Genomic DNA, 135,366 nt, shown 5'->3' on the forward strand with positions numbered 1-135,366 from the left:
GCTGCAGGACCATGGGGATGTTGGCAGCAGCAGTGATGGCAGAGCTGTGTCAGGATGGGACAGGGTGCTGTGTTTAGCACTGCTCTGCACAGGGAAGGTTTATCTCTACAGCCCGCCCAGCATCTGTGGGGTTAAGAGAAAGAGGAGAAGTGAGAATGTGCTTATTTCCCCTAAACAACTGCATCCATCCTCTCCAAGCTCTGCAGTGTAGGATCTGGGACCTGAGGGGAAGGACAGATGTACAAACATTGAGTTTACTTAAAATGATGGCCCTCTAGGGAAGCAGAGCATAGTTGCCTTTTATGGCTCCCAGCAAATGCTGGCAATGTGTGAGAACGTCCCCTTGCACCCTCCCTGCGAGTTCCAGGGGCTGCTCCCTGCTGAGGAAACAGGGGAGGAAAATAAACCCAGCCCCTTGTTCTAGTGAGTGGCTGGGAGGATTGCACAGCTGGAAACGTGTCCTGCCAGACTGAGAGAGAGCACCCAGTGCCTCAGCAGGCATGAGCCTCAAAACCGTGCTCATCCTGCTTGGCCTGGCCTTAGCCACGATCTTCGCTTTGGTCTGCGTGCTGCTGACCAGGGAAAGGAGCCCCAGGACGTGCCAGAGCCTTCCCCCAGAGCAGGAGGACACAGAGGACGGCCAGAGCCTGGTGTTTGCCGACCTGACGGCCGAGGAGATGTCGCAGGTGGTGCGGTACCTGCGGGGCCACCTCGGGGTGCCGCTGGTGGAGGCGTCGCGTGCCGAGCCCTCGGAGAACTGCATCGCCTGGCTGGACGTGCAGGTGCCCGCCAAGGCAGAGGTGCTGCGGTTCCTGGACTCGGGGGGGGCCCGTCCGCCCCGGGAGGCTCTGGCTGTGCTGTACTTTGGGCAGCAGCCGGAGCCCAACATCACCGAGCTGGTGGTGGGGCCGCTGCCGGGGCCGGCGTACCACCGGGACGTGACGGTGCGCAAGTACGGGGGGAGGCTGCCCTACCACCGCAGGCCCGTCACGGGCAGGGAGTACAAGCAGATCGACGCCCTCATCCACAGCGAGCTGAAGAAGGCGCCGCTCTTCCTCGCCGCCTGCTGCGACTCCGACGGCACCAACCTGGTCACCCTCACCACGGCCCCGCGGGGATTCAGGTCTGGGGATCGCGTCACCTGGTTTGTTCTTTTCCACAACGTGGCTGGCACTGGTTATTACCTGTCCCCGGTGGGGCTGGAGGTGCTGGTGGACCACGGGGACCTGCGGGTGTCCCGGTGGCAGCTGCGCAAAGTCTTCTACAACGGCCGCTACTTTGCCAGCACGGGGGATCTGGAGCAGGAGTTCGTGGCTGGTGCACTGGAGGTGGTCAGGCTGAAGCAGCCCCAGGCTGATGCAGTGCTGGGCTCAATGAAGCCCCGACGCCCTCCTGGGCCCCCGGCCCCGCTGCAGTTCGAGCCGCAGGGTCCCCGCTACAGCATCAGGAACAACCGCGTCACCTTCCAGGGCTGGAGCTTCGCCTTTGGCATGAACCCCAACACTGGCCCGCGCCTCTTCGACATCAGGTACCGTGGGGAGAGGATTGTCTATGAGCTGAGCCTGCAGGAAGCCTTAGCCCTGTATGGCTCCAACTGCCCCGGGGGAATGTCCACCCGTTACCTGGACGGCAGCTTCGGCATCGGCAGGTTTGCCTACGAGCTGGTGCGGGGCCTGGACTGCCCCTACACGGCCACCTACGTGGACAGGCACTACCTGGCCGAGACAGACACTCCCAAAACCAACCAGAACTCCCTCTGCATCTTTGAGCACGACTCTGCCCTCCCTCTGAGGCGCCACTTCTCCGACTCGCAGTCCTTCTACTACGGCGGGCTGCGGAGGAACGCGCTGGTGATCCGCACCATCTCCACGCTCATCAACTACGACTACATCTGGGATTTCATGTTCCACACCAACGGGGCCGTGGAGGTCAGGGTGCACGCCACGGGCTACATCAGCTCCTCCTTCCTCCATGGCCGAGGCACTGACTATGGCAACAGGGTTGGGCCCCACACGCTGGGGACGATGCACATCCACCACATCCACTACAAGGTGGACCTGGATGTTGATGGTAGGTGTGGCCGCCTTTGTGCACGGCTGTGGTTTATTGTGGCCTTCTGTTGGGGTGCAGGGCTTTGAGAGGGTTTTCTCTTCCGCTTCACAGGGCAGCTGAACTCGCTGGAGAGCCAGGACATGGAGTATGAGTTTGTCAAAGATCCCTGGAGCGCACAGAGCACCATTGAGCGGCCGCACCTCCGCAGGGAACGGCTGGAGAGGGAGGACGAGGCAGCATTCCCACTCAATGCCCCCCTGCCCCGCTACCTCTCCTTTGTCAGCCCCAATCCCAACAGGTGGGGGCACCCACGCAGCTACAGGATCCAGGTCATCAGCTTTGCTGGGAAGCACCTGCCCACCAACAGCTCCATGGAGCGCTCTGTCAGCTGGGGCAGGTGGGTGCTGAGGCCTCAGCAGCTTCTGCTCCTGGTGGAGGGAGCTTCTCACCCCTGGGCAGGCCTGCAGCAGGCTGCAGGGAAGGCTAAAACAAAGGGTTAAAGCAAACATGACAGCTTTTGGCTCTGAAATTTCCTTGAGCTGTTGCTCAATAACATCTGCTCATGGTAGGCCACAGGCAGGAGTCTGACCCCATGTCAGACTAATTTAGAGCAGCCCCCAGGTGTTTTTGCCTTTGAGGGGCAGTAGGCTGCAGAAGGAATTCCTAAGGGAAGCACTGGCATTGCCAGGCTGTGATACCTTCCCACGAGGACAGAATGGCTTTTGGAAAGTGCTTGGGATCAGCACAGAGCAGTCTCAGTGCCAGGGTGAGCTGATGGAGCTCATGCTGGGCATGTCTGTGTGGGGCAGGAGCAGCTGTGGCTTAGGGGAGTGCACTGGGCATTGACTGGCAGCATTTGCACCTGGATCCATCCGTGTCCCAGCCATGCTGGAAAAGCCAGAGGCAGCAAGGGATTCCCCACAAAGCTTGGAGATGCTGGGGTGCTGCCCATCTCTGCCCTCTTGGCCCTTTCCCTCCCCGCCCCAGGGCAGACTGGGGATGCCCAGCCCCAGTTTGGCAGTGCCATGGCTGGCGTGGACGAGCCCCTGTGGCCCTGTGCTGGCAGGTACCAGCTGGCTGTCACCAGGAGGAAGGAGGAGGAGCCCACCAGCACCAGCGTCTACAACCAGAACGACCCCTGGACGCCCACTGTGGCCTTTGCCGACTTCATCAACAACGAGACCATCACCAACCAGGTGAGCTGGGCGTCCTGGAGTGGGGAGAAGCTGAACCTTGTGGGTTCAGAACCTCTGCTCCTGTCCCAGAGCCAGCCTGAGGGGTGGGCTGGCAGAGCCCTGCTCAGCCTGTCAGATGTTTTGTTCCTCTTCTCCAGGACTTGGTTGCCTGGATCACCGTGGGGTTCCTGCACGTCCCTCATGCTGAAGACATCCCCAACACGGTGACCGTGGGGAACAGCGTTGGCTTTTTCCTGAGGCCCTACAACTACTTCAGCGAGGACCCCTCGGTGGATTGCCCTGACAGCGTGTACCTGAGCAGTGAGCAGGATGCTGGGGCGTGTGGGGACAACCCCCTCGCCTGCCTGTCCTCTGCTGCCACCTGTGCCCCCCGCCTGCCCCCCTTCCACTTCGGGGGCTTCCTCAACCTCAGCCTGGCGCCGCCCCTGGGGGGGCTCTGATGGGCCAGGGGCTGCTGGGGGGGCGCTCAGGGAGTCTCTGTCCCACCCAGGAGCTGCCCCATCCTGCCCAGGCTGTCCTGTGCTCGGGGTCAGCTGTTGGGAGAAGCTCAGTTCTCATTTCAGCGCTGCAGCAAGGGAGGACCCAAAGCCTCTGAAAAGCAGCCCCTGGGAGTGATTTTATTTCGCCCTGTGAACTGTGGGGTGAACTCCCCTCCTCTGGGACGGAGTTTCCACCTCCTTCCCATCACTGGTGCACACGGGGGACAGTGCTGGCCACAGCACAAAGCTGCAGCTGCCCTTGGGGCTGGGCTCCAGCTGAGGTTTTGCTCACAGTGGCAGCAGTGAGTGGTGTGGAGCTGCTGTGGAACGCCCCAAACCTCCTCCCCAGGCACTGCAGCACCAGGGCTGGCTCTGCAGAGGGAGGTGCTGCCCTGGGCTCGCTGGGATGCTGCTGGAGGAGCCCAGGCTGAGCCTCTGGATGGGCACAGCCCGGGCTGGGCACTGCCCTGTGTGTGCCCTTCCCAATAAACGGGCACTCTGTGCTTTTCCTGAACCAGCTCCTGGCTGCTGCTCTGTCTCCTGCTGAAGCCCCTTAGGGAAGGTCCCGGCTCAGCTCTGAGGGGCTCCCAGGCTGTGGGGCAGCCCCAGAGCCTGGCACAGTGCCTGGCACGGCTGTGTGGGCTGTCCTGGCGATGCTCCTGGACCCTGGCGCTGGCAGGAGGTTCCTGCCAGGGAATATGGAGCAAACAGGGCAGTTAATGTTTAACACTTGTTCCGAGCTGTGTTAATCAGTTCTGGGCTTGGCTGCTGCCCAGCCTGCTCAGCCCCGCTGTGTGGGGACCCTCGATTCCACACCCCAGCTGCATGTGCAGCCCCTCCCCACCGTGCCAGGCTGGCATGGGGACACCAAGGAGCTGGGAGAGGTCAGTGCCACCCCTGGCACACGGCAGCAGGCACCACACACTCACCAAAGAGTCCCTGGGGGCACGGTGGGTATCCATCCCCTCGCTGCAGTGCATGGGTCTCTGCAGAACGGGCTGAGAGGGGATTGAGCAGCCCCAAGAACAGGCTGAGATGGGATTGAGCAGCCCCAAGAACAGGCTGAGGGGGGATTGAGCAGCCCCAAGAACAGGCTGAGAGGGGACTGAGCAGCCCCAAGAACAGGCTGAGAGGGGATTGAGCAGCCTCAAGAACAGGCTGAGATGGGCTTGGGCAGCCCCAAGTACAGGCTGAGAGGGGATTGATCAGCCTCAAGAACATGGTGAGATGGGATTGAGCAGCCCCAAGAACAGGCTGAGATGGGATTGAGCAGCCCCAAGAACAGGCTGAGATGGGATTGAGCAGCCCGAAGAACATGGTGAGAGGAGCTTGGGCAGCCCTCATGGCCGTGGATGTGCCCCTGGGAGCCAGCTCAGCCTGCTGCAGCACCCGGGAGAGGGGAGGGGAGCAGGGGGCAGCTCAGGCCATGGCTCAGTGTGGCCTGCAGTGGCCCCTGGGTGCCCTGGGCTGTGCCCAGAGCAGGAAGGTCGTGCCCAGCCCGCTCCCTGTGCCCACACGGGCGCTGCTGACGCAGTGAGCACGCTGCCACAGCCCAGCCTGGAGCTTGCAGCTGGCAGGGAACGTTCTGGAGCAAGCACGGGCTCTCCACGTGGCACGTTCAGCCCCCAGTGGTGCTGTGCTGGCCAGGGCTGCACCCAGAGCCTTGGGAATCACGGGCACAGCGTGTGCCAGAGCAGCTGGGCCTGCTGAGGCACAAACTGGGTTCCCCCAGTCCTTCCATGGGAAAGCCAGCACATTTTTAGTGCACATCCCTGCAGGGATGAGCAGGAGCCTGAGCAATGGTCAGAGCAGCCAGAATGCAGAGCCTGCAGTGCCCACACAGCTCCTGCTGCCCTGCCCTGCCCCAGCTCCTCACGGGGACTTTGGGGCTGGGGATTTACCCACAGGGCAGGGACCATGTGGACCCTGGCACCTCTGGCACTGCACAAACACACTGGGATACCGGGCTGAGCCACTCTGTCCTTTGGCTGCTCCCATCACGCTGCTGTCTCCCCACCATGGCCCCAGTTTTCCTGCAGTGACATTTTCCTAGAGGATTGGAGTGCTGGCCCCCATCCCCCAGCACCTTTTGCCCCATTTTCCGCTGTGAAATCTCCTGGGAAGGATTTCTTGCTGATGGTTTCAAAATATTGCTGGAACAGAAGCCAAGTCTGCTGCATTCCTTCACGCTGGCCAAAGCCTCTCTCAGCTGAAGACCCTGGAGTGAGCTGATGGGGGATTTGTTTTGCAAGAGTAATTCGGTTTCTGTGCAAACTCCTGTTTTGTTGGGGTGTTTTTGCAGGTCAGGAGCTCAGCCCAGGGTGTGGGACCACCTTCCTTGGGTGCAGCACGGCCAGGCTGGATGGGACACGCTGTGTCTGTGGCCTTTCTTTGCCAGCTTTCCTCACAGGCCATACCCCAAGGACAGAGGTTTGCTGGTGCTGTGCCTGTCAGACCCCACGGCTCCCATGCATGGGCAGAGGGGCAGGACGGGGCTGTAACTGCTGCTGTTTGTCAGCAGGACTCAGAACTGGACACAGCTCCCTCCCAGAGACAAACAACGCAGGGCAGGGGTTCAAGGATCCTGACATGAATTTTCTCAGGAGGGAGATAAGTGATGCATTTCACTGGCTGTTGATCATTAATGCCTTGCTGCCTGCTCAGCTGTGCTGGGTGCTGCTGCTGGGTGACAAAGATGCAGTGCCAGGGACAGCAGAGTGCAGCTGGGGTGCAGGGCATGGCCATGGGCACTGCAGGACGAGTTCTGTGCTGGGCTCTGCACCCACAGCTGGGGTCTGGTGGGGCAGGAGGGATTAACCAAGTGGAGAAGGGCAGTCCCTATTTGCAAAGGTCCTTCAGCTCCCCATTAGAGATCAGAAGAACACAACTGGCAGCCAGGAGCACCCCAGGCCTGGCTCTCTGGGATTGCAGGAACCTCCAGGAATGGCTTTGAAAGTTTCCCATTATGCAAAGTTAAATTAGCCTGGCAAATGAGGAGAGGGCAGGACAGTCTGCCCTCTGCTCCATGCACCCTCTGCATGCTCCTGGGCATCCTCACCATGCTCTGGTGGTGGTTCATGAGGGGATGGCAGAGAGACCAGAGCAGTTGTCAGCCCTGGCCATGGCAGCTCTGCAGGACTGTCACGCAGAGTGTGGGATCATGGAGCAAGGGCTGTGGGTCAGTCAGATCAAGGGCTGTGGGTCAGTCAGAGCTGCTGTGCTGTTGTGGGTCAGTCAGGGCTGCTGTGCTGCACAGCTGGAGGAGCCTGGGCTGCAGGATCCCCCTGAGTGAGGGGATGGTGCTGGGCTTGGAGCACTGCTCTCCACGTGCCCTCCAAACCTGTTTTCCCCTTTTACGTAAGCTGTTCCAAACATGTTTGTTACAACCCCCTGGGTGATGTACCTTTGGAAAGAGTGGTTTTGGGTCCAAAGATCAGCGCTGGGACAGTGACCTGCCTGCTGCAAACAGGACCCTGCAGAGTATAAAACCCCAGTGGCACAGTGGAGCAGGGGACAGCCGGAGGCACGCTGAGGGCAGCGGGGCAGGATGGAGGCCCACATGAACCTCCTGCATGATGTGGGCATCCAGACCACACACTGGCTGCAGCAGCGCTTCCAGGGCTCCCAGGACTGGTTCCTCTTCATCTCCTATGCTGCTGATCTCAGGAATGCTTTTTTTGTCCTCTTCCCCATCTGGTTCCACTTCAGTGAGGCCGTGGGCATCAGGCTCATCTGGGTGGCCGTCATTGGAGACTGGCTCAACCTCGTCTTCAAGTGGTGAGTGGCCCTGAGCCAGCACTCCCACCTGTGCTGGCACACCTGCACTGACGTGGGTGCTCTCAGCCCCAGCTGGGCAGTGACCATGGTCACTCCTCCCCAGGCCATGCAGGAACAGCTCTGCCCCTCTGCTCCGAGCAGGGATGGAGCCTCCTGCAAGCAGAGCCTCCCATCAGCCAGGGCTGGTGCTGAGTGGGGGGATCTCCACAGAGCCCCTCAGCACAGGAGGCAATGTTGGCTTGCTCCCAGGGTGTTCCTGCTCTCAGGGCCGGGGATGGGGACACGGGCAGGCAGTGCTGGCTGTCAGAACCAGGCAATCAGCTGGGTGCTGTGTCTGTCGGGATGCCCTGCACCACTTGTGGGTGCTCTGCTTCTTCCAGCTCCCAGAACAGATCTAAAGCTGCAGCTGTGCCCTGCACCTCCCCAGACCCCTTCTCTTTTCTTTTCAGGATCCTTTTTGGGGAGAGGCCATACTGGTGGGTCCTTGACACAGACTATTATGGCAACAGCTCTGCACCAGAGATCCAGCAGTTCCCTCTCACCTGCGAGACTGGCCCTGGTAGGGTTCCCTGAGCCATGGCAGGGGCTGGCAGCCAGGGGCAGGGGGTGCTTGAGCTGAACAGGCAAAGAGGGGGTGCTGGCCTGGTGCTGGCAGCCTGCAGGGAGCACCCAGCCCTGCCCAGCTCTGCAGAGAGGCTGCAGTGTGCTGGGGACACTGGCTGTGCCTGCAGGGGAAGGAGGCAGGGCAGCCCCTGCACGGAGCACACCTTGACCCCTGGTGAAGCTGTGGTGGCTCAGCACAAACCCCTGTGGGTGCTGAGCTCTGGCCCCTGCAGAGCCTGACCTGGCTCTCTCTCCTTGCCCAGGGAGCCCATCTGGCCATGCCATGGGTGCAGCAGGCGTGTACTACGTGATGGTGACAGCCCTCCTCTCTGCTGCTGGGGGAGAGAAGCAGTCAAGGACACTGGGATACTGGTAAGCTGAGTGCCAAAACCACCTGTGCCAGGCAGAGGTGGCTCCAGCACCGACAGGCACAGCCAAGCCCATCGAGGTGCAAGGCTGTGGGCTTGCAGCACGGGGACAGGCTCAGTGACAGCCAGGCATTGTCTGGAGTGCGTGATGGCAGTGCCACGGGCAGTGCAAGCTGGCCCTGGCACCCACATGGCCACCTGTCCCTCACAGGGTGCTGTGGACGGTGCTTTGGGTTGGCTTCTGGGCAGTTCAGGTCTGTGTCTGCATGTCCCGAGTCTTCATCGCCGCTCACTTCCCGCACCAGGTGATTGCAGGGGTGTTCTCAGGTGAGTGCACCAGAACCCTCCTTGGTTTTTAATTCCAATACCCCCTCCCTGTCCCTGTAGCACCTCTGTGCTGCACTGCAGCACCTGCAGCACTGACCAGAGCCCCCTCCCTGTCCCTGCAGCACACTGAGCTGCACTGCAGCACCTGCAGCACTGACCTGACCCCCCTCCCTGTCCCTGCAGCACACTGAGCTGCACTGCAGCACCTGCAGCACTGACCAGAGCCCCCCTCCCTGTCCCTCCAGCACCTGCAGCACTGACCAGTGCTCTCACTTTGCTCCTGGCAGGGATGGCTGTGGCCAAGACCTTCCAGCACGTCCACTGCATCTACCATGCCAGCTTCCATCGGTACCTGCTCATCACCATCTTCCTCTTCAGCTTCACCCTGGGTTTCTACCTGCTGCTGTGGACGTTCGGCGTGGACCTGCTCTGGACGCTGGAGAAGGCCCAGAAGTGGTGCAGCAACCCTGAGTGGGTGCACATTGACACCACTCCCTTTGCCAGCCTCCTCCGTAACCTGGGCATCCTCTTTGGGCTGGGGCTGGCCCTCAACTCCCCCCTGTACCAGGAGAGCTCCCGGTTAACGCAGGGCCAGCAGCCGCCCTTCTTCCGCCTGGGCTGCGCCGCTGCCTCCCTCCTCATCCTCCACGTCTTTGATGCCTTCAAGCCTCCCTCCCACGTGCAGCTGCTCTTCTACGCCCTGTCCTTCTGCAAGAGCGCGGCCGTGCCGCTGGCCACCGTGGGCCTCATCCCCTACTGCCTGGCCCAGCTGCTGCCCACACAGCACAAAAAGGCGGCCTAAGGCACGCCAGGGTGGCTCAGGGGCAGCTGCCAGGCCCTGGGGACACCTCAGCCACCGGGTTGCACTGGGAGCTGACAATGGAGGCTGGGCCGGCGGTGCTGCTGGGTGGCTCCCACAGCACGGACCCACAGTGCCAGTCCTGCTGGGCTGGGCTGGCTGGTGGCACAGAGAGAGAGCCCTGCGTGCCCACGACTGCCCTGCTGTCCCTCCTGCACCCACGGGTGGGGGAAACCTGCCCAGGAGCCAGCAGCAGCAGCAGTGAGAAGTCCTGCACTCCTTTGCAGCTCGTGGGGACAGCCCACCTTGTGCTGCAGGGCTGGGGACAGCACCACTGGCATCAGCGCTGTCACCTCAGCGTGCTGAAGAGGCAGCTCTGTGACAGGAAGGACAGACTGACATGGAGATCGAGTGCCAGTGTGGGTGAGGGACCCCCAGCCCTGGGAGGACGATTGGTGCTCACCCCTGTGGACAGTGTGGGGGGCACACAAGGACTGCATGGAGCTGGGCACACAGCACAGGGGGTGGCTGGGGCTGGGCACAGGAGGTGTTTTATTAAAGGTGAAGGTTGTTTAGCTGCAGAGTTTGAGTGTCCTGCTGGCCAGCACCATGGGATGGGGGATCAGCTCCTGGAGGCAGGGTTGTTGTGCCATGGCTGCAGATGGTACAGGAAGGACATTTCTCCTGGGGGCTGAAGACCCTCAACAGCTGCAAGATGTGTTCAAGCCACTGGGAAGGGCACTGCCCAGTGTCTTCACCTTTTGTCCTGGGATACAGCTGTACCCTGACAGCACAGTGGGGGCAATGAGCTGCTTTTTGTGCTGTTTGTCCAAGGTTTCTGGGTGCACTCTGTGCCAGGAACAGGGACAAACTTGTGTCACCTCACTGCTTACAGAAACGAGCTCAGCTTTGGGATCAACTGGCTCAGCTGGGGCTGTGCTGAGTCCCCAGGGTGCTGGGGACAGAACTGGGATTTATTTTGCCATGGTGTGGGGTTGGGGTCGTGCCCCTCTCACCTCAGTACCCCAGCCCAGTGCTCACTCAGGAAGTCCTGAGGGCTCAGCCTGCTGCCCTCCAAGCTGTGCAGGCTGTACAGCCCAGCTAAACCTTCTCAGGAAACATCCTCATCAGTCTGAGATAGTCCAAAATACACAGGGAGGTGCAGACACTTTCTTCCTGCCAGACTCTGTGCATGTGTAGGATCACTCCCAAAGCACAGCCCCTGCAGCTCTGACCCTACACCAGTTCCAGGCCTCAGTGGTGCTCCCTCTGTCCTGGTGCCATCCCAACAGCTCAGCCAAGGCTGTGGCCCTGCAGCAGTCACAGCAGCCATGGGTGGGAATCTGGTCTGCTGGGGCTGCTCCCATCCCCTTGTTCACGACAGATAAAATTCCTTAGGATGGAGGTTTCTTTTATTCTTGTTCTCTGTTTATTACCAACACCTGGGGTAAACTTGTCACACCATTTCTGGCAAGAAGGGGAAGGGTAAATTCTCAAATTACCTGTTGAGCCCTGTTGTGGCTCCACAGCGCCCTTTAGTTCCTCCAGAGGAGACTGCAGCAGCTCCAGGGCCTGCCTGGGCAGGAAGGGTGAGCTGAGGGAACAGCAGGGACAGCTCTGCCTGATCCTGAGGGAGTTTACAGCTGCATCAGCTCCAGAAACTATTGATGGTCAAAAAACGACCACTAACAACTGCACCCCACCAAGGGAAAGGTGTGGTATGTGGTGAGGAATGATCTCTTGTCTCTGGGGTACCTGCTCTCCCTTCCAGCTGCTCTCTGCCCTCACCCAGCCCAAGGAGTCTGGGGGGACCAGCTGCCTCTTGCTTGAGCATTTGTACCAAACAACTCCTCCTCAGCAACTGGCACAAAGCAAAACGCCCCAAAGTACTGCCAGCAGGAGGCCCCTTCTGGGTTTGGGAACCCTACAAAGTGGTTAATTAAGGACTACTTTAACCCCTGCACCATTTGTTCTGACAACTGAGGCCTTGCAGCAAAAGCTTGATGGCAGATCCCCTCCCCATTTCCGTGAGCAGCCCACGCAGAGCATGTGCACACCAGCTGTTGGGTTCAGGTCTTTATTCTCTGGTAGAGAAGCTAGTGGAGCCTGTGCAAACAAATACAAGACAAAGCTACTTTGAGAATTGTCTCTCATGCTCCAGGGTTTTGATTGCTGATGAATTCCTGGAGCAGAGCTTGCACTTCTCCTCGCCGGCTCATCTTGGCTGCCTTGCCCTGGAAGCGGCCGCGCTTCCCAGCTCCTTTCCCTCCCAGCAGCTCTGCCACCCTGCAGCAGCAGCAGCACAGGCTGGAGCCCAGGCTGCTCCAGCACACACAGATCCCTGCCTGGATCACACTGTGCAGCTGCTCATCATGTCTGCAGCATTAGAGTTCTTACTCGAGTTAAATAAATCACAAAACGTTACCTGGGACCTAAATTTTCAACTGCTTCAACAGGTCCAGCTAGAAGGAAGAGTCCTGCTTCTTTTTCATCTCCCACAGTCAGGAATAACAGGGTTTCCTGTGGACAGAGATGGGCTTTGCTCCAGAGAAATCAGTGCTTTCCACAGTGGCCACAGCACACAAACACCAAAGTGACAATTCAGAAATCTATGTGCATTACTGAGACTGACACTGCTTGGGGTAACCCAAATTAAAAGGACACAGCTGGCAGCTGAACTAGGTGATTGTGACTGAAACTTGCTGTTCTTCCTATTCTACTTTGTTGGGAATTTAGCTGCTAGAGACTGGAAAATTACAAAGCCATGGCTAATTCCAAGTCCTGCACCTGTGAGATTGCGTGTCCTTGGGCCTAGCTGTAGTAGGATAACAAATAGTGAAAGAGACATGAGAAAAGAGAGAGGTAACCCCTAAGGAATGAGGAAGAGTTCATGGTATAGTTTAACCAATAGATTGCTTGGCTTACAGAATATTCATAAGCTTATTATTTGCTGTATAAGTGTTTGATGCTTTCTTCAATAAACTGGACCTGTGATGAACCACCTGGTGTCTGGGTCTCCTTCCATGACACCACTTCTACCTAATTCTATCCTAACCTATTTCAGCCAGTGAGGCTCTGTACAGCTCTTGGGGCTCTTCTCCAGGGCTCTGAATTCTCACTGTTGAGGACTGCCCTGCAGACTGAGGCTGCTGGGGACAGGAAACCTCAGGTACTTGTCAAAGGAACCAGATCTGCAGATCATGACTGTGGCAGGAACAGCAGCCTGGCCATGTAAAACTGGGGTGGAAAACCAGTGGTGTCAGTTTAATCTTCATCAGTGACTCACCTCTGTCCCAATCTCATTAGCAATGATGTTCATAAATTCAGAATCACCCTCTTTCCTGTAAGGATGGATAAAAAAACGTTTCAGAAAAAAGCAAAACCCCCCTCTAGAGTACAAAATCGCAGTCAGAAACCAAGTGCATGATTAGAGATTTTGGCCTCTTTCTCTTGTCTATAGGTGTAAATCCTTGCTGGCCTCTCCTTTACGAATTATTCAAGTGTTATCTTCAAGAAATAGAACTCCCTGGTTTTACTTGAAAATATCAGGTGCAGAGGGAATTAGATGGACACAGCAATTTCTCAGCTACAGCACCAGAAGAATTCAGTGACTGAATTACAGATTCCTTTAATCACACAACTTTGCAGCAGGCCAAGGCAGTTTAATATTCTATTTCCTTTGTTTACATTCTCCCTTGAGAAAACAAGCTGCTCTCACGAGGTGTGAGAGATCCAAGAGCCATAAAACCTGTGGGATACTGCTGGCCCCTCTTCCCTGAGCTCCCCCATACCTGTGCAACACAAAGAGCTGCTTTGGAGCAGGTTTGCTCTTGAAGTCCCGGGCTATCAAAACAGCAATGTCTCTAAGCAAGTTCAGGTTATTCTGAAAGAAAAGGAAATTAACTGTCCTGCAGCTGGAGGAGTCAGTGTGAACACAGCTGTGTTCCCAGAGGTTTGAGCACTTTTCACAATATGCACAAAAATTGAAGCCAATGATTTGACTCCCAGTTACCACAACTAATGGCCTACAGGAAATAGTGACAACCCACTTTTCCCAGGCACTCTTGTACCTTCTGGAGCAGCTTCACAGAGCTCTGCAGTCTCTTCACAGCCTCTACATGCTCACCTGGGCCATTTCTGAAAGAAATGAGAGACTGCATCACTACTCTGAAGGACAGAGGAAGAATTTCCTAAAGGAGTACAACAGACAACATCACACACAGCCCCACAACGTGCACCCTGAGGCTTATGTGGTATCTCTCAGGAGGAGGAGTGAAGATGAAATAACAAAGGTGGAAAGGGGATTACTTGAGCAGAGAGGTTAGAGCCTTCTCAGTACTGTGACTTTGTTCAATTGACTTCAGCACTCTGTTTCCCACCAAGAAAACCAAGTTGGTTTTGTTCTTTTTCCCTTTTTCCACGCCAAGGAGTTTAATAACCTTCAAAAGAAAATCAACTTGGTCAGAACAGCATTTTGATAATTCACATAGGTGGTCAGCTCCTGCCAGATTGTGCTTTGTAATGAATTTTGACTCTCTGCTAGTGAAAATAAATGGATTTAAATCAGCTATAAGGTCAACATAAAAAAAAAAAAAGTACAGTGGAATTTATGCAATCTTCTAGCCATGGGATGTACTCTACAGGACATCTGGATGTATCTGCTGGGAAACCAACTCCAACCAATGACTGAGAAAGTACAAATACTTAAAGGCAGTCTAGGATTTTATCACCATTTCCCTGCACAGATTTCTCATCCACGATGAACACTCAAAAATATCAGAGCTTCAAGCAGAGAGAACATGGCCAACACCCCTGGCAGTGCAAAAACATCACAGGGCTGAGCTCTGCAACAAGGAAACAAAAGCTCCTGTGGCACCCAGCCCATGTGTGACCCTCCTGGGGCTCCCTCACCCTGGGGCTCTGCCACCCCTTTCCCCACCAGCACAGCCCGGAGCAGCCTGTGGATCCCAGGGACTCTGGCTGTACTTCATGTGCAGCCTGGCTCCCAGGGGCAGCCCAGCTGCAGGAGCCCACCTGGAGGTCACTCAGGTTGGAGACGTGAGTCCCACAGCACAGGTTGGAGTCGATGCCTTCGATGTCCACCACCCGCACCGGCCCCGCGTGGTCATCGGGCAGCCCCCGGCTCCTCACCTGCCAGAGGAGCAGGGTGACAGAGCAGGTGACATCTGTGCTCAGCTATTCCACGAACACCGTCAGCTCTCCCCCACCACTCACTGTTTCAACTTCAGGGTCATCTGCAGCCAGTTCCCTCACTGTTACAGGGACCCTGTCCCGGATTTTCTCGTTCACGCTGTCCTCCAGGGCCTGGAGCTGCTCTGCTGTCACCACGGGGGTGTCCAGCTCAATGACACTGCGCTGGCGGCCCAGCTCCCTGCACCAAGGAAGGACATCTGCTGAGAGCAGCTGGGAGGTGCCTTTGTGCAGCACCAGCATCCATCCCACTGCTGGCAGCGTGGACTGAAACAAAACAGACTTCCCTCCTCTCCCTGTTATGTTCAAAGCACCAGGTGGAAACCAAACACTTAAGGAGGACAAGACAGAGAAAACACTTTGTACATCTTCTCTCCAGGTCAGTCATCTCTCCTACAACATTTGAGCTCAAATGAAACATCCAAATTGCTTTTGGTGTTTCAGTGCTCAGGCTCTACGCAGGGTACCATGGTGGCATGTGCCAAATGAGTCAAAAGGAACCTTTATCCTGCTCACCATGACGTAGTCTTGAATCCAAACATCTGTTCTGCAACGGCACTGATGAGATGTTGTCCTGGAAGAGATGTGCAAGCACTAGCTCTGAGTGCCACTGGCATTTTCGGTCAGGCCGTGTCTTTCCTGCTGACATTCTCCACGACAGCCTGGGTGCTGAGGGGCTCCTGCCAAAGCTCAGGAGCAGCAAGGAGAAGCTCTGGCCTCATGAGCCTCTGCTCCTAGCACTGCAGCACACGCTGTGCAAAGCAGGCTGAACTTTCTCTTCCAAACCTGTTTTTGGTGCGTTTACAAGCAAAGGGGAGCTCACAGAGGGTGCTGCTGCCCTCAGCAGTCCCGGGAACAAGCTGTGCACACAGAGCCGGCGGATTTCTCCCTACCCTGACCGGGATGGGGACACGGTGGGCGCCCCCCCGCCCCACCGGCACGGCCCGCGGGGTGTTCCGTGCGCTCCCCGGTACCGGCACCGGCACGGACCTGAATGCTGCTGCATGTGGTCGAAGCGGCGCTCCCAGTCCAGCGACAGCAGCACTTCAGCGCCCGGTTCCAGCGCGGCCGGCACGAAATGCACGGCCTCGGTGCCCCGCCGTGTCACCCGCAGCACCGGCACGTCCCCGATGAGGCCGCGATCGTCCGGCTGCGGACACGGGACATCAGCGCCGCCGCTCCCGGCCCGGTGCCCGCCCCGCCCGGCCCGGCCCGGCCCGTACCTGCCCGCCGCCCTCGGGGAAGAGGATGGTGTCCTCCAGCACCACCTGGAAGCCGCTCACCGGCTCCCCGCCGCCCTCGGGCCGCAGCTCGGCCGCCCGGCACGACACCACCCTGGTGGTGAACTGAGACAGAGACGGCGGCGCCGTGAGGGCCCGCCCGGGCCTGCCCCGCGCCTTGACCCCGGTCCCGGCCCGACGCTACCTGCCGGGCCCAGCTGTCCCGCTGGCACCGGAACACCATGGCGACCGCTCGGCACGAGCGAGCCGGGACCAGCGGAGAGACACGGACACGGACAGGGACAGGAAGGGGGCGGGGGCTGCACGGGGACGCGCGGGCGCGCTCCCGCCGGCGGCGCGCGCTCCCGCCGGGGCCGGTGCGGGTGAGCGGCTCCCGGGGCCCGGCGCGGCACACGGCACACAGCGCACGGCTGCGGCAGTTCACGTTTATTGCCCCGTGCCCCGCCAGCTTAGCCGGCTACGGGAGACCGGACCGCGGGTCGGGAGCCATGCCCGCGGCGATGCACGAGCTGAGGCGGCTCCGCTTCCTCGGAGAGCCCTGCCCGCGCTGCTCCCCGGTGGTGCTGCCGGTGCACCGGCTGAATCCCGCGGCGTCCCCGGGGGCCTGGGCGTCAGTCATCCTGCGGGAGGGAGGAGCGAGATGCCAGGGACTGGGCCGAGACCGGGCCAGCCCCGGTGGCAGCGGGGGGCACCAGCCGGTTGTCCCGGGACGGGCTGCCCGAGGTGAGCAGCGGGAGGTGCTGCCGGTGCCCCGGAGCCGGCAGAAGGCTGAGGCTGGGTTGTGCTCGGCAGGTAGTACTTACATCCAGGTCATCCATGGCTGGAGGGGGAGCTTTTTCTGTCACCTTCTCCAGCATCTGGATGGGAAACAAACATCTGGATCCTCAAATTCCCGGCGTTCCCCCATCCCACACACCCAAACGATGTGCCCCGGGATCCTGAGGCCGGTGGCCCAGCTCACCTCTGCGTACTGTTCCACCATGGCTCTCTCCACCTCCTCGTCCCCTTCCCAATCTCGCCAGTTGTCGAAGTCCACGGAGAGCCAGGCTGGCTGTGGGCACAGAGAGCAGCCCCTGAGTGGGGGAGCAGCACTGCAGGGACCTGCAGCCCAGGGGCAGCTCCTACACAGGTGAAGGGCAAGGGCAGGAAGCAGGAGTGTCCCTTTGCCTGCAGGCACTGGTCCTGATCCTGAGTGTGTCAAGGAAAAGGGTGCCACGTCCTTCCTGGAGGGCAGGAGTCTGTGGGCTAGTGGTGATTATCAGGTAGGGCTTTTTGGGAGCTCTGTCTTGGGATCCCCTGTGGAAGCCTCTGTGTGTGTCCTGGGGGCAGGCTGGTTCCTAGGAGCCATGAGGTGCTGAGTGGGGATAGCACATGCACTGAGGCACCAGGCACGACACGCACTTTGATGTTCTCCTTGGTGATGCGTGGCCAGGCCACTTTCTCCTTCCACTTCCTCATAAAGCACGTGATGGAGCGGTCAGAGCGCTTCTCCCGTGAGTCCTGCCAAGAGATTGGGGTGCCTCAGGGTCTGCCAGGCTCCTCTCTGCTCAGACCTGTGCGGGCTGAGGGGTCACAGAACCACAGACAGGTTGTTTCTGGCTCAAGGCAGCAGTGTGAGTACCAGCCCCAGGGCTGGGGCTCTCATGATGAGCAGCATTCAGTGTTAGGCAGTGTTGCTCAAGATTGCACAGATTGGCTCTGACTCTGAGCCTGACAGAGGCTGACAGAGAAGAGTTTGTTGGCGGGAAACCTCACCTTGGAGTTGACTCTGGCGTACAGGTTGATCTCGTTGTAGAACTCCACACCGTCTGCATTTTTGCAGCTGCCAAAACGTTACAACAACAGGGCTTAGGAGAGAGCTGAGTCCCTGCGTGGTCTCCTCTCACAGAGTCCCCCCGCTCCCCTGAACCACCCCCAGAGCAGAGCAGGGCCGTGTCGGTGGGCAGGGCAGCGGCAGCTCACCTGAACTCCAGCCGGTGGTCCTCGATGAGCACCTTCACGTCCGTGCTGTCCTCCACACAGAACTCCAGGTACACGTACCGGGGCCGGTCGTACCACAGCGTCTTTGCGGGTTGCCTTGGGGAAGAGCAGAGCGGCGGCTATCACCATCACCAGCGGGCATTTCCCGGTGCCTAACAGAGCTCGGCAGGGGCCAGGGGCGAGGAAAGGGCCCCGGACACCGGCTCTGCTTGTGCCGAGCCCCGGGACGGGCAGAGGAAGCCGGGCGGTGGGAGCGGACACCGGCCCCGTGACTCTCCCCGCTGCCCCTGGCCGGCGGGGCCCGGCCGGCTGTGTCCGCTCCCCTCTGCCTGGCCCGGCGCTGCCCGCTGCTCCAGATCGGAGGCTCCTGCCGGGCGCTGCCTCTACCGGCTACCGGGCGCTTTACACGGCTTCTGTGCGCCGCCTGTCCCGTCCGGCCATGCTCACCTCGCCATGGCGGTGCCGACCCCGCCCCGCGCTATTTCGGGCCGGGGGCGCGGCTGCCGGACCGGCCAGGCCGGGACGGGCCAGGCCCGGGGCCGCCCCCCGCTCCCCCCGGTGCGCGCCCCCGGGGCCGCCGCCGCGCTGGGCCGGACCGCGAGGGGGCGCGCTGGCCCCGCCCGCTCCCGCCCCTCAGCGCCAAGATGGCGGCGGCGTCACGGCGCCGGTAGCGGCGGCTATGGCGGGAGAGAGCGGCTCGCTGGGCCCCGGCGAGCGCTGGGCGCCGGTGGGCGCCGTGTCGGCGGAGGAGGACGAGGACGAGGAGGACGAAGAAGCGGCGGCTACCGGGGGAGATTCGGCGGAGTCGGTGCCGCAGCTGCGGGCCGAGCGGCGGCGGCTGCACGGGGCGCTGCTGGCGCTCGCCTCGCACTTCGCTCAGGTGCAGTTCCGCCTGCGGCAGGTGGCCCGGGCCGGCCCGGCCGAGCAGCAGCGCCTGCTCCGCGACCTCGAGGACTTCGCCTTCCGCGGCTGCCCCGCGCCGCTGCCCCACGGGCTCGGCGCCGCTCCGGTGAGTGGAGCCTTTGCCGGGCATGGCCCCGCGGTCGGTGTGTGGGTTTAACCCCGCCTGAAGCGCATGAGGGTGGCTGCGCTGCCCGCGGTGCTCGGGTTTGCACGGGGCTCGCAGGCTCCCGGGGACTCGCAGGCAGCTCGCAGGGATGTGCCTCGGAGCCCTGAGCGGTGTGTCACCGCTCCACGCCCTGGTACAGCACGGCTGACTCACAGCATCTGTGATATGAACGTGTTATTTGGCCTCCTTCTTCCTGGATCCTGGCCTTGTGGGACACGACGTGGGTGCAAGCGGTCTGGAGAGGTGCTTCCCCTCCTTTATTAAATGAGATGATGTATCTGGTACCTCTGCTTGGTGCTCGCATTTCTCTCTCAGGCCAATTTGCAGAGCTGACTAGTGAAGTACATGAGCTGCAGGAGATACTGCTCACATCATAATCCTATTCTCTGTGCCTTGGGTATGACAGTAAGCTTTCAATTTTATTTACTGTTAACTTTTTTTCCAGGGTGAGCGAGAGAAGCAGGAGCAAATTGAGGTCCAGAAGGAGAAGCAGAGAGAGCTGATCCTGCAGCTCAAGACACAGCTGGATGACCTTGAGACCTTTGCTTACCAAGAGGGCAGCTATGATTCCCTGCCACAGTCTGTGGTTATGGAAAGACAACGGGTAAGGCTCCCAAATCCTCCTGCTGTATTTCCTAGCCTGAGCGTCTTACATACTGTAGGCACTCATCAGTCTGTATTTCTCACCAGCAGCTGTAGAATGTCAGGAGTTTGTCTACACGTGTGAACCTGTCATGTGTCTTTTGCAGTTATTTCTGTGCAGTAAAGGTGTCCTGTTTCTGAGGGAACCTCTGGGAAAGGAGTTATATTTTCCTGAAGAATTTGAAGTTGTTTTAAAACCAGTGCTGCCCCTCCTTGTTCTGTGCAATCCCTCCAAAGTGCAAGTTTGCTCCAGCCCGGCACTCTGTGCCTCTATGTTAAACATGAATCATTACCCTGCAGAGCTGGATCAACTTCTCCCCTCTCGCTGATGTAAAAATTTATTTGATATAAAAAATTATTTGAGAAAGCTCCCAGGCAGCAGTGCCACATGGTGAAATCCCACTGCTCACTTGTGTTTTGCAGATGATTATAAATGAGTTGATAAAGAAGCTGGACATGGACTTGAGTGAAGATTTTGCAAAGCTCTCTCCAGAGGAGCTGCGGCAGAGGGTGGATGCTGCCATAGCACAGATTGTGAATCCAGCCAGGGTGAAGGAGCAGCTGGTGGAGCAGCTGAAAACCCAGATAAGGGACCTGGAAATGTTCATCAACTTCATTCAGGGTCAGTGATGAGTTTTTGAATGAGCAGACTGAATTTCTTTGTAATTGCCTGACGTAGTCATGAGGAGGAAAGTCACAGATGTCAGGAGATGCAGGAGCAGCTTCTGGGTCACAGGAGAGTACAAATCTCTCTAAACTGACAGTGAGGAAAAGTATTGATAGAGTGACAAAAGAGATTTAGAGGGGTCTGAGGAATGTTGACCTTAAGACTTGGGATATGCAGCTGAAATTAACAAATGTGAAATAATGATGTGAAATCCTTTTTGTAGATGAAGTTGGAAGCTCTGGCAAGGCAGAAGATGCCCACTGTGACTGTGGAGGCTCCTACAAACCCAGCACCCGGCCTCCTGGGAACAGAGGTGGGCACTGCTGGGCTCAGCACTGTCAGCAAAGCTCCAGCTCCTCCCTGGAGCTTTGATGAGCACAAAGCAGTCACTCTCTGCTTTTTCCTGGCAGCTGGTTTCTGTGCTTTGGCACTCCCTCTGCTGAAGGCCTGTGTCCTTTTCCTTTACCCTCCTTCTGTGGGATCCTCAGAGTAGTCACAGAGCCTGAGCATGTTGCATGGAGGGTGGGCTCAGTCCTCAGTGGGGTCAGGAAGAGACTGCTCATACTTGGTGCAAAACACACCGTAATTTGTGGTCTTCAGGCTCTGAGCAGTGTGAGCAGGTACAGGGAGCTGTGAGGGATCCAGCATTCTTTGGAGTTTGAGACCTCCCTACTTATCCCTTAAACCTGCTGGAAGTACAATAATGTAGCATGAGGCATCTGCAGCTACTCAGAATGCTCACCTGGAGGGATTTTCAGATATTTGCACTCCCTTTGTGTGTATGATCATGCAGAGTTGTTGACTCCCTAGTGAGATTATGTTTTTCTCTTTTCTACCCTGGTCAGTGAACCCAGAAGATGCCAGAAGGATGCAAGAGACGGGCCTGCAGCTCATGCGCCGCGTGCTGGCCGTGCTGCAGATCTTTGCTGTCAGCCAGTTTGGCTGTGCCACGGGGCAGATCCCTCGCACCCTCTGGCAGAAGGACCGGGACAAGCACGACTTCTCCCCCTTAATAGAGAAACTGGAGCTGTCGGTGGAGCGGGTGAGGCAGCTAGCCCTGAAACACCAGCAGGCAGAGCACGTCATCTGCTCCTCCGAGCTGCAGGACGTTCCCCTGGGCGGCAGAGACGAGCTGACCCTGGCTGTGCGCAGGGAGCTCACCCTGGCCCTGCGGGACCTGCTGGCCCACGGGCTCTACGCCTCCTCCCCAGGCATGAGCCTGGTGCTGGCCCCCATCGCCTGCTTGATCCCCGCCTTCACCCCCTCCCCGCAGACCATGCACCCCTGGGAACTCTTTGTCAAGTACTACAAGGCCAAGAACGGACGAGCCTTCGCGGAATCCCCGGCTCGCAAGCTGTCCCTGTCCTTTGCCCTGCCCGTGACGGGGGCAGTGGTGGCCACCCCCAAGCAGAGCCTGCTGGCAGCCATCCACACGGTGCTCACGGAGCACGGCCCCTTCAAGCGCAGCGCGGACTCGGAGCTGAAGGCGCTGGTGTGCATGGCGCTCAACGAGCAGCGCCTGGTCTCGTGGCTCAACCTCATCTGCAAGTCTGGGGCTCTGGTTGAGTCTCACTACCAGCCCTGGAGCTACATGGCCAGCACCGGCTTCGAAAGCGCCCTCACCCTCCTCAGCCGCCTGAGCAGCCTGAAGTTCAACCTCCCGGTTGACCTGGCTGTTCGGCAGCTGAAAAATATCAAAGATGCGTTTTGATGTGTTTTTATTGCCCTTCATCCGTTTTTCCACTAGTAGGCAGCTGTTGGGCTCAAGAAGCCTGGCTTTTGTAAGACCGAGTTGGTCTCTTCGGTGTTTGCTTTTAGGGAAATCTTAGGGTCTCGTGTTGTTGGCAGTGTGTTGTCTGCTGGAGGCCGCAGTTGGGCAGCAGCGCCTCACCCTGCCCACTCCCTGCTGCTCTGGGGCCAAACTGCTCTGCCCAGTGGCCAGGGACAATTCAGGGGTGGGGGACAGAGGCCTGGCCACGGGGACTGCCCGTGGGATGTGCAGTGAGCTCCTTTGTGGTTGTTTCTTGCAGTCTCTGCTCTACACCTTGCACACAGGATCTCTCATGGAGGAGGGAGCTGGCAGGGTTTGAGGCACCTTGGGGGCTGCCTGACCTCCCCCGGTAGGAGGAGATGAGTGCCGGGCCAGAGGTGCCCGCGGGCTCCTCCAGCGGCTCTGCGCTCTGTGTCCCTCGGGCTGCCGGGGCGCTTTGTCCAACGGACCCAGCTCCTTGTTCCGGGCTTTTGTGGGGCATCAGCGCCGCCCGCTGTCCCGCGGGGTAAATTAAACACGGCTGTACTACCTGTGGGCCGAGCTCAACCCTGTCCCGTGTGCTCTGTGCGTTACCGGGGCTGGGAGGGGGCGGGCGAGGCGAACACCGGCGCCGCCGTGCCCGGGGAGGGGGCGGCTGAGGCGGACACTGACACCGCCGGGGTGGGGATGGCTGTGGCGGACACGGCATCGCTGGGGCGGGGGTACGAGGGAAGCGGACACGGCACCGCCGTGCCGGGGGTTACTGAGGCGGACACGGCATCGCTGTGCGCGGGGGTACGGGGGAAGCGGACGCGGCACCGCCGTGCCGGGGGTTACCGAGGCGGACACGGCCCCGCCGCTCGGTGCCGGCAGCAGCTCCCGGCGGCGCGGCGGAAGTGACGTAGGTGTCCGGGTAAAAGCCGGGCGCTGCCTTCCCTTTGCCTTCCGGCCCAGCGCCATCGCAGCGGAGCCTCGGTGAGAGCGGGCGGGCGCGGCATCCGCCGCCATCCGCGGGGGTGGCGGCCGGGGCGAGGGTGGCGGGCTCGGGCTGACTGCCGGCTGCTGTCTCCGCAGAGATGGGGAAGTTCATGAAGCCGGGGAAGGTGGTGCTGGTGCTGGCCGGCCGCTACTCGGGGCGTAAGGCCGTCATCGTGAAGGTGAGCGCGGGGCTGGGCCGGCGGGGCCGGGGCGAGCGGGACACCGGGAGGGACGCACGGGCGCGGGTCCTCGGTGCCACCTCCACCGCCGCTCCTCGGTGCGATCGCCGCCACCACGGCCTGTTTGTTTCAGAACATCGACGATGGCACCTCGGACCGGCCGTACAGCCACGCCTTGGTGGCCGGCATCGATCGCTACCCGCGTAAGGTGACTGCTGCCATGGGCAAGAAAAAGATCGCAAAAAGGTCCAAGATCAAGTCTTTCGTGAAGGTTTACAACTACAACCACCTGATGCCCACCCGGTGAGTGCTGATACCGGCTGCTTTCGTGGTTCTTGTGTTTTCTGCTGAGCACCGAGAGTTATCAAGGCTGTCAATGCCGTGGCTGAATGAATGTGAGGCTCAGGCTCTGCAAAAATGGAGCTGGGGTCTGAGGCTGAGTGGAAATATTAATGAACTTTTGGGATGAGGCAGTTGGCTCTTATTTCAGCCACACTGATCTTCCCTTTGCTCAGGGGGTGTTAGAGACAGCTTTTGAGGGTACAGAGCTGGCAGAGCCATTTCTTACTGTGCCTCAGAGCTCTCAGAGCAGCTCCCAGGCACCACATGGAACAGAGCTGCATGTTCCTCAGAAAGGGTATGGCTCTGTTATAGGCTGAACTGAGACTGCTTTCGTGGCTTGGTGATTCCTCAGCTGAGGAGACTGTAGGAGCTGTAACTCCTTGTCTGGACATTAGAATGTGCTTGGTTTTCAGCCCTGTGCCAGGTGCCGTGCCCATTTTGAACTGTTCTGCTCTCTGCCAGGTATTCTGTGGACATTCCCCTGGACAAAACAGTGGTGAACAAGGACGTGTTCAGGGATCCCGCTCTGAAACGCAAAGCAAGACGTGAAGCCAAGGTGAAATTTGAGGAGAGGTGAGTTGGGAGTTCATCTGCTCAGTGTTGTTTGTGCTGTTACTGGTGTGAGGGGTTGGTGTTGCTGTGCTGCAGTCTGTGCTTTTCCAGGTTGGCACTTCCACCCTGGCTTCTTTGCGGGAGTGTTTGTTGAGTGTGTTTTTCTCACCTCTGTGTGTGTGCACCGTCGTGCCAGCACCTGTGGAGCCTTTCAGGTGCCACAGGATGATCTGACAAGGTGCTGCCAGTTCATCCTCTCTGTTATCACTGGGCTGGGTGGGCCAGAGCAGTGCTGATGCTTTGCTGGGGTTTCTGCTCTTTCTTGATGGGTTTCTGTTCAGAAGCTCCTTCAGAGGAAGGAGCTGTGTGGCCTCAGTGGGACACAGTGTCTCAGGCTGTTCTCCAAGGGCATCTCCCCCTGCCACACGAGGTTTCCAGTGGGATGGCTGTGTCCTGTGCTTGTACCCATTGGGGTGGAAACTGCCACAGTGCAGGTGTCTTTAAATTTGGAGCCTGGCAGTTCCTTCCCTTGGAATTTCAATATTTAAAGTGGGTTTGGTTGTAGCCCAGGCCATAGAGATGAGGTGAATTACCTCTGGGTGAATTAGGTGCTACATTCTGTCTGTCTGGGACAGCTCAGGTGCAGGTTTGGTGCTGTTACCTGCTCTTACACGGCCTTTAACCTGTGTGTTCTCTTTCAGGTACAAAACTGGCAAGAATAAGTGGTTCTTCCAGAAGCTGCGATTCTAAAGGTGTAACAAGGTTGCATCAATAAATGTTTATTAAAAACCACGCCTTTTTTGTTATTTAACAAACAAGCAGTGGCCTTTGTGGTGTGGTCATGCTTGCTCTGTGTCTCTACGAGCTGGGGAAGCCATTGCAGTCCAGGGGAGCAGGGGCTGGGTCGAGTTGTAAATCCAAGAGTGGGGCAGGAATGGACCAGTTTATATTTGGCAGCTGGTCCGTTCAGAAGAGTTTATTTCTATATTTTGTACCTGATCCATTTGGAAGAGTTTATTTCTATATTTTGTACCTGATCCATTTGGAAGAGTTTATGCCTATATTTACTAGCTGGTCCATTCAAAACAGTTTATTTCTATATTTAGTAGCTGGTCCGTTTGAAAGAGTTTATATTTAGTAACTGGTCTGTTTGGAAGAGTTAATTTCTATATTTAGTGGCTGGTCCGCTCAGTTTATTCCTATATTTACTAGCTGGTCCGTTTGGAAGATGTTATACTTAGTAGCTGGTCCGTGCGGAAGAGTTAATTTCTTTATTTACTGGCTGGTCCGTTCCTGGCAGCCCGGTGGGTGCTCGGAAGGCGAGCCAGGCGGGGCGGGGATGGAGGAAGAGGAGGAGGTGATGAGGCACCGGACGGGGCTGGGCGGGCCCCGCGTTCCGCCGCGGCCGGGGCTGCCCTCGGAGGGGCCGGGGCGGGGCGAGTTGGCGAAAACGAAAGCGAAAGGCGAGAGCGAGTCCCCGGTGGCACGGAGGGAGTAGGGAGAGCGGTGCCGGTGGGCAGGGCAGGGCTCCCCGCGGGACCGGGGATGGATTCGGAGGAGGTGAGGAAGAGCCGAGCCGCGGGGAGCGGCGGGCGGGGGGGGCGCAGCGCGGCTGAGACCCCTCCTGTCTTTAGGAATCCTTCGTCCGGCTGCAGGACGAGAGCCTGCAGAGCCCCGAGCAGCTCCGGCGGGAGATCGAGCGCTGCAAGGTGGGTCCGGCTGCTCCGAGAAGGGTTGGGCGGCCGCGTCCCAGCTGTGCGGGGCCCGCCCTGGCCCGGAGCTCGGGTGTTCTCTGGGAGTCAGAGGCGGCAGAGAGGAGCAATCCCCTGGAGGGAGAGTCTGTTCCAGGGCACAGCCTGTGCCGGGGCTGCCCGGCTGGTGGGGGAATGCAGTGTCGTCAGGGTCTTGCTGTGTGATGGTGCCTCTCACAGGAGCTTTACAGTGCTCTGGAGAAAGAATGTGCAAAGCTACAATCGGCCAAGGAAGCTGCAGAGCAAAGGACACAGGAGCTGAAGAAAGAAGAAGAACTTCATAAAGTTTTAGAGCAACAGCTGTCTTTAAATGGAGATGAAGAAAGAGCACGCCAGGTCAGTCAGTGTTCAGTGGGTGCCAGGGGCTGCAGGATGCAGGTCACTGCTCTGAGATCACTTGCCTGGGATCTGCTGGAGGTTTCATGGGGAACACAAGGCCTGTGCTGAGAAGTGAGGCAGTGCTGCAGCAAGGCAGGGCTATCCTCAAAGGAGAGGAGCCAGGACAGAGCTGCAGGCAGTCAAGAGCAGAATGGGCTGGAGCTGTGTGCCCAGGAACAGAAACGTGCTGCAGCCCTTTGTGTCCTGGTGTTCCCTACTTCCCATTCTGTCCTTACTTCCTTCTTTCCCTCCTTCCTTCTAGATTTTTACAATAAGGGAGGAGAACAAGAGACTGAGGCTGGAGAAGCAGGTTCTATACAATAAACTGGAAGAATTGAAGAAGAGGGTCTTCTGGAATGATCCTGTGCAGGTAACAGAGTGTGTGTGGGCACTTGGGTCTGCTGGCAAGGGCGCAAGCCTGGCTGGAGGAGCTGCAGGTGAATGCAGCTGGGCACTGTGTGATGACTGGAACAGCTCCTCTGCCAGAGCCAGGAGCTCTGGTCATGCTTTGGAATTCCAGGCACAGCCAGACACGAGGAGAGACTCTGCTGAGGTTCTCCAGCAGTTTATTTGAGCCATGAGCTTATTTCTAGTCCATGGATTGGCAGGGACATGCCCTGTGCAGGGTCCAGTCTCTTCCACGTGCTGTCTCTGCTTGTGCCTAGATACTGTCTGCCCTGCCAGAAAAGAAAATGATCTTTAAGGGACTCCCAGCAAACAAGGAGGACATGAACAAGCTGATGCTCATCCCACTGATCCGCTGCCCTCTGCCAGGGGGCTCAGCTCTCATCACCTTTGAGGAGGCAGAGGGTAAGTGTGAGAAGAGCACTGCTCTGGCCAGGTGTCCTCGATCACTTTGGAGCCTGCTCTGTGTCCCCTCCCTGTGCCAGAGTTTGGTGCTCCCCCTCTCCCTGCCTTGTGTGGGGCTGTGCCCCCTCCCCAGCACTTTTGCTGTCCTGGAAAGTGCTGGGCAGTCACTCCCCTGTGCTGGGGGCTCTCCCTGCCCACAGTGGCCCAGAGGATCATAGAGATGAAGGAGCACACGGTGGAGCTGAGCTGTGGGCAGCTGGAGGAGCTCGACCAGTGCAGAGTGAAAGTGCAGGCAGTGCCCATGGACATCCTGCTGCCATCTGCCCTGGAGGTAGGGCCCGTGGGTGCCCATGCCATGGGGGTGCCCTGGGCACGCTGCTCCCCCTGTCTGAGCCTGCCTCAACCAGGGCACTGCTCCCCTGAGCTCTGGGCCAGTCCTGCCCTGGCACTGACTGGCCGGTGCCACCCACAGATCAGGCTGACTCAGAGTAGCAGGAGCATCCTTGTGTCTGACCTGCCCAGCCTGAGCATCTCCAAGGAGGCACTGCTGGACAAGCTGGAGCTCTTCTTCAGCAAGACAAAGAATGGGGGCAGCGAGGTGGAGAGCAGAAATTTCCTGGAGGACTCCCAGCAGGTGGTGCTGACCTTCACACGGGATGGAGGTGCGTGGGGTGTGCTGAGCCTGGGTGGCTGGCAAGGGTGGAGCAGCCCAGCCTGCTCTGGAGGGAAATCTCAGAGTAGAGGAAGCTGTCTTTGAGGAACAGGGAAGATACAGTGAGCCCCAGGCTGTCCTGCCTCCCCCAAAACTGTGCTGGTGTGGGTGAGCTGAGCGATGAGCTGGGCAGTGTCAGCCTTGGTGCCTATGCCAGGGGCAGAACTTCTCCTGGAGCTGACCTGGGCAGCTCAGGGCTTTCCTCTCCATATGCAGTGGCAGAGCCGCTAATTGAAAGAGGACATATCCAGGTGCCCATTGGGAAAGGGAAATACAAAATCAAAATATCACCATACATGAGTGGAGACATCTCTAACCTGCAGGTAAGGGCATGAACCCCGTGAAAGCAGCTCCTCCCAGCCTGGGTGGAGGCAGCCCAGCTGAGGGGGCTCCTGAAGCCCCTCTCCCTGCGCTGCCCTGCACTCAACCCCTGCTCTGCCCAGCTCCAGCCCTCCCGCTGCCCCAGGACCGTCCTGCTGCTGGGCATCCCCGATGTGATGAGCGTGGAGTCCATGAGAGACGCCCTGGAGATCCACTTCCAGAAGGCCAGCCGCGGCGGCGGCGAGGTGGATGCGCTCGCCTACGTCCCAGCGGGGCGGACAGGGGTGGCCGTGTTCGTGGAGGACACTGCGGGCTAGTCCTGGCCAGATGCGGGCTGGTCCTGGCCAGATGCGGGCTGGTCCTGTCTCAGCCCGAGGCTGAGGAGCTCCGTGCGTCCGTTGACCCGCGGGCACGGGAGAAATTAAAAGTGTCTGTTGGAAGCACCCACCGTGTCTGTTGTGTTGGGGCCGGGCCGGGCGTTGCCTGCAGGGCCGGGGTGAGGCTGAACCCCCTCCCGGCCGAGCTCTGAGGGGCCGGGACGAAGCTGAGCCCTTCCCGGCCGTGCTCTGAGGGGCCCGGGCGAAGCTGAGCCCTTCCCGGCCGTGCTCTGAGGGGCCGGGACGAAGCTGAGCCCTTCCCGGCCGTGCTCTGAGGGGCCGCGGTGAAGCTGAACCCTTCCTGGCCGTGCTGTGAGGGGCCGGGGTGAGGCTGAACCCTTCCCCGGCGTGCTGTGAGGAGCCGGGGTGAGGCTGAGCCTTTCCCGGCCGCGCTCTGAGGGGCCAGGGCGAAGCTGAGCCCTGAGGAGCCGGGCCGCGCCCTCCCGCGGGCCCAGGGCGGAGCGGCTCCGCTTTCGCTTTCGTTTCCTCGCGGCGGAGGGGTCGGGGCGGTGGCCGGAGCTGTGGGAGCGGGCGGCGAGGCCGTGCCGGTGTGGCGGAGCCCGGGCAGCCGCCGCCGCGGGCATGGCGGGCCGCACGGTGCGGGTGCAGGGCTTCCCCGCCGAGCTGCCCCCCGACAGGGCGGCCGACAAGCTGACCATTCACTTCCTGCGCTCCCGCAACGGCGGCGGCGACATCGCCAACGTCCGGGTGCTGCCCGGCTCCCTGCCCTGCGCCCTCATCACCTTCGAGGCGCCGGAAGGTAACGCCCGCGGGACCCTCGGGGGCCTGGCCTGGCCCACCTTCCCCAGCCCCTCTGTGCCCTGTCCCACCACCCCCAACCCCACTCTTCCCTTTCCCACCATCCCCAGCTCCCCTCATCCCTCTCCCACCTGCCCCAGCCCCTCTGTGCCCTGTCCCACCACCCCCAACCCCACTCTTCCCTTTCCCACCATCCCCAGCTCCCCTCATCCCTGTCCCACCATCCCCAGCCCCTCTGTGCCCTGCCCCACCATCCCCTGCCCCTCTCTTTCTTGTCCCACCATCCCCAGCTCCTCTGTGCCCTGCCCCACCACCCCCTGCCCCTCTCTTTCTTGTCCCACCATCCCCAGCTCCTCTGTGCCCTGCCCCACCATCCCCTGCCCCTCTCTTCCTTGTCCCACCATCCCCAGCTCCCCTCATCCCTGCCCCACCATCCCCTGCCCCTCTCTTCCTTGTCCCACCACCCCCAGCCCCTCTGTGCCCTGTCCCACCATCCCCAGCCCCACTCTTCCCTGTGTGACCATCCCCAACCCTGACATTGCCTTGCCCACCCTCCCCTGTCCACCCATCCTCTGTCCTGCCCCTGTCTCACTGTCCCCAGCCCTACCATCCCTGTCCCACTGTCCCCCACCCCACTGCTGTCCCCTGGCTGGGCTGACAGAGGTCTGGGTGGCTTTTCCCACCAGTGGCCCAGAGGATCCTGCAGGTGAAGAACCACGTGCTGGCCATTGGGAAGACACAGTACCCACTGGAGGTGACGCCCCACGCTTCAGAGCTGAGCCCCAATGAGGTACTGAGGGATGTGGCAGCCCCAGCTGCTCCCACACAGACTCTGTGCCTGGCAGACAGCTTGAGAAGGGAGACCTCACTCTCTCCTTTCATCTTAATTACACTTAAATCCGTCCTCATTCATATTCAAATGAAGATTTTTTTTTTCCCCTGTGCTAATAGCACAGGGACAGGCAGGCAGGCTGTGCTCTCAGTCATCTGGCATTTGTGCCTGTCAGTTGGAGGGTAGTCAGGCTGGAAGAGAACAGGCACTTTTCCCCAGTCCATCTGGTGCCACACAGGGGATCCTGTTAATGCCTCTGCCGTGTCATCAGCTGGATTCACAGTGTATTATTCCTCTTTCCTTCTCAGGAAAGCCTAGCAAACAGACGTGCTGGTGTCTGGGGAGCACTGGAGAGTTCTTGCCTCTTCCTCCAGTCTCAAGGGACCGTGGCTGTAGCCATGTCTCATGTTTTCATATCTGAGCCCCCAAAACAGGGGCATGGGAATTAACCTGGCCTTGCAGACCTTTTTGCAAGCCTGTGGTGCTAAAACTGCTTGAAGATCTGGAGCTGAAGCTCTGCAAAGGCAAGAGAGCAACTGCATTTCAGATGCAAAACAATAGTGGATTTCTTGGGTTTGGGATTTTTGAAGAGCTCCCAGTGTGTAGAAATGTGGCCCTGTCTCTGTGCACTTCCCCCCTCCGATTCCTTGTTTGCAGAAAGCTTTTGACAAGTGCACAAGGTCAAGGAGTTGCTTAGTCTGGGTCTTTGGTCCTGTCTGTGTCAGGGTGCATCTCTTGAAAGCAGGATGCTGAGGGAGAGAGGTGGAAGAGTGTGTCACAGTAATGCAGGGCCACTTGCCTTCTGTGCCTCTGAAAGGGGCTGGTTTTGGTCCTTGCTCTCTCACTCCCTTGCTGTCTACTTGCAGATCTTCATACACGTGAGCATGACGATTGACTATGGCAAGCTGCCCACGGGCAAAACCCTCCTGAAGGACTTGCACAAAGAGTACAGCAATGTACACTTCAGCTTCGACTCCAAGAACATGCAGTGCATAGTGCAGGGCCCGTTCACTGAGCTGCAGACCTTCAGCAGAGACCTTCTCAGCAGCCTGAACCTCAAGAACCAGGCCAGTGGCCAGATCCTCCTGCCAGCTTCCAGCTGTGGGGCCAAGGAGATGGGAATGCCTGATCAGCAGCAAGTGCCTGACTCCACTGAGCCAGCCCAAGAGGCAGCAAAGCTGCCAGATTGCGACCAGGTGCAGGAAATGGCAGCTAAAGAACCATCACCTCAGAGCCCAGTGGGTGAGGAAGCTGTGGAACTTTTGGGGAAGCTGGAGGACTTTTCCCTCGCCGTGGACTCGGACATTTACTTGTACATGCAGAGGTTCTGTGCTGCTGAGTACCAGGGTGTGCTGCAGCAGCACCACGTGGATGTGGTGGATGTCAGTGGCGATGGCATTGCTGTGTTGTACCTCCAGCCATCTGGAGGAGTGTCTGGGGACACAGAGGCCTTGAGGCAGGCCCAGCTGGCCCTGCAGCAGCTCTACCAGCAGCTGGAGGCGAGCCTGCGCAAGGAGAAGATCGCTAAGAAAGGGCTGGGGATGGACAGCCAGGCACTCAGGGCTCTGACACGTGAGCTGCAGGAGCTGTATCCCCAGCTGCTCTGCCATGAGGACGTGAAGCAGCTTTATCTCGTTGGAAGCCTGGTTGATGTGTGCAAGGCCAAGCAGTTCCTTGAGGATTGTGTCACCAGGAGAAGTGCTGCGCGCACGGTTGACACGCTGAGCAGCTCCCAGCCCTCTGGCACCACAGAGGCTGCACCACTCCTGGGCAAACCTCCTGTGCATCCTTCACCCACAAGGCTCAGCCCAAGCAAGCAGGAGCAGAAAGGTGAGTTCAAGCTAGCTGCCAGCTTCAGCACCCTGAAAGCTGACAGGTCTCAGGCTGGCCAGGACCTCTTGGTGAGTCAGGACTCTCCAGCAGTGGCACAGGTGCAGCTTTCTGGGAAACATTCATTAGAGACAGATGTTCCTGGTCAGAGTGACCCAAGGGCACTGAGCCAGCAGTATCAGCCTCCCACCCCTATGGCAGATAAAGTTCTGGGGTCAGCAGCAGAGCCTCAGCAGAATGACCCCACAGAAAGGGACCATGTGGAAGGAGGTGCCAGACTCACAGGAGAAAAGGTGCTGATGCCTGTTGCAGGCAAAGAAAACAGCACTTTTCAGCATGCTGAGGACTCTAAAGGCTCAGGTCCCTTTGGGTACCACTCCCTTGCTGGCATCTACAGCAACTGTGATGTGACATGGACCCCTTTTGCTCTAGGCTGCAAACCCTCAGCATCCAGCCCTGTGCTGAGACGGTCCAACAGCTTCTCCCTGTCGAGGTCAAAGGAAAGCAGCAACTCTGGAGACATCAGCAGGGTGAGCGAGGAGATAAGCCTGGACACTCTGCAGTGGTTTTACCTGAAGGATGTGTGCCATGCTGCTATTGATGAGCTGTGCAGGGCCGGAGGGGTGCACATCTCGGAGCGCCACGCCGGCGACTGCACGGTGCTGATGCTGCAGGCAGAGGACAGGAGAAGGCTGCTCCAGGCTAAATGGAAGGTGGAAGATCTAGTGCAGAAGTGCCCTGACTTGGTGTGCCAGAGTGTGAGCTACTCAGAGCTTGCTGTCAGTGGGCCAGATGACAGTGACCTGAGTGAACTGTGCAGCCTCTTGCGGGGAAAATCCTTCCAGGTTGGACTCAGCAAAGACAAGTACAAGCTCTACCTTGCCTGCCCCAAGGAGATGCTGCCAGGAGTGAGTGAGGCCTTCCACATGTTTTCCTCTAGGAGGCTCTGTGCCATGAAGTCTTCATCCCTGTCTCCTGGACCAGAGAGTACAGGGAAACTGAGTGTCATCCAGCCAAGCAGAAGCCAGGACCCAGTGCTGGATGTGGCCCTTCCTGGTGGCCTGAGTTCCCCACAGCACCTGAACATCATCAATAAAATGGACTCTCCACATGTGCTCAGGGCTTCCTGGCTGCCAGAGGCTGAGGAAAAGGCGTCCCCCAGCCCTTGGAGGTACCAGCAGGCTTGGGGGCAGGAGGAAGCCAGGGGCTGTGTTGATTCTGGGGCTGGCAGACGAGGAAGCAGCCTGCTGAGCCTTGGCACAGGGGATAAGCAGAGCCCTCCTGGCCTGAGGGAGTTCCAGGAACAGCGCAAGACAAAACTGACCCTGGGGGAGCCCGACAGCCCCCGGCTGAAGCAAGTCTTGCCAGACAGGTTCCAGTTTGCAAGAGACAAGAGCAGAGGAGGCCACAACGAAGCAATGGGACAGCAGCACTGTCCAGTCCCTGCAGCTGATGAAACTCCTCACTCTATGCCCACCTGGCTACCCAGGGCTGTGGCTGCTGAGCCAGCACCAGCTGTGGCCCAACAGGCACCTGCAGCAGAGCCCACAGAGCAGGGAAGGGCCCAGCTCCCAGGGGGCAGGAGCAACGAGCAGGAGGAGCCTGAGCTCCCATCACAGCAGAGAAGAGAGCCCAGCCTTGGCCAGGAAAGCAGCACCATCCCTCTGGAGCAGTGTGATGCTTGCCAGGCCTCAGGGGTGACCTGCCAGGGCTCCTGTGGTCACGCCTTGTGCAGGACATGTTTTGCAGCAGACAGTTTGCAGCCAGCTTGCTGTGACTCCTCCTCAGATATGCCAAGCTGCAATATCCTGGGGACACTGAAGATCTCCTCCCTGTCCCAGAGCCTGCCTGGATTCTATCCGGACTCAACATTTCAGCTTGCTTACAACATCCCTGATGGAGTGCAGGGGGTAGGTACCACACAGAGCTTCCCCATCCCACTGCAGCCCACACAGAGAGGGCTGTCAGGGTGGCTGGGGGGGGAAAGAGCAGCCACAGCTCCCTGCCCCACAGAAAAATCGGCAGAGGTATTAACCTGTGAAAGGCAAAAAGCTCCACAGCAGGTTTTGGAGCAGCTTGCTGCTTCTCAAAAGCATGTGTGACCTCTGGTTTCAGTTGACAGTGACTGTCAGCCCATGGGGATCATGGTCATGAGTGTAGTTTTCAAGCTAGACAAACCTTAGAAATCCCCTCAGAGGCAAAGCATTCCAGCCATTGTTTAAAACGTCTTATTCCTGTTCCAAGGTTGGGGACCCTCGCCCAGGACACCCTTACAAAGGGGGGAATTTTTGTGCCTTCCTGCCTGAAAACACAGAAGGGGTGAAGATAGCAAAGCTGCTGAAGAGAGCGTTTGAATGTGGGCTGACATTCCAGATCAAGTCCTGCAATGGAGAGGAAAGAGTAACATGGGGCCCTATCCCCCACAAAACCTCCTGGGATGGAGGCAAAGCCAGGTATGGCCCAGCTCATCCCGAGCTTCTGGGTATGGTTGGGGATATTTTAGCAATGGGAGGAGGAGAACCAGGGGCTCCAGCTCAACAAATCCTGGCAGGGATGGCACAGTGGCAGAGTTGGTGCTTCCCTTTGCTTCAGCTTGCAGGGCAGCTGTGGCATGGCAGAGCAGCCCTGGCACTCTCCAGCTGGAGCAAATCCATCCCACAAATCCATCCCTAAGTGTTGTGTAAACCTGTAATTCCCCATGGACAGGAACTGTGGGCCCTGTTCACTTAGAGCCTGTGCTGGGTACAAGCTGCACCTGCAGGCTGCAGGACATCCCAGGGGCAGCAATTCCCCTCTCAGCCCCTCTGAAAGGGTGGGACAAAAATAAAGGGCTGCTTCCCACTGTGGTTTTGGCACAGCAGCAGGATTTACAGTGCTTCCTCTCTGCCCCACAGGAATGGCTACCCAGATGCCCAGTACCTCCATGAGGTTGGCACAGTCCTCAATAAACTGGGCCTTGTGTGATTCTCCCACAGCCTGTGGCTTCCCTTCACCTTCTTTTCCTGCTGAGAACTGCAGCTTCACAGAGACAGCTCAGGAAGAAGCAGGTGTTTGTTGAAAGAGCTCCTGCTTTCCCCACACGTAGCCAGAACTCTGCACTTTAGCAAAGAGCAGCACCTCTGTCCCTGCCCCATGCAGGCCTCAGTGCTTGCCAGAAACTCCAGCTCCTCTTGGATGCATGCCCTGAAATCACAGAGCTGATTGCAGCCTGAGTGAGCCCTGTTTGGCTTCCAGCAGCAGACACAAACCTGGGCAGGAGTTTGCATCTCATCCAGCCCCAGCTTCTGGAAGTTTCTTCCACCTCCTGCCACTACAGAGGTTCCAGCTCAGCTGCTGCCAGAGCTGGGGCTGGAGATGAGCTCTCCTTAGTGTCAGCTTTCAGGCCCCTGCTCTGAGGCCAGCAGGTGACCTGGGGCTCTCTTGAGGAGAACATTTAACAGCTTTCAGCAGCTGCCTCCTCCCAGGGACAGTCTCCATGCTGACAAATAAACAGGATTTATTCTCATGTTTGATGATGGCTGTTCATGCCTTGTCTTACCCTCAGCACAGGCACCCACTTCAGTCCCACCTGGCTACTGCCACACCCAGATATGAAGTGCAGAGCCCAGCTAAAGGCTTCACAAACAAACATCACCATGGCTGCCCTCAGGATGAGTGTCAGGAACAACACTCCAGCCAACAGTTGTTCCTGAGAGCAGAGGCATCTCCTCCTGCTGGAAGCATTACATTTTGTCAACTGAATCTGCTGTGGGCAGAGGGTTCACCACCACAGAAAGCTGAGCAGCACTGTGAAGGTTTTGTTATGCTTTAATTACCATTTGGAACACATAAGGCATATGGTAACATTTGACAGAGGAGCAGTACACATTGTAGTCATGTAAACAGCAGTGGCACAGTTGTCTTCTGTCCAACTCGGTTACACAAAAAAGCGAAATATATTTTTTAAACAAAAGATTTGCTATGTGTCTGTAGGATGAGCAGCACTCATATCACAAATCTGCAAATCAACACAACTCAGACAGTACAGACCAGACCATATGCTGCAAGAGGCTCACTCAGAGTCTAACACATTTCACATCATGCTCATGTACTACTTGCCAAAAACACTTTGCCAGCACGAGGGCTCAGCACACCAGAGGCTTCAGCAACTTGAGTGGATTCACACCTATGATAGCAGCTGTCAGCAGGCCAGAATCCTGCTCCAGCTGAAGCCTCACACACACAGTGCTTCTTACATCTCCCTGGTTAATCCATTCTAGTTTAATACAGGTGTCTGAAACAAATCCTAGAGCTGAACTCCTTCCCAGAGCACTGGGCAGGGCCACCTCTGCTCCCTTGCCCTCCTGCAGTCAGCAAGAGCAGCAGCACCAGGCTGGGAGCCACTGCAGCAATGACAGGAGAGGCACTGGCACCGAGCCCCCTGCAGCAGGCAGGGCTGGGGGTGCCTCCTCCACTCACCAACTCCTTACACTTCCACCTGCACTCCTCATGGCACAACCTTTGAGTCAAGACAATCAGTAAAATAAACATTAAATTGCACTTCTGGAATGGCACACATGATTAAGTACAGCAATCTCCCAGTTCCTCAGTAGCACAACTTTGCCCTAAACAAGCAACACTGAATGGAATGATTTTTATCCTAGGGTTTCATTTTGGTTTTTTTTTTTGCTTTGGTCCTTAGTACACAAACTGGCTGGTTAACTGGATTAAGACACTTGAAGTTGTTTTACACAGGTTTTATACTTAACTGGCCCATAAAAAAGAAAAGTAAAAAACCAAAACACAACCAACCACACCCACGTGGAGCAGAACTTTGAGCAGAGGGTTGCAAGGTTACATTTAATCTTGGTCTTCCTGTAGAAAACACTGTTGCTACCAAGAGACACAAAATAGTGCTGACCTGGAACAGGCAGTGACTGCTTGGCATTCCTGCCTTGATAAGGGCTTCAGGAATTTCTGCTTAGAAAGACATGTGAGCCCAAAAAGAGCCAGGAGCTAGGATTGTTTCTAAAGAGCCAAGGCTGGAGCAGCTGATAAAGCCTCACCCTGGAGCCAAACAGCTCTGCCCTGGGAAAGACAAGGGCTTTACAACAGATCTTATGGACTGGGGGGTACAGAAGCACTAGGTCAGCCCCAGAAAGGCTGGAACACCTGGGGAGAGAACAGCTAACTCATGGAAAGTCCAACAACATCACCAGAGTTCACAAAACAGAGCTAACAAGAGTCAAAACAGTGTTTTGGCAATACTTTGAAAGGCCAGAATGGAGAAGGCCCCAGTGACTTCTTAGTCATGTAGCAGAAGGCACCGAGATGCTGTTTGCTGTGGCACACAGGAGGCAGCAGGGCAGAGAGAGGGCTCTGAGGGCTCTGTGAGAGCCCTGCCACACTGCCTGACCCAAGGCCATCCATGTAAGGCACTGAGCACGAGACTGGCTCAGGAAAAAGCAGGGAGAGAGAGGATGTTGCTGTGAAACACACCAGAACAGCTTCCCTTTTACAATCAGAGCATGTGCAGGGTTGTGTGCCTTTTCAGCATGCTGCCCTGGCATCAAGGTGAAGTCCAGTTTCTCAGAGGAACAGGTCCAGACTTTCCATTTCAGCAATTTAGACAGTCCTGTTTTCACACCTGGTAAAGCAGCATTAGACAGTGTTGGATTCAATCTAAATCAGCACAACGGGGCAGGCTGAAAGAAGCAGCAAGATTTTGGATTCAGAAAGGTAAAAAGTTGTGCTTGAGAGTTCCATCAGCCTGTGTTTATGAAATTCAAGAGATGAACTGACAAGGATCTGTGAGAGGACTCCAGCACTCCTCTGAGATTGTAGGGAACAGGATTGTTGCAATATTTAAAGTTAGCCACGGGAAAAGCCCTGGAAGCTGTGCCAGTGCATTTCTAAAGAACTCTGGACTGAGCCCAAGCACCTGCACCCCAAACTGCACTGGCAGAGTCCCACTGAGCAGGCTGAGGGGGAATTCAGAGAGGAACTCCAGCCCTGGGTGGTGATGGGGCTGTGTGCCCAGCCCTGTGCCCAGTGGGTACCTGCCCTCCTTGGGCCCTGGGCCTTCCCTGTGGCCTAATTGAGCAGGATTCTAGCCTCAAGGTTCTGCTTCTGAAGCACAAGCTCTTCCATGATGGGCAGCTCTTAGTGCCCTTAGGTTTACCATTTCAAATCCAAAATGAAGCCCAAAAGCCCACAACACCTACAGCCCATGCCAAGTAAGCACTGACAGCACCAGAGTGGGCCCAGAGCTGCAAGCAGGGTCCAGGACAACAACACCCAGGGCTCAAAGTGGGCTCAAGGACTGCATCACCCAGGGCTCAAGGTGCTCACAGAGCTGGGCTTGGGTCTCTACACAGCTCTGTTTCCAACTACACACAAGGAAAGAAAAGTAGAAGATGAAACAGTTCTGGTATAGGGAGGAGCATCCCAAGCAGCTCCTAAACCCTCAGTGCCAGAGCCCCAGGACAGATTCAGGGGGAGAAGAGCCAAGCCCTGCTGCAGGAAATGAGCTGGGAGACAATGGAAAACTGCTCAGAATGTGCAGGTAAAGAGGCACATTGACACACAGCTGGGCTGTTTGTCATCTCACCAGTGTGCCACAGGGAGAGCCAGCCCAGGCTGCAGGGCAGCCAGCCCACAGGAGGGGCTCCTGAAAGTTCCTTCCCAAACTCCAACACCTCCTCAGTGCACAGGGCACTGCACAAAGCATTAATAGGGGATGATTTTGTTTCCATCTCACTCAAGTCCAATTCAATACTGCAGCCCTTGGAAATACAAAGACAAGGGTGAAGCCCTAACAACACCAACTTGGAGCCCAACATAATAAAGCACAGAGCCAACATAATTGTTCCAGTTGTTTGAGACACAGTTGAGTCCTTATGGTCTCTAAGAATCAGACACTGCTCAGATCTCTCTATACAATTTGGAAATAGAAAATGGACAGGATCAGGTTATCTAATTGAAACTTTTCTTCTGTAGTCAGACATAGCCCAGCCCAGCCTGTCAGGGGATTTACAGACTGCACAGAGAAGTCACTGCAAATGGAGTGTGATCTGCAATAGGATCCAAATTGCCAGGATGGTCAAGGCAAAAACGACATGAGCTGTTAATATCTGGCTGTGTTAGTGGCCTACAAAAAGCAGAGGGAATAAAGCCAGGTTAGTGTGAACAGAAGAGAAACCCCTGCTTGAATTTAACTAGGCCAGCTGTGGTTTTCCTTTGGCTGTGGAGGAAACATCCTACATTTGGCCAATCCTCTGCTGAACAGACTTTCCCAAAGCTGAGAGTGCAAATGCTTCAGCAGGGCTCAGTTTCTGCAGAGACACTTGGCAGTTGTTACAGTACTTTGTGCCTTGACTTTACAGTGACAGGCTGTGCAGTTGTCAGTCACCAACTGCTCGGAAGCTTCAGCCTCACTGCCAGAGAAAAAGGAGGTTAGTCTGGAAATTCAGTGGAGAAACAAGTGGTTAGAAAGCAGTATGAAATAAACAGGCTTCAAAAGAGAGAGCAGGAGGCATGTCTGGCAAAGGGTCAGTCACAACAAGAGCATGCAAACCTCATCTGAATGATAACCATGATGTTCTTGTACTGGTGAAAGATGGGAGATACTGATCTGTCCATTTCCAGGTCCCAAAGAGATCAGGGAGTTAAACCATGAATTCATAATCTGCATTCATCCCTTCTCCTTAGTTCTCTGCTTTTTTAGATTCTTCCTTGGGTGCTTCAGGAACCAGGATGACTTTTCCAACATTCTTCTTTTCTTGCATCTGCTTCATAGCCTCTGCCACCTGGAGGCAAAAGGAGCCTGGTGAGACCCCCACCCACTGCAGAGAGCATTTGTGCCCCTCCTGGGCCCCTCAGCACCCCCAGAGCACTCTGATAACTGAGAGGCAGCTTTCCTGAAGTTCAAGCACGTCCCAAGCATCCAGGTGCCTTGCACAGGTGTGTTTTGGACAGACCTGGGCAATTACCCCAGCAGGCCTATAGGAAACTACCAAGAATTCACACAGCCCAACCTAAACACACACACACACAGGGAGGCTCTGCTCACACAAATGTGGAAGTGCAGCGTGTGTCACTCTCCAAAGGGAGGAATCCAGCCACCTGCCAGCAGGACAAAGCTTCTACCAGCTGCACAAAACAATACATGCACAGAATTGTATCATTTTTATCATTATTTTCAAGCACCTGGGCCAGGCCTGGAATCAAAGCTTTCCTTAAGCCTTTGCATCAGTTCTCAGGTATGAACACTGACTATCATCAGTAAGTTCTCTGCTCCCCTGCAGCAGCTCCTGCCCCAGCATCCCCAAGGGAAGAGCCTGGCTCTGCCTGGACACATCAATGCAATAACCCTGAGCAGAGCAGAGCTGCTGGAAAACCTGCTGCTCCCTTCATTCTGCTTCACTGCCTGGGCTCTTTGGCACTCTTGGAAGGGCAGCAACAACCTCCCCATCTGTCTGCTTAATTACAGGCTACAGAGCACTCAGGGCAAGCTGCAGTGTGATGCAGAACCCAGCCCCTCCTGCTGCTGCTGCCCATGGAGCTCAGCTGAGCACCTGCCCTGCTCCCCAGGGACCCTGTCTGGCACTGCCCAGCCCTGTGCACTGGAGCACAACAGCCCAGCCACTTTACTCAGCCTTAATATTTTAAAAGGAATAAAACTCAGCCTCAGAACGTCTGAGAGCAGATGGTTATTAGACATTTTCAACAGTTCAGCCCCCATGGACGAGGTGCTCTGTACCACTGGATGTCAGCTCAGACTCACCTGATCAAAGGGCCACACAGAGTCTATTTTGGGCTTGATTTTGCCTTGGCTGTACAGGTTAACCAGCTTGGCAACAACACTCCTGAGAAGCTCAACCTCTTCATCCATATATCCAAGATGGTAGCCACACACAGCCTTGTTCTGGTGCAGGAGCTGCAAGGCAGTGATGCTGAACTGGTTCCACCAGGTTTTAGCCATAGCCATGAGGTTCTTCTTCTGCCCAGTGAGCAGGTTTGCTACCCCTGCAAAGAAGGAAAGCCACAGGTGAGCTGGAACACAACACAAGAGGCAAAGGGCACCTCATGGAACAGCTCAGACCAGGCACAGAGCTGAGAAATGACCACAGCAAAACCTGCCCAGCTGACCTTCAATATAAACAGGCACCTGCCTCAGCCTCTAGATGAGCATAATTTGGATTATCAGCACTCATGTGGCAAAAATGCACATGAGAAATGCAGAAATGCAGAACAACTCCTCTCTTTAGCCCTCCTAAGGCAGCAGCAGTGCAGCTAGGAGGGCTGGCAGAGGTAAGAAAGGGTTACAAGTGCCACCCAGCCAGGCAGGACAGTTTTCCCCTTCTCCTCCAGCCCTGCTTCTCCAGGGGAATCACAAGCTGCAGTGGCTGGGACAACCAAAGCAGCACACTGCTGCAAGTGTCTGGAATCCCACTGGGGGCTGTGTGAGGGCTTTGTCTGTGGGACAAAATCACAGTGTTCCAGGGCTGGGGAATGGAGAGATAAGTATTCAGTAGCCTCAAACCTCATCTCCCACACATCCTCTGAAAGAAAAGCAAGGCTGTGCATTAAGTCAGCCTAGACAAAGCAACTATGCCAGTATTCCTCCCTGAGCACATTCCAGCTTCCCCTGCAGGCATCAGCTTTTACTCCAAGAGAGAGAAGAGCCTTGCAGGCTCCTTTCACCACGGGAAGAGCCTTGCAGGCTGGGGACACAGCACAAATCTCACTCCCCTCTGCTTCACCAAGCCAAAGCATCCTAAAGACCTTAATTAAATAAAATAACTGCAACACAGTGAGGAATAGTATCCCTGACAGCCATGCACCACTTCTGTGTGGATCCCATTCCACCCTCACACAGTCCCTGGGTTTTTTGGGCACTTTGCCCACACTCACCATAAGTGATGAGTTTGCCCATTGGCTTCAAGAGGTTAAAAGCTTTGGATGTATCAGATCCTCCCAGAGGGTCCAGGACAATGTCAACACCTAGAGAGGGAATTGGAAGTAAATAAAAGCTTCTTTGCAAATTGAAAGAAATGCAAGAGAGCTGAACAAGTCCTCCACCACATCTCACCTTTGGGAGAGATTTTCCGGACCTCCTCTGCGTAATCCATGGTTCTGTAGTCAATGGGGTGAGCAACTCCACTCTCCTTGAGGGTCTCGTGCTTGGAGGCAGATGCTGTGCCAAAAATGGTGACATTTTCTACAGTCTTGCACAGCTGGATGGCAGCAGTTCCCACACCACCTGAAAATCGGCAGTAAGAAAGGTTTAGAAGCAAACAGCCCCAGTGTAAATTAAAAAAACTCATGTAAAAACTTGCTTAGTAAATTATCCCTGCCTGTACCAATCACACAGCACAGCAGCCTGGGGAATAGAGGCTCTGCCTGGGACACACTGGGAGAGAGTGACCCCAGCTGCTGGGGAATGGGGTCAGCACAAAGCCTGCCTCTCTGCCAGGTGGTATTTGATCAGCCCAGCCCCATTCTGATAATTTCCTCACCCATGTCACTTACTCAGAAGCTGCACAGCGAAATCAAGAGTCTCAGTATAGTCTGGCAAGAATTATTTACCTGCAGCCATGTGGATGAGGACACTCTGGTTGGGTCTCAGGTTTCCAAAGTCAAACAGAATCATGTAGGCAGTGATGTAGTTCACAAGAAGAGCAGCAGCTTCCTCGAAGCTCATCCCCTCAGGCATTGGGAAGGTGTGACTGACCGGCACATTCACCACTTCTTGCCAGAGCCCTGACCTGGCCAGGACCATTACCTTGTCACCAACCTGAAATCAGAGGGCAAGGTGGTGTAAAACAAGCCCCCAAGGTTAGCAGAAGCCATCAGAACCTTGCCCTCGGTGTGTCAGAGCTTCTGCATCCACACAGTTCTGTGTGCAGAGACTGCAGCACTGCTGGTTTAACCCTCTCCTCACTGGGAGGCTGCAGCACAGAATCTCCCACCACAGACCTGGGCACACACCAGGAACCCCAGAGACCACAGGCACCCCAGGCTCTGGCTTTGTAGTGGCACCCAAACCCAAACTGTGGTTGCCCAAACCAACCACTGGATCCATGCTGGATCCACCACAAGACAAGAGGGATGAGGACCATGTCCTGCCCTCCTTGCCCAAGCTGGGAGCAGAAGTCTAAACACGAAAAAATATTATTGCTGCTCCTTGCCATCATCCTGCCAAGAGGCAGGACGCCTTAGGGAAACGTTTGGTAGTATCAATCATGATAAATGCACCTCCAAACTCAGGAAAACCTCCGGAATCTGAGGCACACGGCCTCCTCCAGCTCCTCCCTGCCCGTTCTCCCTGGAGACCACAGGCACTCCAGGCTCTGGCTTTGTAGTGGTACCCAAACCCAAATTGTGGTTGCCCAAACCAACCACTGGATCCATGGCAGATCCCCCACAACACAAGAGGGACGAGAACCGTATCCTGCCCTCCTTGCCCAAGCTAAAAAATATTACTGCTGCTCCTTGCCATCATCCTGCCCAGAGGCAGGATCCTTTGGGAATGGCTTAGTAGCATCAATCGTGGAAAATACACCTCCAAACTTAGGAAAACCTCCCGAATCTGAGCCCCACGGCCTCCCCCGCTCCTCCCCGCCCGTTCTCCCGGAGCGGCAGGGCCGGCCCGGGGATGCTCGCCCGCCCTGCCCCTTTGTCCCTGGCCTTTGTCCGCCGCCCTGTCGCCTCCAAATCCCCGGCGGGGAGGATCGGCGGGGTCCCTGCCGGGGGCTCAGCGCTGCCGGGGCCCGCCGGGACTCCCGGGGCTGCGGGCAGCGGGCCTGGGCCGCACCTCGGGGCGGTTCGGGGCCAGCGGGCCGGGGCGGGCTCGGGGCGGTTCGAGGCCGCAGCCCGGGGCGGTTCGGGGCCGGCGGGCCGGGGCGGGCTCGGCACCCCGGGGCGGTTCGGGGCCGGCGGCCCGGGCCGCCCTCACCTGTCGGTCGCGGACGCCGTCGCCGAGGGCGCGCACGGTGCCGGCGCACTCCATGCCGGGGCACACGGGCGGCGGCGGCAGGCGGTCGTACAGGCCCTGCCGCGCCATCAGGTCGGCGAAGTTGAGCCCGCAGGCGCGGACGGCGACCGAGACCTCCCCGGGCCGCGGCTCCGCGCCGCGCCGCGCCTGCACCTTCACCTTGTCGTAGCCGCCGAAGCCGGTCAGCACCAGCGCCCGGTGCTCCGCCGGCGCCTCCCCGCCGCCCGCCGGCGGCTCGGGGCCGGGGGCCGGCTCGGGGGCGGCGGGGGCCGGGGCCGGCTCGGCGGACATGGCGGTGCGGAGCGGCGGGAGCGGCTGCGGAGCGGCGGCGGCGGCGGCGGGCGGGGAAGGGCCGGGGCGCGGCCGGGGGCGGAGCGGCTCGGGCGGGGCAGCAGCGAGTGGCGGCGGGCGGGGCGGTGAGGCCGCCCAGCCCCTGGGCCCGCTCCCCCTGCCGCGCCAGCATCTTCTCCTCCACACCGCCCTTTTCCCCTTTATTTTCCTTTTTTTTTTTTTTTTTTTTTTATTCTTTTTTTCCCCCTTTTAATTTTTTTTTTAATTTTTTTTTCTAAATGATTCCTTCCGAGCAAACATGCTGCTGCTCGCACCCTTCCTGGGGGCATGGTTGGAATGGCAGCAGTTTTGCTGGAGCATCATTTCATCATTTCCCTGAGTTACTTTTCTAATTTATAGTGCGGAAATCCTGAGCCTTGCGGGGAGCTCTGCGGCAGGGAGGAGGCTCGGGCTACGCAGAGATCGGAGGGAGGAACTGAGCTCTAATCCTGCAGCTAAAGACAAATAAATCAGGCAGTGTGTGCGGGCAGATCGCTGGATCCAGCCTCTGTTTCTGCCAGCAGACAGCAGCGTCCTCCCTGAGCTCACTGCTCGGGTCCCTGTTCGGCTCCCAGATATCACAGATATCACTGTGTGAATATCACTGTGTGAATATCAATGTGTGAACACTCCCATTTCCATCGGGAATCCCGATCCGGTGCCATTTTGTGTGTGCAGAGCACAACAGAATCCACACCTCTCTCATCTGAGCCCATCCCTAACAAACCACTGCAGGGTGACTGCTCAAGAGAGCAAATCAGAGAGCCCCGAAACAGGAAAATATCCATGCCCAAAAAGAAACCACAAACCACAGAGAGGATAATCAGAGTGCTGGGAAATTTCCGTGTCATTCCCAAGCCAAGCAAAACCCTGCACAGGGCACTGTCAGCACTGTGACAGCTCTGGCTGGCCCACGGATCAGCAAACCCCGGAGTGAAAAATGCCTATTTTACGATTGGCTTTTTGCAAATATTAAAATGAATATTATATGTGTAGTGTTAGAAAGTGGTGCTGTATTAATTTTCTTAAGTGGTGTGTTCAATATAGTTTTAGGTTATAACATAATGTTAAAACAGCAGCTATGCTGTGTAAGAAGGTTTTTTAAAAGAAAGCACTCACAGCAAGATAGCAGCCACAGGACACCTAAATATTTCAGAGTAAAAGAATTTATTGCTTCATTATCAGAATAAACGAACTTCTTCCTGCCTCACTCAGACCTGAAGATGTTGTTAGGATTCAGAGGAAGACGTTCAGGATGACCAGACAGAATCCTGTGTTTGAATGGAATTTATGCATCATGTATGAGGTGTATGAATATGCAACAGGCTGTTGCTTTTAAGGGTTAATCCTCTGTTAACGTGGGTCCGTTTTCGGGCTTATTTTGCCCAGAAAGAGGTACCCGGACCATCTGTAACTCTTTATTCTTATTGTCTCATATTGTCCTAATTCAAATTGTCCAATTCTTTATTACTCTAATTATATTACTATTTTTATAACCGTTTTATTACTGCTAATAATAAACTAAAATTTAAATAATAAATTATTATATTTAATAATGCATTATATTTAAATATAAGCAATAAACAATATATAATATATTATGTATATATATTATATATTATATATTATATATTATATATTATATATTATATATTATATATTATATATTATATATTATATATTATATAATATTTATTATATATTATATATTATATGTAATATATAATGTAATATGTAATATGTAATATGTAATATATAATATAATGTAATCTATAATATATTACATAATACATTATATTATATTAATATATTATAATATATTTATAATTTATTGTAATAATAATAAATTAAATTTTAAAATACTAAAAACAATTGATTGGCATTTTTCACACTGTCATCTCCAGGGTCTTTGGTGGCTGCAGGAGGCCCAGTGTGAGCTGCTGGGCTGGGCTGCAGGAGCTCTGCATGGCTGTGTCCTGCAGGATGCTCCAGGCTGGGCTGCCCTGACCCTAGCAGAGCCTGGGACTGCTCAGGAAGAGCAGCACAAAGACAGGAAAGGAGGCAGGAGGAGGACAGAGCCTGGGGCAGGCTGCTCGTGGTGTGTGCGTGGCAGATTTATGGGTGTTGGGGTGGCTGCAGTGGGGGCAAGGAGGAAATCATGCCCAGTTGTGTGGCAAGATAACAGCACAGCTTCACCCTTTGTTTGCTGTTGGTCGGCCCTGAGAATACAGATGTGCCTTCCTGATGTGTGGGCATGTGCCACAGCCCAGATGAGAAAGAAGCGGTCAAAACAATCCCTTATCTTCTGCTGCTCTTCCTAGGAGCTTTCCTAACCTTCCTTCTTCCAGTGATTTATTTTCACAGCTGTCAGGGCTCTTGTGGTGGGTGAAACCAAAGGGTTTCACCCTTTGCCCACCCCAGAGTTCAGGGATGATCCCCAGAGACTGAGTGGTCAGTGAAGAGAGTGGATTTGAGAATTCAGATCCCTCTTCTGTGAGACTCCTCCAGCTCTGTGAAGCCCTGGAGCAGATTGGACAGGACAGGGACATTTCTGCACATGGCAGGTCCCTGTGGAAGGGCAGGATGCTCTTTCTGCCTTGGTCTCTTTGGTGTTTCTGAGTCAGTTTTTCCTTATCAGCTCAGTCAGTAACATTGTCCCTGTAAATCCTCACCCACGGCTGTTTTCACAGTGTTGGAGCAGCAGGGTTGAGGTCAGTCCTGGCTCTGGAGTTGGTGTGAGTGAGGCTCTTTTGGGAGCAGGCAGGTGTGCAGGGCATGGGCTGGGCATGGGCAGCTGGCACACCTTGAGCTGGCACCCCCAGCACACCAGGGGGGACACCAGCTGCTGGAGATGGGGTCGGCATGAAACTGCACCTCTGGGACACCAGCTGCTGGGAATGGGGTCAGCATGAAGCTGCATCTCTGCATCTCAGCTGCTGGAGATGGGGTCAGCATGAAACTGCATCTCTGGGACATCAGCTGCTGGAGATGGGGTCAGCATGAAACTGCATCTCTGGGACATCAGCTGCTGGAGATGGGGTCAGCATGAAACTGCATCTCTGCATCTCAGCTGCTGGGAATGGAGTCAGCATGAAACTGCATCTCTGGGATATCAGCTGCTGGAGATGGGGTCAGCATGAAACTGCATCTCTGCATCTCAGCTGCTGGAGATGGGGTCAGCATGAAACTGCATCTCTGCATCTCAGCTGCTGGCACCCCCAGCACATCAGGGCACTGCCCACAGGACATTGGGAGCATTAGCTGGACAAAGCTATTTTTCCCAATGGAATTGCTGCTCTAGCCCGTTTTCCAGCAAGCTCTCCAAATGTGAGCTCTTGCTGCTGTTCTGAATGGTGCTGACTTGTGATTCACAGCCAGAGGTGGGCACAGGGCACTGAGGTAGCTGTTCTCATTCTCTCTCTGCCAGACACTGAGTTTCCAGCAGCCCTGCACCTCCCTGTAAGCTGCTCTCCTGCTTTTTCCTGCTCTCCTGCTTTTCCCAGCCTCCTGCAGCCTCCCCTGATCCCCTGGAAGGGTTTGAGGAGGATGTGCCAGAGTAGGATCAGTGCCAGCTCCCCTGCCTGGCCCTTTGTTCCTTGTCCTTTTATTCCTACCAAGGGCTCCAGCACTCCCTCTGCTCCGCTCTCAAGGACATCTGAACAATGACCAGGCAAAAAAGATAAAAAAGCCCAACTGGCAGCAGTTTCCTTGTCAGCAAGCAGCTGCCTGTGCCAGCTCCCAGGGCTGGCTGAGGACACAACCCCAGAGGCTCAGGCCCACAAAATCCTCACCTTGCAGGGCAGGGCTCCCTGAGACCCCACTGGTGGCCAGGGGCTGGCTGCTGGACATGGGGTGGCTCCACCCCACAGGTGAGGTGCTCAAATTTGGGGCTCCTCAGTCCAGCTCTGGCCCTGACCTGGTGTCACCGTCCTCATCTCCTGCTCCTTTCATCCTGCCCTATCTGCAGGCCAGGGCAAGGGAAGCAGCTCTGGGGCTGCATTCAGCCCCCATGGGGTGCTCAGACCCTTTCAGGGCTCTGCAGTTTGGTGTCCTGGCTCTACAGCAAGCGTTGACCTCCATCCATCTACCTGGATTTGTTAGAAATTCCAGAGAAAGATTCCTCCTGCCTCTGCTCTGCCTTTTCTTCACCCTTGCGTGCACAGAGAGGGACACACAGACAAGATCCCACCTGCCTCACACATACCAGGAGTGCTGTGCCTCCTGGTGACACTTTCTGTGCCTGTATCACAGTAAATGACGTTTAGATTTGACAGCTAGAGCAGCAGGTGGAGGAGATCTGACAGAAGCCCTCAGACACAGCTGCCACTCACAGCTGCAGCTCCCTGCGCTGCTGTTTTGATCACAGACAAATTGAGGCACTTGTCAAGTGCTACAGAAGCTCAGTGGATGGCAGCTCGCTGAAGAAATCCTCCCAGCACAGAGCATCATTGCCACAAAGGCTGTGGGAATTCTCCATTTTTGCCCAGCAGCAGAGGCTGGGGATATGCAGAGGCAGTGAATGGCACGGGGCCAGATCCCAGGGGTGCGCAGAGCAGCATCCTCCTCTGGAAATAGGCACTTTCTCCACTGCAGTCCTTGGAGAAATCATGTGAAATAAAAATCAGCCTCCTTAGCTTCAACCTTATGCCACAGCATCAATAATTTACTGACAATTATAGTCCCAAAATCACAGGCTTAGCACATCCACATGCTGTGCATCCACGAAAACCCCATTATCTGGTCAGTGGGTTTTACCACACTGAAAATTACAGACTTGCCACTGTGGGCAGTGTGGCTGTGCCTTGGATCAAGACCTGGTGTGAAAAATGTGTATTTTATGATTGGCTTTTCACAAATATTAAAATGAATGTTATATGTGTTGTGTTAGAAAGTGATGCTGTATTAATTTTCTTAAGTACTGTGTTAAATATAGTTTTAGGTTATAACATAATGTTAAAATGCTATGTAGGATACTTTTTTTAAGATAGGAATGAGGTACTCACACTGAGATAGCAGCCACAGGACACCTAAATATTTCAGAGAAAGAGAATTCATTGCTGCCTTAGCAGAAGAAATGAACTTCTTCCTGCCTTGCTCAGCCCTGAAGACACCTTAGGACTCAGAGGAAGAAGCTGACACTGACCAGACAGAATCCTGCGTTTGAATGGAATTTATGCATCATGGATGAGGTGTATGAATATGCAACAGGCTGTTCCTTTTAAGGTTAATCCTCTGTTAACGTGGGTTCTTTTTCAGGCTTATTTTGCCCAGAAAAGGTACCCAGACTGTCTGTAACTCTTTGTTTTTATTGTCTCATATTGTCCTAATTCCAATTGTCCAATTTTTATTACTCTAATTGTTATTTTTATAAACATTTTTTTACTATTAAACTTTTTAAAACTCTAAAAACAAGTGACTGGCATTTTTCACACCTGGGTTTCTCTGCAGCAGCACCACCTCTGCTGCTGTCCAAGGGCCGTTTTTTTTTATGATTTTCAATCATAAAATACACATTTCTCACTCCTCCAGAGGCTCAGCTCACTGTCTCCACACAGAGAAACCTGCAGCAGTAATTGAGGCATTCATTGTGCTCCCTCAGCCTCCAGCACACATGCTCTTTCACACACTGCAGCCTTTCCAGCAGAATCCTTGGCACTTGAATGCCTCCGTGCTTTAATCCCTGAGGTTGCTGAAGGATGCTGCTTTCATCTGATAGCATTTATGGACTGTTATAATGAGCTTTGGCTTGCTGAGATAAATTAAATTGCTCACCCAGAGGTGCAAACTTCATTAATGCCAGCAGTGAGTCAGATCAGCATTATTCTAGCCCAGAATGTAAACAGGCTGGACACATGAAAGGGGATTTGGATTTTTTTTTTCTTTCTTTTTTCAACCATCCTAATTGCTGCTGACTTGTATTTGCTGCATCTCTGCTGTTGGAATAAATCAGCCCAGACTCCATTTTCTTCATGCAGAAAGCAAATTCTTTATTCTTTATTCACAAAGCTCATATTTGTAGGAAATATCAGAAGGCGCTGTGTTAAACCTAATTGGTCAGCAATACAGTGAAATTCAGTTCATTCATATTGTAAATTTCTATCAAATTTTCTCTCTCTAGATATGTTTACACTTTTCCTTTGTGGGTTCTCATGGGACAAATTTCATTGTTTACACAGGTGCATTTGTTTTTCACCATCAGAATAGATCGTTGTATTAAATAATCTTCTCATTTGCATGAAGAAACATCAAGGCAAAACAATACATGTAGTGAACAAGAAACTGACAGTAATCAAGAATAAATCAGGTACAACAACTAAGAATATTTCAGATAATACACATAATTAATAATACATGTGAAATTAGGTAATTAGGAATCTCTGAAATACTGTACCATCATCCCAGAATCTGCAAACAGATGACAAATCTCAATTTAGTGAGGGCTTGGATAATTATTTCTAGATAATAATTCCCAAGCTTACTTTAAAAATAGGTTCAGCTATCATATATAAAGGGTCAAATTTTCAAGTCAAAGTGACCTGAATCTGGTTTTGATGCAGAAAACATTTGGGTTTGTTGTCAAATTCTCCATCCAGGTAGAGCCAAGGCCTGGCCACCACTCAGGCTCCAACTGGGAGGGAATCCCCCAAACACATTTTAAAACAAGGCTCCTAAAAATAGCAGTTATGAGTAAAGGCCTTGGGTTAAAGACTAATCAAAGCATCCAGTAGCTGGATCCTTCTGAGGTTTCCTTCAGGATTGAGATGCTTCAAACACAGCAAACTGCAGGAGTGCCTCTGTGATAATAACTGGGGAAAACCACCAGATTAGCAGTTTGGAGGAGGGTTTCAATGAAGCTCAGGTATCTTTTCTTGGAACTCTGAAAAATACTTAAAATTATGAGACAACGTTGGGTTAAACCACAGAGTCAGTGCAGGTCTGGCGAGAGAGCTCAGCTAGTCTAAGAGATGCATAAGTGGCTAGAGAAGGAAAAAAGAGTCCTGAAATGTTACATGTCTTTTAGATAATTACACAAAAAGATGTTAAAACATATAAGAAGCTGGTTATAAATACAGTAATAACATCTTATGAACGATGCCTATTATAAAATCAGTAAATTCACACAATGTAATCAATACATCAGCAATAACCATCTCAGGAAGTTGAGATAACACCTTTCTAAACAGTCATGTACCATGACTGAAAAATGAAACAGAGGAAAACACTGAAACAGCTCACAATCAATAACAGCCATAATGTAGAATCATCACTGACTCTTCTGTGTTATCTATGGAAGATAAAACAGCAGAGATTGTAACAAGCAATAAAATCTTTGATAAAATCAAGGGTGAACACCCTGTACCTTCTTTATGCACAAACAGGTGTTTGGCAGTGTTTCATCGCAGCTGTTTTAGTCAGAGTCATCTCTTAAAGGAAAACAACTGTACATGTTACAATGCAGAAAAGTGATGTTTAACTGTCTTAGAGTGCAATGCAAGATGTAACCAGGAGCATGTGTTCTATTGCCAGCTGTTCAAACCAGGTGGGACAGTGTTCTTTATCTCTTCCAGGACTCAATCCTCCCTCCAGGAGTTATCTTCTGTGAATGGGCCATTAACGATTAATTATCTTTTGTTAATGGGCCATTGAGTGTCCCTGCATGGCTGATAAAACTCCACCATCCCACTGGGAGATGCTCTGCCCAGGGGGAGGAGCCAAACATTCCTACCTGGATATAATCTGAGGGCTGGATCACCACAGCAGCCTTTCCCACTGGATTCCCAGAGGAAGACCAGACCCTTCTAGGCCTTCACTGGACCTTCAGAGGAAAATTCCACTCTTCTCCAGGATTCCTCCTCCACCAGAACCACAGCTGGCACTGCACGAGGGCTGAGCCACCACCCTGACACACAGGCTGTCAGCTCCTGCTCTGACTTTGTCTGCTTCAGCAGTAAAGTTCTTTTACTGTGATCTGATTATTTCTAAACTCTTAAGAACTGCTGCAGATAAAATTCAAGGTTATAGGACATAGTGAAGACTTTAAAATTAATTGTTGCAAATAATATTGGGAGGAGAGGAGAGGCACAGGGGAGAGGAGTGTTGTGGGGCAGTGCTGTGGCCTGGCAGGAAAAAACCCAAAATGACCTCAGGTGCAAATGGTGTGAGCCTGGAGGAACCAAAGAAGATGATGAGGGAAGATTGGAGGAAAAAGAAAGAATTAGAAGAGCAGAGAAAACTTGGAAATGCACCGGCTGAGGTGGATGAAAAAGGAAAAGACATCAACCCTCATATTCCTCAGTACATCTCTTCAGCACCGTGGTACATAGATCCTTCCAGGAGACCCACACTAAAGCATCAGAGACCTCAGGCAGAGAAGCAAAAGGTGTACAACTCCTCTGGAGATTGGTACAAACGAGGAGTTCAGGAGCACTCTGTGGCCACGAGGTACCGCAGAGGAGCCTGTGAGAACTGCGGGGCACTGACACACAAAAGGAAACACTGCATGGAGAGACCCAGGAAAGCTGGAGCAAAATACACAGGCATGGATATTGCCCAGGATGAACACGTGCAGCCCCAGCTGGTGTTTGGTTACGATGGGAAGAGAGACAGGTGGAATGGTTATGACCCAGAGGAACACATGAAAATTGTTGAGGAATATTCCAAGGTTGATTTGGCCCAATGTGCACTGAAAGCACAGAAGCTTCAGGAGGAGTTGGCATCAGGGAAGCTGGAGCGAGTGAACTCCCCAAGACACCAGGGGGGAGAAGAGGAATCAAATTCACAGACAGAAAGAGATCACAGCAGTGAAGATGAGGACAAATACACAGATGACATGATATGAGACACAGAGATATGCCCGGGCAGAACTTTGACTCCAAAAGACGCATCACAGTCCGAAATTTACGTATTCGGGCAGATATTGCTAAATACTTGAGGAATCTAGACCCAAACTCTGCTTATTATGATCCCAAAACAAGAGCAATGAGGGAGAACCCTTATGCCAACACAGGCAGGAGTCCAGATGAAGTTGCTTATGCTGTTGACAACTTTGTTCACTACACAGGTGATGCCATTTCAATGGCACAGACTCAGCTCTTTGCTTGGAAGGCTTATGACAAAGGCTCTGAAGTTCATCTTCAAGCAGACCCTACCAAATTAGAGCTCCTTTATAAATCTTTCAAAGCAAAAAAAGAAGATTTCAAGGCACAGCAGAAGGAAAGCATCCTGGAGAAGTATGGAGGACAGGAACATTTAGATGCCCTCCCAGCTGAACTGCTGCTAGCTCAAACAGAAAATTATGTGGAGTAATCTAGGCATGGAACAGTCATCAAGGGACAGCAGAGAGCTATTGCTTGCTCTAAGCATGAAGAGGATGTGAGGATCAACAACCATACATGCATTTGGGGTTCGTGCTGGAAGGAAGGGAAGTGGGGTTACAAGTGCTGTCACTCCTTTGTCGAGTACTCCTACTGTACAGGGGAAACTGGGAAAGAAATTGCTAATACAGAGGCAAGTTTAATGGAAAAGCAGCCTGAGGAGGAAGAACACATGATAAAACCCAAAACACTGATGGAGATCCACCAAGAGAAACAGAAAGAGAAGAGAAAGAAGAAGCACAAGAAGAGCTCAAATTCCAACAGTGAGGGTGAAGAGGAAAAGAAGCAAGAAAAACTAAAAAAGGCCCTAAATGCTGAAGAGGCTCAACTTCTGCACCTCAGAGAAATCACGCAGTTAGATGAGAGGAGGAGACCATACAACAGCCAGTATGAAGCCAGGGAGCCAACAGAAGAGGAGATGGAGGCCTACAGAGTGAAAAGGCAGAGACCTGATGGCCCCATGGCCTCTTTTCTTGGGCAGTAATCACAGGAGGCACCATTCCAGTACAAAAAGCTTTTCCCATTGTTGTTTACAACTCTCTAGACACTTAATTTTGTACATGTCTAAAAGAACAAAAGCCTTTTTGTGGTCTGAAGAAATTTGTGAAAGCTTCTTTCAGCAGACATGAGCAGTCTAGTAGTTACTGGAGTTTTGTAAATGTGTGTGTATGTATACAAATACAGCCACACACATATAACATATGTATACATAAAATACATGCACCTACTCTGTAAGTTCTTGAAGGAGATCTGATTGAAATCCTGAAATTTGGCCAACTAATACATGTATATATATATATTTGACCAACTAATGTATAAAGTTGTAATGCAGTAAAACTGACTAGTCAGTAGAAATGGTCAGCAAGTGTCAATACACAACAAAAATGCTTGACAAAAATTGACACAACTACTACTAGAGCTTCTCACTTGTTAAGCCTGTCTCATGACTGTAAAAGAATACAGAGTTTCTTGATCACTTTGCAGTGGAATATTCCTGTCAGAGCTGGAAAATGAAATTTCACAAATCAAGCAGCAGTATGGGGAAGCAAACAAGGAGAATATCCAAAAAGACTGCCAGTGACTTAATCCTGACTTGTCTGCATTAAGACATTCTCGTGCAGCGTGTGTTAAAAACTACAAACCACACACTTTGGAGATGCTGTCTGTAGACACCTCTAGTTGCAGTTGTGTGAGGTGGTAAAGGGGTATTTCTGTAATTTCTTTTCCTTGTTTTAAATTCTAGGAGGAGGTAGGGTGGACTCAAAACATCCTGTTTAAATGTATCACGAGCACCATTAAATGTACTCTGAATTATTTCACTTTTTATATACTTAAACCAGGAGCTGTTATATGGTTGTGTTTTCCCCTATGCCTTTAATAAATCATGTTTTGCTTAAAAAAATAAATAAAAATGAAAGGAACAGAGCTGCAGCGGCCAAGCCATATCTACACCAGAGCAATTAAATAAATTAAATATAGATGAGCCATTCCCAATTGATGGGCAGGTGCCACCCCAAAAAGGGAAGGGAAAACTCCACGATTCTGCCCTCTGTTCTTCCCCCTAAAACACTTGCAGTTGAAAAAGAGGAGGGGAAAAGGCAATAAAAACCAAACCCTCAAAACCACACACCGTAAGGGGGAAAATAATTTAAAAAAAAAAGTAGAAAATGCCTTTTCCCAGCATATTTTGCCTTTTTAAACTCAGAGCTGGGCTTTCTTTCCATGACTTCTATGTTTCCAAGTGCCATTTCCACGGCACGGTTCTATCCTGCCCCTTGTTTCCCCACACCTTAGCAGCATGTGAAAAGTGCACATTATATGGCTCTAGGCAGATATTTACTACATGTAGTATGTTGTATTGATTAGTAGTGCTGTATTAACAGTTTAATAGTACTGTAAATGTAGTTTTGTAGTGAAAACGTAACTTTTGAGGTTAAAATAGAAACTATGTATGTGGGATATCTTTTTAAAAAGAGGAATGAGGTACTCTCACCAGATAGCAGCCACAGGACACCTGAATCTTTCAGAGAAAGAGAGTTTATTGCTCCATTATCAGAAGGAAAGAACTTTTTCCCACCTTGCTCAGCCCTGAAGACACTTTAGGATTAAGAGGAAGAAGTTGACACTGACCAGACAGAATCCTGTGTTTGAATGGAATTTATGCATCATGGATGAGGTGTATGAATATGCAACATGCTGTTGCTTTTAAGGGTTAACCCTCTGTTAACGCGGGTCCTTTTTCGGGCTCATTTTGCCCTGAAAAGGTACCCAGACTGTCTGTAACTCTTAGTTTTTTATTGTCTCATATTGTCCTAATCCAAAATGTCCAAATTCTTATTACTCTAATTACATTACTATTTTTATAACCATTTCATTACTATTAAGCTTTTAAAAAAATCTTAAAAACAAGCGATTGGTGTTTTTCCCAGCAGCTGAGCACTCACTCACCACTGTCTTTGTCGCTGCTGTCCCCAGGGCTCGCTGTGGGTTTCTCTCTCCTGGGCTGCCTCGCCTTGCGCGGCTCTTTGGGCTGCGCATCCTCTGCGGTCCAGGACGGCGTTTGCAGCTCGCGTTCTGTTCTCACCGGCTGCTCACCTTCCTCCAGCTGTTGTGTTCATTTCTGTGCATTCCACAAGTTCTACCTCGTCCCCGGTTCTGCTTCACCGCCTCTTCTCTTTGCTGTTTGCACACTGATCCCGCTGCTGACCGTAGCCGGAACCTTTTGCTGCTTCCCATATCCCTTTTGCTGCTTTGCATGTTCCTTTTGCTGCTTCCCATATCCCTTTTGCTGCTTTGCATGTTCCTTTTGCTGCTTTCCATACCCCTTTTGCTGCTTTGCATGTTCCTTTTGCTCCTTTCTATACCCCTTTTGCAGCTTTCCATATCCCTTTTCCTGCTTTCCATATCCCTTTTGCAGCTTTCCATATCCCTTTTCCTCCTTTCCATATCCCTTTTCCTCCTTTCCATATCCCTTTTGCTGCTTTGCATGTTCCTTTTGCTCCTTTCCATACTCCTTTTGCTCCTTTCCATATCCCTTTTGCTGCTTTCCACATCCCTTTTGCTCCTTTCCATATCCCTTTTGCTGCTTTCCATATTCCTTTTGCTCCTTTGCATATCCCTTTTGCTGCTTTCCATATCCCTTTTCCTCCTTTCCATATCCCTTTTCCTGCTTTCCATATCCCTTTTGCTGCTTTCCATATCCCTTTTGCTCCTTTGCATATCCGCTCCTTGAATTTCTATCCATGCTGATCCTGCTGCCAGTGCTGTGCTGTTCGTGTGCTCTGCCCGGTCTGGCTGCAATCTCCCTTTCACATCTTTGTTTATTCCATCTCTAAATCCCGTCCCGCGGTCGGCTTGGCTGGTTTCACCTCCTCCTTTTGTGACAGGCTGTTAATCTCGAGTCGGTCGTGTCTTTGGGGACACCTTCTGTTGGAATAAATCAGCCCAGACTCCATTTTCTTCTTGCAGAAAGCCAATTCTTTATTCACCAAGCTCATACTTGTAGGAAATATCAAAAGGCACTGTGTTGAACCTAATTGGTCAGCAATACAGTGAAACTCAGTTCATTGGATGATAAAGGCTAGTGTAAGTGTCTATCACATTTTCTCTCTCTAGATATGTTTACATTTTTCCTTTGCGGGCTCTCATGGGATAAATTTCATTGTTTACACAGATGCATTTGTTTTTTTCACCCTCAGAATAGATTGTTGTGTTAAATAAACTTCTCGTTTGCAGAATATATTTAACAACCTGGGGATATATGTCCATGGGAACTTGAAAATTGCTTGTTAGCTGCATTTAGAAGAAATGTCAGGCCAGCTTTAGCAACTTTAGCAAAGCAAGGCCTGATTTCATAAGGCTTTTATTTTATAATTCTTCTACCTGTCTATGACAGTCTACTGCTTTTCTACCTCTTTATCTTCTAGGGGAAAGCATCAAATGACACCTCTGGGCTGAATGATTTAACTCCAAGTGCTCATAGTTAGCAATAGATCGTAGTTAGCAACTCTACAGCTTGGCCTGGGTAGTTTCCAGCTCTTTCTCATATTTGAAAAGTCCAAAAAGATATTTAAGACTAGATCTGGTGAGACACTAAAGTGTGTCCCTTATTTCTGTCCCTGGGGAATAAGACATTGCACACTGAGACAAATGTCAAAGAGAAGAGGAGTAAAAAGTGAACAATCATCATAAAAATGCAGGAAACTGTCACTGCATGGTGTGATGAGCAGGAGCTCTGTCCCTGATCCCAGGGTGACACCAGGGCACTCTCCCCAGGTGTGTCTGTGCTTCTTGCAGGGACCAGGCTGTGTGACAGACCTCAGGACACTGCTCACTCAATAATTCACTTGCTCACCATGTTTGAAATTCATTCCTCTGATTGGCTGTGCAGGACCAAACTTTGGGGATCTGCAGACCGGAATAAGATGTTACAGGCTCCAAATTTCAGGCTGTGGATCCTTCAGTGAGAATTAGCTTCTCACAGTGTACTTTCCTAGTGCAGAATATCTTCACATTTCTTTGTACAGAGAATGGCATCAATATAACCCAATGAATTTAATTCATAATAGCAATTAAGACCCCGAGGGGGTGGATCAGCCAGGGAGGATCCAGCCACTGGGGAAGCACTTCCAGGAGCAAATGTGTGAGAGCCATCTGTCGCCTCTCCACACTCAGTGACAGCCACAGCAAGGCTCTGCAGCCTGCTCAGAAAATTCACACCAAGATGAAGGCTTGCTGAATACATCCTGCAACAGAATACATTCACCAGGGGTGAACTGTGCCCTGCACTGCAGGGGAGGTGAGGCTCGGCCATGGTGGTGCCCTGCAGCTGCTGCCTCTCCCTCTCCTGAAGGGAAATGGGGCTGTGGGGTTTGCAGAGCTCTGAGTGCTCCCTGCAGAGAGCGTCCTGCCTCCACTGGAGCAGGCTTTCCACCATCTGATGGTGAGGAGCAAAATCCAAATTCCTGCTGAGAAACGTGGTGAAGTGCAGTCAGAAAAGGGAAAATCCTGCTCCAGGTGACACTGGGGAATACCCTGCACTCCTTTACCTGCAGTCACAAGACAATGAACTTTCCTTTCCATCCTTCTGCATAAAAATGGAGTGACATGCACACATATAAGGCAAAAAAAAATCCCTACAGGCCTTACAAAACCTGTCAGTGCTGCACAGGCTCCTTTCCCCAGGGAGAGTTGAGGAAACAAGGATGAGACAGTCGCTCATCATTCTGCTTAAGACAAGGCTGGGAGGCCCAGGGATGCTGCAGCAAAACCCACAGCAAAGCTGCAGAGCAAGGAACTGACTGAGCCAGCTCCTGGCCCACAAAATGCAGGAATCAGATCAGCTGAGGTCAGGAGATGCAGGGATTCCAGGACTACCTTGTCTCCTTGGACCACCTCATGCCTTCAGCTTTTGGGTCTTCTCTGGTGTGTGATGATGAGGTGGGACTGAATTCCCATCTGGCCATGGTGAACGTGCTTCAGACACACCTTCAGCCCTGCTTGCACCTGGCTCCTGTCCTAGGGGTGCACCCTGAGAGTGGGACCTGGGTGGTTTGTGACCACATGAAGGCATCAGCTCCAAAGTGCTGACTGAGGCTGGTGTGTCCCTGGAGGCAAGGCTGGCAGGGTTGTCAGAAGGCCAAGAAGCACCTGAAACCACTGGGTACCTGCAGGGCAACCCCCCATGCCTTGCTCCCTGTCTTTGCTCTTTACTTGTCCCAACATCATGCTCAGCACCAATATTTATATACAAAACATGACTGTGATTTCAGCAAAAAACAATCTGCCCCCTCAGTCCATTAATAATCTTGTTTCGCTGCCAAAACATTTTCATTTCCTTTTCTCCGGGCCTTCTTTGTCTTCCTTATGTCTATTTTTACTGCATTTTCTGACAGGCAGCCTGTCAGTTTGCCATTTAGGTGAATCTTTCTGCAGTGTGGCCAGCGAAATACGAGCAGCAGAGAAGCCTGCTAATTAAAATCACTGCCTGTAATTTATAGATGTGCTGTCTGTGCTCAAGGAGGGATGGAGAGCAGAAATCACTGCCCTCTCTGCAGAGGGCTGTGAGGCCAGCCTGGGGTCATGCAGCTGCTGCACAGTCCCCTGTCCCTGCTGATGTCACTTGGCCACGGACATTGGGGATATGGGGTTCATTGAGCACAGAATTCCAGCTGTCTCTGTTTATAGTGGATATTTTTGCTCCCAAAAGAGGGGAGAGAATGATATCAAAAGGCTAATTAATTACTTTTATACCATATTATTCTATACATCTAAAACTGAATCTGCCGAGCACTCAACCGTGCTCACACTGCCCAGAATCTCGTGACGGTCAGTGACAGTCCTGACACACACACACACATGCGGGACAGGCCAAGGAAACAAAACACCATCACTGTGGGTAAATAATCTCCATATTGCATTCTACTTTTGCACAAACACAGGCACAACAAATGACAAGAATTGTGCTTCCTTTCTCTGAGGTTCATAGAATGCAAAATCCCAGAAATATTCTTGGGGAGAATTGTGCCTTGCTTTTCTCTGTGAGGAGAAATGTGGGGCTACACTTGCTCCTGTCGAATTCCTCAGGGAGCAGCTCCCGTTCCCTGGGCAGCCCCGGTGAAAAGGGCACCTCCCGGGCAGGGAGAGCAGCAAGGAGCTGGGGCTGTGGGCCCATCCTGGGGGTGTGGGTCCATCCCGGGGGTTGTGAGGCCATCCCGGGGGTCTGAGCCCATCCTGTGGCTGTGAGCCCATCCCGGGGCTGTGGGCCCATGCTGGGGATATGGGGCCGGGGCTGTGCGTCCATCCCAGGGGTTGTGAGGCCATCCTGGGACTCTGAGCCCATCCCGGGCAGTGTGGGGCCGGGGCTGTGGGTCCGTCCCGGGGGTTGTGGGCCCATTCCGGGGCTGTGGGACCATTCTGGGGATGTGGGCCCATTCCAGGCAGTGCGGGGCTGGGGGTGTGGGTCCATCCCGGGGTTGTTGGCCCATCCCGGGGCTGTGGGTCCATCCCGGGCATATGAGTCCATCCCGGGGTTGTTGGTCCATCCCGGGGGTCGTGGGTCCATCCCGGGGATATGAGCCCATCCCGGGGTTGTTGGTCCATCCCGGGGCTCGTGGGTCCATCCCAGGGGTGTGAGCCTATCCCGGGCAGTGCGGGGCCGGGGCTGTGAGCCCATCCCGGGGATGCGAACCCATCCCGCGGCTGTGGGTCTATTCCGGGGGTCTGGGCCCATCCCGGGCAGTGCAGGGCCGGGGATGTGAGCCCGTCCCGGGGCTGTGGGTCCATCCCAGGGCTGTGGGGCCGGGACTGTGAGCCCATTCCGGGACTGTGGGCCGTCCCGGGGCTGCGGGCCCATCCCGGGGGTATGGGGCTATCCCGGGGCTGCGGGCCCATCCCGGACACCCCGGATCCTCCACCCGCCGTGCCCCGGGGCTGGCGACAAGCGGCGGCAGCACAGAGGGGACGCCCCTCGGGACGGAGGGGCCGGCGGGGGGCGGCTCCCGGGGCCGCGGCCGTGGCGGCTCGGCCCTGCCCAGCGCCGGCTCCGCTCCGCGCCTGGTTGGTGCCGTCGGGGCCGGGGGCGCGGCCAGGCCGGGGCCGGCCCGGTAAAGCGGCGGCGGAGCGGGCGCGGCGGCCCCGCACCATGGAGGGGCACCTGGCGCGCTGCAAGATCGTGGTGGTGGGGGACACGCAGTGCGGCAAGACCGCGCTGCTGCACGTCTTCGCCAAGGACTGCTACCCCGAGGTGCGGGAGGGCTGCGGGAGGGCGGGCCGGGCTCCCCTCAGCTCCCCCGGGCTCACCTGTGCTCTCCCCTCATCCCCCAGAGCTACGTGCCCACCGTCTTCGAGAACTACACGGCCAGCTTCGAGATCGACAAGCAGCGCACCGAGCTCAACATGTGGGACACCTCAGGTGGGCCGGGGGTGCGCGGGGGTGGCGGGGCCGGACTCGTCCTTCCCACCGCTCCCGGAGCCGCCGGGCTGGGGCAGGGGCAGCGGCTCCGAGCCCTGCGAGCCTCCCGGGGCACCGAGCGGGCGGCGCTCCCTTGTCCTGCAGCGGGGACAGCGAACAGAACCGGCTGCGGCTGCAGCCCTGAGGCCGGAGGGCATGGGGAGGAATGGGAGTGCTGGTGGAGGGGGAGTGCCCTGGTGCTGCCACGGAGCCTCCGCGGTTCTCTGGCGTCTTTTTGGCTCGGATTGGTTTTGCCTCTTTGTGTCCTTGGTTGTGGTTCTGCTCACAGCGCCGAGCTCGGCTGTCCCAGCCCACCGAGACCCGTCCCAAACTTTGTGCCTGCTCCTGCCCCGGGGGAGGCACGAGTTGCAGGAGGAGTGCGTGATGCAGAGCTAATGGAAATACTGGCATCCCGCAAAGTTCACAGGCACTTTCTGGTTTATCTTTGGGTCCTTTTGTACGGGCAGTGCAGCTGAATGCTGTGTTCTGCTGATGAATATACATCGTGTGCTTGCTGGTTCTCTTTCCCCATAGTCTCTTAATTTTTGGAATCCTGATGATAAATGAAGTGCTCTCAGTGTCCAAGAGCAGTAGTAAGTGAAAACATGACCTAGGACTTTCTTTTCCTGTTGTTCATTCAGATTCCTTGCTGTAATTTTGCATTCATTAAATGACAGCTATAGGATTAGCATAGTTCTGCCTAGAGTAGTGGCTTTACTGAGTCTTGGACAAGCCCAAACATGTAAAATATATTTGAATCTTCTTCTGGAGCTTCCTGACCTAAGAGACCTTGCTTTGCTGATTTTTATTCCCTGAGACAAAATGGGAATTGGATTCAGCTTTGCTGGCAAGCTGTGTGCTGTGATGTGAGCCATGAGGACGCTGGCTCCTGGGAATGAAGTGTTGGCCCTTGGTGTTTGACCAGGAGCTGTGCTTGAAGCACAGAGTGGTGGGTACATGGAAGCCCTTGCAGGGCTGGTTTGGAGACTCTCATGTGTGAAACCATCCTGGCTGGTCTGGGCTGCAGAGGGCTCCTTGAAGCTGCTCAGGGTGCTCCAGGACTCAGGGGTGGTCACTGGGGTGCACATGAGTGTTCACCCACAGCTTGTGCACCCCCATGGCTGGGGGAGTTCCAAACTTGGGCTTCTGCAGCCTTGGAGGGGATGTGGTGGGTTATCTTTGCTAGGCACTGAATGGCTTTGCTGTAGAGGATCTGTGTTTGATATAAAAACTTCATCTTTGCAGGGTGTAGAAGCACGTTTGAAGTGTTTGCTTTTCAGGAATCCTCCAGAATGATTTGCTTTGGTCTTACAAATGTTTAAAGAAAAGGACATGATAAAAAGTCCTTAAAGGATGTATCTGGCACCTGCATCTGATGCTGTCACAAGCTCATTTTTCCCCTTGTGACAAAAGATGTTTTTCCAATATTTGTCTCTGCAGCCAAAAACAAATGGACTTTGATTCTTCTGTGAAAAATGTCAGACCTTTTTAACAGCTTTGCTGTAGATAGAGTTCATCAGGTAGTTTTGCAGATAGATTCCCTTTGATTTGAAATACACAGGAGCTAGCTCTTAACAAACAATCCTGCAAAGCACTAGACAGCAGTTTTCCCTGGTAATCAAACTGAAATTTTTAGCTGTAGACTGCAAAGTGCTGTTGAGTTTTCACTAGCCTTCAGAGGCCCTTATAAACGGGAGCTTTGGCAAAAGAAGTTCTGCACAATAGTGAGTTGAACCAGCTGAGCTGAAGGGATCAGGAGAAGCTCATTGCCCACCCCATGGAGAATTACAGGCATTGGTGGGCACTTCCCCTTCTCTCCTGGAGTACCTGCTCTTTCTTTTAAGCTGCTTTTCATATTATTCATGATAAATTCCATCCCAGCAAGAGTGAAAAAGGGTGATCCTGACATGAGGAGGGGAACATTTTCTATTTTAAATGCTCTCCTTCTCTTAGATAAATGATTGGAACTAAAATTCCATGAGAAATCAGCGGACTCCTGGAGGGAGGAGGTGGATATATATATTTTTTTAATTTTTACTTAATTTCCCTCACCCCATACTTAGTTGAGGAAGCAGCTGGAGACTCTGGAAGCTGCACAAGGTGAGCTGAGCATCTCTCAGCAGTGGGTGGTGGAGAAAGTGCAGTCTGGCTGGAGAACTCCCTTTATGAAGGCTGAGTGTGGCTGCAGTCTGCCTGGCCACTCAGCCATCCCCATGGTAAGCCCTGTCCAGCCCAGGATGCTGCCTGCTCCCTGTGCCCTGTCATCCTGTTGGAAAATGCAGCCTTTGGAGCTGAATTGACCCCTCCTAAGTGGGAAACACAGGCTGTGACACTGGCAGCTGGCAGGCAGCAGCTCCCATTAGAGGAATATTGACACAGAGTGGATGGGAGTGATGGAGAACTGAATGGCTCCCAAATTGTATTGGGAGCTCTGATTTTCTTTAAATGCCTTTTAACTCTTTGTCCATTGTATTTTGGGGCTGGAGGATGACTTTGGAGAGTTTCCAGCGCTGATAATCCTTCAAAAGTGTGAAACCTGCTAGGACTCAAATGAGACTTAGCTCTGGGCGTGCACCAGGGAGAAAATCCCCGTGTCCAACATTTGCAGCTGCTGGTTCTGTTTCAATTCAGACCATGGGAGTAAAATTGGTTGGGGTGCCATGTCACAGCATGCCAGGAATGTCCCATGCCTGCTGTGCCCAAGTGCTACATGCTGTTTGCTAAAGCCTCCACTGAAAAACAGTTTGACATCCTTGTCTGCGAGGGAAGGGGTGCAGGGCTTGGATGGAGCAGGAATGGCAGGGCTTGGATGGAGCATCTCTGCTCCTGAGCCTTTGCTTTGCTGCTCTTCTTGTTCCTCTTCTGGCAAATTCTTTCGTTGGCTGAACACGCTCAGCACAGAAACAACTCCTCTGCACAGGGCTGGGATCTTGTGGTGGGGGAAACTCCTGTTCAGTGGGATGCCTGATGGCTTGGCAGTGCTGTTCCCAAAGGGCTGGGTGCCCCGGACCGGCAGGATGAGCTTTGTGCTTTGTTCCTGGGGCAGGAGGAGGAGGAGGAAGGTGCATGGCTGGCGATCATTAGCGATGCTCCGCAAGGAGTGGGCGAGTTTCGAGTTTCGTTTGAGTGCGTCAGGTCTGGGAGGGAGCATTGTTCCCCCCAGGGCGTGCAGGGGCAGGGAGCTTCTCCTCAGCGAGGTAATAATACTTTCCCTGTGGGATCAGGGAGTGTGTCTGGGGCTGGAAGTGGAACCACTGAGGTGCTCAGCAGGTCTCTGGCAGAGAGAGCCCTCAGTGAGCAGCCTGACCTGCGGCCCAGGGAGCTGTGCTTGGAGTGTTTCCCACCACGAGCTGGCACTGCCCACTGGTGCACTGGCAATGCCAGGCCATGGTGGGAATGACCAGTGCCCAACAGATTGTCACAATGCCCTGTTTTGCAGAGCTTCCCTGGCACTGGGTGCAAGCAAGGGGAGAGAGGAGCTCAAGCCATGCTTGAGGGTTGGCAGCAGTGCTGCTGGCAGCTCTGAGGCTTTACCCTGTATCTGGGTGGATTTTTTTTGTTCTGTTTTCAATAATAATGGTGAGGAACCTACACTGTACTGACTTCTTTGCTAGGAGGCTCTGCTTTTGTGCCTCAAAGTGCAGGCAGGCAGAGCAAGGAGTGATCTGAGGCCACTGAGCTGCTTGATGCATCTATAGCTGCCTGCTCCTGGCAGGGACATCTTTGCCAGTGCTCAGTGGCAGAGCCAGCCTGGCACTGTGCCCTGCACAAGGTCACTGCTGCCTTGGGAAGCTGCTGGAGGGGACTGTCCTTTGTGGACCTTGAGAGTGGCAGTGCCTGCTGCAGCCTGCAGCGTTGCAGAGGTCAGTGCTCAGGGGTTCAGCAGTGCCCTGCCCGGCTCAGAGCAGAGCTGTGTGCCTGCCAGCTCTCCACAGCCGCTGTCTCTTCAGCAGATGTGCTTTCAAGACAAGAATAACGCTGTGAATTGCAAATCCCCCTCCGCCTTCCTCTCTGCCTGTGCTCAGCAAACAGTCTGCCTTGGAATGGCCTGTGTGGGAACCCACGGGCTGTGATAACAGATCCTTCTTTTAAGGGAGCTACTGAGGAATGTTGATGAGATTAGAGAGCTGAAAGGGGCTGAGTTTGGCAATGGCATCTCCATGGATGCTGGGGCTGGCTGTGCCTGGATTCCCAGGGTGCAGCTCCAGGATTGCCATGGCTGCCTCTTCCCAATGTAAGAACAAGTCCTGTCTCAGAAAGACTTCACTCTGAGGCACACAGAAAATGTGGAGCTGCCCTTTCCATACCAAAAGAGCTCCTCCCATGCTTCCTGTTCAGACTGAGAGCCTAAAAGCAGCGTGCTTGTGTTGTGCCTCAGCACAAATATGTAGCTAATCCTAAAAATACAGCTGGGTCACATTCCCATGCAGGTCAGCAACCAGTCAGACAGAACTTTAAAGGGTTGCAGCAGAAATGCTGGTACTGAAGTGGGTGGAGGATGGACCTTGGGAAGGCATGCCAGGGCATGCCAGGGCAGTGCCCAGGAGGATCTCCTCTCTGGGTTGAGCACGCTGTGGGCATGCTGCAGTGCTCTGTGGCTCAGGGATGGAGCCTGATTCTGCTCTGGCATCATCCATCCTTTGTCCCCTCCGGATCTGAGAGGCTCAAGCTTCTGTGGGGCCATGAGATGTCCTGGGAGTTGTGAGGATGCTGAGGAACATTTGCTTTTAGTGACAGCTGGCTGGCCCTGCTGGCTGCTGTGACCTTGTGAATAAAGAGGAATGTTCTGTGGGGTGGGTTTGTTCCCAGCTCAGGTGCTGACCCCTTTCCCACAGCCCAGAGCTGATCTGCTCTCTGCTGTGCTCTGCTCTCCCTGCTCCTCTTGCCCCAGATTCTGAAGATAAAAATCTCCACTCCATTAAACTTTGCAAGTGCACAGGCCCAGCCTTCCCCGTGGGAAGAAACCTTATCTGGCAGCCACATGCCTGGGGAGGGATCTGATGCCTGTGAGCAGTAACCCTGAAATGTGCAGCACTGCTCCATGAGAATTGTGTCCATGCAGCCCTCAGCCCTGTTCCCTGTGCGTGCTGCCTGTGCTGTTGCCCCTCTGGGTCCCTGGTGTCCCCTGCAGGAAGGGTGGCAGGCAGGTTGTGGCGATGCCAGCTGCCCTTGTGGCGTGGCAGGAGTGCCAGGAAGGCACCTGTGACCCCCATTTGTCTCCCTGCTCAGCTGCTGCAGGCGTGGAAAGGCTGGGAGGGCAGTCCTGCCACTCCTGCCATGCCAGACACCCTCTGATGTGTCACTGACATGTTTTATGAAAACCCTTTCACTAGTTTTTTTTTTTTTCCTGAGAAGCCTCAGAAAAGAAATATAAACAATAACTCTCTGATGGCTTAGAATGTGGTCTGGAGATTTTACCAACAGTTGCATCTCTGCTTGGTCTCATGTGAATTGTTCTACTTGATGACCAATCCCAGTCCAGCTGTGTCGAAGCTGTGAGCAGTCACAAGATTTTATTATCATTCTTTTCTGGCCTTCTGATGTCTCCTTTCTCTTTAGTGTAGTTTTAGTGTATCATTTTCTTTTAATAGAACATATATCATAAAATAATAAATCAGCCTTCTGAAATATAATATATATAATAAAATAAATCAGTCTTCTGAAACATGGAGTCAAGATTCTCATCCCTTCCCTCCAACACCCCCACAGTGATGCTGCCCCAGGAGCTTTCAGGGGCTCCTCACAGCTGCTGGAGGGAGGTTTGCAGCTGAGCAAGCTTCTGTGGCCACAGATGGGGCAGGACACAGGGCTGGGATGGGGCAGGAGAGCTCAGTGCCTGCCTGAGCTGGGGATTCCTCCCTCCACTGGTAAATCCAGCAGAACTGCCTCCTCCTGAGGGGCAGGCTTCCAGTAATAAGGTCTGGAGAAGGGCCCAGAAATGCCACCTCAGCCTATGCAAATAGCATTGCCTTCATCCTGAAGGTGTGCCAGCTGGGCTCTTTAGTAATTCACTCATTTCTGAACGTGCATTGTAGGAATTAGGAGCAGAGGTTAATCGTCCAAACTGATGAGCTGGGGTTTTCTTTCAGTTGTGCATTTCCCAGAAGAGTGTTTATTCTATGTCACAGAGCAGTTTCCTCCTTTCCTACACTTCAGGGGTTTGCAGTGATGTTGCCACAAGCAAGACAAATGTCAAAGTTCAGCCAGGCCAGAAGGTTCTGGAAGTCCTGGGGCTGTTGACTTGCTCCTGCTTTGGCAGCTTTGCCCTCTTGGGATCTGTCTGGCAGGGTGCACATCCTCTGCCATCTCTGAAGGCTCATCTGGCACCTCTGTGTGGGGAGGTGACCCAGAGCTCTCTGTGTTGTCAGTGTAGCCCTGTAGAAAGCTGGGATGGGTTTGTGTTTCATTCCATGAAGGCTGCTCTTGGCAGTGCCTGCAGAAAGCAGCCTCAGCACTGCTCCCTCTTTGGGGAGAGCTTTCAGAGCCCCCCAAGTGTGCTGCTGAGAAATTGAGGTCTTGGCAGTGCTCATCTCTGTTTCAGCCAGAGCTGCGCTGTGAGAGCCCCTTGCAGAGCAGATCATGGCTCTGCAAACACTCTGGCTTTCCCTATTGTTGGATGGAAGAGAGGCTCATCATCTCCAGAACTCCTAATGAGGAGCAAATGAAGATTAGCACCACGTTGGTGGAGATGAAACAGCACATTTCAGCCCCCTGCCCAAGAGTGGCATCTCTGAGCTGCAGTGCCAGGCACTGCAGGATCTGCCAGGCAAGGGCAAAGAGGAGCCACTCGTGCTTGTGTTGTAGACAACAATGGGAATTTTATTTTTAAGCTGGTTGTAGGCTTGCTCCAGTTTTCTCTTTAATCATGAACAGATGCACTTAGGTCCTGTTTCTTGCAGACCTGGATGCCAAGTGGGAGAATGACTCATGCAGTGAAGGAAGGCTGAATCTGCAGACACACCAGCCTTGGGCTCCTTGTGTGTGTGTGTGGAATTGCCAGACTGTGGTCTCTGGAGTGTCTTGCTGGAGGATCTGTAAGGTGTCAAGTGCTCATAATCCATAAAACTGGAGAGCTGGATTTGAAGGCTCTGGCTTTTTTGGGTTGTTTAGGTGGGGTTTTGGGGTGGGGAGGGGGTGTTGTTTTGGTGGTTTGTTTTAGTTGTCAAATGCAATGAAAAAGTAATAGAATTTCCTGATTCAGTAGAGATGTCTCCAGAGCAAACTGGGGATTACCTTGGCCGGGAGCAATGCAGCTCCTCTGCCCCACAGGGCAGCACTGAGGTGGGCAGGAGCTGCTGAATGCCAGCTGAGGTGCCAAGGGTGACTCCTGCTCTTTGCAGGTAATGAATGTGAAGCAAATTCTGATCTCATTTGAAAAAATCAGGTTCTTTACCTCGTGCTTCCCTTCCCTCAGCACGGGAGTCCCTCCTGTGGTCCAGGTGATGAGAGCAGGACTCCTGGCAGGATTCCTGGCTCTAGGGTGGGTCTGTGGGGGTCCAGTGGGGTCTGGGGGGGCTGCAGCAGCCCTGAGGAGCTGGCTGGCTGCTGAGGAGCAGCGGGTTGCTATGATACAGTTTGCTGTGGCACTGTCTGTGCTGAATGAGCCAAAGCTGCCCCTACAAAAGGAGCATTCCTTGGCTGGGAGGGGGTAGATTTATCTCAAGTGTTTATGTAAAGCTGAGAAGCTGCAGGGAGAGGATGTGCGTGGGAACGTTTCCTCCAGCACCAGGGCCCCTGTCTGGAGGCAGAGAGCTCTGTGTGCATGGGGGAGAGGGCAGGGCTCAGATAAAGGGCTGGGCTGATTCAGGCATGCAGATCAGCCCTGGATCTCCTGTCCTGTGCTCCCAGCTCGTGGCAAACAGAAGAGCCTGTTCAGAGGGGAGCTCAGCACTGCTTGGTGCTGCTTGTGAGAGCAGCCCTGGGCTGGGCAGGGCTGGCTCATGTGGCTGTGCCATGGGGAGTGCTGTGACCCTGCCAGGTGTGAGCCTGAGGAGAGCTCAGAAACCTCTGCACCCTGGCTCACCCTGCCTGCCTGTCTGGCATCCCTGTCCCCAGAGCTGCCCAAGATGCCACAGGGACTGGCTCCATTCCATTAGGGAGCTTGATTTTCCCTCTAGGAAGAGGGCTGGGCTCTGCAGAGGTCAGGATCTGTTTCTTCTGTGCTGTTCCAAACCCCTTCCCTACCCAGTGACTTTGCAGGGGCTGCAGGTGCCTTTGCTCCTCTGGGCTGGCTGTAACAGCTGGAGACACCAGGAGCCAATTTTTTGGGAATCCAATTGCACATCAAATCCAGAGCAGCTTCCCCTGGCTGTGTGGAGTGGCAGGGGCTGGCTGGTCACAGCCCTGGAGCTCTGCTGTGGTTGGTGCCATGGTCTGAGCTGCATGGCCAGTCCCTGGCACTGGGCAGGGTTTGGGGAGGCTCCACCAAGCCCTCAGCCTGCCCCATGTGGGCTCTGGGCACAACCCAGAGGAGCATCAGGCTCTGCTGCCCAGGTGTTTGCAGAGCTCCAGCTGTGCTGTGCTGGGGGACTGAGCCCCTGTGCACACAGGACCTGCAGAGAATCAGCCCACTCTCCTCTGGTGCCCAGCCCAGGCAGATTTCCATCCTTCCAGACACATAAGCCACCATCATCCATCATTCATCAGGTGCTGAGTTTCACTGAGGAGCCACCTGACACCTGGGCTGCACCTTTCTCCTGGGGTGGGAAAGTGCCAGCTCCTGACATCCCAAGGAGCTGCAGCAGGAGGCAGGTCTGGCTTCCTCAGCCCAGGATGGCAATCCTGCTTTTGGAGGAGGCAGATTCAACAGGATTCTGCTCTCTCTGTTTCCTCTTCCCATAAATAAAATCTGCTTCTCATCCCTCCAGGAAGTTTTAAGTGATTTGTCTTTGCTACTTAAAACCACTGCTTTGGTTTTATATAGTGAGGCTGATTGCTCCATGAGTGTTTGCTGAGGTGTCTGCACTCGCCAGCAGAGTGCAGGGCAAATAAAAATGCTGTGGCACAGTGACCTTCCTGCCTGAAATTTGCATTGAAGGGGTGTGTGTGTGCACGTGTGTGTGGTAGAAGAAATACAGAAATATAAGAAGTGCATGATTCAGGCTGGGCTCTTTGCCTGCTCACAGAGCTCCTGTGGAATGCAGAATCATCCCCTTCCATTTATAGCTCATTCACCAAACGCTGTCACTTCTTTTATACACCAAAAAGAATCTGTCTGACTTTTCCCAGCACAAATCCAGAAAGAAGGCAATCCATTTGTACCTGTCACAAATTCTCACCACCTTTGTGAGCAAGCTCTCCTGTATGAAGATAGCAAGGGAGGATACAAACCCGGCAGCAGCATTTGCTGTGTTCTCTCAGCCCCACCTTTCTGCTGTGAGGGGTGATGGAATCCAGGCTGAGTGGTGAGCCAGGCTGAGCCCTCCTGCATCAGCAGCACTTGCCAGATGCTCACCAGGCAGGGAGAGGGATGTAAAACTTGCCTCTTCACTCTGTCAAGGGGTAAATATAAGAAAACAAGGACAAAACATCTGACTTCCATGCCTAAACAAAGGAACTAAAATCCTCTGCTAATCCAGTTCTGGTGAACTTATGGCATGTGGTCTCTTTCAAACCAGAATTTTATTTTAACACTGACCCTGCTCCTCTCCACAGGCTCGGCCTACTACGACAACGTGCGGCCCTTGGCCTACCCCGACTCGGACGCTGTGCTCATCTGCTTTGACATCAGCCGCCCTGAAACCCTGGACAGTGTGCTCAAAAAGGTGAGTTCCATCAGCCAGAGGGGTGCTGTGCCCCACCATGGCCTCAAACCCTGGAAAATGTGCTCAAAAAGGTGAGTTCCATCAGCCAGAGGGGTGCTGTGCCCCACCATGGCCTCAAACCCTGGAAAATGTGCTCAAAAAGGTGAATGCCAGCAGCCATGGGGTGCTCTGCCCCACCATGCCCTCAAACCCTGGACAATGTGCTCAAAAAGGTGAGTGCCAGCAGCTAGAGGGGTGCTGTGCCCCACCATGGCCTCAAACCCTGGAAAATATGCTCAAAAAGGTGTGTCCAACAACCAGAGGGGTGCTCTGCCCCACCATGGCCTCAAACCCTGGAAAATGTGCTCAAAAAGGTGAGTGCCAGCAGCCATGGGGTGCTCTGCCCCACCATGGTGGACCTGAGGCTCTCATCAGGGTCAGAGCTCTGGCCCCCGTCTCGGGTTGCTGTTGTTCATTGCTGCCCCCACATCTGTGGGTGTGAACACAGACCCCACACGCATGCTGCAAGCTGCCACCACCCCCTAGGTTCCTTTCCAAATGGAAATATTCTGCATTCTGCACACACCAAGCAGAGCACCCGACCATCCTCCTCTGAGCACAGGAACTCCAGGCAAGGCCATGAGGCCAGACATTCTCATCAATCTAATTAAAGAAGAAATATCTGGCAAGGTTCTACCATTTGAGGCCAAACCCTTGCAAAATAGATAGCACAATTTTAATTTTACAGCTTAGGATTGCAGTTTAGAGAAGTCCACTTACATAACAGAAATTGGCTTTTTCGCAGGATCAGGCTCCAGCTGTGAAACACAAATCCTAAAAAGATGTTGTCAGGTGCTTAATTTTAAAGTCTACAATTTCTTTCACAGTATTAGTTTATACATTTTTCTATTTTTTTATGTCAGCAGAGCCACCAGTGGATCTCTGTCAGCAGAACCAGCAGTGGATCTCTCAGCAGAACCACCAGTGGCTGTGGATGGCCTGCAGCAGCTGGGAAGGAGCCTCTGGTGCCTGTTTCCAAGCAAGCAGAGTGCTCAGTTTTTTGGCTCTCCCCTCAGTTCAGCATCTGCACAGTGAAAAAGACAGCAATCAGTTCTCTAGAGCTCGTCAACAGAAATGATGAGCTGTGGTGCTGAATTTGAAGTGAATTATTGAGCTGAGATGGCACAATGCCACTGGCCTGGAGAGCAGGCAGGGCCCTAAGCCTGCCCTGGCACTGGGAGCAGCTGAAATTTCCTACCTGCTCCTTTCAGCAGAGCTGATATTGCAGCTGGCAGGTCCCAGAGAGCCTCTCAGGGCTGGGGATCTGCTGTGGGGCACCCCTGGCTGGTCCCCAGTGGGTCACTTCTGGGAGAAGGTCCCACACAAGGCTTTCCTCTGAGCTGGGGTGAAGTCCAGCAGCCCCAAATGCTGCTCAGAGGAAGGAGGATAAATGGTTTTCTTGGTCCTGCTGTGCCCTGCTTCCTGCCATGCATTCAGGGAGCTGTGGTTGTGCTGTGCCAGAATTCAGGGTGTGTGGTTCTGCTGTGCCAGAATTCAGGGTGTGTGGTTCTGCTGTGCAGGAGTTCAGGGAGCAGAGCTGTGGTTGTGCTGTGCAGGAATTCAGGGAGCTGTGGTTGTGCTGTGCCAGAATTCAGGGTGTGTGGTTCTGCTGTGCAGTAATTCAGGGAGCAGAGCTGTGGTTCTGCTGTGCCAGAATTCAGGATGTGTGGTTGTGCTGTGCAGGAATTCAGGGAGCAGAGCTGTGGTTCTGCTGTGCAGGAATTCAGGATGTGTGGTTGTGCTGTGCAGGAATTCAGGGAGCAGAGCTGTGGTTCTGCTGTGCAGGAATTCAGGGAGCAGAGCTGTGGTTCTGCTGTGCAGGAATTCAGGGTGTGTGGTTGTGCTGTGCAGGATTCAGGGAGCTGTGGTTGTGCTGTGCAGGAATTCAGGAATTCAGGGTGTGTGGTTGTGCTGTGCAGGATTCAGGGAGCTGTGGTTCTGCTGTGCAGGAATTCAGGATGTGTGGTTGTGCTGTGCAGGAATTCAGGGTGTGTGGTTGTGCTGTGCAGGACAGCATCTGGCAGCTGCATCCTGTCCTGGGGGGCTGGTATCTCGTTTGTGACACTCTCTGGGACACCAAGGCATGAAAAGCACCACAGAGCAGCAGCTCCCATGGCTGTTCTCCTCAGAGAGCCCCAGGGCTGGAATGGCCACGGCCTGAACATGGCACATTGTGCTGCCTGGCCTCTTGGCCTCTCCACATTTTGCCAAATGTGCTGAAGCAAGTGCCTCTGACTCAGCTGCTGGGAGGGCTCAGAAGTGGGGCTTTGTCTCAGGAGTGTCCTGCTGAGGGGACAAAGACCCTTCAGATAAATTGGTCAATGGCTCAGTGTTGCCTTCCAGAGCAGGTCCTGGGTACCAAGCAGGCTGGGTGGAGGGAGGGTGTTTCATGTGGACTCAAAGAATTCACTGCTCAGCTTGGGAGTCAGCAGAATAATAATGCAAGTGAATCACTTGGACCTTAATGAAATACAAACCTCTCAATAATTAGGTGGGGCTGGGAGTTACTTGTCTCTCTGCACACTCTTCATGTGAGTCCACCCTGCTCAGTGCATGGCTTTCCCTGTACAGCCTCACAGATGTTTGGAGTGCTGCTAGGCAATGTTTTTTTGATATGGTAACTTAAAATAAACCCTAAATCCCAGGGGATTTCTTAAGTGCCTCTGAGTAGATGCCTTGTTTCCTTTGGTGCAGGCTCACAGCCTTATGGCAGCGAGGAAAATTCCTAAGACACCATGAAGCTGAAATGGGTTTTAGCTTGTGATATCAGGCAAATAAGGAAAATAACATTTCCTGTTCAAGCCTCAGGCAAAAATCCAGCAGAGGAAATCTTTATTAATGCCTCCCCTCTGATGCCTGGGCTGCTGTACAGCATGTACAGTTGAAGGGGCAGAGGCATCTGAGGGGAGTGCAAGCAAGCAGCTCTGCCTTTCATGCAGAACAAGATTTCATGGAGTGGTGCTTTGGTCCTGACAAGTCTTGATAGCACAACAGGGTTTGGGCTCCCAGAGGTGTCAGTCATGCAGGAAGAGGTCACAGCTCTCTCCATAGAATAGGGAGCCCTGTGTCACTGCAGAGCCCTCTGCCAGGTGTGACAGGCCTTGTAGCTCAAATCCTTCACGTGAATTAGGGTGAAAGCTCCAAAAGAAGTGGGTCTGTCTGTTCATTCTGAGGTTGTGTGGCTCTGGGGCTGGCGGTGCCTGAATCCTGGGGAGTCAGTGTCCTTGGCAAGCAGATACCTGGAGACACCTAAGACAATCTCCTGATAGAAAAAAAGATTTTTCATATTTTGCACATAAATTAGAGTGAAAGCTCCAAAAGAAGTGGGTCTGTTTATTGTGAGGTTGTGTAGGTCTGTGGCTGCAGCACCATGACCTCCAGAACCCTGCCCAGGGGCTGGGGGTGCCTAAGTCCTGGGGCAAGCAAATTCCTGGAGATACCTAAGACAATCTCCTGATAAAAAAAAAAAAAAAAAGATTTTTTTACATTCTGCATATAAATTAGAGTGAGAGCTCCAAAAGAAGTGGGTCTGTTCATTGTGAGGTTGGGTAGGTCTGTGGCTGCAGCACCATGACCTGCTCAGGGGCTGGGGGTACCTGAGGTCTTGGCAAACAGATACCTAAGACAATCTCCTGATAGAAAATAAGGTCTTTCATATTTTGCAGTGGCTTTAGTCTGATACTGGTTGAATGACATTTGGGTGGTTTTTAGCCCTCCCTTCCCCACGAGGTTGTGAACACTGGGCTTGGTGGCTTGGTTTTCTTTCTGCTTCTAATTGCCCAGAGTGGACCTCAGCCCTGAGTTATTGTAGCAGGAAATTGCTAATTCCAAGTGACACTTCAGCTGGGGGTAATCTCTATTTATTATCTGCTCTCTACTTCAGCACCACTAGATAAGTGACTGGGGCATTGACATGCTGATGGAGCTGTGCAGGTCTCCCCCCGGGGGAGGTCACAGGTGATGGATTTATTTACTGCTGCAGACACAGCTGACATCAGGCATTCACTTTGGGAGCTCTGAAAAGAGTCATTTGTATGAAGGACATGGATGTTTGCCCTGGCCTTCTCTTTCCATTGCTTCAATTCTTAATTTCCCTGGCTGTAGCTATGCTCTGAACATCATGATGTCTTTAACATTATGGTGTGGTGGCTCCCATTAATGAATAGTGTGTGAGTGTGCAAAGAGCTCTCCACTGGCCCTGTTGACCCTTGGGGTCCCAGATTTGAGCAATAATCTGGAGCAGGCAGGCATGAAGGGTACTTTGGCCATTCCATCCTTGACAGTGGCAGTCATTAAAGAGCCCTGATGTGCTAATCAGTGTTTGAACAGTTGTGACCCCCTGCTTGGAAAAGCCACACCAACCAGAACCTGTCCTTTCCTCCACAGTGGCAAGGGGAGACACAGGAGTTCTGCCCCAACGCCAAGATCGTGCTGGTGGGCTGCAAGCTGGACATGAGGACAGACCTCAACACCCTGAGGGAGCTCTCCAAGCAGCGCCTCATCCCCGTGACACACGAGCAGGTGGGTTTGGGCAGTGCCCAGGGAGGGGACAGCTCTGCCCTGCCACCCCCTGCACCCAAGCCTTGGTCTGCTGATGGTTTGGTCATGGCTCAGGGGTTTGGAGCTGTTCTTGTTTCCACCACTCTTGTCCCCAGCTCTAGAAGACCCAGTTCCTGATGCTCTGCTGGGCAGCCAGCCATTTAGTGGCCAAAAAAGTCATTCCTCAAAGCAGGTGGAAGTGCCTGATTTGACAGGCTGGACTGGCTAAAGGGGAGTGTTGTCCTTCTGCATCTCCAGTTCAGTGCAGCTCTTTCTGCTCCCAGTGACTTCAGGTTTGCTGATAAATGAAATTAGACACTGAAAGATGAAGGAAACAATGGGGTAGAAAAACCCTTAAATTCCATAAGAATTAAAAATTAAAAGGGAGGGTTATACATTAGAGGGAAATTTTCAGTATCAGGTGTATTGGGAATTTTTACCTCTCAAGTACCTCAGCCATTGGGGAAAGAGAGAAGGAAATTGGGATAAAAAGGGAGGCTGAGTCCTGTAGTGGTGTTTGAGGGTCCCCAGGACGAGGGAAGAGATGAGAATCTTGACTCCATGTTTCAGAAGGCTGGTTTATTATTTTATGATATATATTATATTAAAAATGCTATACTAAAACTATACTAAAGAAAGAGAAAGGAGACATCAGAAGGCTAGAAAGGAATGATAATAAAATCTTGTGACAGACTCAGAGAGTCCGACGCAGACTGGCTGTGATTGGCCATTAATTAAAGAAAATTCAAATGCTGGGTAAACAGTTCTCCAAATCACATTCCAGAGCAGCAAAACATGGAGAAGCTGAAGCTTCCCAGCTTTTCAGGAGAAAAGATCCTGGCAAAGGGATTTTTCATAAAATATCACAGTGACAGCATCCTCCAAAAATTGGAGAGATCCCAGGGGAATGCCCCATGGCCTCTCCCTTTATTCAAATAAAGCAAAAGTACTCTTCTGCCTCCTTTTTGGACATAAACCTCTGATGTTTGTGGGTTAATTCTCCTAACTTAAGGGAGGGTTATACATTAGAGGGAAATCTTCAGTATCAGGTGTATTGGGAATTTTTTACCTCTCAAGTGCCTCAGCCAATGGGGAAAGAGAGAAGGGAAATTGGGAGAAAAAGGGAGGCTGAGTCCCCCAAAAATTTGAGAGATCCCAGGACAATGCCCCATGGCTTGTCCCTTTATTTGAATGAAGTAAAAATGCCTCCTTTTTGGACATAAACTTCCGGTGTTTGTGGATTAATTTTCCTAACAGTATTCATTTCAATGCGAAAAGCCAATCATAAAATACACATTTTGTGGATTAATTTTCCTAACAGTATTCATTTTAATGCGAAAAGCCAATCATAAGATACACATTTTGTGGATTAATTTTCCTAACGGTATTCGTTTTAATAACCATTTTAATGCGAAAAGCCAATAAAATGCACATTTTTACACTTGCTCCTCGGTGCCCTAACCCCGTCCCCTCTGTGCTGCTCTCTCTGGCCGCAGGGCAGCGCGCTGGCACGGCAGATTGGGGCAGTGGCCTATGCAGAATGCTCCTCCAAGGTGTCAGAGAACAGCGTGAGGGACGTGTTCCACCTGACCACGCTGGCCTCGGTCAACAGGGTGCACAAGAACCTGAAACGCAGCAACTCCAAGCGGGGACTGAAGCGGGCGTCACAGATGCCTGGCAGGACAGACTTCCTGAGTGACACAGAGATGAGGAAAGACCGAGCCAAGAGCTGCTCCATCATGTGAGAACGGGCTGTAAATAATGCGTGTGTGTTGTCCATTTGTACAGTGAGTGGCTGAGACAAGGGCGTGGTGCTGGCTGCAGGAGCTGCCCTGCCTTTCCAAAGCCTTTCTCTCAGTCTCCAGGGCTGAGCAAAGGTGCCAGCTGCCAGCAGGGCTGCACGAGTTGCCCTGCACTGTGGAGACTCTCTGCTGCTGTGCAGATTGCTTGGGATGAAGGAACCACTCGGCAGAGGAGGATTCTGGTGCTGGAAGGTTTGTGGCTGGGTGAAACAAAGTCAAAGGGAGCGATGCCACGTGTGTGTGTGTATGTGTGTGCCACCCTCCTGTACCCACAGCCCAGGCCCTGCTCTGTGCAGCTCTACAGCACACACAGCCTGGGCTGGGGGCTCTGTGGGACCTGGGCTGGAGGGAGGAGGGGGATTTGGAGCAGCAGAGTGTGGTCAGGAGAAGGTGTTCCTCCAATCTCCCTGCAGAAGGGAAATGATGTTTGAGGTGATGCTGTTGGACAGCAGGGTGCAGGTGTGGGCCAGAGCTGGGAGGGAGGGCTGGGAAGGAACCTCAACCTGATGAGACGCCACAGCAGCCCACCTCCTGCAAGGAAAACACACAGATGTCTCTTCCCACAGCATTTCAGGTACTCAAACTGCATTTGAAAGGTGGATCTGGCTCTGAGGGAGAGGTGTGTCCCACTAGGTGCACCCTGAGGATTGTGGTTCCCTCCAGCAAGCAAATGCCCCTGGGGAGCTTTGCTGAGCCCTGGGCTCTCCCCCTGCCCTGCACACACAGCTCCCAACAAGAACTGCAATAACAATCCTTATCCTGCTCCCCACCCACTTCCAGCTGCAGGCTGTGTTGCATGGTGCTGTGTTTGTCTGGTATTGATGAGGAAAATGCCTTTATGCATATCTGCACCCTGTCTCTGCTGTGGCAGTGGGAGAGGAGGTGCTCCCTGCCCTTGTGCCTTGCTGTCTGGCCTCCTCCCAGCATCTCCCATTGCTTCTGCTGCTGCCCCCTCTGAATGCCTTTGATGACAGTATTAGCCTGGGCTTGATGTCACATGGACACTTTATGGAAAAATAGAATCTGCTCTGTTGCCAGATCCAACTGTGTCTGTGGGCTACAGGAAAAATAAACATGATTGGAAAATCTGTGGTGCTTGGCTGTGTTCATTTTTAACTCAAACCACACATCCTCTCAAAACCTCTTACTGCTCAACTTACCTTTGTGTCCTGATGTCTCTCTCCAGCACTTGTGCACCTCCTTCAGTGAAAAAACCCAGAGGATTTATCTGCATGTATTCATTTTGGAGCTGAAACACCTGCCTTGAGCAGCCTCTCCCTCTGTCCTGGCTCCTGCAGTGTTGTGCAGCATTTGCAGGTTCTCTCTGCCTGATTCAGCTGCCTGAGCTGCCAGGAGCTGTCTGTGTCCTTTCAGCTTTTCACTCAGTGTTCTGTGTCTGCTCTCACACCCAGCTGCACAGTGAAGGCATTTTGGGGGATTTTGGAGCTGCTGATTTACCAGCACCAGAAAAGCTCTATCAGTGACTGGACACTTGTGCTGTGAGCAGGCTGAAAGAGCATGAAAACCCCATCTGCAGTCTGGGAGGAGGAGGAACTGAGCAATGCAGTGTATGGAGAGCAGCCCTCAGCCTCTTGATGCTTTTCTTGCACTCTCTGGATTCCTCAGAGCCTTGTTGGACAGAACCAGATCCCAAATCTTGGACTGTAGCAGTCAGATGCACACAGGAGTCACTGCTCATTCCTCAGAACCTGTTTGCAGGTGTTCTCACCATCTCATGTCCCACAGCCACTGGGGCTTCCTTCTTTCCTCATCATACAGCAAGTGCAGTCCCTTTTACAGAGCTCTCAGGCTCTGAATTTAAAGTGTCAGTCCCTAAAAAGCAGTTTGAATTTAAAGTGCCAGTCCCTACAAAAGCAGTTTGAATTTAAAGTGCCAGTCCATACAAAAGCAATTTGAATTTAATGTCAAAAGCAGTTTGACTTTAATGTGCCAGTCCCTAAAAAGCAGTTTGAATTTAAAGTGCCAGTCCCTACAGAAGCAGTTTCAGTTTAATATAAAAAGCAGTTTGACTTTAATGTGCCAGTCCCTACAAAAGCAGTTTGACTTTAATGTGCCAGTCCCTACAAAAGCAGTTCCTGGGTCACTGATCAGTTTAAACTTGTGCTGGCTCTACCTTAACTTGTTAGCTCACCTGTGGGAGCACCAGTCCCACAGGGACAAGGATGGGATCTTCCTTGAAAGCTTCTTGTTCTGGTTTTGTTAATTTATTTTCTGTGCTGGAGGGAAGTTTCATTACTACTCACCTCACACCACCCTCAGCACAGCTTTAACTGTGGTATGAAAATAATAATGACATTGGAGTGAAAGTAATTTGTGCCCAGCTGCTTCTAGAACAGCCAAAAAAAAAAAAATAAATACAAAAATAAATTTGTATCAGCCAAAAAAATGTGCATTCTGCCAGAGTGAGCAGGACCAGACTCAGATGCAGACATGTCCAGAGGAGGTTTGGACGCAGGAATGTGCAGCCAGCTCATGAGAAGCTGATGAAAGCCAAAATGCAAATGCTGCCACAGCTGAGCTGAACCCAAAGCATTCATCTGTCAGCCTTGAATACAACCCAGACATGAACTGCTGGGAGCCTTTTTTGGAGGCTTGGGCTTGTGGCTTCAGAGTGGGATTGAATTCTGGGCAAATGAGAGTCCCTGTCCCCTCCTCTGCCCCTCCAAGGCTGCTCTCTGCAGCCAAAATTCAAAAAGCAGCTTAATATTCTGGCACTTGCTTCTGCACCAGCTTTCTTGTCTAATAGAGAGTGTTTGGCCTCCCACAGTAGCTCATTTAACCAGACTTTTCAAAGGAGCTCCTCTCCCTCACTCTCCTTCTCTACAGAGGAATAAACAAGACAAAACAGGAAGCAAAATCAAAGGAAGAATAGAAAAGGCAAAAAAAAAAAAAAAAAAAAAAAAAGAATAAAGTCAGAAGGAGAAAAGGAGAGCCACAACCACAGGACAGAGCAAATGAACTCATTGTTGGGTCCCTTCTCCTCCAAACCAAAACAGAGCCTGCTGGGAGAAGTTTGGGAGTCTTTTGTGTATGTATATATTATATCTATATTTATATATAGATATATAGACATCTATGTCTATCTATATATAGATATATAGTTGTAGAGATATAGATATGAATATAGATATATAGATAGATATATAGATAGATATATAGAGATATATATAGTGTATATATATAGATCCCTATTTATGTGTGTATATATATACATAATATATATTGTGTCTGTATATATATGTCTATATATATGAAAAAATATAGTTTTATATATATAGATATAGATATAAATATATAGATAGATAGATATATACAGATATATATAGATATATAGTGCATATATATAGATCCCTATATATGTGTATATATATACCTAATGTATATATTGTGTCTGTATATATATATGTCTATATATATGAAAAAATATAGTTATAGAACTAGATAAAAATATAAATAGATAGATAGATAGATAGATAGATATAGATATAGATATAGATATAGATATAGATATAGATATATAGTGTGGAAATATATTCCTATATATGTATGTGTATATATATACACATAATATATATACTGTGTCTGTATGTATAGATATGTCTCTATATATGAAAAAATAGTTATAGATATATAGATATAAATATCTATATATATATACAGATTATATAGATATATATAGTGTATTATAGATATATATAGTGTATATGTATTCCTCTATATATGTGTGTATATATATATACACATAATATATATATATTGTGTCTGTATATATATATATATATATATATGAAAAAAATACATAAATAGGAGTAGATAGAAAAGTAGAAAATGGAAGTTTTGGGATTGTCAGCATGGGAACAGCTCCAAAGAACGTGCTGAATTAATGGCAGGTAATTCAGGACAAAAAATTAGCAGTAGGTGTGTGGGGAACGTGGCCATGGCCCCCACTCCCAAGCATCACAGTTCTGTCCAAAAGCACCAGGTAACCTAAAAATGGGGTAAGCCTTGGACCCACAGGCAGGGGATGGAGGAGCCACACAGACTCAAGCTGCACCAAGGGAAATTTAGGTTGGATTTTAGGAAGAAATATTTACAGAAAGGTGATAAAGCTCTGGAATGTTCTGCCCAAGGATGTGGTGGAGTCCTCATCCCTGCGTGTGTTTAACAAAGCCTGGATGTGGCTCTGGGTGCCAGGGTTGGGTTGAGGTGTTGGGGCTGGGTTGAACTCGATGATCTTAAAGGTCTTTTCCAACCCGGTGATTCTGTGATTCTGTGAATTTTGTGAACTCTGTAAATTCTCTGCTGCTGCAGAGCTCCCCAGAGGCACAGCCAAGGAGCTGCCTGGCTCGGGCAGATGAGTCAGCACAGGAAAGAGAGAAACAAAAACAAGCAGATGGAAGAAATGGAACTGACACATGAAACACACAGCAACTGAGGGGGACTCGAGGCCCATAATTAGTGCCTGCAGGAAAATTAATGAGCAGCACTGCCAGTGCAGGTGTCCTGCCAAAAAAGCATTCCCCAGCCATGGGGAGCAGGGCGGGGACAGCCAGGGACAGGCAGCTGCAGGAACGTGTCCCCTGTTGATGGAGTGACACAATTATCCTTTGTCTCCTTAAAAAGGAAATAAGCCCAGAAGTTTCTCTTCTCAATTAGCAAAAAAAGGCATCTCATAGGCTCTGGGGGACTTCACCTCATAGGACCTGGGGGACTTCACCTCAAACTTAAGGATAACCAATTGGACAGGAGCCAAAAAGTCCTACCTGAGCAATTCACTAGAAAAAGAAGAGAACAAATAAACCAATGGCTTTTGTGAGGTGTTATACCAGCAGCAAGAACCTCTTGCACCTGGCTTGTTTTTCTCTGTAAAGAGTTTTGTTATTTTGCCTTTTATTAAACCTTTTTGTTTCCAACACTTCCACAGAAGCCATCCTGCTGATTTTGTGCCTTCTGAGGTAGCTGAGCTATCTTGGGTGTGAAATAAATCTCCAAGAGCTTATGAGACCTGGCTCAAGGAGATTCCTATTTCAGGCAGCCCCTTTGGTCTGGGTCACAGCAGAAATTGTTCTGCTCCCAAGGGTGGTGACCTGTGAGTCTTCTGTGCAGCCCTGTGTGAAAAACACCAATCACTTGTTTTTGAAATTTTAAAAGTTTAATAGTAACAAAATGGTTATAAAAATAGTAATATAATTAGAGTAATAAAAATTTGGACAATTAGGATTTAGGACAATATGAGACAATAGAAACAAAGAGTTATGGACAGTCTGGGTACCTCTTTCTGGGCAAAATAAGCCCGAAAAAGGACCCATGTTAACAGAGGATTAACCCTTAAAAGCAACAGCCTGTTGCATATTCATACACCTCATCCATGATGCATAAATTCCATTCAAGCACAGGATTCTGTCTGGTCAGTGTCAGCTTCTTCCTCTGAATCCTAACAAGAAGTTTGTTTCTTCTGATAATGGAGCAATAAATTCCTTTTCTCTGAAAGATTCAGGTGTCCTGAGGCTGCTATCTAGTGTGAGTCCTTTCTTTAAAAAGTATCTTCCATGGCATAGTTTCCATTAACATTATGTTACAACCTAAAACTCTATTTAACACACTACTTTAAAAATTAATACGGTATAACTAACACAGCACATATAATATTCATTTTAATATTTGTGAAAAGCCAATCATAAAATCCGCATTTTTCAGGGGCTGAGGGTGAGGGCAGCAGCCTGAGCAGCAGCAGGGATGGGGGGAATGTCCTGGGAAAGGCAGGGCTGGGGGATGGAGCCCCAGCAGGGCTCAGGGAAGGGCTCTAAGGCCACAGCACTGGGTCACCAACCCCTCAATGGCCCTTTCAGAGGGTGCTAATGGCAGATAATCACTGTCATTGTCACTGCTGGAAGTGAAGGGATGGGACCAATTTCAGGCTCAGAATGATTCATTGCTCAGACACACAGCAGTCTCAGGGGCTGTGAGATTTCAGAGGAGCAAGAATTCAAAGTGGTCACAAGTTCTTTGTCACAAGGCAATACAGAACTTTTTAACTCAATGGACAGTTACAACAGGATTTATTTTGCTTTTCTAACCTATCACCTTTACTCACTTCTGCTGCACTGCAAATCCTTTTGTCCAGTCAACGTCTATCTCACATACACACATTGGCTTCTGTTACAACTTCTAAACTCTCAGCTTATTTTATACAATCACAATCTTTTTATTTTATATAACCCTTCACCATCTTACCAGTCCAGTTTCTCCCTTAATTAAAGCATATTCTCACCTACAACTATAGAAATATAAGTTTATGATTTTTCCGATTATGTCTGTATATTGTATTTTTACATATAATTATATATAAAATGTACATATATGTGTAAATATTAAAATGTATATTTATATATCTATGTTATATATAAATAATAATTTGTATATCAAATATATAACATATATTGAGATATATTTGATATATAAAAAATATATTAAAATTAATTATTATTTATAAATTAATGGATTTATAATATATATAACATTATATATATTATATATATAATATAATATAATATAATATAATATAATATAATATAATATAATATAATATAATATAATATATATTATGTTCTATAATATATATTATATTATATATTAAATAATACTATAGTATAATAAATCTTACATAGATTAACTGAAAAATTAATATAGACATTTCTATATTATAATATATAATGATATGAATTTTAAATTATATAAAATATAATGTAAGTTTTATATAAATTATATAAATTAATTCATTCATATTTATACATTTATATATAAATATATATTTTTATAGAAAAATAGAAAACTAGAAAAATATATCTTACATAAATAGATGTAATTTACATATAATTTACATATAATAGAATCTAAGTTTCTTCCAAGGCTGCAGATCAAATCCCTCAGTGTCTGTAGAGTTTTCTGTTTTTCTGATTCCCACAAATCACTATATGTGAGATGGCAAGAAAAAAAAAAACCTCTTATGACTCCAACTTGGGCTTTAAGTGTTAATTAATGGACACCTTCCAAGTCAGGATAACATTACAGTGACAATTCCCTGTCAGCAATCCCATCTGTACTAACTGATCTGGTGTTTAATGTAATAGCTTTGACCATAATGAGCTTAAATTATTGAAAAGAAATCTATAAAGCCTTTATTAATAATTAACAATGTCTTCCTGGTGTGTTATTTTAATAAAGCTCCATGACCTGTAAGATTAACAAGAAGGGGACCCAAGGGAAAAGGAAGGAGAATGGGTGATCAGATAGAAAGAAATTAGAAGCAGCTGAGAGTTAATTTCTTCTGCAGCTGCAGCAACAGGAGTTAGAACTGAAGGTTCGATAAATATAAATATAAATATAAATATAAATATAAATATAAATATAAATATAAATATAAATATAAATATAAATATAAATATAAATATAAATATAAATATAAATATAAATATAAATATGTGTAAGTATAAATACACTGATAGTTGCTCATATAACCAAATGTAAGTCCCCCCCCGACTTCACCCATGTGGTTCTTTACTGCAAATCTGAAATTTTTAGGCATGCTACCCCTCCAGTATTAGAATGCATCTTCCTTTAGTGTATTTTGTAATGTTTATATCCACTTCCAGACTGTTTACACTTCTGCCCTTCCAGGAATGAAATGAAATCACTTCATCAGCCTCACAATTTTTGTTGCAAGTTCACCTTGCAGTTTCCAAACTCTATTATTTAATTATTTTTCAGTAATGGCCGGTGGCCCTGTACTTCTGGATTAACGCATTAAATCTCAGAATCTCAGAGTTGGGCGACATCACTGAGTCTGTGAACCTTGGAAAACCAAATGTTGCTGGTCTGGCTTTCACCGCAGCCACAGTGGTGAGTTATCAGTGATGAAAAGTCTTTCCAGCAGCCCCAAATCCACTGCCAGGACCCCAGGGTCTCCCCCATCTCAGAGCGGTGCCTGAGCCTGGTTTGTTCCCAGCTGGGACCTTCAGAGGTCACAGATTCAGCTCTGATTTGGGTTTTTGGAATGCTGTTATGTCCTAGAAAATCCAGAAATGAGCAGGCTCAGATGAAGAGATGAAGAGCTCTGGGAGAGGGAGAAGGAGAAGTGGAAGGAGGAGGTTTTGGGGTGTGGGAGCAGCGCTGGTGCTGCAGGGTGGGGCTGCAATCTCCATTTGCATGGGGATGGGAAGAGGGCAGTGCCAGAACCCAGCATGTCAGAACTCTGCACATCCCTCTGTCTGTCCTGGATTGCCCAAACCCTGCCAGGGGGCTCAGAGACCCTGGCACAGAGCCCAAGACACCTGTGGGGTTTGATTATGAAAAAGTTACCAACCTTATATGAGGATCTGCAAGCCATGAAAGTCTAAGCAGAATAATATAATTATTATCAGGGGGTGAAAAATAGATTTGTTGGGGTTTTTAGAATGGGGGTTCAGGAGGCAAGATGGAGGAATCTGGGCTCATCCAGTCTTTCTCCTTCTTCTTCTTGGCCTCTATCTTCTGCTGTGATGTTGGCACTTTTGGATTGGTTTAGAGTAGAAGCTCACTGTCTGACATAGGTGATAGGTATTGGGAAGTTATGGTAAATAATGTACATGTGGTTTTTAGTATAAAAAGATAACATCAATTATCTTTTTATAATAAAAGATAGTATAAAGATTTTCTTTATATAAGAAGGCCACGATCTTCCTATACTACAAAGATAGTATAACATTTTCTTATCTATAAAATTCTTTCTCTGGCCTGCCGAGTTCCTTCAGCCTCTGTCTGACCTGCTGAACAGACCTTGGCAGGGCAGAGAAAGAATTGTATAAATAAGATACAATAAACAACCTTGAGAACGAGAACAGAAGAGTTCTGACTCCTTCTTTGACTGCCAGGCTGGGAAAAGAGACTTTAACACATCTGGGGGTCACTGTGAGCAGCAGAAACCCTGAGGGCAGAGCTGCTGCCAGGATCCTTTCCAAGCCCTTCCCAGGCAGGGTTTGACCAGGGCAGGCTCCAAAGGGAGGGCAGTGACTCAGGGCAGATATTTACACCCCTGCAGGGATGCTGGGTCAGCCTTTTCCCATGAGCTCTTCACTCCTTTGTTCACCCTCCCCTTTTCAGCAGGACTTTCCTGGGAGGTGTGTGGAGGGTTTCCCTCCCTGCTTGCACTCTCACATCTTTCTCATTCCTGGCTTTGATTTACTGAGGTTCTATTTCAGCCTGAGAAATCTCTTGCAGCAAAATCATCAGTGCTGGTGAGAGAAACACCTCAAGCCTGTTCAGGATCAGGCAAACGCAGATCAAAATTTATATTTTAGAGAAGAGGAAGCCTCCCCAGGAGCCAAGTGCTGACAGACATGGCTGGAACCAGCTGTGGGTGAGGAAAACATCAAATAATTCTCTGTAATCTGTGTCTCACCTGTGACTGTGGGTATTTGTCAGGGCAGGGAACCAGAGCTGTTCCTCGGGCTGGGGGCTGTGACAGAATTTCTGGGGCTGCTGGTGGAAAAGCTGCTTTCCTTGGGGAGCTGAGTTTTTATAGCTCATGCACCCCATCCCATTGCCCATCAGGATGCCCTTTTTCCTTGCCAGACTTTTTCTCTAGATTGGCAAATGAAGAAAATCTATTTTCCCTTGTCCCAGGGAGAAAAATGAGTGCCATTCCCCATAAGGGGAGCAGGCAGTTCAGTGCATCCTGTACCCATTCCTTGAGAACAGCCAAGCACAGAAATATTAATTTCATTTATTAATTTATTGATTTTTATTTTATAAGCAATTTCAAAATTTTATTTTTATAATTAACATTTTATTTATTAATTCATTACTTTTATTTATTTTAGGTTTTTTAAACTTTTAAAAATTATAAATTAACATTTCTATGTGGTCAATGAATTTGAGAACGGCCAAGCACAGAAATATTAATTTTATTTATTTTACAATTAATTTTTTAGAATTACTCTTTATTAATTTTATTTTATTTTTTTGTTTTAATTTTATTTAGTTTTATTTTACAATTAATTTTTTAGAATTACTCTTTATTAATTTATTACTTTTATTTATTTTAATTTGGTTTTATTTATTTTATTTATTTTTATTTTACAATTAATTTTTTAGAATTCCTCTTTATTAATTTATTACTTTTATTTATTTTAATTTGGTTTTACTTTTAAACTATAAATTAAAGTTTCTATGTGGTCAGTGAATTTGAGAACAGCCAAGCCCAGAAATATTAATTTTATTTTTATTTTATAATGAATTAAAAATATTTTTATAATTAATATTTATTAATTTATTGGGTTTTTTTAAAGCTTTTAAATTATAAATTAGAGTTTCTTTAATTTCTTTAAATTATAAATTTAATTTCTATAAATTATATATATTAAAGTGGTCAGTGAATTTAAGAGGGAACTGAGTCTCACAGCTAATATTTCTCCTGAGAGCTGCAGAGAAGGGGGAAAGCAGAGTGAATTTTCTGCCAAGCCACCAGCAGTGCATCTGTGCCAGTGTGTGCTGCCCATACCAATGCCAGCCCAGAGCTGCCCAGGGCTGGGGGAGCAGCTCATTAATTTGCTGATCACCCTGCAGCTCCCTGCAAAGCCCTGACCCTTTCTGCACCCTGCTTGGACTGCAGCACCCACGCTGCAGAATTGGCCTTTCCCTCCTTCCCTGCTCCCACAGCAGCTGAAATGTGGGAAAGGAGGAGCTGGGGTGGGGAAAAACACACCTGGGTAAACACACACAGGGCATTGCTTTAACTCTCCACAATTTTAGAGGATTATAACAAATAATTATTTGCTACAATAATTATTGCTGTGTCTCCCTCTTTCCCTGCTCCCACAGCAGCTGAAATGTGGGAAAGGAGGAGCTGGGGGTGGGTAAAGCACACCTGGGTGAAGACAGACCTGGGTAAAGACAGGGCATTCCTTTAAATCTCCACAATTTTAGAGGGTTTTAATAAATAATTATTTGCTACAATGATTATTGCTGTATTTCCCTCTTTCCTTGCTCCCACAGCAGCTGAAATGTGGGAGTGGAGGAGCTGGGGTGGGTAAAGCACACCTGGGTAAAGACAGAACTGGGTAAAGACAGGGCATTCTTTTAAATCTCTACAATTTTAGAGGGTTTTAACAAATAATTATTTGCTACAATGATTATTGCTGTGTTTCCCTCTTTCCTTGCTCCCACAGCAGCTGAAATGTGGGAAAGGAGGAGCTGGGGGTGGGTAAAGCACACCTGGGTGAAGACAGACCTGGGTAAAGACAGGGCATTCCTTTAAATCTCCACAATTTTAGAGGGTTTTAATAAATAATTATTTGCTACAATGATTATTGCTGTGTCTCCCTCTTTCCCTGCTCCCACAGCAGCTGAAATGTGGGAGTGGAGAAGCTGGGGTGGGTAAAGCACACCTGGGTGAAGACAGACCTGGGTAAAGACAGACCTGGGTAAAGACAGGGCATTGCTTTAACTCTCCACAATTTTAGAGGATTATAACAAATAATTATTTGCTACAATAATTATTGCTGTGTTTCTCCCCTCAGCCAGGGATCACTGCTGCAGGGGAAGGGTCACTGCTGAGCTGCAGGGGGCTGGGGCTGCTGCACAACCACAGGCAGCAGGAACCACAGGTCAGGCTCAGCTGCAATTTCAAACCACCACCCTGGGCTTGTTCACAACCTTGGTATTAACCAGCACAGTCAAAAAGGAGGGGGAAATTTTATCTGGCTCTTGCACGTGGCTGTCTTTCCCAAGGATGTCCTCTGTGCCCCCCTTCCCACCTTTCTGTGGGGATAAATCACGGGCCAAGGGTCTGTTCATGCAACACAGGCAAGAGCAGGGAGGAGGTTCTGCTCATGAAGTCATCTGCTAGAAAAAAAAAAAACCCCATTTTTAATTACCTGCATTAATATTCAGGTCCTGAAGTGCTCAGCATTTGTATTTATTGGCTTGGAGAAATGAAAGAAGCTTTGCAGAGCATGGCTGCTGACAGGCTGCTCCCCTGAGGCCCTTGCTGAGGGAAGCATTTGCTGTTTTTGCATACATACATTCATTTTAATTGATTACAATGGGTTGATTGATTCAATGCAATGAGGTGATTCATTGACAGCTGCAGAAATCAGCTAGGTCAGAATGAACACATGGGAAAGACAGGTGGCTCACCCTCAGTTTGTTTTCACCTTACATCAGGGGCTCTTTGTCATTTCTCACACTGGGCGTTTGAGCACCTGGCTGGAACAGGGCACTGACGTGACAGAGGAAAGGATTTTGTGGCAGAGGCCACTGAAAGCCAAAGCAGGGCCATTGCCAGGTGCCCCAGTGTCTCCTCTGAGGCTTCTCAGATCCACAGGGAACTCAGCACTGTGTGACTGGAGAAGTGCAGATGGCTCCAGGACAGCCCCATCCCCTCCCCTGCTCCTCTGGAAGCATTCCTTGGCTTCAGCTGCTTGGAAATCATTTCATTTCATTTAAATCTTACACCAGGTGGAGATCACCAGCAAAGTTCACAGATAACACTTTACAGAAACAGAGTTTCCACAGATTTAGTCACCTCCAAAGAGCAGCAGCAGCACCATGGGTGTCATTCCTGCAGACAATCAGGTACCTGACCTGATGTAGAGAATCTTTGCATCAATATCTGGAGACAACCTCACAAAGCAAACCAGTTTTGCTTGGCCTTTCCCTTGCCTCCAACAGGGAGTGTTTAGCCCTTGCCTCCAGCTGCCCTTTGAAATGCAGATTATCAAACAGCCAGGCCAGCATGGGCTGCAGAGATAAGAGCAGCAGGCTGGGCTGAGCCTGGGAGCTCTGCAATTGTCACCCAGGAGGGAACAGCAGCTCAGCAAACGCTTCCAGCTCTCACAATGCCAGCAGCAATGCTTGATCAGCCTACCTGCACCTGGCAGCTGCAGGAGAGTTGATAACACTTTCACTCCTCAGGCTGATAGCAACTGCAGCTCTGATTGCATCTCTGAAATTCTCATTTACATTTTTTACCTTCTCCACTTCCTTCCCCATTTCAGGAGGTTGGGCTAAGGTGTTTTTTCACTTATGCCTCAATGCAGACTGAGGGGCTGGTTCATATAAAAGCTAAACAAGTAGGTAAATATTTGCCAAAATAATTTTATTTCTTCTGTGCATTCAAATATTTATAAACATACTTTCTGTAACTTTCCAAGACAGCAGCATCTTATCACAAAACAATTTTATGAACTTAGCTACATTCTTTTTTGCTTTTTAAACAAGCAGTTCTGCTCCCAAAGTACAAAATTAGATATGAAATTGAATTGCTTGGCAACAGAAACAAGCAAGATATTTTCTTTCATAAAAAGCCAATTTCTCTGCAGCCTCATTTTGCAAGCAGGGACTATTAGAAGCAGATATTTTTGGCCTTATCATGGGTCACCAGGATACTAAAATGCATCTATTCATTATCCTTTCACAGTGCCACATACACTTAGAAATCAGCCTGACAGCACTGGTACTAAATTTTAAGCTTGGTTTCAATCCTTCCTTTCTTTTTGGATTCAATCATTGCATTTCTGGGGCCCATACCTGTGTTTCTGGTTAGGTTTCTGGCACTGTGATGCACAACAGGAAAGCTGTTTGTAGGGTTTTCAACACAACCATAATCAATCAATGGCCAAGGCTGGTGCATTAATAATCACAAAACAGCATTCAGTGTTTGTATTTAGGCAGAATGAAAATATGGAGGTTATTCCAGAGGGCAGGTATGTTTTAATGGAAACCCTGAGCCCAATATTCCTCTTTTGAGGAAATGACTGTCCCCAAGTATTTACACAGAAACTGGCTGCAGTGGCAAACAATATATCACATTTCTCTGAGGAGGCCACACACTACATTCTCTAACTTTTAAAACGGGTTTAACATTTACAATCTCACAGCCCTTTAAGCTAATACAAAGCTTTAAAGAACAGTGGGTAATTGCACCTTCTAGAGGGTAATATTTTAGTAGTTTTATGATTATTAAGAGCTGCTGTTCACCCTCAGGACACGAGGTAAGCTCTCAGCTCCTGGCACTGGTAGCAAGCCACGCTGTCCAGGACCCACTCCCGAGTTACCAGGGCAACGTTGCTCTGCTGCTGGATTGCTGCAAGACAAAGACACAGAAATAAATGATGCAGCTGTTAGCAAGAGCTCCAAACAAGCTGAAGGTGAGGCCACTGATGGCTTTCAGAATAAGCTGTTTGCTTTTTTAAAAGCTTGCTATAAAAGCAGAGATGTGGCAGTGCCTTTCAAGGCAGGTAATGCTGGGCGCCAAGAGCAGAGCTGGAAGCAGTGAACACCACAACATAAACACTAAAAATAAAGAATGGAGTTGTTATCTTTTCATTTAGGATCTCAGTGACAGAGCTTTGGTTCCTGTCTGCCCAGACACACTGAGTGTGTGACAAGCAATGAGTCTCATTAAGAGAGGCAACAGAAAATTACTGAAGTGTTCTCAGACTGTTCCTCCTCATTCCAGGATCTTTTTCTTTTCTCTTTTTTACAGTGCCATGGAAACAGCTGGGTTTTCTACATCATCATCCTGCTCCACTGTTTTGTTGGACCTCAGTGTAGCCTAACTAGCTCCCATTCCTCCCAGAACCCCACTTGCACTTTCAAAGCCTCATGGCTTCTCCTAAGCAGTTTGCTTAAAGGAAAAAAAAAATGCAAACTACATCTATTAAGGCTTTTTAACATGACCTTTTCAGACCAAGGGAATCTTGTTCCATCTGAGGCTCTCTCCTAAATCTTACTGGTGCTCCAAGGACACCCTACCCTACCTTTTAAAAACTACTAAATTAGAAAAGTTTCTGTAAAGCTGATGATACAGAGGACAACTGAGGCAGCAGCTGCCAGAGCAGCTCTTAAAACTATTGCTGCTCCTTGAAACAATATTCTTTGCCCTTCTAGATTTTTATTACAAGACCTACTTCCACATCCATGCAGTAGAACTTTGATTTTTCTACAACCCTTTGATATTTAGCTATTAAAAGGACAGGTGATAAAGACACTTGATGTGTACCAGAAAGCAGCTCAAAAAAAATGTTGCTTTACCTCCATAATCCATGTTTTCTTCCCAAGCATCTGGCTGCACAACCACAACTGCAGTAGAACTCTAGGATTTTAAGATAAAGAATAAAAATGCTGTTGTTGTCTGTTCTTATATATTTATATATTTATTTATAGAGAGCATTAACTAATTTCAGAGAGGAATTTAAGTAGAGGGAGGAAGACATTAGTTCCCAAGATTCTTCTGTAATTTCTCCCCAGAAATTCTGTGACTACACTCAGTCACTAAAAGGCTTTTGGAGCTGGAAAGGGAAGGCTCAGTGCTAATTTCAGGACAAATTAGTGATGTGGCCAACACCAATCATGTCTCTGCTACAAAGGAGCCTGTCTTGAGTGCAGGCTGGCCAGGCCTGGAGCCAAGGGGCACTGCCAGGCTGTGCTGACAGCTCTGGGAACTGTGGGAGGGTAAAAACTCCTCAGCACTTACTGCTGTGGCTGTGAACTGGTCAGGCTGCTTCACCACAGAGGCACCACACAGCTCCACCATCCACTCCAGATGCTCTGAAGAAATCAGATGAAATCAGTTCAGTCACTGTGGAATTTGCAGATAACCCCGAGGAGGGGAGAGATGAGAATCTGACTCCATGTTCTTAGAAGGCTAAACATGATATTACATATTATACTATATTAATTATAGCATTATATAATTGTAGTATTATATTACATATAATTTGATATTAAATATTATACTACACATTATATAGTATATTAAATATTATGCTACACATTATATATTTTATTAAATGTTATATAATAGATTATATATTAAATATTATATATCATATAACATATTAAACATTATATATTATATAATATAGTATATATAAGGCAATATAATATAATAATCATATTATACTATATTATATTATATTATACTATATACTGTATTATACTATATTATACTATACTACTATATTATACTATAAATATAATAAAATATACTATAGTATAATATACTATAATATACTATACAATAATATAATAATATTTATTATGTATATTACTATATATTATTAATATTATATATTACAATAACATTAGATATTATTTTACATTATAATATAATATAATATAATATAATATAATATAATATAATATAATATAATATAATATAATATAATATAATATAATATAATATAATATAATATATAATATAATATAATATATAATATAATATAATATAATATAATATAATATAATATAATATAATATAATATAATATAATATAGTATAGTATATTATAGAATGCTATATTAAACTATACTAAATAGGGAAAGGATAAAGACAGGAAGCTACAAAGAATGATAGTGAAAATTCATGACTCCTTCCAGAGTCCTGACACAGCCTGACAGTGATTGGTCATTAAATAAAAACAATTCATATGAAACCAATCAAACAATCTCCAAATCACATTCCAAAGCAGTAAAACACAGGAGAAGCAATCAGATAATTATTGTTTTTATTTTTCTCTGAGGCTTCTCAGCTTCCCAGGAGGAGAAATCCTGGCAAAGGCATTTTTCAGAAAATGTGACAGTGACAAGCCACTTCAGTGTTTTCTATCACATTGAAGCTGACACTATTCCCTAAGTGTTTGTTCCAGTTCACAAACCACTATCATCTGAAGGAGATGTGAGCAGAAAACAAAATCTTTTCACTTCAAAACCTGCTAGGGAACATCAACTCCCCCCCTCCCTCACCCCCCAGACAGGTCTGCACAAAACCAAACCCTGAAAAAAATCACAATTTATTTCCTTTTCTCATAAGGATGCAAGAGGTGAAATGGAAATTAAAAATGAGAAGTCTGAACTGTGATTATCTCTCATTAAGAGAAGTAGCCAAAGTACGTAATTTGCACCAATTTGTTGAATTGGTAGTGAAGAAGATTAAATCTCTCAAGTATAAGAGTCAAAATTGAGGATCACTGCAGCAGGTGAAAGCACTGCATCCTTTGCAGCAATTACTGTAAATGTCAAGGAATGTGAGCATATTTCATCCAGTCAAAAATGAAGTTATACTGGATAATATAACTTGGATAAATCTGAAAGTATCTGCTGAATAAGCCATAAAAAATGGGAAGTCAAGTGCAAATATTTGAAGTAGAAAAAGAATTAAATTTTCAAAAACTTGTAACATAGTTCATTAAATTTCAAAAATAAAAAATGAAGCTATTCTGAACAGCTTTTTCTTTTTATATTAACTTCTAGCTTTGTTAAAGGGTTTCACTTTTAACACTGGCTCCTATAGACAGGAGGCTACAGCAGAGATGTGTCAGCTGCTAAGACAAGGATACTTAGGAACTGTTTACTGAGACAGAAGAAAAAATGCTCAAATATGAGAGATCAAGAGCATCAAAAACAATTACCAGACAGCATGACATTAATGCTTTTCCTAGATAATTTAGAGATAAACTAGAGATAAAAGCCTTAGTTTGAAATGCAGCAGAATTGCCAGGGGTTGTCTGAGGACATCCAAATAGATGAGAACAAAATTTCCACTCTATTTGGAGACAGAACTGGATAAAATTGTTTATCTACACCTTACCCTATGTAGGTATTTTTAGATTTACAGAGGAGAAGAGGTAAAAATTATGCAGAAATGTACAATTCTGGTGAAGGCACAGTGTCCCTCCAAATATTTTTTATGTTGACCATTCATCCAATGACACACCTGTAGTCATGTCAGTGAAGGGTCCACAGCAGCAGATCTCAAAGTTTTTAAAGATCTGAAAAGCAAGGAACATGTTAGAATTCACAGGGGGTTTTTAAAGAGCAATGCTTTATATGCTGTTTTTTTAAATTTATTTGCTGTTTTCATTGCACTTGCAGGGCTTGCTATCAAATTGTGACTATTCCACAAAGCTTTTTGTAACCTACCAACCAAAAGAATTTAAGAATAAAACTAAAAGAATATATTAAAGACCACTAACCCTCTGTTATAAAAAGACAACATTTACTCCAAGCTTATAAAAAGACAACATTCACTTCCTACAGAATATCTGCTCTGCTGCTGACAGAGCTCACCCTTCATGGATAAAAATGATTAATTTGTACAGCTCTATGTACAGAGAGACTGGGAGAAGTTCCAGAGGCTCAGCCAGGACAGAATTTGATCCCTGATGTGCTTTGTACCTTTTCAGTCAGGGCCTGTCTGGCCCTCTTGGGACCTTGATGGTTCCTCCCATTGATTACATCTCCTCTGACTTCAAAGTTCTCCTGGAACACAGCAAAAGCAAGGAATCAGAAGTGAAGAGACTGAGAACACTTTCCTGTCAGAGTTCTGCTTCAAAACAGGAAGGTGTCAGATTTCAGAACTGAAAATCCATGAGTGTGTTCACAATATGAATTAAAAGGCTTTGCAAGGGAAATGCTGGAGTATGAAACCCCTGCAGCATCAGGCAATTTTTAAATAAACAAATTTTACTCAAACTGTATAGTAATCTAGCAAACTAAATAAAAGAAGCAGCACACTCCAAGACTGTAATTGTCTTATCAGTAAAGTCTTACTTGATAGAAATTATCTGTATATAACATTATTTCCTAAAGCAAAAGATCTATTATTTGCTTAATGCTATAATCTATTAATATCAGTAGGAACATGTATAAAAATATGTCTATAACATGTTAAAAATAATAGGAACTCATTGTGTCTTCAACACCAAAGAATGCACAGGGCCTAAGTGTGGATTTGGTAAAACTAGAAACCCAGGTTTCAGAGCTAAAATTCCATATTAAATATTTAGACAGTATCTATCTGTACAATACAAATAAACTCATAAGTCCAGAACCCCAGGTTTTAGAGATAAAATTCCATATTAAATATTTAGACAATATCTGTCTATACAACACAAATAAATTCCTAAGTCCATCATGTAACAGCATTTCTTAACCATTTGACATTTCCCTCAAGATAAAAGACCTTACCTCATCCAGTACTCTTCCTGCTTTAAAAGACTGAATTATCCCTAAATAAAAAGATCAGAAGAAGAAAAGTCATTTTATCTAGGAAAATGGTTCTTCCACTATCAGTACTCTGACTTCATTGCTACATTAAATTGAAGGTATTTGTACTAAAGGAATACAGTGTAACACTAAATATTTAAAGAATGTTTTTACCATTTAGAAATAATACTAATTTTACACTAATTGATGCCATGGATCACAAAGATTTAAATTAAGAAGGACAAAAGGCTTTTGCCACAGTGGGGAGCAGAAACAGTAAGAGTAAGTAATTCACAAGACGAAGAAGCTTGATATTGCTGCTCGTATTTCTTAATTTTAATTTCTTTTAAAGTATTTAGAAGAAACACTGCAAAACATCAGATGGCAAGGCATGAAGAGATCCTTTTTCTTTAGTGCAACAAGTGAAGACTGCATTCCTGGCAGAAGGGCAAAGATCTCCAGCAGCAGGGATACCTACACTGATAACCAACCACCCATTTTCCTCCTGCAATGCCCAGGAAATACTTCAGGGTCCGTTCACACACCAGCTCCTCATCTGCAGGAGAAACAACAGTAAAACCTCTTTTAGTTCTGCCAAACAACAGTAAAACCTCTTTTAGTTCTGCCAAACAACAGTAAAACCTCTTTTAGTTTTGCCAAACAACAGTAAAACCTCTTTTAGTTCTGCCAAACAACAGTAAAACCTCTTTTAGTTCTGCCATTACCAGAAAAACACAGCTCAGGGTATCTGTCTGTAAAAACAAACACTTTTTGCTAAGTGCAAAGAGTACAAAGGTTCAAATGTTGATGATGTTACTAAACTGAAGGAAATGAGCAGAAATTAATCACATGTACCAATTGTGAGCCCTTTAAAAAATTATTCAATAAAGATAAGAGGCAAGAAAAAGGAGGATTTCTTTGGGAACTATCTTTGTTTCTTTGTGGTTGGTTCTGAGCTACTTCACACCAGTGTGCTGTCAACACCTGAACATTAAGAGCAAACAGCTGAAGAAACAAATAGCAAGCAATGTTAACTTGGAATTACACAAGGGAAAAATGCCCTCACACTTTTCCTCTGAAACAGAATGAGAAAACTCACAGGCTTAAACAAAAACTTGCAGTAGAGAAAACAATCAATACCTTTTCCTCAAACTTATTAAATTTATTGCTGACCTGTCTGCTTGGTGTTTAAACTGAAGGTAAAATTCTATATTTTCTGTCAATAGAGGATTTGGTCCCCCAGCTCCCAACAAACCTGTTTTCATTATGACATGGGTTGTTCCTTCAGTAATGTGATTAGATAAAGTGCTCTGAGTTTTCTTCACAAACTTCTGGACCACCAACTGAAAAGTTGTTAAGAAAATAAAAGTTAGCAACAGTTTTAACACCCTCAACAGCCCCACTTTTTAGGAGCATAATGTAAATAGGATAGTTACTTTAAAGTAACAGTTTTATGTGCTGGCACACAGAAAGTACATTTAGTTTTGGCACCATTCAACAGACTAAAGTAATGCAGAGCTCTTGGTGTGTGTTTTATAACCCCAAAGCCAAATCCTTCTGGAAACTGAGTGCACAAACAGGTTTATTAGCAACTCAGAATTCCTATTTACAGAATGCTCCCTTTGGATCAGAAATTGGGTGAAGCTGCATAATCTGGGAACACTGACTGGGCCAAACACCCACAGCCCCTCCCCAGCCCCAAGGCTTTGCAATCCTGTGTTTTTCCCCCCCAGACATCAGGAATTGTTGAAAAAATTCAAATTTCACTAAGTTTAACAGGGCCATTCCAGGCAGCATCCTCACAGCTTTAGGAGTGATCAAGTTTGGCTGCAATTCCTGCAAGATTACTTTTATTACACTTAGAGATCTCTCTATTGAGGATTATAGTGCTCATCAGCAATTATTAACTAGTAATCTCCAAATTCTGAACTCTACTTACATGCTCACTGTGATTTAGACCTGAGACCACAATTGACATCTCTTTCCTCTTGGTCCCCACTGGATTTGGAGCATTTTCTTTCCCAGCTGAATTGTGCAGAACAGGTACAGGAAAACATTCACTTTTTTTTAATTTGTGTCCTGGGCCAGAGCTTTTCTCAGTTCTCTGAGCCACAACAGGCCCAGCTGTGGCTTCTGCAGTTTGAGGGATAAAAAGCATTGCAGAGGAGGAAGAATTATCTGAACTCTGGGTCACATTCCCAAAAAGATCTGATGAGACAGATGCACTGTTTTGTCCAGTCCCACAATTCTGCTCCTCTGCATTTTCTGAAGGAAACAAGAAATTACTCCTTGAGAAAACTAAAACTGGATTTTTCTTGTAGTCATGGTAGAAGGTTGTTGCTCTTTTAGTTTTAAATTCTGCAGTTATTTCCTCTCTTTTTGTGTTATTACTTTTTTGTGTTTATTAATATTAATTCCTTCTGTGTTTATTACTTCATCTTTGCCTCCAACATTATTTTTTCCTGATCTATAGGTAAACACTAAAATACCTGGTATATTGAGTAGCATATTTGTCAAGTTGTCTGAATTTAGAAGTGAGACAGAAAAACTCTTTATTACTGTCAAAAAGCTGTCACACCCCATTTGATGGGCAGCCATACAGCTGGGCTACCAAAGTAGCAACACCTTTTTAAAATGATCAGGAATATATAAATTAAAATAATAGATTTACAGGAAAAAATTGTATCTTGCTGATATATAAAAACTTGAAAAGAACAGGAGAAAACCACCAGAAATGAAAAATTCTCTTCAGTGTTACCTGTTTCAAGCTGGCCCTGCCTGTGTTCCTGCACTGCCTCCTGCACAGGTTTTGTCTTTTCAGAGGGGATTTTGTTCTGTAGAGCACTGTCACACTCAGGGCCTTTCTCCAGATCTGATCTCTTCCTTAAAGAGGATTTAGAAGCTGAAAGCAGCAATTCTGGGGACCTTGAGAGAGAGAAACTGATTTTAATACCTTTTCACTCTTTTAAGCATCAGAAAAATGCAGCAGCAGTGAAATTATTGTAATTTCCTAGAAGCTCAGGGATACTTAAGTTTTTTTTTTTTTTAATAAAAATTTAGAAATAAACATAAAAAACCCCCAAAACTCCAAACAAAATAAATGACCTGGTTTTTTCTGGTCTTGTTTGCTCCATTTCAGATGCTCCTTCAGTACTGGAATGGGGCAGCTCCCTCTGAACAGGTAAAACTTCACAGTTCTGGCTCCCATTCTGCTTTAGCACTGCTTCAAGTGCAGCCATTTCTTGCTGAAGTTTTTTCAGGCTATTTTGCATTGCATTCTTTTGCTGCAAAGGAGAACAAGAATGCCAACATAAGCAAACTCAGGGGTCATTTCTTTAACAAACACTTGAAAATTAGAAACAGCAAGATGGTTTTGAATTAAGTTTTTGTCACATGTTGAAAAGGTGACAGTGGTGCTTTTAGTGTAACAAATAGTGCACACATCCAAAATCAGGAGCAAACCCACCCAAGCAACCACACACTCTGCCAGTCATGTTATTTCAGTTTAGATGCCTCAGAGTTTAATCAATCAGAAAACACCACAATTCCTGCACAAATTTATTTGAAAGTAATTTTGTCCAAACTCCATTAGTAGCTCAATCCATGATGTTCATTATTAAATTCTAAATTGAGTCTTCATTTTCCACAGTTACTTAAAGCTCCAAAGATCATTTAAAGGACTAAACCATTTCATAATATTCTTCCTTATGTTCCTCCTCAAAAATTACACGATCAAAACCATGCCATAGGCAGCACAAGAATAGCTCAAAGGGTTTCAAAGGACCTTTATAAAAACCCAAACCCTTTAGATGATGAAGCAATTTGCACAGAATATTCCATTTGTAGCTCCAGCACTGGCACCATGTGGAGCCTGTTTGTTACTGAACCCATAAAAACTCCCAAGCAAACAGAAAACCCAAAACCATCCCCACAAACCCAAATCCCACACCCTCAGTGTCATTAACCCATCCAGTCTGGGCACATCTCCATCCATGAAGCTACAGGAGGAGCAGTGTCCTGCCAGCTTCACATTTCAGTGATGCTGTAAACAGGAGAAGCACCCACAAAGCACAAAAATTAAATTAAATTTTTTTGGATGTACATAAAGCCCATAGGGCTGAAAATGCTGGAGAGAGAGTTGGCATTAGACCACAGGACAAAGAAAACCCACAAAGCAAAACAAAAACCCCAAGCCCCTAACCCTCAACTGAACCCCCAGCCCAAATTCCCCAATACATCCATAAAGCACAAAAATTAAATTCAATTTTTTTTTGGATGTACATAAAGCCCATAGGGCTGAAAATGCTGGAGAGTGAGTTGGCATAAAACTTATCTTAAAGTCACACAGGACAAGGAAAAACCCCAAAGCAAAACAAGGAACCTCAAGCCCCTAACCCTCAACTGAACCTCCAGAACAAATCCCCCAATAAACCCATAGAGCACAAAAATTAAATTCAGTTTTTGAACATACAGAAAGGCCATAGGGAGAGAGAGAGTTGGCATAAGACTTATCTTGAAGTCACACAGGACAAAGGAAAACCCCAAAGCAAAACCCCAAGCCCTAACCCTCAGCTGAACCCAAGCCCAAATTCCCCAATACACCCCTAAAGCACAAAAATTAAATTCACTTTTTTTTCTACATAAATAAAGCCCATAGGGCTGAAAATGCTGAAGAGAGAGTTGGCATAAAACTTATCTTAAAGTCACACAGGACAAGGAAAAACCCTAAGCCCCTAACCCTCATCTGAACCCCAAGACCAAATCACCCAATACATCGATAGAGCACAAAAATTAAATTCACTTTTTTTGGACTTACATAAAGCCCATAGGGCTGAAAATGCTGAAGAGAGAGTTGGCATAAAACTTATCTTAAAGTCACACAGGACAAAGGAAAACCCCCAAAGCAAAACAAGAAACCCCCAAGCCCCTAACCCTCAATTTGATTTCTCTACTTTATCAGAACCCCCAGCCCAAATCATAAATCACCCAATACATAAAGTCAGGCCACAGGATTTTAACAGCAGACAAAAAATTCACTGCCAGACACACCTTTCATCAGACACTGCCTGCTGGGACTTGTACCTATAATATCTAATATGGAATTATTTGATTTAATCTTTACACAAAGAAGAAAAGTCTCTGATTTTAAATATCATGTTGTAATAAATCTACTTCTTATCACCAAATTCTTATATATTCTTATCATTAAAGTTTTTAAATATGGGGAGGTGACATTTGCAGCACTGGCCAAGTGTGGAGATGCATTAATTAGCATCTCCCATAATTAAGTTCTGCAACCAATAACACATAATAAGCTGTGGCCATTGCAGTGTAAGGTCACCAGGGGAGGAAAAGCTGGACAAATAATGGCACAGAAGCAGCTCTGCAGATCCTCATTAATTATGCTTTTGGAAGCAATTTAGTGATCAAGAATTATGATGAAAGGAATTTTCCACTGCATTGACCTCACAGCCTGCTTATCTCCTGGAATGCAGGCTGCTCCTTCACTCAGGGAAGGAACCACTCACCTGTGTGGTGAGGATCTCACCCTGAGAGAATGCTCCACAGGAATCTTCTACAATGCTTACTTCACTGTCAGATCCAGATCCTTCACCTTGAAGAAAGTAGAAAAAAAAAAACCTCCTGAGTTAAAGAAAAAACTCCACCAAACAACAACAAACCAACATTATCCATAATTTCTTAGCATGTGGAAGTTTTAGAGAACTAAAAATTGTAACACTAAAGTGACAAGTTTTGAAAATGTTGAAGTTAGGACAGATTTCTTTTAAGTGAATATTTCAAAGAATACCATGTCACAAACATGACAAAGTAAACAGAATTCAGTGTTTCAACAGAATTCTCTTTCAACAGGGATGGAAGAGCCCTAAACATTTACAAAGGCCATAAAAAAGGCAAAATATTCACTACAAGATTCTACAGCCAATTTCAACAAACATTTCATGTGGGGAAAAAGTTGGATAGGCTGGGAAATTTGGCTGACAATGGAGGTATCCCATTGCAGTAAGAGAACCAGCAATTCCCTCAAACAGGAATTCCCATCAGTCAGTCTGTTCATTTGTGCTCTGAACAAAGAGCACTGGAAGAACATAATTTTTACGATATAAACCACTGAGGGGTTTTTGTTTTAGACTGATATATTCTTCTAGAAGAGTTCTGTTCTTAATACAGAACAAAGTTTCCATGCACACACCAAAAACCTTGATGTAAGTACATTATAAACAAAGCTGCAGAGAGAAAAATCTTGGTTTGTACCTAGGTTTGCTCCCATGTCTGGATCTTCTTGGCTTTGATCTTTTGTTTCCTTCAGCCCTCCACCAGAATTCTCAGAAGTTTCTTTACTGTCATTTACATTGCTCATTTGTTTGGACACCTGAGCTTGGGGTAAATGTTTGTTCAGTTCTTGTGCTCCATTAAGTGACTCCTCAGACATGTTGGACTGGGAAGAAAATAAGTTGACAGAGCATTCCGACTCCTGGCTTGGAGAAGCACACACATGACCTAGGGAAGCTTCTGGCACTTTCTGCACAGCATTGCCATCATTACTGACACTGGGGCTCCCTGGACACTCTGCCACGGCAGACTCCACCTCAGGTGCCATTTGTTTATCAGTCTGCAAAGGTGTGCTTGCTGATTTGCCGAAGATCAACGTCCTGAAGCAGGGTAACTCCTCATCCTCACAGGACTCTTCATCTGAAGACGGCAATTTCTGCACTCGCCTTCGAAATTTTCGAGGACCTCGAGGTCTTGGTTTGGAATCTGAATTTCTGCTCTGCAGTTCTGCACTGTCACTTTTCACAAACACTGCAGATTGCTCCTTCCTATCAGGGTCACACAAGCTGGTGTTCTCCTCAATGTCAGTATCAGAGCACAGCAAGGCATTAGGGGTTTCAGACAAACCTGTAAGGCCACAATTCTCCCCAAGAGGTTCTTCCAGAGCCTCTGCAGCTGAACACTCAGGCATTGCTGTGCTAACAGTTTGGGCTGCTTCTTCTTCATTCCCCTTTACACATTTTCTTTCTCTTTTGCTACTTCTTGTCCTATTGAGTTCAGCAGGGCTTTGCTGGCAAGTTGCAGAAGAAATCGTTGATGTGGATTGAAACTGCAGAATTGGTTCTGTGCAATCAACCACTTCAGGCTTTCCTGCCTGATTGCTTTCTGAACTGAAGCTGTTTGCCTGGCCTGTGTGTAAATCATTTTGGCTGGACTCGTGCTCCTCTGTGTTACTCTGATCACTCTGGCTTCCATCACTTTCAATGGGATTTTGTCCCAAATCACTTTCTGTCCCTGTCTCATCTGACACTGGCTTTTCACTGCCCTGCTCTTCTTGCAGCAATCCATTTTTGTGCTCAGCCTGAGCAGTCCCTGCTCCTGCTGGTGTCAGAGTCCCTTCCTCTGCAGCCTGTGAAATGTCATCCCTACTGACAGCAAAGCAAGGCACAGGATCAACACGTGCAGACTCACAGGTCTTAAGCTTCTCTTTCTCTTCATCTTTCTCAGAAACCCTGCTCAAGTTTTGATCAGTTCTCTCCTCTTGCAAGCTTTCTGGTTGTAATTGTTTGCTAGCTTTATTTTCTACCTGAGCAGCACATGATAGATTGAAGGTTTCAGAAGGTTTCATGGCACGAGTCTGAAAAAGGCTGAAGGAGGAGCGCTTGGAATGCCTGAATATGTTCCTCAGATATTGTGTGTCCAGGTCACTGTCTTCAGCTTCCTTTGCCCATTCCAAAACATTTTTAGCCATTGGCAACTTTTCAGCTTTGAAGTCCCCTGGAGCATTTTGTGAATCATGCCCACATTGTGGGGGAGAAGCAGGAGGTGATTCAGTCACCTCCTCAGTCTGGGGAGAAGCAGTTTGCCCAGCACACACTGAAGGAACTTGTAGGAGGAGGGGACTACCAAGTATTCTACTGTCTTGAGAACTTGTATCAGGCACAGTGGAACCACAGTTTGAAGGCAGACATGAAGGACTGAACAGACTCTTTCCAGTTCCTGCAGTGTCAGATAAATTCTTTCGATTAACCTGCACTTCATTTGCTTGCAGATCACCTCCCTCCAAATGAGTGACTGGCCTGGAACTCAACTCATCCTGAGGCTCACTCAGCTCTTTGCACTCAGCAGAGTGAGCTGCCACACTCCTCTGCTCTCCAGAGACAGACTTTCCATGATCACTGCTATTTCTCTTTTTACTCTTTTTTACTCTTTTTCTTGTCTCTTTTGTCATTTCCTCAGAGAGTAACTGCAGCCTCCTGCTGCGCCTCACCGGGTTTTGCTCAGGCTCAGCTTTCCTGGGCTCTCCACTGCTGGGGTAGCTGTCAATCTGTGGCTCAGCTGGGTCAGGGAAATCAGAGTCTCTGTCCACCACCAACTGCAGAGCACACATGGTTCTGCTAGAATGCCTGCATCTTTTTGCTGCAGAACTTCTCTTTTTGGTGCTTTTCTGGTCACAGTTATACATTTCTGGCTCCCCATCACAGTGCTTGGCAGGCACCTTCTCAGTAGCTTTCTTCCATGTGGACTCTCCTCCCTCCTCAGGTTCTGCCAATGTATTATTTGCTCTATTCTGAGAGAGGTGACTCTCATTAACAGCAACACTTTCATCACAGCTTTTCTCTTCAGCCTCTCCAAGGCCCCCATTGACATTTTGAGGGCCCCCATCTGCCTTTTCTGTGTCTTTTTTCTTGATGAAATCCTCAGGTTGCAGGCAGGCACTCTTCCTCTTTCGTTTGAGTCTGTCTTTGCTGGAATCCTTCAGGCACTGAGCAGCAGCCACATCTTCCTTTTGTCTAGCAGGCAAAATGTCTCTCAAGGTAGAAGGGGGGTTTGATTTCCTCCCTTTCTTGTATGTTCTGCCAAATATTTTGTCTTTAATGTCTTCTGCTGTTTGTTTTGACCACCTCTTTTTTCCTTCCACTGCTGCAGCTCCCATGGAATCTGCCATAGGGTCAGTCCTTCCTGAAATACAGGACTCTTTATCTGACAAACACAGATCTCCCTCACCTGAGACATCAGCTGACGCAGCAGATTCATCCACTGAAGAACCAGAAGACAAAATCTCATTGCTTTTTGAAAACCATTCGTTGACTTTCTGAATGCTCTGCTTCAGTCTCTTCTTGGAGACTTTATTCAGGGTGGCAGAGTGAAGGGGCTCTGCCTGAGGAAGTTCTTTGTCCTGGGAAGATTCATTCTCAGGCTCATATCCCTCTGCAGCTTCCACACTTTGTGCATCAGTATCCATTTCCCTGCTTTTATCCAGCCTGTTCTCTGAGCCATCTTCTAAATCAGACTCTTGGTGCTCACTGCTGTGCTGGCTTTGCTGTTCCTCCATTTCTTCTGTGTTCTTGGAGAATGCTGTGTCCTCATTCAGGGTGGGACTGGCATCCTCTGCTCTGTCACACTGCTCTGGGAGCAGCTCCACAGCAAAAACATCCAAAGGAGAATTCTGGCATCCAGTCACATTCACTTGGTCAGGTTTGGCACATTCAGTGATGCTCTGAGTGCTCTTCTTGCTCAAACATTCCTTTGAGAAATCCCCTGCACCTGTTAGATTTATAGGGAGAATAAATTATTAACCTCTATTTTACACACACAAGCACAAGAACAAGCTTAATGGCTACTTTGTTTTAAAAGAACTGCTCTTGTTTCCCCCCTAACCTGCACAAATTTCCCTCTAGAGAAAGGCAGAAAGATCACATTACATGTTCTAAATTTTTACATCAATTACTAGCCAGTGCTTTTTCATCTGTAATATGACTCACATAGAATAGATTAAGTTTTGTATTTTTGCTTCCTTTCTGTTCCTGTGTATACAAACATCCACATTTTGTATCTAGGCTACAGGAACAGTCTTGCATTAGCTGTAGGCATTAACAGAACTTCATTATACAAGACTGCAAACAATTTTGTATAAAAAATCATGTGAAATAAAAATGTTAACTTGTGGTCTATTTCAGGCTTAATCACCTTTGCCACCAAAACAACACACCTGTGATATCTGGCAGTGTTATTTCTTTGGCACCCAGCTTGTCAGGCTGTGCATTACAAGAATTTTCATTCCCTTTCTCAGCACTCTCAAGCTCTTCCAGCCTTGCTTGAGAAGAAATCTGAACAGCTCCTTTGTTTTCAAACCTGTTGGGAAAGGACATTTACTTTCATTACAGATTAAACCATAACAGACAGAATAGAAGATGATAATTATTTTCCCTTTTTGCTCTCTGAAATAATTTCTGGAGAAGCCAAGCTGCACAATTGAAACTCTTCAGAGTTGCAGGCCATTTCCGTAAAAGATTTTTTGTGCAATCCTGAATTTAGTATTTACTTTTTAAAGCACAGTGCCTGCTTTTCTATGGAAGATCAATGTCCACAACAAAGCATTTAGAAATAAGTTTTAAAGCATGAAATATGGCAAACTGCTGGAATTCAGCTCCCCATTCCACCCTAATGCCCTCAAAGTTGAAAACCATTTGTCTGCTTAAGAATTATATCAGTCCTATGCTAAGAAACCAGAACACAGGAAATGAGAATATTGAACTACTGTCTGTAGAAAATATGAATTCCTTAATCACCTTTACTTACCCAGTTTTGGTTGCCTGTTTAAAAAACTCTTCAGATGATTCAGAGCCTGAAAACAAATAATCTGTTACTCTGGTTGGAATGATTCAGAGAAGGATGACTTGCCAGTATTTTACCTAATTTTAATGATTTCCATGTAAAACTACTTGCATGGCTCCAGCATCAAACTGTGTTTAAATACAGTGACTGGTAAGTTAATCACCTAAAAGTTACTTTCTAATTTCTAAATTTGTATACAAAACAGCTACAAGTATTTAGAATTTTGAGCTGGAAGTCAGAGAAATACATTGAAATGTCTCTCACAGATCCTTTGATCCTGGCAGATGCAATAAGGAAAAAAGTGAGGAAACAAACTCAATTCCTTCCTTGAAGGAACAGCATAGAAAATAAGGCATGCATGGCATTTGTCCTTTTTTTTCATTGCAGTCAACACCAGATAAAGTAAAATTCTGAAAAGCTAGGATAGATAGCAGAAAGATATTAATATCTCAAATAGATTTCATCCTCATCTCAAGCACTTAGTGACAAGGCTTAGTATTCTTCAGAAAGCAGTGGCTACCTTTAGGTGTAATTTTTTGCATATCTGCAAATACCTTCTCTGGACTGTGCACACCAAGGTTTAAGGGTTCACTACAGTAGCATTATTTGCCATGATAGAATTATGTAAAAAACCCTTTTGATTTGCCAACTTGGCATTGTCCATAATTTGTCTCTTTGTTGTTATTTTGTTAAGTAGAAATTAGTGTTTGTAAAGACTTTGAACACAATCACCTTTCATTACTTTGCAAGCATTGTACAAAGGATCAATTAGTGTGGATTTAGAACAGATCTTACCAAACTCTATGTAAGTACCCTTTTGAGAACCAGATTTCTGGGGTTTGCTTCTTGGGCGACACATTTTGGCATCTGTAAGCTGAATATTCACACTAGCTTCCTGCTGACAGGAAAACAAAGAGGAATAGTTATTTACAACAGTGGGATATTAAAAATAAATTCACAGCTATTTAAATCTTAACAGGGAGCTGGTATAAGTACTTAATTCATATGCATTGGTAGCTTCTGTGAACAATAGAATTAATTTATAGTGTTGACAGCAGTAATGAAATGTGTCAATAGAAACAATGAATCATGCATTTAACAGATCAAATCATTACCAGCTTGATCTTACATTCTGTATTGTCTAATATTCTATTCTGCATTAAGCAGATGAAAACACAAACACCATGCCATGGACAGTCACAGAGCAAACACCCCAAGCTGGGTAATGCCCTGTGAATTCTAAGATATAGTGGTGATCTTGCCCCTAAAAAGGTAAAAACCCTTTTACCAAAAAGGTAAAAACCCTCAACAGCCTCATGGAGCAAGCAGATGGAACAAGTTTTCAATCCTGGTTTCAGGAACAGACTGTATTATGGCAATATTGTGTGTCAGTTCAGGTTATTTTGTGCAAACATCTTTCTCAAGTAGGTTAGGAAAACAAAAACATACAGATGTCCTTGTGCAGATTACTCAGATCAAACAACAATCTGAGATCAACCCAAAATCTCCTACTTCATTCTTTTATGTATATACACCTTCCAAATACATTTTTAAACAATCCACACAAATAAAATGGGAAAAAGCAGTTACCAAGGTGAGGTTTTCTTGTCCATTTCCTTTGGCACTTTTCCTCCTGTTTCTGAAGCCCTTGCTTTGGATGACAGAACTTTCTTTACACAGGGACTCAGCAGCAGTGGCTTCCGTGGATGTTTTAGGAAAGTGATGACTCTTTAAAACTAAATCATGTCATTAGGTAAAAAAAAAAAAATATATATATTTTTACACTGAGTATGACTCATGATATATGAATGAAATAGATTTTTTTAGACTCTGTGCACTTACAGAATATACAGCTAAAATATGTTTATCCAAAAAGAAAATTTGTTGAATTACTAGTCTGATTATTCTTTCTGAGCACTCTTCAAGTAATAATGAAGATCTTGATCCTCCAAACTAATTTTCTCAACCAATTTTGGTTATATAGATATTCTACCAAGACCTAATTCTAGTTATTTTAGAACAGGATACCTTATAAATGATCATGATATGTCAAAACCTTATTTAAAAAAAACCTGGGGACATAAATTCCCAACACTTACACTTCACTCCAGTGTCAAGCTCAAAAGCATGGATAGTTTCCAACAGTCCTTCAATGAGTTGCTTAAATCTGGAATTTTCTTTCAGACTTCTGAAATAACATCAGCACTTCAGTTATTTTAAGACAAAAGAACAGACAAAGCTATTTTAAGACAAAAGAACAGGCTAACTATAAATATTTCTAGAATTTTGGCTGAACCAGAAAAGGGGTAAAGCTTCAAAGTGGAAGATGAGACAAGAAGAAATTGTTGCCATGGAATAACAAAGAATCATTAGTATAGGAATTGAAATGATCACAAAAGTGAGCATATAATTTTCTCATATAGGTTTAGTGGAGAGAAATCAGGATTAAACACCAATCTAGCACAGACACTTGTTGAGAGAGGTGTGTTCACCTGGAAAAAGCTCACATTGATGTAAGATACTAAATTTACTCCTTTAGGAATGGGCAGCTAACTAAAAAAAAAACCCTTTCCTTCTGTATTTCAGAAGAAAAATAAATATAAATAAATATAAAATAAAAATATATTATGGTAATAATTAAATAAATAAATATATTATGCTAATATATTTTAAGACTACTGTTGATCTTTCCTCAGAGCTCAAACACCTCATCTCCAGCCCCTCACAAAGATGATTTCCTCACCTCTTGGTAACTTCAGTCTTACACAGAGGACACTCCACCACACCTTTCTTCTTTTTGTTGATAAGTTTGAACATGCAGAATCTAGAAAGGAAGAACACTTATGATGGCAACAAGAGAAGGATATAATTGTCCCTAAAAGTGACTGTACACATTCACCACTCAGTGAATTGAGGATGCATTCCTGTTTTGAGGTTCCAGTGAGTTAATTAATCCCCTCTGATGCATTTTAAATTTGCATTTCTCTCTTCTACAGAACTGACTTTTCCCCCCCCCCAAGTAGCTACAGATGAAGTTACCAAAACAAAGCACACATACATGATTAGCACTGAAGAAACTTAATTAAAATTGGTATAAATGGAATTAAAAATGAAAAACCCCAAACCATTATGTGTGGAAATTAAAAACTGCATTGCACTTGCAATATGCATACACACCTGCAGAATATGTGATCACATTTTGTTGAAACAGGCTCTTGCACCACATCCAGGCTACAAAGAGGGAAACAAAAACAAGAGCACAGAGCTTATAGACTTCAACCAGAACCTTTGCTACTTCAGCATCTGTTTGCATTAAAGAAATGCAAGATATTAAATGCAACATTAAGGAACTACAGACCTCATTTACCTCTCAGAGACAAGGGACAAAAACTCACCCACCTTTACAAACAATCCTCTAATCCAATCAGATGTATTTTCCCCCTCACTGAATAAAGGACTGACACATTCAGGTTTTAAGAGAAAAGCAAAATATAGAACATAAGAGCAAAATGTAAGTTTTTTCTTGCACTTTCTCATTTGAGCCTTACAAAACATAAATATGCTTAGTTTTAAGCGCAAATCTCTTTGCTTTCTGGTAAGCCATAGAACTGACAAAGCATTTGCAAAGAAACGAGAATAAAAAAACACATCTCCAAAAAATTAACTATGCAGATATTATTCCCTGACATACCATATTGGGCACTCCAAGTTCTTCTGCATCGCTGACAGCACATTTTGTACTTGTCCAACAGTAATCACTGAGAAGTCCATCCTTCACATCCAAAAATAGTCTACAGGAATAAAAACCACATTATCAGCTTTGTTTCTGCAAAAAATTCTGTTGCCTCCCACAGCTATGCTGGCTTCCCCATGGCTCTGCTCGAACTGAAGAATAGTATCACATTATTTTTACTTAACACTTTACAGAGGGGTACAGAGGGGTTCTTACTCTGAACGTTTGCAGCTAAAACCCCTCGAGCTTTATACCCAAAGGAGCGCCCAGAAAAGGTTTATTCAGGTGAAATTCAGCAAGAGCACAAAGCAGCCAGAGCGAGGGGATCGCTGGCAAGGAAAGCAGCAGAGCCGAGGGCAGACAGGTCATGCCAAGGAGCCAGAGCGGACCCACCCGAGCCTGAGAGCCCAGAGCGAACGCTGAAAACAAAGAGAAACCGCTCGGGACCGGCCCTGCAGGGAAGCGTACCGGGAAAGGGGGGAAGGAGAGCGGGCAGAGCCGGGGCGGTCAGAGCCAGGCCGGTATCGGTGTCGGTGCGGTCAGTGCCAGGCCGGTGCCGGTGCCAGGGCGGCCAGGGCAGGGCTGGCGCGCTCAGTGCCAGGGCAGCACCGGTGTCGGTGCGATTAGGTCAGGGCCAGGCCATGGCGGTGCCGTTCCCGTCTCCCCTCAGCGCTCCCCGGTGCCAGTGCCGCGCCCGTCTCCCCTCTGCGTTCCTCAGCGCCGCTCCCGTCTCCCCTCAGCGCTCCCCGCGCTCCCCGCGCCGCGTTTCGCGCCCTTCCCGCCCCACCGCGCGCAGCCAATCCGAAGCCGCGGGGCCGGCGCGCGCCCCTGCAGCGCCCCCTGACGGGCTCCTTCCCCTCGGCGGGGCGGGGCCGCGCTGGCCTGCTTGACTCTGATTGGTTCTGGTTGGCTCTGGTTAGTAGCTGATTGGCCGCCGCCGCCACGTGATGCCGGAGTGCACAAGCGCCGCCGCGGCGCAGTTGCCGGACGTGCGTGGCCGCGGTGCGCGCGCGCGCGCCCGGCTGTGTTTATTGTTGTTGTTCCGCGACCCCTCTGGCTCCGCCTTCCGACCAATCACAGCGGAGGGATGGATGAGTGACGGGCGGCGCCGCCAATAAGCGCGCGCAGCGGGCGCGGGGCGGGCCGCCCTCGGGCCGCCATGTTGTGCCTGTCGGGAGGGCTGGCGCCGCCGGCCCCGGCCCCGCGGGAGCGCGCCATGGAGCCGCGGGTCACCCTGCGCGTCACCTGCCGCGGCGAAATCCGCTCCTTCCTCGTGTCCGACCCGGCGCGCACGACGTGGGCCGATGTGGAGGCCATGGTGAGCGGGAGGCGAGGCGGGGCGGGGGGGCCGCAGCCGCCGGGAGCCGGCCCGGTGAGGCGCTGACCGGGCCAGCGAAGCTTTGAGGGCTCAGCGTCTCCGACCGCGCTTTCCGAAGCAGTGTTATCCATTTCACGGGCTGTTAGAGCTGCCGGTTCATAGGCCTGCGGTCTTGATTGTTATTTTTGCCTAAATAGTGTTATTCACTCCTGCTGTGTGCTTAGATTGATGTGAACGGCCTGGTTTGGAAAAAAATTCTCAAGAGCTCTTTTTTTCTGTGTGAGCAGCAGGGCTTAGCTCTGCTCTTTGCCCTTTTTTGCAGGTTTGGCTCTGTATCCCTCTGTAAAGTACATTCTGTTATTTCCTGTACTTTTTGAAGTACTTATCGTGAAGTAACACCTGTCTGTGCTTTTCTGAAGATTTGTCTGTGCCTTTTGGGATACTGAGTCACAAACAGATTTTAGTTTGGTCCTCGGTTCCCAGAGCTTTGTGTGAGGTAGTTTGGGTAGAACCGGCTCTGACCGGGCCGTGCCTGTGTGGGCAGGTCTGTGTGTCCTGCTTTGGTAGAGCTCAGTTTGTTTGGGTGCTTGTTTTCAGGGTTTAGTGACAATTCCTGTATTGGCTTAGTGTGAAATTCTGTTGTAAGTACTCCCTTGGCTATGATGAAACTAACATTATTATTACTATTATTATTATTGTTGTTATTAATTAATTCTGTAGCAGCTGTGTCGTAGTTGAGACTGAGACAACACACTCCATTTTCAGAAGGCTTCAAACTGTTTTTATTATAGCCTGCATGCTTTTTATACATTCTTACAAAGATCATAAGTTTACACTTTACTCATTGGTCACCAGAGACAAAGAAAGTGTTTATTGGAATGGACAGTTCAGGTTTCTTTTATTTATCCTTCTTTCTTTCTTGGTTTCTATGTCAATGACCTTGGTAGGAAATTCTTTCACGGGTAATTATGGATCCTCTTATCAAACTCCTCTCTGGCTGACAGAAGTTGCTGTAAAACCTCTTCCACACAACTGTTCTCATTTTTCTTAGCTTGCTTTCAAAGATACATCTGAAGAGATCTTGCTGCTGTGTTATTTTCTGTTTTTTCTGGCCAGTATCTTCCAGTACACACGCAGGAGGGGTTTGTTTTGTGAATTGCTCAGGTCCAAGGTTTGAGCTGCATCACCTTCCCTTGCTGTATTTCAGTCCTCTGAAAAGAGGCACCGAAAGGTTCAGCCTTAAAATACTTAGTGCAAGTAGAGCTGCAGGAATGTCTGAGCTGGTCAGAGCCGTGCTTGCATCAAAGCTGGAAGCAGATTACTGTGTAAGCACCGTGCTGCCCTTAATCTCAGGTATTCTGAGAGCCAGGGTGTGTTTGTTCAAGGTGTGGTGTTTCCATTACAGTGTTTCCCTGAGGTACAGCCAGGGGTTGTCCCTGTTGTGGGAAATATTGTTTTAAAGGAGTTAAACTTGTGTTTTTGTTGTATTTTGGTATTCTGTGCAACGTGGTTGGTGTTTATAAGGGATAAACTTTTATAAACCTGTGAGCTCTTGTTCTGCCCGGAGTTTAGGGGAACAATCTGTGCTTCCAGACCATGGAAATGCAGAGCACAGCTTCTTCCTGGCAAAACAAGCTGGTTCTGTCTCTGCACTCACAGAATCTGGGATGTGCTGCTGGAAGAGCCTGCCTGGAGCAGAGTGTGTCTGTGTGTCCCTGTGTCTGTGTGTCCATGTGTCCTCAGCAGACGCCCGTCTGTTCAAAGCAAGGCAGAAAAACACAGTTTTTGTAGGAACCTGGTACAAAAATAAACTGTTATTCTTTTCCCCATATCTTTGCCTGAGAGCACCTTAATTTAAAAATGATAATAATTGAGAAGGAGGAGGTTTACATTTTCCATTTCAGGTGTCTGCCTTCCTGAGCAGACACCTGTCTGTTCAAACCAAAGCAGAAGAACACAGTTTTTGTAGGAACCTGGTACAAAAATAAACTGTTATTCCTATTCCCATATCTTTGCTTGAGAACCCCTTAATTTAAAAATTACAATAATTCAGGAGGAGGAGGTTTACATTTTTCATTTCAGGTGTCTGCCTTCCTGTCTGTTCAAACCAAAGCAGAAAAATGCAGCTTTTATAGGAACCTGGTACAAAAATAAACTGCTATTCCTATTCCCATATCTTTGCTTGATTTAAAAATTACAATAATTCTTAATTTAAAAATTACAATAATTCAGAAGGAGGAGATTTACATTTTCCATTTCAAGGGAGGCTCCTGCCTTCCTGAGCAGACACCTGTCTGTTCAAACCAAAGCAGAAAAATGCATTTTTTGTAGGAACCTGGTACAGAAATGTACAGGAGCCTCAAAGGCTCAGCATGTGGAAACAACTGCTTTCATTTTATGGTTGATTTGGTGGTGCTCATTCTGCCTTGCTAATGTAAAATGTAAAATAACTGCTCAGCTTTATTCTGTGAGTTTTGATAGGCTGAGAAAAGGCTGATCACCCTTGTGAGCTGTCTCCCAGGTGCTTTCTAAAAAGAGTTTAGGGATTGTTTTTGTCTTCATGTTTTGCAGTGTTTACCATGACTGAGTTTGTTAACCCTGAGCTTGTCCTCTTAGAATGGGGAGGTTTTTGTTATTTATTTTGGAGTAAACATTAACCTGGCAAGGTGCAAGATGTGTTTATTATTTTCATTAGGGAAAGTCAGGAAAGCTTGGAGGGAAGGCACTGGGAAGAGTTCAGCTCCAGAGGAATGGATTTGGTAAAACAGTGTTTGCTTCTGAGAAACTGAAGGGAGGGATCAAAAGGGTTTTAATGTTATTCCCAATTAATAATCATTGTTAACTGAGGTCCTGCCTCACTATGATTTTGTGTTCTATTTTTTTTTATTACAGGTTAAAGTTTCATTTGACCTGGACAACATTCAGATCAAGTACATTGATGAGGATAATGATGAGGTAAAACCCCTGCCACTCCACCCTCCCAATAAGTCAGCTGAGAAATGGCTGCTGGCAGAAATTACATTCTGTCTCCTGATAGTTGGTCATGGGTCCTTCAGGAGAGTTTTTTATGGACATTGGGGTGGGGGAATGTTTGTCCTTTAAATAAGAAAATAGCTGATAGTCTTTTGGTTTTACTCTTAATGCAGCATACATACTTTAAAATAATTTTTTAGAAGCTACTGCCTTTCTTTTTTCCACCCTGTTGGAACACCCAGTGGTTCTCTGTGCTCTGTGGAGGAATGTTTCCATCGAGGAACTTATTTATTTTTAAATTTTTTTATAAGGTAGTTGTGGTGGTGTTCATAGAGTCCCAGGATGAGGGAAGAGATGAGAATCTTGACTCCATGTTTCAGAAGGCTGATTTATTATTTTATGAGATATATTATATTAAAAGGAAATTCTATATTAAAACTATACTAAAAGAATAGAAGAAAGGATTTCATTAGAAGGCTTGAAAGGAAAGGAATGATAATAAAATCTTGTGACTGCTCACAGCCTTGACACAGCTGGCTGTCATTGGTCACCAAGTAAAAACAATTTCACATGATAGGTGAACAATTCTCCAGAGCAACAAAACATGGAGAAGCTGAAGTTTCCCAGCTTCTCAGGAGAAAAGATCCTAACAAAAGGATTTTCAGAAAATATGTCTGTGGCAGATAGTTGTAGCTACTTGTGTTTGCAGCTGTGGTAAAGCTCTGTCTTTTCACTCTAGACTCCTTCCTCTGGAAAATGTAGGTCCCCTGTCATTAGCCCAGGTTTGCCTCAGTGATCTGCTCTGCTCAAATCCTCTGCCTGCTTGATGCAATTGCTGTAATCTCCAAGCAGATTACTGACTCACAGAACAAATTGGTTACTTCTAGTTGTCCTTGTTGAGTAACTTCCTGCTTGGCACAGTCTCACCCTCTCATATTATTTTTGTTTATCTAGAGATTCAGAGGGGAATGTAACTCTCACACAGAATGACCTTTTGCAAACACAGTGTTCCACTGCTTGGATTATAGCTCTGCTAAATGACATGGGGGTTCTTGTTATTTTTCCCTAAGGGGAAATGTCAAGAAGCTTCTAACAACCTTTCAGAGAATGATTCTCCCCTTATTTTCCAGCCTGTATAATATATAAATATATAGATGAATCTATGAAAGCTTTTTCCTGAAATACTGAGCAAGCATTGTTCAGAATCCTGTGATGCTGTGAGGATTAAATAGCTTCCTGTGTTAATGACTTCTATATGCAGCATTGATAATTAATTTTCTGGAGAAGAATGGGCTTACGAAACACTTAATTGATCTTTTGAAACACTTAACTGGGCATTTAAAGTTGTGCAGTGAGCCCAGGGGTACAGGCAGTGACTTTGGAGGAGAGCAGCTTGTTCTGGTGCCAGAGCTGCCTCCTGTGCCAGTCCAGTAACAAACATGGGCTGCTCCAGGGCACCCCAGCTTTGGGTAATGATTAAACATGGCAGTGACAAACAGCTAAAGGACTGCTGCTGTAGGAACAGAATAAAAGTGTGTTTATTCTGGAGGGTGTTCATTTTGAGAGAACTGCAAAAATGTGTCTCACTGTTCCTTCTCTTTGCAGGTCTCTGTGAACAGCAAAGGTGAGCTGCTGCTTTGCTGAGGTGAAATCAAGATAAGAGACCCCAACTATTGCCTGTTTATTTTGAAGATGCACTTAAGAATGCTTGCTTTTGGATTTTTTAATTTTATATATGACTTGGCATTAAATTCTTCCCAAAGGAAAGAATTCTTGATCCACAGGAACAAATTGAAAATTACTAAATGAGTGGAATGTTGTGGTTCTTCACTGTGAAATTGTGTGCTTGTTGCTGTATGTACAATTTCTTGCACTAATTTAATTAGGCTTTTAATTTAAGGGAATTTACAGAAGGTAGGGGAGGCCCTTTGTCATGTAAAGGTTTTTAAATAGTGTGTGATAAACTTACATCTGTTGTGTGAGATAGGGGCCATTCACACTTCTTTCTATTTTTCTTTAGAGGAATATGAAGAAGCTCTGAAGGTAAATGTGCTCTTTGACTTTTTTCAATATATTCATCCTTTTCTAATTAAAACTGGTGTAGCTGAGGAAAAAAAATGGCATTACCCGGCCCAGGAAATCAGAATAGTTTTTCAAAGCTGTTTTCTAGCTTTGGACAGTAGCTTGATTGTGTTATTACTTTTTTTTTTTTTTTTTGCTATCCTGGTTGGTCTTTGTTTTTATAAGTTAGTTGAATAGGAGTTGAGATTCAGGACCCTGAGCAGCACTGGGTTGGTTAAGGGATTGATTTTCTCAAACCCTTCAAAAGTAATCCCATATTTAGAAATATTGGGCTTTGGTGAAACCCTTCAAAAATATTACCACATAGATTCTGCAGAGTATAATTAAAACTTGTTGGAGTCAATGCTTAGCTACTTTATAAGCAGTTGGACAAAATAAGAATTGCATTTTTTTACATTTCTGTTTTACATTATTAAGTCTTTCACAACTTTTTGCTCATGGTTTGAATTTCAAATCTGATAATTTCAAAATAAATTCCTGGACAGAATCTGTTGATTACTGGCTCCTGGGAACACTTTATTGTAGGCTGAAAAATTCCAGCAGGATATTTGCATGATTATCCTTTGGGTTTTAATAAACTTTTTAATAAGTATATTAATAACCTTTCTGAAGTAGAATATCAGCTGACTCTACCTTGGCATCTCTCTCTGTTTTACTTTTTGTCTGTTAGTCCTTCCCCACCCTTTTGCCAAACTCTCCAATGTAGTGCAATACTGAATTTTTACAGATTCCCTATACTGATTTTAAGTGGAAAACGTGCTGTATGTGTGTTGTGTTTATTTAGATTGCAGTAAAACAAGGAAATCAGCTTCAGATGAATGCCTATGAAAAGAACTCTTCTCATGCTTTGCAACTCCATGAAAAAAATGTGACAGAAAAGCTGGTGCTTCTTAAAGATGAGAAGAAACCACTTTTGCATCATTCCATGCTAGCTCAGGGATTAGAGGAAGAATTTAAAAAAGACAAGGACCTGACCATGCAGGTAAGAAGTTGAGCTGCATTCCAACAAAGGATTAATAAATATAATTCACTTTATAGACTGATTGTCCTCTTCAGCCATATATAAAAACTGAGTTCAGAAGTTGATCTCTGTTTTCAGTTCCCTGCACCTGTTGAAGCTCTTGAAGTTTGAATAACTTCAAGAGGATAATTTGATGCTGTCTTTAGAAATGCCAGTGCTTTCATGTTGGCCATTCTTAAATATTCTGCTAAACAGAGCAATTCATCTCCTGAAGCTCTCATTGCCATCTGGTAACTTCTGCCTGACTTGATTTCTTTGGTGTGTAATTACACTCAAATGCTAATGAGGCAGAAATATCAGTGACTACTTAAATATTTTTCTATAAAGACACTTAAAAGCTATTTCAGCAGTTAACTTGCTGTGTTGAGTTGGTATTTTTTTTTAACTTTGCATACTTTTTTTTTGTTTTCTTTTGATTTATTTTTTTCCCCAGCAAAAGTTAAATCAGACCAGACCAGAAAGCACAAATGAAAATCCTCCAGAATGGTTTACTAGCTACTTGGAAACAGTAAGTGTATTGTCTTGCAAGTTTTTATATACTTAAATACTTTAATTTTATTGTTGTTGGAAGTGATCTTTGTGATGCCTGACATCTGAACACTCCTGCCATCAGCACTTGTGACCAGGATCTTAATGTGAACTAAATGTTTAACTATGTCTGCAAGTGATGCCTTAAAAAACCCCAAAACCAAAAACTTGATCCATACCACTTGTGAAAAGTGAAATATTTAGTTTATGCATTTGATTCAGTTAGAGTGTAGTTTTAAGTAGCTCCCATAACAAGCAGAATCCTTGTGGCACAGACCACTCATTGTGGGAGAGCATGGGGAGTGTTGTTGTTGTAGGCTCTTGATTGCCCAGTTTTGGAGATGATTTTCCTTCCCTTCATGCAAGCTTATGGAAGAAAAATAATATCGTAAGCACAAATATGTGAATTTTAATTTGCCTTCTTAAAAGCTCTGGGTTGGTATTTTCTAAAATAAAAGTTCTCTCTGAGGAACATGGTACTTGTTGATATATTTTATGTATTATCATATATGTGTTATATATCATATATATATGATATTATGATAATATTATATTGTGTGATCTGTATAATATGATATAATGATATGATCATATATGTTATATATCATATATATATGATATTATGATAATATTATATTGTGTGATCTGTATAATATGATATAATTATATGATCATATATATGTCATATATATATGATATTATGATAATATTATATTGTGTGATCTGTATAATATGATATAATGATATGATCATATATATATCATATATATGATATTATGATAATATTATATTGTGTGATCTGTATAATATGATATAATGATATGATCGTATATATGTTATATGTATTATATATTAAAATAATTTTAGGAAGAGTGTGCTGGCGGTAGGGGAAATTATTCTGAAGTAGTCAATAGCTACTGACAGATTGGGAGACTTGGGACAATGTAACTCAACATTTCAAACTTTAAAGGTGGCTCTCATTCACCACTGCTTTAATTTCTTTCCAGTTCAGAGAACAAGTAGTTAAGGAGACTGTGGAGAGGCTGGAGCAGAAGCTGTATGAGAAGCTTGTCCATTGCAGTCAGCCTGCAGAATTTTGTGAGAGCTCATTCCCAGCAGCAGCTGCACCTCCAGAGAGCCCCGTGGGGAGCAGCAGCAGCAGCAGCAGGCAGTGTGACTGGCTCATGTCCTGCTGCAGCTGCCAGGCTCCCATCGTCGGGGTGCGCTACCAGTGCAGGTACAGGGGCTGGGAGGGAGGGAGAGAGAAACTCTCTGGGGGTTGGATACTGCTGGGTTCATCATCTGCAGCCTGCAGGACATTGCAGTGTGGGTACAGGGGCTGGGAGGGTGGGACCAGCCTGGGAGGGAGAGAGAGAGAGAAACTCTGGTGGTTGGATACTGCTGGGTTCATCATCTGCAGCCTGCAGGACATTGCCGTGCAGGTACAGGGAGCTGGGAGTGTGGGGAACCTGCCAGGGACAGCCTGTGAGTGAAACTCTCTGGGGGTTAGATATTGCTAAGTTCTTAATCTGCAGCCTGCTGGACGTTTCAGTGCTGGTACAGGGGGCTGGGAGGGTGGCACAGCCTGGGAGGGAGAGAGAGAGAAACTCTTCTGGGGGTAAGGTACTGCTGGGTTCATAATCTGCAGCCTGCTGGACATGGCAGTGAGCTTGGAGTATGGGGAGCCTGCCAGGCACAGCCTGTGAGTGAAACTCTCTGGGGGTTAGATACTACTAGATTCCTAATCTGCAGCCTGCTGGGCATTTCAGTGCAAGTACAGTGAGCTGGGAGGGTGGGAACCTGACATGCTGACATGCACAGTTTGAGAGTGAGTGAGTGAGAAACTGTCTCGGGGTTAGATACTGCTGGGTTCCTAATCTGCAGCCTGCTGGGCATTTCAGTGCAGGTAGTACAGTGTGCTGGGAGGTTGAGAACCTGGCAGGCACAGCCTGTGAGTGAGAGAGAGAGAGAGAGAGAGAGAGAAATCCTCCTGGGGTTTCTAGATACTAGATACTGCTAGGTTCCCAATCTGCACCCTGCTGGACATTTCAGTGCTGGGAGCTGGGAGTGTGGGGACCTGCAGGCACAGCCTGAGAGTGAGAAAGCAACTCTCTTGGGGTTAGATACCTCTAGGTTCCTAATCTGCAGCCTGCATTTCAGTGCAGGTAGAGTGTGCTGGGAGCTGGAAGGGTGGGAACTTGACATGCTGACATGCACAGCTTGTGAGTGAGAGAGAAACTCTCTTGGGGTTAGATACTTCTAGGTTCCCATTCTGCAGCCTGCTGGACATTTCAGTGCTGGGAGGGAGAGGAACCTGCCAGGCACAGCCTGTGAGTAAAACTGTCTAAGGGTTAGATACTTCTAGGTTCCCATTCTGCAGCCTGCTGGACATTTCAGTGCTGGGATCTGGGAGTATGGGGAACCTGCCAGGCATGGATTGTGAGTGAGAGAGAAACTCTCTTGGGGTTAGATACTTCTACGTTCCTAATTTGCAGCCTGCTGGACGTTTCAGAATGTCTTCTATGTCTCACCAACATCTGATGTTCTCTCCTGTGGTTGCTAGATTTTATCTGCATAAAAGCAAGATTAATATTATTTTGAGAAAAGGTGATTGTTAAAGTGAGAGAACTTTATAATGTTGTGTTCTCAATGAACACAGTTCAGAGAACTTCATTGCTGTGTTCTCAATCACTCTTTACCTTATCTGCAGTAATAAGATCCAATAATTGTAATGGGAAACGTTTTGTTTGGTTAACTAAACAAAAAAGCAGGGCTTATAACCCTTTGTTTGGTTCTGAGTCAGTGAGACTAAGGCAGGTCATACCTTTTCTTAATGACTCCACTCTTGTCTGTCTAATAATATGAAATAGATTTTGATAAATGTCTGAAGTAAGTTGCTAAAAGTGAGAGTTTTATTTGAATGAGGCAACTGCTGTAAAGATCAACATTTTGGGACTAGGCGGAGGCAGTAGATGAAATGCCAGCAGGAATTTTTCTTTGGATTTTTTTTTCCCTTGCTGGCAGGAGGTGACAGTCTGGTTTTTATCAGCCCTGTTCCTGGAGGAGCAATCTGCTTTGCATCCCGGAATGCTTGTTGACTTACCCACTGTATTTTCATAAGTGTGGTGCTGTTTCTGGCTCTGGATTTTGATAAAATGTTCTGCCCTTTGTAGCAAAAATTTTAATTACTTGTGCTAAAGGAAGCACCACATTTTTTCAATGTGTGTTCAGAGAAGTGGGAACTATATTGCAGTTGTGCCAAGAAGAGAGATAATCATGTAGGTATTCCACAGGGCTCCAAATACTGATCTATAAGTGAGACATCCAGCTGCTCACTTGGGAACTGCTTACAGTGAAAGCTTCTCTGCAGAAATTCTTTGCCTCTTGATAACTTTATCTTTTCTGCTTTGCAGCCTTTGTCCAGCCTACAATATCTGTGAGGAGTGTGAGTCAGGAACGTATGCACACGATCCAAACCACGTCTTGTTAAAGCTGCGCAGACCCATCCCCTGTGTGGCTGACAATTACAGCCTGGCAGAGCTCTCTCCACGCCTGCCTGCCACTCTGGAGCAAGTCAGGTAAGTGCTGGCACCTGGCAGTGCCTGGCAAGGTTGTTCTGAGTGCAAGGAAACACCTGTGTTGGAGTTGGGGTTCAGCTTTTATTTTAGAGATAACAAGAAATGGAAATGGCGCTCAAATTTTCTTAAAGGGCATAAGTCATAAATCTTACAGTGTTTTTAACAGCAAAGTAGAAAATACAGACTTTTTGGGTTGTAAACTTTGAGAGCTTGCTTTTTCTTTGAGCATCCTGTGCCTGCCTTTTTTGTACTTTCAGAAACAATTGAAAATACTTCCACAAGCAACTGTGAGGATGTTCTTTTAAAATCATTTGGTATCCAGTCTAGAAGCATGGGATGTTTCCTGAAGGGTTCCCTTGAGACTAAGACTGTGTTGGGTAAAGATAAATTCTAATCGATTTAATGTAATAAGGTGTGTTAATTGCTTTGCAGGCTCCAGAAACAGATGGACAAAAGATTTCTGAAGGCAGAGAAGCAAAGATTGCGAGCAGAGAAGAAACAGCGAAAAGCAGAGGTCCGAGAGCTCAAAAAGCAGCTAAAATTGCACAGGAAAATTCATCTGTGGAACTCTATCCATGTGTTGGAAACAAGTGGCTCACCTGCTCTGAAATCTGAGAGTGTCCAGCCTAATACCTTCCTGTAAGGCTTGTTGTTAACTGAGCATCTGGTAGTTGTGCTGTCTGACCTTTTGTTATGAGACCAAGTTAAAGTAACTGGAGGAAGGTTATGGAATTGCTCATTTGAAGGGTGATTTGTCATTTGACTGGGTGAGAATTTTGTCCAAATGCCATTTGTAGAGTCCAAATGCAAGGTAGAATGTTTTTAATTGAGAGGAGAGTAGGAGAAAGGAAAAAAAATAGTGGCTGATGGTTATTACTCGAAACTTAGTGATTTATGTAGATTTAGGAGGAAGGGGAGTGCCTAGGATTTTACATAGACATGCATGCTCATACAGAATAACATTTACTGCCAGTTTTTAAAAAGTCTGTATCTTCCTGCTTTATTAAGTGTGTCTGCATAAAATCAAGTACATTCTGTATATTTATATTCACTGCTGTTTCTTTTTTTTTAATGTGCTCTTAAGCTGAGGTTCATTAGACAGCAGCCTTTGCAGGCAACTGCTCTGCATTTCCTACTCTCTTTGAGTTTATGACTGTGCAGTGTAAAACTTGTACAGTTTGTTTCTTTAATTCATCTCTTCCATTTAGGGCATTTAAAAGCCAAATTAACATCAATCAGCAGCTGAACTTCACTTTTGGTGTATTTTTTTTTTGTTTGTTTCTTCTCCAATCCCAGGAGTCCTAATCAACCCTTCCAAGCCATTGTCCCAACACTTAGTGCAGTGTTTGTGGATGAGAATTTGCCTGATGGGACTCACTTGAAACCAGGAACAAAGTTTATCAAACACTGGCGAATGAAGAATACTGGCAATGTGGAGTGGAGCTCAGACACCAAGGTATCTTGCCTTTGCTCTTCCTTCTACACACTAAAATCATCCTGGGAGGTAACATTTGTAGGTGAATTCTCTGTTAGGACCTGTTTAAGATTTCCTTTGGCCTGTTGAATTTCAGCTGGGAATTTTGGGGCAATAAGCTGTGTAGGTGCTCTTTACAAAAGTGAAGGCTGTGGGAAGGCACAGATTCAGAGCACCATCACTGAACGTGTTTCCAATTAATTGTATGTTCCCCATGTTATGGTGGTGCAATTTCACCCTGCTTACAACTGTCTGTTGCTTTTCTGAGCTCCAGAACCCTTTGTTCTGTGAGTAGCTGCCTTTGTGTTAAAAAGATGGGGGTATCTTTGTATTGATAGTGATTAATGTGGGAATGTGTACTAGTACCTTCCTCTCCATGCCTGGCACCTACAAGGCCTTTCAGCCTCTGCTTCCTACTTCCCACACTTTGCAGAGAAGCTTGAGGAGTTAACTTTTGCCTTTTTTCTGTTGTATTTTTCAGTTGAAACTCATGTGGGGTAATCTGACCTTGGCATCTGCTGAGAAAAAAGATGTGATAGTGCCATCCCTTCCATCTGGACAAGTAGGAACTGTTTCAGTTGAGTTTGTAGCTCCCAACATAGAAGGAACTTACACTTCTCACTGGAGACTGTCACACAGAGGGGAACAGTTTGGCCCAAGGATCTGGTGCAGTATTGTGGTGGATCCCTGTCCAGCTGCTGACTATGTGGAAGGTGATTGGAAGGATTCTGACTCCTGTCAGAAGAGTAAAGCTTCCAGAACCAAACAGGCAAGTCACTCACCTGCTGTTTGAGGCAGCTCAGAATTGCCTAGGAGAAGGAGCACTGTCTGTTATTTGGCATAATATTCCTAACTAGTTATTCAAGGGAATTGTTTTAGCTGTTTGCTTTTAAATTTTATTTTAATAGGAAAAAATACAACGTATATTGCATTTATAAGTTATAAAGTAGTTGTTCTTTGTGACAGTCAAGACATCAGCTATCAGTCTGTTGCAACTATTTGTCTGCTTCTTTGAGCTGAAACACTGCAGCATTTCTCTTTGTTAGGTCTTGTCCTTTTAGCTCTGTAATGAGTTGATTTAAATTTCTTTCAAATTACTTCTGTGTTTACACAAAACTCAGGCTTTAGATTTCATGTGATGTTTTATTTACTGTGGCTAAGGGGCTTCTGGTTTTTTTGTTTTTTTGCAGGGTGCTTCCTTAGAGACAGAAGCAGGTGCTCAGCTGATAGGTGAAATTGCAGAGCAGACTGAAATATCTCTGCCAACTGTTCCTTTAAAGATCAAAAATCTGCCAAGTGAGAGAGAATTTTATATCCCATCTGTCGATCTCCTCACTGCACAGGTAAAGTGCTAAAATTCAGGTAGATATAAAGCAAACCACCTTGGGTTTGATGTCTGGGTAGGTAGACATCTGTAAGATTAAAACTTCTGAGCTCTAGAAATGGCCTCTCTATTTTCAGAAAGAGTATATTGCATTTTATACAGCAGAGCTGTTTTCTCAAACTGGTGTTAGGCACTGTCATTTTGTGGAAGAAATGTGTAGGACAGATAAAGAGTCTCAAAAAAGAGAGTCAGCATTGAGTCTTTCTCTGGTTCTAATAAGGGAATTCTGAGCTTTGTCCCTTGCTGCCCTAATTTGTGCACCATATTCAGTGATGTAAATACATATTGTGGGAAAACTGCCCTCTGAGATTGTGCTGAGAAACAAAGTGTTATTTGTACATCAGTGGGCTCTGTGCTGCCAAGTACAGACATGATTCACTTTCAGGCTTTGCTCATGGAAACTCTCTGTGTTTTTCCTGTAGGATTTGCTGTCCTTTGAGCTGTTGGACATTAATATTGTGCAGGAATTGGAGCGGGTGCCACACAATACTCCTGTTGGTAAGGCTCCTGTGCTCTGGGTGCTCTCTTGAGCACAGACAGCTATCCTTTGTGTAGAGCTTGGCTTCTTTTCACCTTCATATCCCCAAGAACATAACATTCCAGATGTTGAGGAATGCTGCCATTTTCTTTGCACAGCCAGTGGCAGAGTAATGCAAAGCTAGTTGTTTATTCCACCAGATTATCTTTCAAAATAACTAACTCAGTTTCTTCAGTCTTGAAAGAATGTCCCTTAAAAAGATTAACTTTAAGAAAATGTTACCTCATGGAGGCTCCTTGTCCTTTAGTGCCAATTTTCTTTGCTCCCTGTGTTTTCCAGACATGACTCCATGCATGTCCCCTTTGCCACGTGACAGCCCCTTGCTGGAGAAACCTGGCTTAGGGCAGATAGAGGAGGAGAACGAGGGGAGTGGATTTAAACTAGTGCCTGGTAAGCAGCAGTCCTGAGGATGTTGTCACTTCTCTGTAGTCAGCAAACTTGATGTCTAAAAGGAATTCTAATTACTGTCTTCCTCTTCTTTGGGAAAAAAAAAATAAATTGCAGGTTGTTTGTCTCATCAACCTGGAGTCTGACACTACATTAGTGATTATAGAGGTTGGAGAATAATATATGTAGATTGCAAATAGAACTCATAGAATCACAGAATGGTTTGGAAGCTTTGGGTTGGAAGGGACCTTTAGAGATTATTCAGTTCCACCCCACTGCCATGAGCTGGGACAGCTTCCCCTGTCCCAGGCTGGTCCAAGCCTCACCCAGCCTGGCCTTGAACACTTCCAGGGATCCAGGGGCAGCCACAGCTTCTCTGGGCAATCTGTGCCAGGGCCTCACAACCCTCAAAAGGAAGAATTTCTGCTTAATATCTAATTTAAATATACTCTCCTCCATGTTAAAGTCATTCCCTGCTGTCCTATTACTGCATGTCCTTGTTTAAAATCCATTTAAATCCTTCTTTTGATTTGTCTGACCACTGGAATTGTTGGGAGAATTAATGATCTGCCCTTTATAGACTAGGTTATACTCCAAACACTCCAGGTGTGCTCCCCATACTTCTCAGTCACTTTTGTGCTCAACTTGAGCTGAATTAAAAAATCCTTCAATTTTTAGAAATAGCACACAGAATCAATATTAGCTGTGGCCAGTCTAAAAAATTCTTCTTATAGTTACATTTCTTTTTTGTGGTGGTAAAATCTGTTATGTTTCCCTTTCCAAGGAGTGGCAGAAGGCCTTTCTGTGGACTCTTCTGTGGTGAAGGTGAAAGCTGAACATGCATTGAACCAGGAGGAAGGGGAAGAAGATATGAGTGGGACTCAGTTTGTCTGTGAAACTGTAATTAGATCTCTGACTCTGGATGCTGCACCTGACCACAAACCCCCACAAAAAAATCCCAAAATCCTCCAGAGTAAGTACTGTCATTAGCTGCATTCTCTGGTTTGACTTGTTAGCAGTCAGACATGAGACACAAATTGCTCAGCTCAGGTGGTTGATGCCATTTAATTGTTTTTCCTGATGGCTTTTATTAGACTCTTTACACACACTGCAAGACACCTTCAGCTGCAATACAATAACTGAAGAATCTCCTGTGATAAATAGTAATTCCACTTCCAAAAAGGAAGCAAAGATTCATCAGTCAGAACCAGTGACAGAAAATTCATGTGGTAAGTAAAATGGGCTTGAATATAAGATAAAGCTGTAAAAAAAATCATGTGTGAGAAGATGTGACACTGTTCTAGGAAATTGATCTTCATTAGATGAGGAGAATTGTTAGATTGTCCCAGTTGTGAGAACCATTACATCAGAAAATTGGTGTCAGTGCTTTAACAAGCAGTTGGCTTAACAGCTGCTGTTTAAAGAAATGAAATTGAGACTAAAAGGTTCCAGTTGGGTATTCAGATAAGTGCTCATATGTTATGCATGACTGGTGCCTCCATATTTTGTACACATAGCCTGCAATATTTCTGACCTGTTTCTAATGTGTGTAATTCAGGACCTGAAAACTCCAGTTCTTTATATAGCTCCTACTCCAGTTTTTACTATAAGCATTAATACCAGCAGTGTATTTGCAAAGGCTTAACATTGGCATCTGTTACTCTTTCACACTGACACCATGAATGGCAGCACCTGAGGTTTACAGTTATTCCTAAATACTTTTTTCTTACAGCTGGTGTTGAAAGAGAAGGGAGACGACCCATCTTTGTTGATCAGCATCGACTCTGATTTATTGATCAAATCAGTCACCTTTTATAAAAGTGTTAATTAACTTCATGCATATTGCAAAATCTGAGCTCACGATAGGTACAGAGAAAACTCTAACCCCTCCTTTTGTTTACAATACCCGTGGTTGTTTATTGAAACCAAAATTAGTGTTCTCACTGTGATATGAAAAGTTCTCAAAACCTTCATATCTGTTCCCTGAGCAGCCAAGGACTGTTATGAGAAGACTGTCTGAGAATCCTGCTGTTTATAAAAAAGGTGCCTGAGAACCTAGTTATTTACAAAATCAAGCCTGGGAAATGCTGCTTTACAGCTACCTTTTACTTTCCCATCAGCTGTATACCTTCATGGCCTCTTTCTTTAAGCCATGCTTGAACCAGGCTCTCCACAAGCTGGGACAATTCTATCTCTCCTGTTTTCCATACAGACAATGGTGAATACCTCACTTTTTTTTTCCTCCTAGGGGACCTTCCACTGCCTGATGAGAACACAAGCCCCCACAGTGCTGCTGGCAATGGTGGTGAAGAGGAAGATGACAAAGATGATGTTCAGAGTCAGTGCTCCTCTGCTTCCTCAGAGGACTACATCATCATCCTCCCTGAGTGCTTCGACACCAGCCGGCCCTTGGGTGACTCCATGTACAGTTCAGCTCTTTCTCAGCCTGGTTTAGAAAAGACAGGAGAACCTGAAACAGTAGCAGAGATCCCAGAAGGGGGAAGCCAACCACAGATCCAGAGGGTCAGTGATCCACTGACAACTTCCCAAACTCTGGCTGCAGTACCATTAACCCCAGCAACTGTGGACAGCCTTCCCCAGGCACAAAGGTAGGATTTGGGGATGGGAACAAAATGGTGATGCTGGTATTGCTCTAGAGTCTGCAAGGTTTGGTACTTTCCAAGGAAGAATTGTAACAAAATTTTTATTAAATGCTGAGGTAAAAGTTCTTAAATCTTGCAACTTGAGAGAGCCTGTTTTGGGGCTCTGTGTTTTGGGGCTCTGTGTTATTAACTCGCTGATTTAAATGAGTGCAAGAGAGGGAGAGAAGGGAGCATGTGAAGTTTTTTCTTTTTTCTGTTGATCATGACTTGCTTATGTGTGTACATGTAGAATAAAAGTAGTGATGTTTTTGCCTTATGTTCTCAGGAATCTTTCATCTCTTCAGAATTCTACTTTCCAAGAACCAAACACAGCAGCTTCAGAGCATATCTCTTCTGCTCCTCATGATCAAATACAAAGAGAAGGTATTGACATATTTAATGAAGGGTGCAGACTATTGCTATCACCCATTCTTTATGCCTGGTATTGAATTTGATGTCTGCTTTCTCTTGAGGAGAGCAGAAATCTATCAAGTAAAGATTTTAGTTTTTCTCTGAGTGTTGAACTTTTGCTATATGGATGTGGCAAATAAAGAAATAATTGGTTTTGTGGATCAGTTAAGAGCGTCTATTATGGGAAATTGTAAAGATTTAAAAGGATACTCAAAAGTACTTACAGGCATCTGGAAAATTACTTTGCTCTGGGATTGATGAGCTGTGTATTTAAGCTGCTGTTACAGTCACTGAGACAGGAGTTCCTCTTTGTTAAACACCAGTGATGAATCACTCATATGGTTCTGAAAACCTTCTGACTGCTTTCACTGCAGTGAGAATCCTGGATTCTCTGCATAACTAAACTTAGAGTATCAGTGTTGTACTGAGACACATTTTTTATGTTTTTGCATGTGTTGCATTTCTCCAGCTTAATTAACTGGATATGTTGACATTTTTTCTTCCTCTTCCAGAACCCAGTGGTGAAGATAATCATGAGCCAGGATCTTCTGCATTTCTCACTAAGTTCTCAGAATACCCAAGGTAATGAAGGTGAAGCTCTGACTTCACAAACACTATTTTAGACTGAGAGCAGCTTAATCAGACAGCTAGGAAAAAGCTCTGGCCTGTAGATTTCATGTTGTCAATAATTTGGAGAGAGGCCTCCCTTCTTAAAGCAAACATGCTGTGTTTTCACAAGATCTTGGTTTCTACTTGGGCACAAATCAAAAGGATGCAGAACTGGCAAACCAAAGTTAGTGAAGAGCTCAAGTTGAGTGCTTCTAAAATTCTGTGAGTTTTTTTTTTCTGGAAAATCTCAGGCCTCTTAGGATGGGGATTTTACAAGCTAGCTATAAAGTAGTCATAAAATACTGAGGCTGGAGAGGTAAGTCAAAATGTTGATTAAGAATATATATATTAGAATACATAAGAGTGTGTATATATATATATGTATATATATATATATATATATATATATATAATATTCTAATATATAATATATTAGAGTATAGAATATATATATATAATGGATTATTAAGTAACTCAAGTATTCATAGGAAACAAATAGAAGTTACCCTACCCTGAATGGATGTGTCAGTGCACAGCTTTCATGTAGGTCTGTTCTCTTCTAGATGAGAGCACTGAACTCTTTACAAAAGGTCACTTTATGGAAGACACACACCCACAATTTAATAGAACTTGTCAAGAAGAAGGAATTAACTTCTTGTATAGCTCAGTTCCCAAACACTGCTGATTCCTTTGGATCACAGGCTGTTGTCTCCAGCAGTCCTTGCCTCAAAAGGCAGCAAATTGCATTTCACTGAAACAAACCCTTGCCTTTGCTGACCCTAAAACAGCTCCTGGTCTCTTCACAGGTACCCTCAGGGCAGCAGCATTGCAGGAGAGCTCGTGAAAGGAGCTTTGTCAGTTGCTGCTTCTGCCTACAAAGCATTATTTGCTGGACCACCCATTATGGAACAGGTGAGTGTCTTTTTGTGTGCTGTGTGAGTTTCATGGAATGACAAATTTACAGGTGTGTGTTTTTTTAAATGTGTCAATAGTCTATATTGGAGTTAATGTAAGAGTAAAATGTTAAGTTTGATGGTGTTCCTTTGAGGTTTGCTGCTCTCAGCAGACTGGGAAATCCATGCCATATGGATAAAAACATGTCTCTGGTAGCCTCATGTAGGAGTAGTAGCTCACCTTTGTAAGTGAGCAGTGAAGGGAGTTATAAATGGCTTAAATGGGGCCAGAAGAGCCTCTGTGGCTCAGTTTGATTCTAGCATAATGCACAGTTCAAATGGCAAAAAACAAATTGTCTTTTTAAATTGATCTTACTGTCTTTTGTTTTCAGCAGCCTGCAGCTCCAGAAGAGCAGACTGCTGCTCTGCTCTCCAGTCTGTGTGAGATGGGATTCTGTGACAGGCAGTTAAACCTGAGGCTGCTGAAGAAACACAACAACAACATGATTGAAGTGGTGACTGAATTGCTTCAGATCAGTAACAGAGACTGGTGCAGTAGGTGCTAAACCTGCCTGCTGGAGAGAGGAATGATCTTCATTGAGTAAACTCTAATTAAAGATTGCAAGAGTAGCAGGCTGCTCCTCAGCTGCTCTCTGTTTGGAGGTTTGGTTTAAAACTTCAGCTTTTCTTTGAGCATTTGGCTTCTTCTTCTTTTTACCCTCGTGGAAATGTCAAACAACTCTCGTGGCATCTCTTGAAATGGATACCAGAATTTCAGTTATTATTTAGACCTCAAAGTTAAATGAGTAGTCTTTAAATCTCTAATTTCAGATCAAATTCTTTTACCAGAGAATCATGTAGAACTAAACTTTGTACCCAGGTGAGAAATTCCCATTTTATTGTGTATATACTTTTTTTTTTAGGCAGCTGGAAATTTTTTGTTGGCTTAATTAGCTTTGGAATAGAAACCAGTGTAAAATGCTGCTATAAAATGTAGTTCTGCTTAATTTACAAGAGATGCCTGAAACTAGGAGTTTCTTTGTTTCTTCTGAGGATTTAGTAATTGGTTTTCCAATGTGTGATAGTAAAGTGACAAATTTAAATCTTACAACTTATTCTAAGAAAAAGAAGTTGCTCATAAAAGAAAGCCATCTTGAATTTAGGCTTTTCGAAAGTCTAAGAGTGGAACTGTTCAACTGATGAATACCAGTAAAGTTGTTTTTGTTGTAGCAGAATGAAGCAGGAAAATTACCACCAGCAATTGAATCAGTAATGATAGTGCACACCACATCTCTAACTGTAGAAGAATAACCTACATAAAATATTTTGTTAAAAATGGAGTGTAAGGGTAGGAAAGGCTTTTCTAGGAATCTTTACAGGCTCTTTGTAAAAATATAAAAAATTTGACCATTACCTTTTTTCACTAGAGTGCAAATATTTACTCTGTTAATACCACATAAAAAATGCAAGAATGTGTAGGAACCCAGACCTGGAGTATAAATTTTTGTAATGTTTAGGAATGGAAAGAATGCTTGAAGCAGGGATCACATAACTGTACATGAGAGTTTAAAAAATGCATTAACTGAAGCACTTTCAAATGTACAGTCTCCTCTGATGGTTTTAGCTGGCCCTGTGTTTCCATAGCCACATCTGTAGAATTCATTTTTCTGCTAAGATTTTTAGATGCCCATATTTAATTTGGAAATCTAAGAATTCCTTTCTGAATATGCTGAGAGGTTTGATTCTGAAGAATGACATAAATGAGCACCAGACACTGCTGTGCAGTGGGGTATCCAGAGAACCTCTCAGAGTTCAGTCCCTCAGCAGGTGACAGTGTTGGCTGCATTCTTACTTTCAGATAAACATTTTTTCCTTGCTGCAGTAAGAGACCATCGATTCTAAAATATTTTATATTACTCCTGCTTCAAAACTAGTGTTCTGTTTTGTCACAGCATAGCTGAAGCAGCGTCAGTATTGTGCTGGCCAGGTTATCAGTAATTTTTTAAAAGACTTTAGTACCCATAGAGATAAAAATACCATTAAAATAGTCCAAGAAAACAAATGTATCATACCACTTTCCTTTTAAACCTATTTTTATAGATGGTGGAAGATATACTCTTAAATGTTTATTTTGAAATACAGTAGAAGTATTTTGCAGTGTTTGCCATCTCTCTGTACACCAGTACAACTGTGTGCTGTGGACCAGGTAAAGATCCTTCTGTGACTTTCCACCTTAACTTGGATGTGGTTTTTTTTGAGTATCTTCTGACTAATGCCAGCTCTAGGACAGGAGTGAAATGCAGAAGCTGATGACACTTTGAAGCATAATGTGGTTTTATTTGCTGGGGTGTGTCAGGCCCAGCAGGACCCATGTTCACCATGTGTACCTTTGTACTTGGAATGTTCATGTGTTCTGTAAACTACAAAACTGAAGCATTTGAGGAGGAACACTTCATTGAGGATTGAAGTGGCAAGTGTGAGATGCTGTTCTCTTTATGTTACTTTTTACTAGAGTTTAGATGCTGTATGCTCAGGCTTAAGATAGATATATTTCTGTTGGCTTTGTATATTTTGTTAATGGATGCATGATATAATTTATAATATATTCTATAGAGCAGATGTGATCTCTGTATCTTATTTTGGGTGAGCTGGGGGTTTGGGATGTGTTGGTGGTGTTCACAGGAATCCCAGGATGAGGGAAGAGATGAGAATCTGACTCCATGTTTCAGAAGGCTGATTTATTATTTTATGATATATATTATATTAAAAGAAAAGGATAAATTAAAACTATACTAAAAGAATAGAAGAAAGGATTTCATCAGAAGGCTAGCAAGGAAAAAAAAGGGATGGAATGATAATAAAATCTTGTGACTGACCAGAGAGTCTGAGACAGCCAGACTGGGATTGGCCATTAATTAGAAACAACTACATGAGACCAATCCCAGATGCACCTGTTACATTCCACAGCAGCAGATAACCATTGTTTACATTTCATTTCTGAGGCCTCTCAGCTTCTCAGGAGAAAAAATCCCAGCAAAAGGAGTTTTCATAAAATATATCTGTGACAGGGATGATGTTGATATCGAGTCCCACAGAGCACAAAGCACCAGGACTCACTCTCACTCAGAAGGCTGTTTACACTTATTTATTGAAGCAACATGTTGCTTTTATAGTTTTACAAGATGTTTACATTTACTTAAGGAACACAGATGTTGCTGTAGAGCACCACACGGTGCAAGCACCAAGACTCAGATCAGAAGGCTGTATAAGGGGGCGTTTATTAAAGCAACATGTTGCCTTTGCCTTTATAGTTTTACAGGATATTTACATTTACTTAACAAACACATAACACTGCCCATTGGTTATAAGAAAGAAACAAAACTCTCAATAGGTGAAGAGGAGCCACGTCACTCTGTGAGCCAACTAAAACCAGATCTTTTGTCTCTTTCTACACATTGTCATGGTGATAGCCTTGATACCTTCCTTGGGAGAGATATGGGGCTTCCCTTATCTTCAGGCAGCCTTCACTGCCTCACAAGAACAGCACAAAAATGTCTTTTCCACACACATACACTGCCCATTTGGCATAAAGAAGAAACCAACCCTTCACTAGGTGAGAGGAGCCACGGCGCTGTGTAAGCCAACCACAGTCCAGATATTTCTCTTTCTTCGCATTGTCGTGATGATAGCGTTGGTAAAGACTCGGTGCCCGGCATTCCCTTCCCGCTGCTCACTGTCCCGGCCAGGCCCCCTGTCGTCGCGGGTCCCGCCCCGCTGTCCCGGTCCCACCCGGTCTCGTCCCGGGCCGCGCTCCGCTGTCCCGGTCCCACCCGGTCTCGTCCCGGGCCGCGCTCCGCTGTCCCCGGTCCCCCCCGGTCTCGTCCCTCTCTCATCCCGGTCCAGCCCGGTCTCGTCCCGCTCTCGTCCCGGTCCCCCCGGTCTCGTCCCGCTCTCATCCCGGTCCCACCCGGTTTCGTCCCGGGCCGCTCCCCGCTGTCCCCGCTCCCCCCCGGTCTCGTCCCGCTCTCATCCCGGTCCAGGCCCGGGCTCGTCCTCAGGCCCCGCCCCGTTGTGTCCCGGGCCCCGCCCCGTTGTGTCCCGGGCCCCGCCCCGTTGTGTCCCGGGCCCCGCCCCACTGGCCCCGGTCCCGCCCAGTCCTCACCCGGGCCCCGCCCCATCTCTCCCGGCCCCGCCCCTGCCCGTCACGGCGCCGTTTCCGGCGCGCCCCGGACGCGGCCGTGGCGGCCATGGCGGAGCTGGCGGCGGCGGAGGAGCTCGCCAAGCTCGAGTACCTGTCGCTGGTGTCCAAGGTGTGCACCGAGCTCGACAACCACCTGGGCATCAACGACAAGGACCTGGGTA

General features: G+C 48.1%; 12 protein-coding genes and 1 pseudogene across 20 annotated transcripts in view; 10 read left to right on the forward strand and 3 right to left on the reverse strand.

Annotated features, from left to right (window-relative positions):
- The first annotated feature begins 500 nt into the window (after window positions 1–500).
- On the forward strand, window positions 501–3,688 carry LOC131094331 (membrane primary amine oxidase-like). The gene is made up of 4 exons (XM_058041930.1): window positions 501–2,070; window positions 2,164–2,449; window positions 3,119–3,248; window positions 3,386–3,688. Exons 1-4 carry the CDS (start codon window positions 501–503, stop codon window positions 3,686–3,688), a joined length of 2,289 nt encoding a protein of 762 aa, XP_057897913.1.
- A 3,548-nt stretch (window positions 3,689–7,236) lies between these two features.
- G6PC1 (glucose-6-phosphatase catalytic subunit 1) lies at window positions 7,237–9,604 on the forward strand. Its single transcript, XM_058041931.1, has 5 exons — window positions 7,237–7,504; window positions 7,954–8,063; window positions 8,371–8,479; window positions 8,687–8,802; window positions 9,090–9,604. Exons 1-5 carry the CDS (start codon window positions 7,275–7,277, stop codon window positions 9,602–9,604), a joined length of 1,080 nt encoding a protein of 359 aa, XP_057897914.1. The 5' UTR covers window positions 7,237–7,274.
- A 2,060-nt stretch (window positions 9,605–11,664) lies between these two features.
- Window positions 11,665–18,573, reverse strand: LOC131094333 (putative protein PTGES3L). Of its 3 annotated transcripts, XM_058041934.1 has the most exons (17): window positions 18,481–18,573; window positions 18,016–18,129; window positions 17,809–17,875; window positions 17,455–17,553; window positions 17,015–17,104; window positions 16,857–16,910; window positions 16,036–16,158; window positions 15,803–15,962; window positions 15,329–15,386; window positions 14,837–14,993; window positions 14,636–14,752; window positions 13,910–14,040; window positions 13,672–13,738; window positions 13,393–13,484; window positions 12,888–12,942; window positions 12,027–12,121; window positions 11,665–11,887 (listed from the first exon to the last, which is right to left on the reverse strand). In XM_058041934.1, the coding sequence occupies exons 1-17, from the start codon at window positions 18,486–18,488 to the stop codon at window positions 11,752–11,754; spliced, it is 1,623 nt and encodes a 540-aa protein (XP_057897917.1). In that variant the 5' UTR covers window positions 18,489–18,573; the 3' UTR covers window positions 11,665–11,751. The 3 variants fall into 3 exon arrangements, with proteins under 3 accessions (XP_057897917.1, XP_057897915.1, XP_057897916.1); XM_058041932.1 differs by lacking the exons at window positions 16,857–16,910; window positions 17,015–17,104; window positions 17,455–17,553; ... (1 more) ...; window positions 18,016–18,129; window positions 18,481–18,573 and adding an exon at window positions 16,238–16,341; XM_058041933.1 differs by lacking the exons at window positions 11,665–11,887; window positions 12,027–12,121; window positions 12,888–12,942; ... (6 more) ...; window positions 15,803–15,962; window positions 16,036–16,158 and adding an exon at window positions 16,465–16,673.
- A 124-nt stretch (window positions 18,574–18,697) lies between these two features.
- RUNDC1 (RUN domain containing 1) lies at window positions 18,698–22,728 on the forward strand. The gene is made up of 5 exons (XM_058041935.1): window positions 18,698–19,042; window positions 19,548–19,706; window positions 20,168–20,366; window positions 20,635–20,724; window positions 21,257–22,728. Exons 1-5 carry the CDS (start codon window positions 18,713–18,715, stop codon window positions 22,120–22,122), a joined length of 1,644 nt encoding a protein of 547 aa, XP_057897918.1. The 5' UTR covers window positions 18,698–18,712; the 3' UTR covers window positions 22,123–22,728.
- A 316-nt stretch (window positions 22,729–23,044) lies between these two features.
- Window positions 23,045–25,004, forward strand: RPL27 (ribosomal protein L27). Its single transcript, XM_058041936.1, has 5 exons — window positions 23,045–23,136; window positions 23,236–23,318; window positions 23,452–23,621; window positions 24,123–24,233; window positions 24,914–25,004. Exons 2-5 carry the CDS (start codon window positions 23,238–23,240, stop codon window positions 24,960–24,962), a joined length of 411 nt encoding a protein of 136 aa, XP_057897919.1. The 5' UTR covers window positions 23,045–23,136; window positions 23,236–23,237; the 3' UTR covers window positions 24,963–25,004.
- Window positions 25,005–25,691: 687 nt separating this feature from the next.
- IFI35 (interferon induced protein 35) lies at window positions 25,692–28,501 on the forward strand. Its single transcript, XM_058041938.1, has 9 exons — window positions 25,692–25,772; window positions 25,847–25,921; window positions 26,144–26,299; window positions 26,604–26,711; window positions 27,007–27,151; window positions 27,352–27,482; window positions 27,624–27,813; window positions 28,080–28,186; window positions 28,307–28,501. The coding sequence occupies exons 1-9, from the start codon at window positions 25,758–25,760 to the stop codon at window positions 28,499–28,501; spliced, it is 1,122 nt and encodes a 373-aa protein (XP_057897921.1). The 5' UTR covers window positions 25,692–25,757.
- Window positions 28,502–29,143: 642 nt separating this feature from the next.
- Window positions 29,144–35,358, forward strand: LOC131094012 (uncharacterized). Its single transcript, XM_058041479.1, has 6 exons — window positions 29,144–29,321; window positions 30,007–30,110; window positions 31,019–31,705; window positions 31,751–33,892; window positions 34,227–34,435; window positions 34,877–35,358. The coding sequence occupies exons 1-6, from the start codon at window positions 29,144–29,146 to the stop codon at window positions 34,944–34,946; spliced, it is 3,390 nt and encodes a 1,129-aa protein (XP_057897462.1). The 3' UTR covers window positions 34,947–35,358.
- Window positions 35,359–39,432: 4,074 nt separating this feature from the next.
- VAT1 (vesicle amine transport 1) lies at window positions 39,433–44,250 on the reverse strand. Its single transcript, XM_058041939.1, has 6 exons — window positions 43,921–44,250; window positions 42,552–42,759; window positions 42,055–42,225; window positions 41,877–41,966; window positions 40,747–40,988; window positions 39,433–39,769 (listed from the first exon to the last, which is right to left on the reverse strand). Exons 1-6 carry the CDS (start codon window positions 44,248–44,250, stop codon window positions 39,668–39,670), a joined length of 1,143 nt encoding a protein of 380 aa, XP_057897922.1. The 3' UTR covers window positions 39,433–39,667.
- Window positions 44,251–52,298: 8,048 nt separating this feature from the next.
- Window positions 52,299–54,147, forward strand: LOC131094338 (pre-mRNA-splicing factor SLU7-like; annotated as a pseudogene).
- A 7,124-nt stretch (window positions 54,148–61,271) lies between these two features.
- On the forward strand, window positions 61,272–78,846 carry RND2 (Rho family GTPase 2). Its single transcript, XM_058041940.1, has 5 exons — window positions 61,272–61,407; window positions 61,488–61,575; window positions 71,269–71,378; window positions 75,804–75,938; window positions 77,453–78,846. The coding sequence occupies exons 1-5, from the start codon at window positions 61,306–61,308 to the stop codon at window positions 77,699–77,701; spliced, it is 684 nt and encodes a 227-aa protein (XP_057897923.1). The 5' UTR covers window positions 61,272–61,305; the 3' UTR covers window positions 77,702–78,846.
- A 12,085-nt stretch (window positions 78,847–90,931) lies between these two features.
- On the reverse strand, window positions 90,932–111,214 carry BRCA1 (BRCA1 DNA repair associated). Of its 2 annotated transcripts, none has more exons than XM_058041942.1 (21): window positions 111,125–111,214; window positions 110,611–110,664; window positions 110,177–110,257; window positions 109,533–109,621; window positions 109,024–109,169; window positions 108,229–108,331; window positions 107,398–107,443; window positions 106,808–106,950; window positions 103,078–106,362; window positions 102,333–102,418; window positions 99,910–100,088; window positions 99,563–99,729; window positions 98,744–99,069; window positions 98,060–98,147; window positions 97,283–97,360; window positions 96,787–96,827; window positions 95,995–96,078; window positions 95,534–95,588; window positions 93,294–93,367; window positions 92,852–92,912; window positions 90,932–91,901 (listed from the first exon to the last, which is right to left on the reverse strand). In XM_058041942.1, exons 1-21 carry the CDS (start codon window positions 111,202–111,204, stop codon window positions 91,798–91,800), a joined length of 5,370 nt encoding a protein of 1,789 aa, XP_057897925.1. In that variant the 5' UTR covers window positions 111,205–111,214; the 3' UTR covers window positions 90,932–91,797. The 2 variants fall into 2 exon arrangements, with proteins under 2 accessions (XP_057897925.1, XP_057897924.1); XM_058041941.1 differs by having other exon boundaries at window positions 108,229–108,328; window positions 111,125–111,213.
- Window positions 111,215–112,324: 1,110 nt separating this feature from the next.
- On the forward strand, window positions 112,325–133,623 carry NBR1 (NBR1 autophagy cargo receptor). Of its 3 annotated transcripts, none has more exons than XM_058041943.1 (21): window positions 112,325–112,484; window positions 115,377–115,439; window positions 117,063–117,081; window positions 117,478–117,500; window positions 118,324–118,521; window positions 118,994–119,068; window positions 120,096–120,325; window positions 122,502–122,666; window positions 123,099–123,305; window positions 123,963–124,122; window positions 124,622–124,909; window positions 125,331–125,483; window positions 125,947–126,022; window positions 126,342–126,452; window positions 127,234–127,422; window positions 127,544–127,678; window positions 128,698–129,058; window positions 129,378–129,475; window positions 130,015–130,084; window positions 130,918–131,023; window positions 131,397–133,623. In XM_058041943.1, exons 1-21 carry the CDS (start codon window positions 112,326–112,328, stop codon window positions 131,568–131,570), a joined length of 3,060 nt encoding a protein of 1,019 aa, XP_057897926.1. In that variant the 5' UTR covers window position 112,325; the 3' UTR covers window positions 131,571–133,623. The 3 variants fall into 3 exon arrangements, with proteins under 3 accessions (XP_057897926.1, XP_057897927.1, XP_057897928.1); XM_058041944.1 differs by having other exon boundaries at window positions 131,400–133,623; XM_058041945.1 differs by lacking the exon at window positions 126,342–126,452.
- A 1,627-nt stretch (window positions 133,624–135,250) lies between these two features.
- DHX8 (DEAH-box helicase 8) overlaps window positions 135,251–135,366 on the forward strand; it is a 19,481-nt gene continuing 19,365 nt past the window's right edge. For all 4 annotated transcript variants that reach the window (XR_009115670.1, XR_009115671.1, XR_009115669.1 and 1 more), the window contains exon 1: window positions 135,251–135,363. Coding sequence is in view for 1 of the 4 variants with exons in the window: in XM_058041946.1 (XP_057897929.1) it covers window positions 135,252–135,363 (112 nt within the window). In the remaining 3 variants the exon portion in view is untranslated. The remainder of the gene's footprint in view (window positions 135,364–135,366) is intronic.

This window comes from Melospiza georgiana, chromosome 28, assembly GCF_028018845.1.
Source record: "Melospiza georgiana isolate bMelGeo1 chromosome 28, bMelGeo1.pri, whole genome shotgun sequence".
Classification (NCBI taxonomy): domain Eukaryota; kingdom Metazoa; phylum Chordata; class Aves; order Passeriformes; family Passerellidae; genus Melospiza; species Melospiza georgiana.

Bases quoted from the DNA above. Each gene is read 5' to 3' on its own strand.
- BRCA1 (XM_058041942.1), bottom strand. From the start codon at position 111,204: ATGGACTTCTCAGTGATTACTGTTGGACAAGTACAAAATGTGCTGTCA. The intron at 106,951-107,397 runs GTAAGTAAAGGT...CTTTCCCAACAG, and splicing joins AAACAGGCAACCAAAACTGG to GTTTGAAAACAAAGGAGCTG. The intron at 99,070-99,562 runs GTAACACTGAAG...TGTTTCCTTCAG, and splicing joins GCAGGGCCAGCTTGAAACAG to AAAATGCAGAGGAGCAGAAT.
- RND2 (XM_058041940.1), top strand. From the start codon at position 61,306: ATGGAGGGGCACCTGGCGCGCTGCAAGATCGTGGTGGTGGGGGACACG. The intron at 61,576-71,268 runs GTGGGCCGGGGG...TCCTCTCCACAG, and splicing joins CAACATGTGGGACACCTCAG to GCTCGGCCTACTACGACAAC. The intron at 71,379-75,803 runs GTGAGTTCCATC...TTTCCTCCACAG, and splicing joins TGGACAGTGTGCTCAAAAAG to TGGCAAGGGGAGACACAGGA.
- G6PC1 (XM_058041931.1), top strand. From the start codon at position 7,275: ATGGAGGCCCACATGAACCTCCTGCATGATGTGGGCATCCAGACCACA. The intron at 7,505-7,953 runs GTGAGTGGCCCT...TTTTCTTTTCAG, and splicing joins CTCAACCTCGTCTTCAAGTG to GATCCTTTTTGGGGAGAGGC. The intron at 8,803-9,089 runs GTGAGTGCACCA...TGCTCCTGGCAG, and splicing joins GATTGCAGGGGTGTTCTCAG to GGATGGCTGTGGCCAAGACC.
- RUNDC1 (XM_058041935.1), top strand. From the start codon at position 18,713: ATGGCGGGAGAGAGCGGCTCGCTGGGCCCCGGCGAGCGCTGGGCGCCG. The intron at 20,367-20,634 runs GTCAGTGATGAG...TCCTTTTTGTAG, and splicing joins GTTCATCAACTTCATTCAGG to ATGAAGTTGGAAGCTCTGGC. The intron at 20,725-21,256 runs GTGGGCACTGCT...TACCCTGGTCAG, and splicing joins CCGGCCTCCTGGGAACAGAG to TGAACCCAGAAGATGCCAGA.
- RPL27 (XM_058041936.1), top strand. From the start codon at position 23,238: ATGGGGAAGTTCATGAAGCCGGGGAAGGTGGTGCTGGTGCTGGCCGGC. The intron at 23,319-23,451 runs GTGAGCGCGGGG...TGTTTGTTTCAG, and splicing joins GTAAGGCCGTCATCGTGAAG to AACATCGACGATGGCACCTC. The intron at 24,234-24,913 runs GTGAGTTGGGAG...GTTCTCTTTCAG, and splicing joins AAGGTGAAATTTGAGGAGAG to GTACAAAACTGGCAAGAATA.
- VAT1 (XM_058041939.1), bottom strand. From the start codon at position 44,250: ATGTCCGCCGAGCCGGCCCCGGCCCCCGCCGCCCCCGAGCCGGCCCCC. The intron at 41,967-42,054 runs GTGAGATGTGGT...TTCCCTCTCTAG, and splicing joins CCGGAAAATCTCTCCCAAAG to GTGTTGACATTGTCCTGGAC. The intron at 39,770-40,746 runs GTGAGTCTGAGC...TTTTGCCTCCAG, and splicing joins CTGTGTGGCCCTTTGATCAG to GTGGCAGAGGCTATGAAGCA.
- NBR1 (XM_058041943.1), top strand. From the start codon at position 112,326: ATGTTGTGCCTGTCGGGAGGGCTGGCGCCGCCGGCCCCGGCCCCGCGG. The intron at 112,485-115,376 runs GTGAGCGGGAGG...TTTTTATTACAG, and splicing joins GGGCCGATGTGGAGGCCATG to GTTAAAGTTTCATTTGACCT. The intron at 120,326-122,501 runs GTACAGGGGCTG...TCTGCTTTGCAG, and splicing joins GGGGTGCGCTACCAGTGCAG to CCTTTGTCCAGCCTACAATA.
- LOC131094331 (XM_058041930.1), top strand. From the start codon at position 501: ATGAGCCTCAAAACCGTGCTCATCCTGCTTGGCCTGGCCTTAGCCACG. The intron at 2,450-3,118 runs GTGGGTGCTGAG...CTGTGCTGGCAG, and splicing joins CGCTCTGTCAGCTGGGGCAG to GTACCAGCTGGCTGTCACCA. The intron at 3,249-3,385 runs GTGAGCTGGGCG...CCTCTTCTCCAG, and splicing joins ACGAGACCATCACCAACCAG to GACTTGGTTGCCTGGATCAC.
- LOC131094333 (XM_058041934.1), bottom strand. The intron at 14,994-15,328 runs GTGAGCAGGATA...TCCTTGGTGCAG, and splicing joins GGATTCAAGACTACGTCATG to GGAGCTGGGCCGCCAGCGCA. The intron at 11,888-12,026 runs GTAACGTTTTGT...CTGCTGCTGCAG, and splicing joins GTTGAAAATTTAGGTCCCAG to GGTGGCAGAGCTGCTGGGAG.
- LOC131094012 (XM_058041479.1), top strand. From the start codon at position 29,144: ATGGCGGGCCGCACGGTGCGGGTGCAGGGCTTCCCCGCCGAGCTGCCC. The intron at 30,111-31,018 runs GTACTGAGGGAT...GTCTACTTGCAG, and splicing joins CAGAGCTGAGCCCCAATGAG to ATCTTCATACACGTGAGCAT. The intron at 33,893-34,226 runs GTAGGTACCACA...TCCTGTTCCAAG, and splicing joins TCCCTGATGGAGTGCAGGGG to GTTGGGGACCCTCGCCCAGG.
- IFI35 (XM_058041938.1), top strand. The intron at 27,483-27,623 runs GTAGGGCCCGTG...TGCCACCCACAG, and splicing joins TGCTGCCATCTGCCCTGGAG to ATCAGGCTGACTCAGAGTAG. The intron at 28,187-28,306 runs GTAAGGGCATGA...TGCTCTGCCCAG, and splicing joins GAGACATCTCTAACCTGCAG to CTCCAGCCCTCCCGCTGCCC.